The 144179-nt window shown below is 38.7% G+C and overlaps 6 protein-coding genes and 3 long non-coding RNA genes across 26 annotated transcripts; 3 read left to right on the top strand and 6 right to left on the bottom strand.

Moving 5' to 3' along the window:
* Positions 1 to 4227: 4227 nt before the first annotated feature.
* On the bottom strand, positions 4228 to 7727 carry LOC147492395 (protein NRT1/ PTR FAMILY 5.2-like). Its single transcript, XM_086565503.1, has 4 exons — positions 7511 to 7727; positions 6223 to 6440; positions 5556 to 6121; positions 4228 to 5283 (listed from the first exon to the last, which is right to left on the bottom strand). The coding sequence occupies exons 1-4, from the start codon at positions 7617 to 7619 to the stop codon at positions 4395 to 4397; spliced, it is 1782 nt and encodes a 593-aa protein (XP_086421629.1). The 5' UTR covers positions 7620 to 7727; the 3' UTR covers positions 4228 to 4394.
* Positions 7728 to 8219: 492 nt separating this feature from the next.
* On the bottom strand, positions 8220 to 12247 carry LOC147492394 (meiosis-specific protein ASY1-like). 13 transcript variants are annotated; one of them, XR_015198382.1, is made up of 8 exons: positions 11996 to 12246; positions 11853 to 11903; positions 11747 to 11788; positions 11469 to 11593; positions 11312 to 11390; positions 10063 to 10271; positions 9861 to 9964; positions 8220 to 8916 (listed from the first exon to the last, which is right to left on the bottom strand). XR_015198382.1 is itself a non-coding variant. In XM_086565504.1 (5 exons), exons 1-5 carry the CDS (start codon positions 12160 to 12162, stop codon positions 8872 to 8874), a joined length of 285 nt encoding a protein of 94 aa, XP_086421630.1. In that variant the 5' UTR covers positions 12163 to 12230; the 3' UTR covers positions 8220 to 8871. The 13 variants fall into 13 exon arrangements, 1 of the variants encoding a protein (XP_086421630.1); XR_015198380.1 differs by having other exon boundaries at positions 11312 to 11382; XR_015198373.1 differs by having other exon boundaries at positions 10052 to 10271; positions 11312 to 11382; positions 11996 to 12244.
* A 49605-nt stretch (positions 12248 to 61852) lies between these two features.
* On the bottom strand, positions 61853 to 93608 carry LOC147492391 (ABC transporter B family member 9-like). Of its 6 annotated transcripts, XM_086566988.1 has the most exons (15): positions 84721 to 85022; positions 84571 to 84632; positions 70510 to 70744; positions 70375 to 70429; positions 69041 to 69216; positions 68688 to 68930; positions 68373 to 68611; positions 66626 to 67151; positions 66244 to 66517; positions 65061 to 65754; positions 64748 to 64976; positions 64375 to 64641; positions 64039 to 64302; positions 63217 to 63865; positions 61853 to 62138 (listed from the first exon to the last, which is right to left on the bottom strand). In XM_086566988.1, the coding sequence occupies exons 3-14, from the start codon at positions 70711 to 70713 to the stop codon at positions 63218 to 63220; spliced, it is 3819 nt and encodes a 1272-aa protein (XP_086423114.1). In that variant the 5' UTR covers positions 70714 to 70744; positions 84571 to 84632; positions 84721 to 85022; the 3' UTR covers positions 61853 to 62138; position 63217. The 6 variants fall into 6 exon arrangements, with proteins under 6 accessions (XP_086423114.1, XP_086423113.1, XP_086423116.1 ...); XM_086566987.1 differs by lacking the exons at positions 61853 to 62138; positions 84721 to 85022 and adding an exon at positions 92782 to 93608 and having other exon boundaries at positions 63116 to 63865; XM_086566990.1 differs by lacking the exons at positions 61853 to 62138; positions 84721 to 85022 and adding an exon at positions 92782 to 93607 and having other exon boundaries at positions 63116 to 63865; positions 68709 to 68930.
* LOC147492393 (uncharacterized) lies at positions 62145 to 63851 on the top strand. Its single transcript, XR_015199337.1, has 2 exons — positions 62145 to 62907; positions 62985 to 63851. It is a non-coding gene; the product is annotated as an uncharacterized LOC147492393 (long non-coding RNA).
* LOC147492392 (uncharacterized) lies at positions 85256 to 93215 on the top strand. The gene is made up of 2 exons (XR_015199336.1): positions 85256 to 85690; positions 91376 to 93215. It is a non-coding gene; the product is annotated as an uncharacterized LOC147492392 (long non-coding RNA).
* A 543-nt stretch (positions 93609 to 94151) lies between the features above and the next one.
* Positions 94152 to 99618, bottom strand: LOC147492390 (Mov34/MPN/PAD-1 family protein). Its single transcript, XM_086565281.1, has 6 exons — positions 99435 to 99618; positions 99140 to 99317; positions 98029 to 98110; positions 96000 to 96176; positions 95733 to 95900; positions 94152 to 94506 (listed from the first exon to the last, which is right to left on the bottom strand). The coding sequence occupies exons 1-6, from the start codon at positions 99565 to 99567 to the stop codon at positions 94315 to 94317; spliced, it is 930 nt and encodes a 309-aa protein (XP_086421407.1). The 5' UTR covers positions 99568 to 99618; the 3' UTR covers positions 94152 to 94314.
* A 1499-nt stretch (positions 99619 to 101117) lies between these two features.
* Positions 101118 to 115602, top strand: LOC147492389 (alpha/beta-Hydrolases superfamily protein). The gene is made up of 10 exons (XM_086566224.1): positions 101118 to 101899; positions 106016 to 107173; positions 107373 to 108533; positions 108752 to 108793; positions 110343 to 110419; positions 110526 to 110610; positions 110713 to 110796; positions 110920 to 111021; positions 111102 to 111200; positions 115143 to 115602. Exons 1-10 carry the CDS (start codon positions 101177 to 101179, stop codon positions 115251 to 115253), a joined length of 3642 nt encoding a protein of 1213 aa, XP_086422350.1. The 5' UTR covers positions 101118 to 101176; the 3' UTR covers positions 115254 to 115602.
* A 10352-nt stretch (positions 115603 to 125954) lies between these two features.
* On the bottom strand, positions 125955 to 126734 carry LOC147492388 (uncharacterized). Its single transcript, XR_015198144.1, has 3 exons — positions 126635 to 126734; positions 126446 to 126521; positions 125955 to 126041 (listed from the first exon to the last, which is right to left on the bottom strand). It is a non-coding gene; the product is annotated as an uncharacterized LOC147492388 (long non-coding RNA).
* A 3962-nt stretch (positions 126735 to 130696) lies between these two features.
* On the bottom strand, positions 130697 to 131332 carry LOC147492387 (uncharacterized). Its single transcript, XM_086567492.1, has one exon. It carries the CDS (start codon positions 131330 to 131332, stop codon positions 130697 to 130699), a length of 636 nt encoding a protein of 211 aa, XP_086423618.1.
* Positions 131333 to 144179: the final 12847 nt, after the last annotated feature.

Raw genomic sequence — 144179 nt, 5'->3', positions numbered from 1 at the left:
TGTGCGGGAGGCAAACCTTGTTGAGGTCAGCCTCGATAAAAGTGATATCACCTAAACTGCGACCAGAGCTGCGTGGAGTAGGTGCGGCCTGGGAAGAGAAATAGTAAACTTCTAAAGGGCGCCAACACGCCTTCTTTTCTCTCTGGATGATGTTACCGAATTATCTGGGAACGTGATCATATGAATAGTTCTGTCATTGTCGTGATCTGATGAGTGCTGACGTCGCTCATGGCGTGAACGGTCTCTGGGACGTCCTCTGCTGCGGGAGCGAGCTTGAGCATTGTGACCTACGTACCATACGAGCCATAAGTTTATGGCGCAGGTCGCCATCGGTGATGTTGGTGTACTGTTTGATATGCCCTGCTTCGATGAGGTCTTGAAGGTAATGCTTTAGCCCCCAGCATGCATCGGTCTCATGACATTTTGCTCAGTGAAAATCCAGTAAGGCTTGTCAGGTCGATCTGCTAGTTGCCGCACGTCATGTCGGTAGTATGCAGCTCACTTGATCTTTTCCAGTATGTAACTGAGAGATCGTGTGAGGACAGCGAACTCGTGGTTGTTGTTTGTTTTGTTCCCCGATTTCTGTTCCTACGGTTTGGAGCGCTTTTTGGTAGGTGGGGTGTCGTCGGAGATCGCTGCTACTTCTTGGTCTTTTGTTAGGTTGTGACGTCTCAAGCTTTCTTGTAGCTTAATGTACTTGTCTACCCGAGAGTATAGCTCGGACAGCATTTCTGGACGCTCTTTCATCAGTGACCTGGAGAGGTCTGTGTTGCGCACTCAACAGGCGTTAGAGAATGCCAGTGTGGCAAAGGACTCTTTGAGACCGCTCTCCATGCACAATAGTTTAGCTTTGAACCGACCTAGGAACTGGCGAATGGTTTCATCTTCGCCAAATGATAGCTGAAAGAGTGAATCAAGATCAGCTTTCTTACGTCTATTGTGGACGTACTGACTAGCAAACATATCGATGAGTTGCTCGAAGGTCTTTATCAAGTCTGGCTCGAGTGAAAAGAACAAATCGAGTGAGCCATCTTTGAGACTGGCAGGAAATAGACGACAATGAAGATGATAGAGTGCCAGGCTTTGAATGTAGCGAGCTACGTGCTGACTAAGACACGCGCTGCCATCATACATCGGAAAACGTGGTTAGATGAAATCTGGAGGAGAAGCTCTACTCAGTACCTCAGCAGTAAACAGGGACGTGCGGTATGTCTTCAGCATTTTTTGGACTATCTCGGTGGCATCTTTCTTGACGACACTTTGGTCGATCCGTTGTGACAGTTCGTTAATATGTTGATTAACTTCGTTGATGTCGTCTTCTGCTAAGGTAGGAGGTGGATTCTGCGTGTCTACTTGCGTTCGAAGTATGACATTCTCCTGCCTGAGCAGGGTGATTTGCTCATTCATCGTTCCTAGTTGACCTGCTAAACTCTGGATTTGAGCTTCGAGGCTTACCATGCTTCGTGGTTTAAAAAGTTGTGAAGTGATTTCTCAAGAAATCGAGACCACAGACGGCGCCAATGTAAAGGAGCATTTTAGTTCACCTTTACATACAAGGTAAGAAGGAGAATGGGATTGAAGGTGGGAAAGACCGAGTTCGTTGACTAGCGAACTGCCTACGTATCTTACTCTCGATTCTTGGGGGGAGAGAAGAATCAGGTCTGACGTAGTTCATATGGGAAGTATTTATATGTGATGAAAGTGAATCTTCACCCAACACGTGTAAAGATCAGCACAAATGTAGGGTGGAGATTGTAGAGTCGTGTGAGAACTGTGCTAGTAGGTTTGCAATAATGATGGGGATTAGTAGTAGGGGTTAGTAGCTTGCGGCAGTGGTCAGTAGCTGGCAGCAGTGATTTGTGTCCGTGCATCCTTAGTCATGATTGCTTCTAAAAGGTAGGCTGAGTCATGATATGGAATAATCTGCGTAATGATACGAACTGTTCTAGAGCGACCTCGTAACTCGTGGACGCGACCTGGTGACGTAGGTCGGAGAAATAAGTCAGAGGTCGGTGTGGTATTTCCACCATACTGAGCACGTGCTTGATATTCCTGAAGGAGAATATCACTCCCTCACAGTTATGCTTTGGAGAACCTACCACGTACTATTAGAACCAAACTGAGTGTAAATACGATGCGAGAGACACATAAGGTTCATTAGTATCCATATAAGAGCCAACAACATTGTCGTTCTATTCAAGTAGATCCAATAACTGATCGAGGAATTGGACGGACGGACAGTAGCCAATTGGTTACACCCCCAAACTGAAAAATAAAAAAAAATAAATTGGGGGCGTGTAAAGTTGAAACATTTTTTTCCCAAGTTTTTAGATTCATTTAACTATTTAAGGATTCTATTAAATATCTTGATCAATTCAACTGAAGGAAAGCTTTAAAAAAACAACTTCTGAAAGAGATGCACTTAAAACCTCCTTCAAAGGAAAACAGGTTTCACCTTGAAATGAAGCTCACAGTTTGAAATCTCTCTTTTAGTGGACAGTTTTCTTTGATTCGACATGGTTTAGTGCAAAAATATTACCAAACAATATAATATGTCTTTTACTCTTATTAAAACTAAACAGTTCAAAATAGCTTTATAGAAACCATTTTCCTATCATTCAAACACGTAGGTAAAAACCCACATTGTGCATGATTTATAAAATCTTCATAAATCAGAAAAATACAAATGAAACCAAAAGAAAGTTTGTACAAGACTAACGCAATTCAAAAACAAAAGAGGTTAAAGATAACTTACCTGTTTCTTAATTTTTTTTATATCAAGATACTACTTCTCCAAAACTTTGATCAATCTGTGCACATTGGACTCTGAAGCTGGGGAGATTGTTGTTTTGGGCTTTATAGAGTGAAGTAAGTGAGAAGATAATGAAGACATTATGAGATCATTAATGATGTACAGATCAACTTATTTTTCCTCATTTCTTTTTCAAGAATTAGTCCTATATTGAATTACCAAGCAAGAAAAGAGTAACAATATCAAAATGAATAAACTAAAAATAAATTTGAAAAATGAAGGTCAAACTGGAGCTTTAAAAGGAAAAAACTGAAATCAGTTCAGTAGTGATTATTATTAGTCCAAGGATGACTGTAGAGTTGAAATGAATGTTGTGTGATGATTTTTTCTAATCTAGAAACACAAATATTTTGTTAATGATCAAAGAACAATGAGAAGTATTGAATCAAGTAGAAGAAGAGATGTAGAAGATGATGAGTTGAACCACGTTCTTTAATGGCTGCATACGTATCCTGTGAATAGGAATCAAACTCAAAGCGTAGTTCAACTATTCTATTTATAAGAATAGACGAGGTTCCCATCCAATTAGTGTTTAACTAGGAAACCGTCTCTTGTTAAGTCTCATCTTGACTCTTCTAGAAGCCCCATGTTTCCCAAGTCAAATAGGTCTCCTTTATTGACTTAAACAACAGAAAAACATGTTTAGGTTCGGAGTAGTAGTTAGTGCTATAAGCCTAGTAGTTGAGCTCCGGATTTGGAGTTCATAGTTCGAACCTGCTCCGAACCTAGTAGTTGAGTTCCGGATTTGGAGTTCATAGTTAGGAGTTGGTTATACGAACCTACTACTCCAACTAGTTCCAAAGCCCACGAACCTCCGCTTCTTGTCTCACTTCCGAAACTAGGAAGTGAGAGAATTTGGACTTGAAGTGTGTTTTGGTACTTTCTACCCACACCAAGACCATATCCGAGCCTTAAGAAGATGCTGCCACGTATTACATATCTATTTGCTAAAATATACACACACAAATATGATAGTGATACCTAAGATTTAAAGAGAAAATTGAAAATTTTCCTATTTGTCCCCCTTAATATCAGATAAGAAACTTGAGATTAAGGCTGATTATTTGTATTTTGGGCATCAAGATTACTGATTAACAGATATGAAATTTTAAGAAGATGCCCAAACATTTATTGCCAGTGATGCATTTAGAGGAACTCAGCGCCAACACCCCTATAAATATATTTATTAGAGGTGCTGCTTACAACCCAAACAACTTAATGAACTAGACAGTCCAGAATAAACATATTTCTGTCATGTATGATATTTTAGTAACAAATCAGTTACACTCACAATATTTTGTTCTGTTCCATTCTAATAGACACTGAACACCAGAATTGAAGTAAAACTGGGCTATACACAATACACAGCTAGATCACACTCCATCAATCATGTATATAAAACAAATAACAGAGGATTTTCCAACAAGTAAACCTCGGATTATTCAGTTCTTGTTGTAGTATTAATATTGTTCTCTTGTTCACATTATTCCTCGATACAAGAATATTTACTAGATTCATAATTCTCAATATTTTTCACCTTTGGAGGGTAGAGTGCTATAAGCTTCTCTTTCTAGTTTGACAGTCAACTTACCCCAGCATTTCTTTCTTGATTAGAGTCTTTAAAGCTAAACATCTCTTGCTTTTCTTTTAGTATTTCTGTTGAGTCAGCTGAGACCTCTGCTCTATAAACATAGAGCCTACTAACTACCAAGAAAAAGATGAAATTTACAATATTCAGAACTGCAAAGAATGCATAGTAGTAATCAAGATGAGAGGCATTGAGGTTATTCAGAATCCATCCTTTGTGATGGTGCCTTCTGGTGATATCAGACACTGTCGAGAGTAGGAAACTGCTAAGGAAATTTCCTACTCCCAGACTAGTTGTTGAATAAGAAGTCCCCAGACTTTTCATGCTTTCAGGTGCTTGGTCGTAGAAGAATTCAATCTGCGCAACTGCTAGAAATGCGTCAGCTACCCCCATAAGCACAAATTGAGGAAGTAATATGAAGATACTAAGAGGAACTCTCCCGCCATTTACCACAACACCATGATCTTTAGCCACACCAAGCCTCCTCATTTCTGTAAGAGATGCAGTTACCATGACTAAAATGTGAAAAATGAATCCCATTCCCATTCTTTGAAGAAGTGTTATCCCTCTCGGATTTTTAGTCCATTTCCGCATGATCTTTACAAAGAAACGGTCATATAAAACCACAGATATAAGCATTGTTAACGTCACGAATCCACTTAAGCTGGCTGGAGGGATTTGGAAGCTCTTTATACCTCTGGCAAGAGTTGTACCTTGCTTGACAAAAAGGGTGTTAACCTGAGCTACCATAGTACTGGGTATAAATGTTGCAATCAAAATCGGAAGCATGCATATCATTTGTGTTGTCTCCTGTACTTGGGTTACCGTACTTAGCATCCATGGATCGCATGAACCAGTTTTAACAGCAGCTTTGTTTAGGAATCTGCGTGGATAATGCATTGTAAGTGAACATTTGAAAGCCTCGTAGTTCAACCAGTTTGAGACTTTGAGTTGAGTTTAAATCTTGGACAAGTCTAGCTGACACTATATTTGATCTATAATAGAAGTATCGACAGTGTAATTGATATACCAAGTCAAGTTGCTAAGTTAGTTGAATCAAGTCAGACTTGTCCAAGTTTGAATTCATTTGCGCCTTTTTTATTATGTTCGGTATGTTATCCATTAGTAAGAAAAAACTGCTGTAGAAAAACTAACCTCAAAGAAGGTGTGGAATCAATCCTGTACTTCTGCTTTTTAGCATATTCAGCCATGTCAAGCTCATAAAGTTCTTTTGGATCACTTGGAACAGGTATCCTCCATTTCCTTATAGCAGCAACCAACACTCTAGACATACTGGTAAAGGGACTCCCTGTGGGTACCCTGTGTCTATAGAATGGTGTTCCAACTAAAAAGATCAATATCGAAATTGCCAGTCCAGCTGTTGTAAGCCCATAGCCGACGCTCCAACCCACATTGTCTTGTACATACACAAGGATGGTGTTAGCAAAGAGTGTCCCAAAGAAAATGCTGAATGTCCACCAATTGAAAAAGGAAAGCTTTTGAGTTTTTTCTTTAGGTTCAAAATCGTCAAATTGGTCTGCCCCAATAGTTGAAATATTTGGCTTGGTTCCTCCTGTGCCTACTGCTAGAATGTACAGCGCAGTGTAGAACACAGCTAATTGTAACGTCGATGCCCGCTTACAATCAGCTACGTCGGCTTGGTGACAAGGCGGAGCTCTCAGGGTAGGAACTGAAACTGTTATTGTGAGTAGACACATCCCCTGTGATAATGATGAAAGTGCTAATTATTTCAGGAAACTAACGTTGATATTTTGTACCATTTAGCGGACAAATTTATTCGTATCGGACCATAGAAGATTACCGAAAGATAGATAGCCGATGCAATGATGAACGTCCAATATCGACCCAGATGTGCATCTGCGACGTATGCTCCCAAGATAGGTGTCATCCATACCGTCCCAACCCAGTTGGTTACATTATTAGCAGAAGTAACTGTTCCTTGATGGAGCTTCTTTGTTAGGTAGAGTACCAAATTCGACGATATACCAAAGAAGGCCATACGTTCAAACACTTCGTACACTGCATCCATAAAAAAACATATTTTAATAAAATTAATCTGTACCATAAACAATAAAAATGCAAATTAGATTATTGTCAAATTTCATTCTGAGGGTAATCCAATTTCAGAGCAAATATGCTGATAAATAATGTGCGTAGTGTGATGTGTGAATGAGATAATCAATAGGCATGGAAATTGTGATGCCCCTCACCCACCATTCTCTATTTAAAAACACATAAAAACGTGTTAAAACATCCAACAACACATTTTTTATCTAGTGTTTTGACATTATGGTTCTCAGGTGGGATCCATTTATTCACTTTAGTCTTAGTGCGCTGTGACCACAATGCGACAAGACAACGCAATGGACTCAAAACATTCTTTCGGTTTAGGCGGTCGGAGAACCCATTAGCTTATCAACTCTTCATCATATGGTTTTGGTGCTTGTGCTGGTGACATCTCTACGAACGAAAAATGGAAATTAAGCATGTTTAGAATTTCAGTGTGTATTTGTTTGGGGTAAATAACTAATAAGATTAATTATGGGGCTGACTCCCTTATTATTCAGTGCAAATCAACATTATCCAATTAGGTAGTCCGAGTAGGAAGCCAGATCAGGTAATCAGGGTTGAACTTCGTAAAAGTGCTCAATTGCTCAGTAAGTAGTAGCTAAGATATACTTGAATGGTGGAACGGTTCACATGAGTGAACTAGAGCATATCTCTGCCTAGAAAAATAACAAAAAGAAAAAAATTAAAAATCTTAATAGACGCTGAAAACCTTGTCATTCTATAGTGTCGCCTGGGGAAACTTTCAGTCTCGCTCGTGTGACATGTTTAGGAGACGATGACATGATCTTGTTTCATACTCTGATAGCTAAGAAACAATTGACCTTTATACTGACGTACATACATTCAGAAACAAAGGCTGTCCCGAGTGTGAATGTGCTTGTGCATATCAGTGTTAAACAGAGGGGGCTGGAAGTTGAGATAGGAGTGATCTCACATTTGACATAATTAAGTATAGATCGAAGTGAATGAAAAATTAAAGAAGGTAGAAAAGTGGGAAGAATGAAGGATATATACCGTACCAACAACAAAGGAGCAAGCAGTCCACCCTCCACTCTTGGATCTAAGGACTGGGTTGCCTTTGATATCAACAGTACCATCTTGTGTAAACTCACCTCGAGCTTCTTCCATCGCAATTTTACCACCACCACCAACAACAATGATTCAAGAAGTAGCCAACGCCAATGTTATTAGTTGGCTTTTATAATGTCATGTCCTAAAACCCTGTACCCCGCTCTGTTATTATGAAATGACCCCACTCCATCCCTTTATGTATTAAAATGACCACTCTCCTACTACCATGGTATAGTGCACTTACGTACACTGATAGATCACCTTTTCTTATAACTTATATAAGTAGGCTTATTTACACTCAAAGATCACCTTTTCTTAGTAAGTGAAATGAATATGGTTCTTATCTTAATGCTATAATAATTATTCTACGTTTAACTGTAATAGCCATTTACTTCTGAAGAAAACTTATAATACTACAAAAAATTTAAGAGAACTCCGTCCATTATCACATCACAACTAAATTATTTATATTTTCTTTAGTAAAGATGACTACTAGCTGGCATGAGCAAAATCCTCATCTCACTTTTTCACCTACCCCATTTATCAATATTCGTAGCTCCTTATGAAGAATTTTGAGATTTAAGGATTACAAAATCCTGAGCATGGGACTATCAACCTCAGCACATTTTCATAATAATGAATGAAACTAAGAAAATGTTTTCAAACACAACACGGCTCCTATTTTTATTATACTTCCTGTAAGTCATAACTCAAAACTCCTCATACTGGGACATAAAAATTCAAGTACATCGGTGTCAATTAACAAACAAAAACGAGAAAAAAAATTCAAGCACCATTCTCAAACAACCATTCAGAATTACTTGTCCAAGCAGGGAGTAAGGTAACCCACTACAGAAGAGAGAAAATAGAGCAGGAAACAGGAAGACTGATCAGAAGTAAAACAGCAGGTGCAATCACATAGTTGTCCAAGCAATTCCAGGTCCCCAATTGGAACTGAATCCAGTAAACAAGTGTAGGCAACGTGAACATAAACCCAGAAAATTGAGCCACAATGCTTGTAAGTAGTCCAACGCGCACCACTCTGTCGTAATATCCACCATCATGTCACCTCGTGCACTAGAGATCTTAAAAATCAACTTGAGGGTGAAAATAACGAGGGTGGAGAAGAGTAATGTGACTACGCTGACCATAGAGCATACAATTAGACCTTCGGAGATATTAGGACAGTTGTATACATTTAGGATCGTTTACCAGGAAAGGGTTGGGATTAGTCCAAGCCTGCCAATCCATTGAGATTACGTATAACATGTACATAACGTTTAGTTGTATGCTGCCTTCAAGAACCGCTCTACGAATCCTCATGGTCATGACACAATGGCCTTGTTTCTTGATTCTGTTATAAAAAAATGCATAACATTATCTAGAATGAAAAGTTAAAAATGAAACAAGTATATCGACAAGGAAATATTGCAATGTTCACGTTCAGTCTAATGGTTACTGCAAACGAAATTTCAAAACTCGCTTCCTTAATTATAGAAAACCACTTATCCTCTTAACACCAGAGATTACTATCACACAATGTTAATTGACTAAGGAGTGAAAATGGGAACTTCACTCCCTTGATTAGACTATAAAACAGGTGTACACTTGTAGTTGTACAATGCACCCTGTGAAATTAAAGTGAGAGAGAGATAAAAAAAAAATAACACTAGAAAGATGCATGTGAGCATATCACTGCAGAAAACGAAAGGGTTAAGACAAACTGACCGGCCTTTGTCTAGCTAGTTTATTTGATTTCAAGGCTCTATACTTACTGAAACACATAGCTCAACTAGATTGAAGACAGAAAGGAGAGCGCCAGGAGGGTGTTGTTTCGGTTTAGAGAATAATGTGTAGTGAGAGTACAGCTAGCTGAGGAGTTATAAATAATGTGTAGTGAGACAGAAAATAAATAACACTAGCTGAGGAGTTATATTAAATAAGTACAGCTAGATCAACAACCAGGTTTCTTTTTCACAGTTATGCTTTTCCTACAATTGGTTTTGTAGAAAGTTAAAGCACAAAAAACTGAAAAGGGAGTAAAAATGGAAAGGGAACAAAAATATCAACTTAGAGCTTAAATTAGTAAAGAGCCAAATCAATGCATCAGTGGAACAGTTGATAATTGCTTCATAATCATAATGAGATGCCGAGATGGTGTAATTTAGAGGGGGAAAAATAAAAGAGAAAATGTCATCCATATTCCTTGGGGCAGTGTACAATAGGGGAACTAATGAGCTACCTCCAGATTTACCTTGGGGCAGTGTACAACAGAGAAAGTTCAAAGTTCAAACTAACCTCCACGTACATGTAATCTTCATTTTTCCTTTTATGAGTTGTGCTGTCAACTTTTCCCTCTGCATCCATCTATTTCATCACATGCTTAAATGTAATTCCACTCCCTGAAGAGAAATATCATAAGTGAGGACTGAGGACCATAAGTTTCTTAACTACTAGAACAATATGAGAACACTTGCGCCATGCAAAACCTTTCCCTTACTAATGGTGTAGATGTTCCTTCAAGCTCTTTATGGTACCTCTTCACTATCAGTTTGCACATGATTTCTGGGAAATTAATTCAAATTGAGAAGTTACAAACAAGACTAACTCTTTACCAAGAAAACAAATAAGAGTCACTTAATAAGTTGAAAGTTCTGAACAAAACGTTCCTTGTTATGTCCACTCTCTGCATTTGCCTTCAGCCAAAGTCTGCACAATTTCAAAAAAATAACTTATTAAAATCTCATCTTGTTAATTCACTATTATAAACTACTAAGAGCATCTTTAGGTGAGACACTATCCTAGCATCAAACACCAAATTTTCAATAATTTAGTGTTGTTTCATCTTCAGGAGAGATACATGTTGATGAAAACACCAAAAAAACACCAAAGCAAACACTAAATCGGCCAAAATTTGGTGTTTGCTTTGGTATTGTATCAAATCTCTCTCGTGGTTTTGGAAAAACCCGGGCGGTTTTTTGAACACCGCATGGGCTTAGGCTAGAGTGTGGGCTTCAATCACGCGGTTTTGCGAAAACTACGCAAGAGATTTGAAAAAAGAAGAAAGAAGAAAGTTGATGTGCGACACATTGTGCGGTTTCTGGAAAACCGCTTTGGCTTGGGCTTCTATGGTGGGCGTCTATGGCACGGTTTTAGGAAAGCTGTGTCACTGTGTGGGCTATACGGCATGGTTTATCCAAAACCACGTAATTTGATGTCAACTATTTGATATTGCTCGTGAAGTTGGTGGGTGTTTTTTAGGTTTGGTTCAAATATTTGGTGTTTTCTTGGTTTCTCTCCTAAAGATGTTCTAAGGCACTAATATGTTTTTTCTCTTCCTTCAATATCCTAGTTTTCCAAAACTACGGGACATTAGAAGCAGATCCAATGACTCCGAATTCTAAGCCCCTGAGACGCACTATAATCCCAAATCCCGGTCAATATTGTGAACCTCGTGTGACGATCTTCAAAACCCGACTCATTAAACCATCCAGCTCACTGTTTTGGATGAAAGATGGCAAGACCTAAGATATCTAATTTGGGATTCAACCGATCTTTGTTGCAATAAGAACTTCAAGAAAAAAAAATTGTTGGATTGTTTGAAATCCATAATGAAACTTAAGAAATTCGACAGCGGAAAAAGCAAATAATAAAAAAATAAATAAAGAAAAAAGTTACTTCAGATTATCTTTGATAGTTCTACTGAACCCTACCAAACGACATTCATGGAGTTGGGATTCAGGCTTTACCAAATGATACAATGACCTCCAAACTGAACCGCAAGTCAAGCAACTAATTCATGTCTCAACTGGTCCGCACTCTACATGACTAAAATTCGCTCACACACAGAAAGACACAAAAATGGAAAGTGGGATACAAACTAAAAAATGGTGATTATGTCTTTACCATGGAGATGTCTGAGAAACTTAAAAGAACAATAGTAAGTTCAACAGCGTCAATATGTTCAGATGTGATCAAGTCTGTCACTCGAGCTAACTGGCGTGTGTCCTCCTCAGCATCTTGTGTATCATCTGACAACAGAAGCAAAGAATCTTAACTGATCTCTTAGCATAATATGATGTCTTAGCTTTCTACCAAAAGAAGATTACATATATTAAAAAAAAAAAAAAAAAACAGAGAGGAAATTTAATGAAGGTTCTCCTTCATATGAACCAAATACTTACATTCGTCAAACATGTCATTGTCTCCACAAGAGCATTCTTTTCCTGCAGGAGAATTATAAATTAGGACGAAATATAGGAAGCCTACAAGCAAAATGAGAGATCTTACCTACTGGAGCCACAATGTACTGGTCCCCAGGGAAGTGGTTAGCGTAAGTCTCTACAACAAAAAATCATCAAGGGTGGCATTCAGAAAACGTTATTAAAGACCTAAGTGAGCTCCCTTGCAAACACTATGGAAGCTCCTGATACCTTTCCTTAGTGAACATAGACAGCTTCCTATGCTCATCATAAATGCTCCACCAGTGATAGCTTGTGACGTATTTAACTAATTAACTCAGTGATAGCATTTTTCAGCTTTTAAAGACTTGAAACATAAACAGGTTTTTAAACATACCACACTCCCCCCAGTTCTTCATTTTTGTTAAACTTCCCCCAGACTCACGGCAGAACCAAAGCAATCAGGTTTGACCGTGATCTTGTAGTTTGAGCCACATGTAATGTCCTGACTCCTAAGTACCTTTGGAACATGAAATTGAAATTACACAAATAGCCCTCGACTCCTTCAATACAAAAAAGATATTAGTGACATGTGTCACCATCCTATCAACTTAATCCAATGGCATAAATCATCATTTGAAGTTACCATTAATTTTCACCAATTCTTTCTTCAGATGTGTGTGGGGGTTTAGGTACTACAAATTTCTTTAAATACAGCAGGACTACTAATAAAGTTTCTATGCCAATAGAAACCGAAACATTCATGCCAATAGACATCCCACGAGCAAGATCAAGAATATTGGGACTTTTCTTTCCTGAGTTGCCATTTTGTTGTGGAGTATTAGTGTTAGAGGTTTGATGTAAAATACCATTGGCATCGCATATCTTTTGAAAGCCCTGAGACAAATTCTCCTCCCTAGTCAGAACGGAAGACTTTATCTGTTGAACCAAACTGAGTACGAACCATTGCGGTAAAAGTAGACCTCATCCTCCAATTTCATCAAATAAACCAATGAATAACACAAAATAACGAAATCCTAAATTAGAAGTAGTGATAAGGACAGGACACCAAACATCCAAACATCTCAATGCACAATATCAAACAAAACGTAGTTCTATTAATGCTTAACCGATAAGGGCAACAATGATGTTTAACGCGTTCACATATCTCATGTCTCACAAGATAGACGACACTTTAGAAAAAAATATGAAAACAATGTAGATACTCAAAAGAAATATGGCCTAAGTGGTGATGCCCACGTAACACACGCTTTATATTTTTCAATACTAGACAAAGATTAACTGGAGGGCATGAGAAGAGATTGAAAAAACAAATCCATCCACTAAATACAAGCCACCCTCTTCACGTCCACTGCCAATCACCTTCTGTGACACCAAATTCTAAAACACACATTAAGATAAGGAATTTCAACCAAAAAATGTATCAATTTTTTTTTCATTTTATCAGTTTGGAGACACAATGTTTCTTTTTATCAATTTGGGGTTTAAACTCTCAGAATTTTGCAATGTAGGGAATCATTAGCTTTGCCCTCCAAATTTTGCAAACGGATTGAGTTTTGTAATGAGGGTTTTAAACTTTCCTTTTGGAAAATTTTAATGGCAAAGTTAATAACGATTCCCCATATTGTAAAAAATGTGAAAGTTTAGTCCCCAAATTGATAAAATAAGAAGTTCAGTCCTCAAATTGATAAAAAGTGAGAAGTTTGATACCCTTTTTGGCTGAAAATCTTTAGGATAAGGGATAAATGGTTACACTGTAGTTTACATCTCTAGTAAGTTTACTAACATAAATAAGATTGGTGGTCAACTTGGGAAATGAAGAACATCAGTTAACGAAAGGGAATCAATAACCGCGATACAACCATTCACTGGAGTCTCGGTCCCATTAGCAAGGCAAACTGTTTGATGTCAAGAACTAGATGCATAAGTCAAAAAAAATAGAAAACACACCAGTCATATTATCAGTGGCACCAAAATCAACAATCTAGGGTGAAGGCAGGGATGCATAAGCATTATTGGCGGATGTAAAATTACCTGCATGAGAAGCCCTTAGAGTAGAAGACAGAGAGAAAAATTGGCGGAACATGAATGATCTCGTCTGGTGGTGTCAGAGTTGGCAGATAGGTGCGCTTAGGACTGAGATGAGCGTGGTTGATAACTAGGAGGATGACAGTGCAAAGCATGACACGTTGCCTTGGTTGAGAATTACCAAAGCTAGTAGAGAAGAAAGACTAGGTAGTGGTGCCTGCAAAGTCTGTGGAGGAATTGACGGTGGTGACGGATAAACATAGCAGATTGCCATAGTAGAGATTTTAGATTCAAAACTAGGGATATAAATCATAGGTAGGGCTGGCAATGGATCGGTTTGGGTCGGATTTTGAAAAATCCATTACCGAACTGATAAGAAAATAGGGTATCCGAACCGATAATATTATAGTGCATCCGAAGTCAAATCAAACTGATAAGAAGTATTGCAAACCGAAGCCAAACTGACCCGAACCGAAAACTATTAAATCAATCAAATCTTAAATTATATCGAAGGATTCCAAAATGCAGTGATTTGATTGATAATAAGCTCTGAATCGGCAAAGACCCTCCATTTTTCAATGTGCATGTCAAGTGCAAGCCTATGATGCAAGCGCCTATGATCCAAGCTTCGTACTCCAACTCGAACCCAAACCAATATCTTATGAGAACTCAAAATTAAACCCATTACCAAACTGAAATCGAATTACCACAAATCCAAAACCGCTTTTTATCGGTTTGGTTCGGAAGGTACTGGTGCTCGACGACACTGATAGTAGAGACAATAAGCGTGTGCTTCCTCGAGAGTTGGGAATGTAAACTTTTGTCAAGTAGATGAACATCATCATAATCAAACTTAGGAGCCCAACAAGAAACTGAAATACTCTATTCTTTTCTACAATCTTTGCATAACTCTCTGTTGTAGTGGATGGAGGTGGAACATTTTCACTTTTGCACTAACTGGACAATCAATGAAGCTATCACAGGAAGATAATTTTTCCCAACCAGATCAAAGTCTCACATAGTAGTACGTCCAGAGATAAGTTCCATGTTTGAAACTCCCAATCTTATTGGAAAGTTAGAAACTCTTCGCATAATTTCCTCGCATTCAATCTATGAGAGTATACCTTACGAATGGAATACATTCCCAAATAGATCGTGCAAAGTTTGTAAACAAATAGCCAGTAGAAAGCATTGGTTGCATAGAATTAATCAACCAAGTATATCGTCTTAGAACCACTTAGCATACTTCAAATTTGCATTTGCAGGTTCCTTCTCTATACCAAGAAGAAACCATACCTTTACACGGCCTCCAACAAAAAAATTTACACGTACTGTGTGCCTGTCGAACATAGTTTAAGCCATCTAGTAGATGTGAGGTAATTTTCAGATTCGAATTATTATGAACAGGGCAGGACTGAACAACTTCACCCGTTCCAACTGAAGAAGTAGTCATCTCAATTAATTACCCTAAAAATAATAAATAGATCTGGAATTCAGATCAACACCTATCACATCTCACGACTATTTTTTTTTTTAAATGTGGAGCTTAGGTTGCGATCATAATAGAGAGATAGATATGTACGTCGTTCGTTTGTTAATAAAGAAGGAAAACAAAGAAAGCAGCCGCATGAATCAAACCAAAAACAGAATTGCAACCTCAGAAAAGCAAATAGTATGGAACAATTATAACTTGCTCCGATACCATGTAGAAATTAATTTAAGGAAAGGCTAAGTGATTGAGAGATAATATAAACCCTAGAAAGGAGGGTAATAAAGTAATTACAGAGGTAATAAAAGGAAAGAACAATAATAACCATGCTAACCAGCAGGATCACATTCAATCCTAGTTGATTTGGTCCCACCATGAGTGTTTTTCTTTTTTTCTCTCGTTTTGTGTGTGTGTGTGTGTGTGTGTGTGGGGGTTGAAAATATTAAACATAAATTTTCACCTCACATATGTTGACCCAAAATAAGACTATTTCCCACAAAACTTAGTCATCTCTACCATTTAAAAACAAATGTAGTATGTACGTAAGCACTAAGCACTAATGTATTTACTCAAAAGCTCCTACTTCACGAGCAACTTTCTGGGTCATCCATTCTTCTTCACATCTGACTACCTGTATTACAGAATAATCATCAATTATTACACAAGTAAGTCTGAACTTCCGATTATCTTGCAAGTACAGTTGCAAACTTTGAAGGCTCACTTGGTATAAATTGCAAAGAAAAAAATCCAATTAGTCTAACATAATAATCTGGCCAAGCATAAACCTATGCAACTAGCAACAATGCTTACATTAAAAGGTTCCAATTCTAAGCATTTGACTTTCACTAATTAACTTTAGCGAAGCAATTGATTACACAAACTTTCATGTTTGAATGAGAAGTTTAGGTCCATTAGATTTTTAGTGAACCACCAATTTCCTCTTCAACTGCAAATTTGCCCTCCCATTCGAACCCAAGTTGGTAAGTTATTATAATACAAATATTAAAAAGATGCAAACACATTGAAATTAACTAACCCGAGCATTCTATGTGAGGGACTTAGTGTAAAACATTTCATATCATGGAGTACTGATGCTTTGCCACTAAAAGTAATGCTAAAATTGCAACAAAACAGTTCCTAGGTCCGATAATAATAATCATAATACTAGTGGAAACGTGTCAGTTACGTTGATTCGTTCATAAGGATTTCTGAATAAATTTTACTATGTCAGCATGAGCTGTAAATGTTAGTATATAGGATGATTTAATTTCCTTTCTTATAAGATTAGATTTAGTTTCCTTCTTTGTAAGATTCTTTCTTCCTGTATAGAATTGTAATCCCTCTATACATTGCCTCCATTTTGGAAAAGAATACAAGATTGTATATGTAACCATCATACTCATATTCTAACATGGTATCAGTAAACCAGTTGAATCAACCACCATCCACCACCAGCCGAATCATATAACTTTCTTTTTTGAATCAACCGAATCAACCACCATAATTCATGGCCAAATAAACCGGAAGTACCCCGAACCCGCAAATTATTATCCACCAAGACAATTCTGCTTTTCCCACTGGTATCACGCGCACTTTGAATGAAACTAATTATTTATTATGGTCGCAACTCATGGAGATGCGTATTGGCACTCGCAACAAGGCTGGATATCTCACTGGTGAAGCAAGAAGACCTTACCTCGGAGACCCCAAACTTGGAACATGGATTATAGAGAATCACAAAGTCAAAAGTTTGCTTATTGATTCAATGAGTCCATCCCTGATGCAGAGATTTATCTGCCTCCCCACAGCCAAGGATATATGGGAGGTTGTATCGAACACCCTCTATGATGGATCAGACGAAACCTCTACCTTTGAATTGAATCAGAGATCTTTTTCTACCAAGCAAAATAGTCGACCATTATCCACATACTATAATGATTTGGTTGCTATTTTTCAGGAAATCGATCACAGGACTATCTCTCAGGAAGGAACAGTTGCAAGGGTGGTCCAGTTGCATTCTGCAATGGCTAGGCTTTGAGTTCATATTTTTCTAAGTGGACTCGACTCCGAATTTGCTCAGGTTCATGGCGAAATCTTACGAATCGATCCAAAACTCGATTTGGAACATACGTATGCATATGTCCGAAGAGAATTTCAACAAAGACAGACAATGATATGGGTGGCTCTCCTCTAATCTCTGAGAACTCGGCTATGTTGGCTAACCAAACTCAATTTGGACTTCGTCTAAAAACCGAAACACTCAATCAACTGGAAAGTATGGTAGCCTAGTATGTGCTCACTGTGGAGAAACAGGTCATTCGAAACAGCGATGTTATGAACTCATTGGCTACCCTGAGTGGTGGGACTTCACAAAGAAACCGAGAAAGAAGATTGTAGGGAAAGCTATAGTGATATCTAGCGTGGAAGACAAATCGCAACCTATAACAAATGTTGCCCACCCAGGTATTGTTGGTAATGTATCCATATTTTCTACAACTTCTAGGAATAGTACTTGGATTGTTGATACAGGTGCATCCGATCATATGACAAGGGACTTAGGTCAGTTACAATCCATTCTCCCTTCTTCCCAATCTGTTATCTCTACAGCTAATGGTAGTACCTCTCCCATTACTGGAGAGGGCTCTGTCATCTTATCTAATACTCTTACATTAGATAGTGTCCTTGTTGTTCCATACCTTGAATATAATCTGTTGTCTGTTAGTCAAATTACATCTACTCTTGCTTGCACTGTAACTTTTTGGCCGTCCTTTTGTGTTTTTCAGGACATTCTAACTCGGAAGATTCTTGATTATGGTGTTAGACGGGGTAAACTCTACTACTTGGAATTGACAAAAAATGGGGGACCAAAATTCAGTCAGGCTAACCAAACTAGTAGCACAGGTAAAGCTTGAGCCACTATATGGTTATGGCACTGGAGACTAGGACATCTTTCTTTTGGGTATCTTAGAAAATTACAACCACATCTTTTTTTCATTCAAAATGATTTAGTCTTTCATTGTGATATTTGTGAACTGGCTAAGAACCATCGTATTTTTTATTTACCAAGTTTGAATAAAAGTTCAGAACCTTTTATGGTCATTCACTCTAATGTTTGGAGTCCTGCAAAAATCCCTTCTATCTCTAAATCTCGTTACTTTGTTACATTTATTGATGAGTGCACTAGAATGACTTGGGTGTCTTTGCTTACAACAAAGAGTGATGTATGTACATCATTTCAAGAATTTCATAAAATGGTAGACACTCAGTACCAAAAGAAGATCCGGGTTTTGCAATTCGACAATGGTATTGAGTATGTAGTTGCATCCAAACTCGACAAGTTTCTCAGCCACCATGGGATTCGTCATCAGACCTCTTGCACTTATACTCCGCAACAAAATGGATTGGCGGAACGGAAGAATAGACAAATAATGGAAATTGTTCGTGCCTCTTTCTTTGGCATGAACATGCCTCGGTTCTATTGGGGAGAGGCTGTGAAATCTGCTGCTTACCTTATTAATCGAACACCTTCCCGAGTGATAGACTTTCAAACCCCCCAACAAAAGATGCACTCCTTACTTTCAGTTCCTCACCTCCCAAACCTTGAACCCCGAGTCTTTGGTTGTAATGTATATGTTCATATCCCTAAAGCTCTGCGAAATAAACTTGATCCATATGCTAAACGGTGCGTCTTTGTTGGCTATTCTGAGTTTCAGAAAGGATATAGGTGCAATGACCCTCAAACCCAAAAATTACATGTGACCTTAGATGCTTCTTTTCGGGAATTAGAATCTTATTACTTCAGGGGAGTCTCTGAACCTTCTCCTCAAGGGGAGAGCTATAGTGATGAGAATGTGCTACAAGAAGGTGGCGGAGGAGATGAGTTTATAGAGTTAGAAAAAGTGAATGAACTGGTTAGGGTGATAAATCAGCAGAATGAGAGTGAGTTGTTACCCATGTTTGCACCATTAACTGAATAATCGACCCATAATGTTCTTCCTTAAGTAATCTCGACCCATAATGTTCTTCCTTAGGTAATTTCAAATCCCATGTCTGATGATTCTGATGAGTTGTCTGATGTGTCTGATGAGTTAAATGAAACACATAATCCCATGTCTAATGTGTCTAAGGTCCTTAAATGTTCACAAAGATCAAATAAGGGAGTCCCAAAGAAACAATATGAACCTAATCCTAAAGCAAAGATAAAATACCCAATTAGCAATCATGTGTCTTTCCATAGATTGTTAGAATCGTATGCACTTGCTATTAATCAATTATCCATTGTATCTATTCCTAGTAGTGTGCAGGATGCATTGACCGTTCCAAAGTGGACACAGGTGATGAACGAAGAAATGGAGGCACTACGAAGTAATGGTACTTAGGAACTTGTTAATCTACCCATTGGAAATAAGACAATTGGGTGTAAATGGGTGTTCAATGTGAAGCTCAAAACAGATGGAAGTATTGATAGATATAAAGCACGGTTAGTTGCAAAGGGATATACGCAAAGGTATGGAGTAGATTATCAAGAAACTTTTGCACCTGTAGCAAAGATTAATACAATTCGGATTCTCATATCAATAGCAGCAAATTGAGATTGGCCGCTAAAACAATTTGATGTTAAAAATGCTTTCCTCAATGAAGATTTGGAGGAAGAGGTCTACATGGAGTTGCCCTCCGGCATTGAATGTAGTTCTTCGTATAAACGAGAAGTTTGCAAACTAAAAAAGTCACTGTACGAGTTGAAACAGTCACCTAGAGCTTGGTTTGCGAGGTTCTCTTCTACAATGAAAGCATTTGGTTATAAGCAAAGTAATTCAGATCATACCTTATTTATAAAATGCAAAGAAGGGAAGGTAACAGCTCTAATCGTGTATGTTGATGATATGGTCCTGACAAGAGATGACTCATATGAAATGAAAGCATTACAAGAGTATTTGGCTACTAAATTCGAAATGAAGGATCTGGGGCAACTTAACTATTTCTTAGGGATTGAGGTTGCAAGATCTAAACATGGGGTTTCTCTTTCACAACGGAAATATGTGATAGATCTTTTGACCGAAGCTGGAATGCTTGCTTGTAAACCAGCAGAAACGCCCATAGAAATGAATCCTCAGCTGGGACTTTTTCCAGATCAAGCTCCAACAGACAAGGGTCGTTATCAGCGGTTAGTTGGGAGATTAATATATCTGTCACACACGAGGCCGGATATAGCTTATGCAGTGAGTGTCGTCAGTCAGTTTATGCATGCACCAAGTGAACTGCATATGAATGCGGTATATCGTATCTTAAGATACTTGAAGAATGCTCCGGGCAAAGGGTTGTTGTTCTAAAAAAATGGTACCTCGAACATTGAAGGATACACGGACTCTGATTGGGCAGATGATCCAACAACCAGAAGGTCCACATCTGGTTATTTCACTTTCATGGAAGGCAATATTGTCACTTGGCGAAGCAAGAAGCAGAAGGTTGTGGCGAGATCAAGTGCAGAAGCCGAATTCAGAGATATGGCTCAGGGTGTATGCGAATTGTTATGGATTAGGAGTGTCCTAAAAGATTTAGGTATTGCATATGAAAAACCTATGAATCTTCATTGTGATAATAAGGCAGCCATTGAGATTGCCCAGAATCATGTACAATATGACCGCACCAAACATGTTGAAGTTGATTGTCATTTCATCAAGGAAAACCTCGATCAAAAGGTTATACAATTTCCATTTGTCAAATCCGAGAACCAGTTAGCTGATGTGCTTATGAAGGCAGTTTCAGAAAAGGTGTTCCATGGTATAATCAACAAGTTGGGCATAATAGACATCTATGCCTCAACTTGAGGGGAATTGTCAGCATGAGCTGTAAATATTAGTATATAGGATGATTTAGTTTTCTTTCTCATAAGATTAGATTTAGTTTCTTTCTTTGTAAGATTCTTTCCTCTTGTATAGGATTGTAATCCCTCTATATATTGCCTCCATCTTGGAGAAGAATACAAGATCGTATATGTAGCCATCGTACTCATATTCTAACAGACTATGACCTAGGAACTGCAAATCCTAATCTCAATATGAAAAAAATCTCAAGTCATAGAACACAATTATGGAATGAATAAACAAATTACATAAAAACTGTGTCAGAAATAAGTAACTATAAATCAATATATTTACACAGTTCCTTTTACCCTCAATCTATTATCTAATGCAATCCATTCCTAAACTAGTGTATAAGACTATAAGCACCAACTCAAATGCAATTCTTACATTTCGAGATCAGATGCTACAAAACCAACGCTCGCGACCTTGTAATGAGGTTGAGCCGAATCTAACAGAAAAAAAATCAATTCCAAAATAACGATGTATTCCTCCGCACGTAGAAGGAACTGTTGCAGCAGCTACAGCTATGTCTAAACCAGATCTGCGCAGAAAATCAACGATCCTATAATTAGAGGTTCAGTTCTGTTGGAGTTATCCCTCACATGAGGAGAGAAAACAGAGCTGGAGAGAAACGGGCAAATTCGGCGTTGGAAATGTCGGAGGCGCTTGGCCTTTCGGATGAAGCGCGACTTCGCTTCGAGTTCCATAGAATATGGCAACCAGCCATAGAGGGCGACCAGCCTTTCGAACTTCCGTGTCTTAAGCGACTTCACTCGCACCATAGCGCCAGCCTCAGTCTAATTTTCGTGGGCTTTGCTTCTGATACCCATGAAATTTGGTTTTGGAGATAAAACCAAAATCAAGGTTTTGGAAAACCTAACCTAACAAGTCGAAGGATTGGAATCCGACTAAAACAAAGAGAGAACCTTTACTGAGATACAACCCACAGAAAGAGATAAGAGTGATCTAGTAAGGTGAGAGACTGAAAAGGAGAGATTGTAATCTTCCTTCCCACTTTATTAAGAACTGGCTCTTGTGGAAGTAGGCATCATTGGCCGAACCACGGTAAATCTTTGTGTTGTGGTTTGCTTTTACTTGCTTTTACATTATTATCCATTTGTTAATAGTTGTTTAGCGAGTTGGGCATGTTAGTATAGGTAGTTTGTGATATTTGAGATTTATCTGGAGTTGAAGTGTGTTCATACAAGTTATCTGTGTAGTGGGGGAACCGATTGGTATTGGTATAAACCCCAACAAGTGGTATCAGAGCCTTGGTTAGAATAGCCTAGGGTGTTATCCGAATCTTGGTCAGAAGGTGTTTGACGAAATTCCTGAGAGAAGATTTGAGGTTAAATAACTTGTAGAAATGGACCATTCCGTGAACACTCGTATGATGAGTCTGAATAGGAAGAACTACACCATCTGGAAAGCCAAGATGGAAGACTTGCTATACTGCAAGGACTTGGCACTTCCCATTGAGAATGAGGGAGTAAAACCAGAAAAGACTGATGAGGCCTAGTGGAAAAAGCTTGACAGAAAAGCGATTGGATACATTCGACAGTGGATTGACGACAGTGTCTTTCACCATGTGGCCCAAGAGACTACAGCCTTCAGTCTATGGAAGAAACTCGAAGACCTTTATGAGAGGAAGTCGGGTGGAAACAAAGTGCTAGTCGTTAAGAAGTTTGCAGACACGAAGTACCAAGAAGGTTCTTCAATGTCCGAAAGCTTAATGAAGTACAGAATATCATCAATCAGATGCATTTGATGAAGATCAATTTGGGAGACGAAGTTGAGGCTTTGTTTCTATTAGGCTCTCTTCCCAAAAGTTGGGAGACATTAGCAGTTTCTCTACATGGAGTAGCCAAGGATGGAATTGTTACCATGGAGATGGCTACCACGTCTCTGTTGAATGAAGAGACTAGAAGGAGTGCAAGAAGCAGCTCTTCTCACTCAGAGGTCCTTTTCACGCAAAACGGGAGAAGTCAAAACAGAAAAACCATCTCGTTCTACGTGATGACATGTAAGTAAATCTAGGGGTGAAGCTAGAACTCCTAAGGCGCAGAGGCAATGTTACTATTGTGCCACCAAAGGCCACTTCGGATATGAGTCGCGAGAACGAAGAGGGATGAGAAGAATAATAACCGTACATGAAGACATGGTGTAGAGGAACGGAAACACAGCAGAGATACTACCGCACTAGTCAATGACCTGAGTGGGAATTGTGTCGGTGTGGTGTGTCTTTGTCTTAGTACCTCATGTCGATCTGAGTGGGTGATAGATACGGGAGCATCCTATCATGTCACAATCGCGCCGCGAGGATTCTTCACTACCTACAGGTGTGGTGAATATGGTGAAGTGAGGATGGGTAAATGATGGAGTCTCAAGATTATAGGCATTGGAGATGTTCATGTAGAAACCAATGTCGGCTACACCTTGACACTCAAGGATGTAAGACATGTCCCCGACATACGGTTAAGCCTAATTTAATTTCGGGGGAAATTAGATGGCGATGGCTTTGTAAACTCTTTTGGTAACGGGTATGGAACCGAAAGCGAGGGTTCCATTGTAGCAGCCAGAGGAAAAGAAACTTGCTCTTTTACAAAACACGCTAGTTTGTGTAAAGCGAAGCGAATCGCGTAAGAAGAAAGCTTCATCCGAACGTGGCACAAGAGAGATCGGTCACATGGGCATAAAAGGGATGGAAGTTCTTGCTAAGCAAAAGGCCATGCCGGACATTAAAGGTACACATTTAAATACATGTACTCACCGTTTGGTAGGAAAGCAACACGGTGTCTTTCCAAAGATTCCGTCTCACGCGAAAAGGACAACGTCCCGAGCTAGTGCAATACGGACTTATGTGGTCCTATGAGAGTGAAGTCCCACCGGAGCTTCCGTGCTTCTTGACATTCATTGATGATCGTCAAGAAAGATATGGGCCTATAGTCTGAAGACCAAGGATGAAGTACTTGGCGTGTTTGAGAAATTCCACAAAGATGGTGGAAAGAGAGACCGGGAAGTTGTTGAAATATATTAAATCCGGATAATGGGGGTGAGTACATTGGGCCATTTGAAGAGTATTGCGGAGTCATGGGATTCGCTCATGAGCGCAGACCGTTCCCAAGACACCCGCAAATGAGAATGGAATAGCGAGAGAAATGAACCGCACCATTGTAGAGGGATGAGATGCATGCTATCTCACTCTAAGCTACCCGTATTTGGGTAGAAGCAATGCGTACAAACCCGTGCATGTGATCAACTGTCACCGGCAAAAGCCTCACGAATAGTGATTATCCGAGAGTATGGTCGAGGCGAGATGTTGATTATGGATACTTGAGGGTATTTGGGTGCGGGGGCATTTGTGTATATTCCGAAGGATGAGAGATCCAAGCTTGATGACAAAGCCAAGCGGTGCATTTTTCCGGGTTATGGAGATGAAAAGTTTGGTTACAAACTCTATGATCCGATTAACAAGAAGGTAATCCGAAGTCGAGATGTTGTGTTCTTAGAAGACCAAACCATAGCAGACTTTGAGGAGGCGAGAAGCTATAGGCTTTCACCAATGATCTTGTTGATTGAACCCGAAGTTCCTACCGTGGAACGCGTGCGTAAGGCATTGAGAATGCAGAGAACCATGAGTTTGAAGCTCATGATGAGAATCCTATTGCTCATGATGGGATAGAACCTATTGGTATAGAAGATGCAGATGAGATGCATGAACCACCACCGAGCAAGCGAAGTGCAACCTCCGAGGCACCCGCCAGATGGGGCAAGGAGGTCCGAGGAGGAGAATAGCTTCAACCAGGTATCCACCACATAACGTCACGTGCTACTATCGGATGGTGGAGAACCTATGTACTATCAAAGAGGCACTTGAAGGTACGGACAAAGGAAAAGTGGTTGAAGGCCATGCATGACGAGATGGATTCTTTGCATAAGAATCATACTTATGAAGTTAGTTGAGAGACCCACGAGGAGAAAAGTTCTCAAGAATAAGTGGATATACAAAGTCAAGCATGAGGAGAACAATCCTCACCCAAGGCACAAAAGCTCGCTTTGTTGTGAAGGGATTCGGTCAAAGGAAAGGGATCGACTTTGATGAGATTTTCTCTCTGTAGTGAAGATGACTTCTATCCGGGTGGTATTGGGTATGGCCGCAAGTATGAACCTAGAGGTTGAAAGAACTAGATGTTAAGACGGCCTTTCTTCATATAGACCTTGAAGAAGATGTCTACATGGACCAAACCAAAGGGGTTTGAGGTCAAAGGCAAGGAGCACCTAGTATGCAAGCTGATAAAGAGCTTGTATGGGTTGAAGCAAGCACCGGCGAGAGACGATGGTACATAAAGTTTGATTCCTTTATGGCTGGCAAGGATACAAGAAGTCCGCTTCCGATCATTGTGTGTTTGTTCGAGAGATTTCGGATGGAGATTTCATTGTCTTTATTCTTTGTATGTGGATGATATGTTGATAGTTGGCCCAAACATCAATAAGATATCCAAGTGAAGAAAGACTTGAGTAAGTCCTTTGAGATGAAGGATTTGGATCAAGCAAAGCAGATACTTGGGATCGCGGATCACTCGTGATAGAAAGAGTGGGAAGTTGTGGCTTTCAAGAAAGCTACATTGAAAGGTGTTGAAGAGATTCAACATGGATCAAAGCGAAGCCCGGTCGGTTAATCCGCTTGGTGGCCCGTTCAGCATGACCAAAGAGATGTGTCCCTAAGGGTGAGCATGAGCAGAGTCGATGGAAAAGATTCCTTATGCATCCACGATTAGGCGGTTTAATGTATGCCATGGTGTGTACTAGACCGGATATTGCTTTTCGCCGTTGGGGTTGTAAAGCGATTTCACAAATCCGGGTAAAGAGCATTGGGAAGGTGTTAAGTGGATATTGAGATATCTCAAAGGCACTTCCAAATCGTGTTTGTGTTTTGGTGGAAGTAAGCCCTTACTTGAAGGCTACACCGATCTGCAACATGGCGGTGATGTTGACTTCGATGAAGTCCACCTCCGGTTATATGGTTACTTTTGCGGGGAGCAGTTTCTTGGCAATCTAAGTTGCAAAAGTGTGTTGCCCTCTCCACTTCTGAAGCGAGTACATTGCAGCCACCGAAAGTGTTGCAAAGAGTTGCTATGGATGAAGAGGTTCTTCGACGAACTAGGGCTAAAAAGCGTAAAAACAGTTTGTAGTTCTATGTGACGATCGAGGCGCCATCCACTCGAAAGCAAGAATCCGAAGTTTCCATTCTAGATCCAAGCACATACACGTCGCGTTATCATTGGATTAGAGAAGTACTCGAAGACAAGCATTTGTGTATCGAGAAGATCCATACCGACAAGAACGGGTCGGATATGATGACCAAAGTCTTACCCAAAGGTAAGTTTGATGTTTGTTGTATATTGCGGAATGGCGGCACTCCCTCATGTTGATTTTGGCAATTGCATGGAGGTAGCCCCCTCATCGCTTGTTGGAGGGGAGATTGTTGAGTTATCCCTCACATGAGGAGAGAGAAAAACAGAGCTGGAGAAACGGGCAAATTCGGCGTTGGAAATGTCGAGGCGCGCAGCCTCGGATGAAGCGCGACTTCGCTCGAGTTCCAATAGAATAGAGGCGACCAGCTCATAGAGGGCCGACCAGCGCTTTCGGCTTCCCAAGGTCTTAAGCGCGACTTCACTCACATAGAGCGCCCAGCCGAGTCTAATTTTCGTGGGCTTTGCTCTGATTACCCTTGAATTTGGTTTTGGAGATAAAACCAAAATCAAGGTTTTGGAAAACCCAACCTAACAAGTCGGAAGGATTGGAATCCGGACTAAAACAAAGAGAGAAACCTTTACGCAGATACAACCCTCAGAAAGAGATAAGAGTGATCTAGTAAGGTGAGAGACTGAAAGGAGAGATTGTAATCTTCCTTCCCACTTTATTAAGAACCTGCTCTTGTGGAAGTAGGCATCATTGGCCACGAACCACGGTAAATCTTTGTGTTGTGGTTTTGCTTTACCGCTTTACATTATTATCCGTTGTTAATAGTTGTTTAGCGAGTTGGGCATGTTAGTATAGGTAGTTTGTGATATTTGAGATTTCTCTAGAGTTGAAGTGTGTTCATACAAGTTATCTGTGTAGTGGGGGAACCGATTGGTATTGGTATAAACCCCAACAAGTTCACAGCATCTGAACCACCGCAAGAAGATGAAATAATTAACTTTTGGTTTGAATATAAGAAAACCTAATTCAAACGCAATTACATCACGGATCTCCCTATTAGATGCACGCTAGCTAATCATTGTTATCTTTTTTACTCAAGTGAAAAGAAAAAAAGGGGACTATGAGCTTGTTTTCTTGGTTTAGTAATGACTAATGGACATGATTACTAAATTCATGACAGACAAGGTGTTACATCAGTAACACATGCACACAACTGTTTTGACATTTGTCTTTGCACACCATCCTTTGCAACGCAGATGTGAGCTACTAGTGCAGGATCCACATCTCATGTCTGATGTACGTCTCATGCAAGTCAAGAAAAGAGAAACTCACTAATAAACTGGAACAAGAAGGTGACGCTGTCCGAACTAACTGAGGTGTTGGAGTACTTATCTCAAAAGCAGTAAGCTGTTCGTGCCATAATTTCATGTCGCTTCCAGATAAGTCTTCCATAAGTTGGATTGGCTTTTTTTTTTCTAATGGAATCCCCTTATAGAACAGCCTTCAACTAAGGTTGTGAAATTTGTTGGAAACCGAGCTGCCATAAACAAGGTTGCGGCAACATGGATGAGCGAAGATCTAGTTCAAGATTCTCAGTTATTAATACCTGTTAGTGTTGGCTAGCTGCTTGCCAAACAAGTTTTTTTTACTGAGGCTAAGTCCAATCGTGCGCAATCCCAATGCTTCGTCAAAACATCTAACGCTATCGCTATTTTATTCCCTGCCCAGAGTTTTAACGAGATAGCGATGTTCTGAACGCCAATAGTAATGGCGGGTATAAAAAATCCACCCACACGCCAGTAAACGTGGCGGCCAAAATTTGAAAAACCATTTTACTGAATTCACCAAATTTATTTTCTTCTACCCACTAATGGTGGTTTGGAAAGCTAAAACACCATACCACAATAGTACAGTGGATAGGGAGAGGGGATAGTGTTTATGGACCTGATGGATTTTCTTCTACCCACTAGAAATATCAACCCAGGGTAGCCGTCACTTACAAAGGCGTATAGAATTTCATTTTAAATCCCCTGACTATTTTGCCTTTTTTTCAACTCTAAAGACAAGGGATAGAGAGGTAATTCACCAAACTTTGCAATGTACGATAGCAGCACATGTCCAGGTCAATACGTAGCTCACTACATTCAGAGCCTCGCGCTTTATAGTGCCCAGGAGTTCGATCATCTCCATTGTCGTCTGTTTTCTGCCAGCTTGCAAGATGGCGCTCTCGATTGGTTTTTTTCACTCGAGCCAGACTCGATAAAGAACTTCGAGAATCTCACCGACCTATTTGCCAGCCAATACGTCCATAATAGACATAAGAAAGCAGATCTAGATTCACTTTTTCAGCTCTCACTCGACGAGGATGAAACCATCCGCGCCTTCTTAGGTCGGTTCAAAACCGAACTACTTGGCATGGAAAGCAAACTCAAAGAGCCATTTGCCACATTGGCATTCTCCAACGCCTGCCGAGTGCGCAACATAGTGCTCTCCAGATCGCTCATAAAAGAACGTCCATAAATTTTGTCTGAGTTTTACACTCGAGTAGACAAGTACATCAAGTTGCAAGAAGGCCTCAAACGTCATGGCATAACAGAAGAACAGGAAGTGGCAGCGATCTGATCCGATGACACCCTACCTTCAAAAAATCGACCTAGACCGCAAGGACAGAAGACTGGAAATAGACCAAGCAACAGCCGCGAGTTCGCTGTGCTCACCCGATCTCCTAATTGCATACTGGACAAGATCAAGAAAGCTGCATATTACCGACCTAACGTGCGACAGCCAGAAAATCGACCTGGCAAGCCTTATTATGCCTTCCACCGAGCAAAATGTCATGAGACCGATGAGTGCTGGGGGCTCAAGCACTACCTCTAAGACCTCGTTGAATCAGGACATATCAAGCATTATACCAACATCGCTGATGGCGACCTGCACCATAAGCTCATGGCTCGCAGAGAACGTAGCAGATCTCCAGCTCGCCATAATTGCCATAGTGTCCAAGCTCGCTCCCATAGCAAAGGACGCCCCAGCGACTGTTCCTGTCATGAACGCCGTCAACACTTGTCAGACAGAGATAATGACAGAACGATACACATGATCACGTGCTAGGATGATTCTGTTGCATCCTCTAGAGAAAAAAGGAGGCGTGTAGGCACTCTCCATGAAGTCTACCACTTCTCTTCACAGGCCGCACCTGCCCCACGTAGTTTAGGCTGCAGTTCAGGTGATATAACTTTCACAGAAGCTGACCTTAACAAGGTTTGTCTCCCTCATAATGATGCACTAGTTGTCCATGTCAAAATCAGCAACTGGACAGTCAAACGTGTCCTGATAGATCCTGGCAGTTCGTGTGACATCTTGTTTTATCATACCATCAAAGAAATGAACCTGCCCAAGTCAGTATTCATCGATCCAATAGCTCCTCTATATGGGTTCAATGGCTCCCGAGCCGACCCAATTGGTGACATCATACTCCTAGCCTCCGTCGAATTTAGGGAGGACAAAGTCAGCTTCAATACACGTTTCAACGTTCTAGACATCCACTCGTCCTATAATGCCATCCTAGGACGGCGCTGGATCCACCAAATACAAGCTATACCATCAACACTGCATCAGGTGCTCCGCTTTCCTGGCCCTGGGGGTATAATGGAGCTTTGCATCAATCAGCTCGAGGCTTATCACTGCAATCAGATCCTCTCAACGAACAAGTCTGCTGACCCGTATATCAGCACTAGGAGCGAGCCTACCAGCTACACGATGGCCAAAGATTTAATCGCTGAAGTTAAGTCTAAAGCACCAAAGCATAACGCTGGGGGATTTATCAAAAAAGTCCATTCGTTAGTCAGGACCCCAGAGGTCGCCCAAGTTCCTATTAATCGATCAGTCTGGACCCCAGAGATCGCCCCAACACTTGTTAGTTCACCAGTACAGATTCCAGAGGTCGCACCAGCCCCTGTTGTCATGACCACAGAGGTCTTATCAGCCCCTGCTGTTGTCGTAACCACAGAGGTCACTCCAACTCCTGTTGCCAAGACCTCCATTCCTCAGATCGACAAAGCACCACCAGAGACCAGTTCCCCAGAGGTTGCCTCATCTTCAAAAGCAGCAGTTCAAACTGAAAAAAAGGAGCGAGTGAACTCTGGAACAGACGGCGATCCCAAGTTCGTCTATGTGGGGGCTAACCTTGACCTTACACTCAAGGCCCAGCTTGTAAACTTTTTATCATTGAATAAAGATGTTTTCGCTTGGTCATTTATCAATGTGCTTGGTATAGATCCTAGTGTTGCATGTCATAGGTTAAATGTCAACTCTAATGCTAGGCTAGTTTGACAGCGACCTTGAAAGTTATCCCTGAGATTTTAAAAAGCAATCAATGATGAGATTGACAAACTTAAACAAGTTGGCTTTATCCGGAAGGTTGATTACCCAGAGTGGATCGCTAACATAATAGCAGTTCCAAAGAAGAATGACACAGTTCGCCTCTGCATTGACTTCACCAATGTCAACTAAAAACACCTAAAAATAACTTCCCTTGACCTAGAATCGACCGACTTGTAGACTAGACCTGTGGCCACGAGCTCCTGTCATTTATAGATGCATACAGTGGATACAACCAAATCCCACTCACTGAAGAAGATCAAGAGAAAACGTCATTCATCACAGAACAAGGAATCTACTGCTACAACGTCCTCCCGTTCGGCCTCAAGAACGCTGGAGCGACCTATCAATGGCTAGTCACTGACATGTTCCAAGACATGTTAGGTGACACCATGGAAGTCTATATCAATGACATGGTAGTCAAGAGCAAGAAAGCGGTTGACCACCTCACTCACCTTGAGCAGGCGTTCTCCAGATTACGCCGAACTCAGATGAAGCTGAATCTCGAAAAATGCCTTTTAGGTGCGTCCTCTGAGAAGTTTCTTGGGTATCAAGTATCACGACGAGGGATCGAGGCCAATCCAAACCAAATCCGAGCGTTCTTGAAAATGCCCGATCCAAAGACAAAGAAGCAAATACATAAACTATCAGGAATGGTTACAACACTTAACCGATTCATATCAAGGGCGTTAGACAAATGACGACCTTTTCTGCAGCTTCTCAAAAAAGGGGAGCAGTTCTCATGGAATGACCAGTGCCACCAAGCATTCTCCACTCTCAAAGAATACTTGACGACACCGCCCGTCCTAGCAAAACCAACAAATGGTAAAACGTTGGGGATCTACCTCGCAGTGTCTGATTTTGCTATCAGTTCGGTTCTCTTCAAGGAGGACAACAACTCAGAGAAGTCGATCTACTTCACAAGTAAGACATTAACACCAGCTGAAAAGAACTACTTTTACATTGAAAGAGCAGTACTCGCATTGCTATACTCTGCAAGGAAGTTCAGGCCTTATTTTCAAGCATATCCCAGCAAAATATTCATCGACCTCCCACTGAAGAAGATCCTTCTTAAAGAAAACAAGACAACTCGCATGACAATATGGGTAGAAGAGCGCGGGGAACATCCCGTCGAGTTCGTGTCGCGCACTTCTCATAAAGGGTAGGTTGTTACAGATTTTCCTGTCAACAACCTGAATTAGGAACCAGAAACAGATATCCCATCCATTAAAAAATAGAACAAGTCCATCTGGTCACTTTTTGTGGATGGTTCTAACAATCCTGGAAGAAGTGGAATCGGAGTCGTCTTAGTATCCCTAGATAGAAATATGGTTAAGAAGTCAGTTCGCATCGACTTCGCGACCTCTAACAACGAGGCGGAGTACGAGGCACTAATCATGGGACTTAGAATGGCGCTACAGCTCGGTGTATAGGAACTTCAAGTCTTTAGTGACTCGCAACTAGTTGTTCGCCAGATTGCTAAAGAGTACACTACCCATGAAGGTAACCTTTCTAAATATCTTCAAGTTATTTATCAATTATTTCTTTCTTTTAAGAAAGCCACCATACACTACTTCTTGCGTGACAAGAACCGTCACGCAGACAATTTAACTTATCTGGCTACTCAAACACCGAACTATGCCCCTAGACAATTACTCATCGAAGTAATTGACCAACTTGCTTACCAAACTGAACACATCCTGGAAATCAACGACCTGTGCACGCTCTCTGACAGTCAGATGAGCCAAACATGGATGCAGCCCCTCATAGAGTACATCCAACATGGTACAATCCTAGAAGAACGTACTAAAGCCAGACAAGTTCAATATCAGGCATGTCATTACTACCTAGTTAACAACAAACTATTCAGAAAGTCTGCTGGTGGACCTCACTTGAGGTGCATAAGCCCAGAACAAGGTCAGTTGATTTTTGCAGAAATCCACGAGGGCGAATGCGGGAACCATGCTGGAGGTCAATCCTTAGCTCACAAAGCGACTCCCAGGGGTACTTCTGGCCACGAATGCAGGTCGATGCCAAAAAATACGTACTTAAGTGCATCAAATGCCAGACATTTGGCCACAATATCATTCAACCAGCTCGTGAGTTAATCAACATTGACAGCCCTTGGCCATTTCATATGTGGGGCTTGGATATCATGGGACCATTCATCCCACAAAAAAGCACTGGCTTTCGGTTCGTCTTGGCTGCAACTGATTACTTTACTAAGTGGGTCGAAGCAATCCCCTTAGCTCATGTCAAAGAGTCACATGTCAGAAACTTCGTATGGGCACACATCATCACCAGATTTAGCTTACCACATACACTGGTGATGGACAACGGTTTCCAGTTCAAGGGAAAAACAGTCAAGGAGTTTCTGGCCAAGTGGAAGATCGTTCCTGCATTTTCCACTGCCCAGTACACCCAAAGTAATGGCCAAGCAGATTCTAGCAACAAAGCAATTCTAGAAAATTTGAAGAAAAAAATTGAAAAGAACAAAAGCCAATGGCCGAATCAGTTGGAAAACATTTTATGGGCTCACCGAACAACAACTCGCTCTAGCACAGGCGAGTCGCCATTTTCATTATGGCACGGAGGCTGTTATTCCTACTGAATTGACAGTCACAACGACCCGGTCAGAGCTTGTCGAATCTGGGCAGAATGACTTCGTCCTAGCCCGAGAGGTCGATTTACTGGAAGAACGCCATGACCTAGCAGCCATCAGAGTAGCAGTTTATTATCAGACTTTAAAAAAGTCATACAATAAGCGAGTCAATCCTCGATCCTTTCAACCTGGTGACCTAGTTCTGAAAAAGACTCGAGATGATTCTAAACTAGCACCAACATGGGAGGGTCCCTACATAGTGGAATGCGTCGTCTGCAATGGAGCGTACTGGATCAAGACCCAAAAGGGGAAACCATTACCACGCCCTTGGAACACTTATTTGTTAAAGAAATTTTATCAATAAAAGTGTAATGTTTGGCAATCCATGTTTCTATTTACTGCCAATTTATGTATAATTTACTTATGTTTATTATTACAACCCACTCCGTTCAAGTTCATCAACAGACATGGAACTCACACGGAAAGAGCCCCCAGCATACGCGAACCACAAACACTCTCATGAGTTCAAACGCTCTTAGCGAGCAACACGATTTCTTAAACTAACACGCTCTCAGCGAGCAACACACTTTCTTAAGCTAATACGCTATCCGCGAGCAACACGCTTTCTTAAGCTACCACGGGCTCCATAGCCTATACAGTTCTTACTAGTTTGTAACCTACAACTCTAGGATCAACTAAGTGACAACACTCTCTACAAGCGGAACACTTTCTGCGAACAAAATGCATCCTTAAGCTAATTCTCAGGCTTCTTAGCCCCTACATGCCTTATTTATTGTGGACAAAATAATGAGTACAAGCAATTAAGCATAAGCAAATGACATGCATTCTATAAACATCCATAATTTGAACTGCCTGAACAAACTCAGGAAACCAGTTCACAAATCCACCGATCTACTGGGACTCCCCAGAAAATCCAGATCGGTATTCTTACATTGGTGGTGGATTCTGACCGACCCCAAAGGTCTCCAGATCCAAGAGACTCAGGACGGGTGCAGGCCTCGACCTGGAGCTACAAGTGGTCTTACCACCAGCTCGTTCACCACCAGACGCACCTCCAGCACCGGAGCTATCCCCAAGCACATGCCTTGCAGCCTTGACAACCTTAGCAGCTTCCTACTCAGTCGTATCAGCCTTCCTCTTCAGCGAGCTGCTTCTGGCGAAGTTTGAAGGTGATATTCTCCAAGTCCAAGGGAGAGCTACTAGACCCCCCTCCCCCTTCAGGTCGCTGACTTGACCCACCAGCCCCCGAGGCACCAGCACCTCCGGTGGGTCGCTTAGGACTAGCACGGCTTTGGTTCCTGTCCTCCCTTGTCACTAGATCGCTCTTATGCTTCTCCATCGCTGCTTCACTAAAGGAGTCACGAACAGTTTGGCCCCGAGCTCTTTTCTTCTGATCCCTCCTCTTCTCCCTAACCACAGGACCTCCTTGCTCCACAAAGAAGTGCGCGACCTCAGGTAGTTTTGCCCATTTCTGAGCTCGAGTTAACTTCTCAACTTCTCTATCACCTCCCGATTAGTTCGCTTCTTTATAACGAGCTCTGCAAAAATAGCAAAGAACCAAGTCAGTTAAAATATCAATAATCCAAACATCAAAATAACATAACAATACACTCCTACCCACCAAAAAAGTTGTAAACCCTAGTTTGCAAACTACATCCTCTAGCACAGAAGTTCCCAACTAACAATAACGGCCTCCTCTCCCAAGCCTTATTGCTTACACCATCCAACACGCTAGATTTTCCTGTCACTGTTTGCAAGCTAAAGTTGAAAGCACGAGATCACTTTACTGAGTAATGCTCAACAATGTCAGCGACCCCCTATACGGTATTCACCACTCGCATTTAGTAGATCAAACACCTTAAGCAGCCGCCAAGTATTACCCACAAACTGGCAGGGTGCTTTCCAACAGAAGTTCAAAAAGTCGCAAGTCAGCTTCGAGAATGGTATCCTCATACCAACCCTCAGCTGCCCCTTGCAGACTATTATCCTGTAGTTCGGTGGGGTGTATGTCTCACTAAACACCTTTACATTCTTCTCCCGTTCGTGTATCTCCAGGTCGCCCCCATGGATACCATAAACTTCCCTTAGGTCAGTGAAAGCTTTCATTGCACGTTTATCTACAGCTCTAGGAGGCAACCTACTAGAGGACGACCACTCATCACGACCTGAAGTACTAGCTACAGCAGCAACAGATTCAGATCATGCTTCCTCCTCCGCATCCTCACTCTCAAATCCTACTGACTCCTCCCTCTCCTCCTCCATTTCACCACAACTCAGTAACACTTCTCGAATCTCTTCAGATCGAGTATCGTCAAAGTCAGACATATCCCTTTTTCTTAGTGATTACTATACTTATCCTAGACAAGAAAAGCTAAAGCCGACTTAGCAATCGAGCGAAACAAGCAAGAACAGAAGAAAAAAGAAGATCAACAATGGCGGAAGCACTAACCTGAAGAGTTCTAGTCTCTGCATTTCTGGAAACAAAACAAAAAGTGGCTTTTCGAATCTCCAAAAGTTGTTTTATACAACCGCCCCTCCAGTTCCCAATGCATTATGATTACAACCTAAGCCCTAGCCCACACACGTCTACCAAAGAACTGCTTAGATTTTCTCACGTGCCAACCACGTGCCAGCTATCACCCCACACCAGTTCGCCATACAACACGAATCGACCTCCACAGTACGGTGGATATTTCCATTCACACCAGTTCGCCTCTTCACTCATGCTCAACACGCGCCACCGTTTTCTCTCAGCAGATCACTTCAAGATACAACATGACCTATTGAGAGGGGGCTGTGTGAGGGAGTGATATTCTCATCCAGAAATATCAAGCACATGTCTAGCATAGCGGAAATACCATACCGACCTCTGATCTAGTTCCCCGAACCACATTCAGAGTGACCAACATCATTAGCTCACACATACGAACTACGAGATCGCTCCAGAGTAGATCGACTCGCTCATCCTCACATAGAGCGTTCTATCTCTAGACATATCCTATCTTCTAGAAGCAATCATTGCCAAAGCCATACTTACACATTCCATTACCGCAAATTACGAACCACTATAACCACTCCCCATCATTACAGAATTCCTACCAACACTATTCCAATACTCCTTCTCAATCTCAACCATACATTTGTGTCTGTCAGGACACATGTTAGAGAGATCTTCACGTTCATCAGCTATAAATACCCCCTCCATGAACTATGCCAGACCTGATTCTACTCTCCCCCCAGAAATGAGAGATAGATACATAGGCAGTTCGCTCAACAACGAACTCGGTCTTTCCAATATTCAAACCCTTTCTCCTTTTAATCTTGTATGTAAAGTAGAACTAAAATACACCTTTACATCAGCAATGGTTGATGATAAATGTAAAATGAATAGTTTACCTACGAAATGAACTACGAATCCAAAACGTAAGTAAACTAAACTTATAACTTTTACGTGTCAATTATCAAAGCTTCTACTCTCAATCACGGTGCATTGCACTAAATGGAGTCTGAAGTTAGTTCCACTCCTAGTTCCCTAGCATGGATTGTTTTCTAAGTCTAACTAGTCACTCTTAAGTCAATGAGAGCTTTCACGAAATATTATACTCTCGATACTTACTTAAGATGATTACTAGAAATTAACTACAAATGCTATGGAAATACTATTGTTTGACTCTAGATAAAGGAATTAGGGGGGAATCGAATCCACCTCGAATCCAACTTAATGACCTAGTACAGATTGTGGTATCTCGATTCTTACGTTTTCGCGGCAAGAATTCGAGTCTAATCCCTAGTGTTCATGGCATTTCTACCAAGTACTAACTAGCATGTGAGGTTAAGCCCACCCATTCTCATGGCTTAAACGCGACCTTCTAGAGTGGAATAGATGCTACAATGTTTCTATACTAAACAACTAAGGTTTCATCAAGGCTTCATCAACCCCTCTAATGGAGGTTTAGCCTTGAGTCATCAATCTAACATTTACCATTGAATCTAAACTAAACATAATGTGAGAAATTGAGACTTACTTAATTTAGCAATAATGAATCTAATTTAATGGTTTGGAATAAAACAATGACAAGAATTGAATTTAGATCTAAAATGGAAATGACAAATTCAACTTGATAAAAAATACTACTTTATTTATCTAATCTATCAAGAACAATGATTCAAGGATTTAATCTAAAACAAAATTTAAATGGAACTAAAACTTAATTTAATTAATAAAACTAGATCTATAATTCTATATCTTAATTTAGGTCTAACTAGCTACCATTAACAAAGAGCTAAGCTTTTGTTTTATACATCCAGATCCAAAATTCGTGCATGGGCTTGGAGCCATGGGTTGGGCCAGAGAATCGGGCCCAAAACCCAATTCTTTTCGATCCAAAAGGCCTCTTCAGCTGCAGTTAGCTTCCACAGACTTTTCGTCCACTTCTGCTCCTCTGATTGGGTCAAGGCTTGGACCATTGCAAAGCTCTTTCCGAGCCAGTCGTTTTGACATAAGGTAGGCCTCAATCCGAGGTCTGAGTCCAAAGATATGGCATTGGAAGTTCTGGCGACTTTTGCTCCTTTATCTCGCTAAAGTGGCACATTTGCACATAATGGACTTTGAAGCCTGAAATGCATAAAACACGTAATCAGTATTAACTCTTACTTATTATTCACATAATTGGTCTAACAGTATGATTATTAAGGGGTTAAAACTACAGTTTTGGGCTCTTATCAAACCACCCCAAACAAACATTTTGCTTGTCCTCAAGCAAAATATGAGAAATTAGAATAAGTGACCAAAATGGAGTTCTACCTAATCTCGTTTATTGAGTGCGATTGCATTGACCATATGCAACAAGGCCTTAAACCACTAGGAATTCCCTAGTGGACGAAGTTATAACCTCGTGAGAGTTTTCCGATGAAGGTACTCACAAACTTCCTCTATATCTTCTGGCGACTAAGAAATAAACTATTGTTTTCTCCTTCATGTCTCAACTATCTATACATCTCACTAGCAAATACATAAGAATAACCCAAATGGAACCCTAAGCTAATATATGCATAATAATCAATCATCTAAAATAAACATATAACAATGAGTAATACCATGAAATGTAATAGCGTCCGTTTCTGAAAACTTCGGAATAAGCGTCCTTAAGTAGGTCCTCACATAAATGTCAAGACAAAAAAACCACTCACGATTTTTCCACTCAAGTTTAAGCTACTCCGATTAATGTGCGGTGGGGCACACTTTACCTTACAATCTCAATGACAACAAAGAAGCCGGGTCGATCAAACACATCTGCCACTTACTATCACACTAACCTATTCCTAATTGAGCTAGAGGTCTTTATTAGGTGTTGCGGGGATTAGGAGATGGTTTAAGAAGGAAGGAAATGGATATTCAAAGGGACAAGTCTGAGATAATAGAGTCTTCATATTATGTAACTTAGAGAAAACCTTGTTATTTTCTTTTGCTTCTATACTTTGTTTCCATCCTTAGCCATATTTTTCTTTTCTTTGGCCTTTGACTCCCTTTTATTCTATTTTTTTGGAGTTTTTATTTATTTCTATATACTTTTTTTTTTTTTTTTTTTTTTTTTTTTTTTCTTTTCTCTTTGGATGGAAACTTCTTTTCTTTATTTTCTGAAGCAACTAACTAATTTTTGTTTACACAGGTTTTTCTCTTCTTCTTTCTTCCTCATTCTACTCTCAGACTTATTCTAAATTGGGTAGGTTGATTTTTTTTTATTTTGTTTTGTTTTTGTAACAGGGTAAAGGAATTGTGGTTTATGGAAGGCTAAAGAAAGGGCTCAGAGTGGCGACTAGCGGAAAATAATTCATAGGTTTGAATTTCTGGCTATATCGATCCAAAGAGCGGCCTAAATTCTCGCTTAGGATATGGCATAGTGATCAAGCAAGTGGACGTGTGATTTCTCTATCCGGATTTTACTTCTCCCTTGTGTCATTTCTCAAATGTTTCACTCATATAAGGCTTTAGGCTATATTCTCCACAGGATTTGTAGCATAAGTACTCTAGCCTAGATTTGAAACTTCTTGCCAAACAATCATAGATACTCATGTAATATATTTATAGATAGATGCAAAGATTATTACCTACATATTAACCTAAGTTTCTAACTATTATTCTGATGCAAAAGCTATGAGACTTCTAGATTGTTAAGAGCATGGAGAAAGAAAACAATACCAATATTCCTAAGTGTATAGCATGGACTTATTTATTTATATTTTTAAATTTTTGAAATTTTAACTAAAAAAACAAATGCATATTATATCTATCTATATCCTAACAGATGCCTTAATTACACGAGTTTCTATGCCCCCCCACAAAAAGCATGCTTTGTCCTCAAAGCATTTAAATAAAGAGGGTAGAAAAATACCATGGAAACGCGTGAAATTCTGGAATATCTCTGCAAAACACGGTTAGAACATACTAATATAGAAAATACCAAAAACCGGCCTTGACTCTATAAAGAGTTCCACCCATTATGGGGTTAACGAATGAAATTGCTTGGGACATAAAGCGGACACTAATCTTAACTAAAACTTACCTGCACCCCAAAGATTTACTCGTCATCTTCCTCTTCTATAAGAGGTTCTTTTCGCATCTGCCATGCCATAACAACTTGCCACGCCTTCGTGGTGGTATCATCAACTAGTGCTAACCTTTCTAGTGTTATTTGGTCTGATGGGGTGTAAGGGGCAACCAAATGTGGTTGCACCTGCCATCCCGACCAAGTCATGGCTCGAATGATCTTACCACCACGATTGGTGGGTCTCATGATTTCGACCCTTTCCCCCCAATCTGTATGCGCGTACGTAATCTGGGTAGGCAACACGCAAAGATAAGGCGTAACAAACCAAGGCAGGCATAAGAAGGTACTTATGCCTCAAGGTATGGCCTCGCTTCAAAGTAGCAACTAAAACTTCGGGAATGTCATACCTACGACGTCCCTCGACTAAAGCAAGGAAAAACGTCACGGCGGTATTATTATGGCGTAAAAACTGCCGTTCCCTAGAATGTTCATCATGATGAACAACATGGTTGTGCCTACATTCGGTGATAGGCTACTTTCGAGGCGATGTTATATTGGTCTTGGTCCATGATCACGAAATACCCTCCCCCATAATACTCATGGAAATAGGCATATTCATATAGGTATGAGTTATCCGTCATATATCCCCGCGTGCATAGGGTCGGGGTAATGGCAATCCACGAAACCAAAGCTATCAAGTGTTTATTGAATTCCATAGTCGCACCATCAATAGTAAGGGAAAATTTTTGTTCTCCTTCTTGGGTACAAAAGAAAGTAATATTATTATAGAAGAATTCCGTTAGCTTAGGTGAAAAAGAATCGTCATCACTCTCACGGAAGATGTCGCCATCCTAATTGCAAGATCCGCTCAAAGCGAACGATGCTCCATAGGTATAAGTTCCCATCAAGTCTTCAAAAGACTGTTCAGGGAATGACTATAGGTGGTGTCATCTCAACACTACTTTGTAGAATAGCTGCGAAAACACGGGAAGAACCTCCGAGAAAATCTAAAATTTCGTGTTTATTGGAGAGAAATGCTGGCGCCGGCTTATCTTGAAGCCGTTTCTTGGGTTTTGGATTTACGTGTTTTAAGCGGTCGGCTTCTACTTGAAGCGCTGGCGCCTGTTAAATTTTCGATTTCCGTGTTTGGCGGTCGCTCTACTTGAAGCGTGCTTCTAGTGATTTTTCAGTTCTACGATAAAGTAGGAAGTCGTCGGCTTGGCTTGCCCTCGGAAATGAGAAATTGAGTTTCTAAAAAACAAAAAAAGAAAAAAGGCTGGAGTGAAAAGTGAAAGATGATTGTGGGGTGTAGTGTGGGTTGTGAGTGTAGTATGATGGAAGTTTAAATAGGTTACGGGTTTCCAAAAGCGAATCGGCAAGTTGCCAAATTGTTTTAAGGCCATTTCCGGAAATAGGAAACTGCCAAACCCGAAAACAGAACTAACCATGTCTTTGATTTCCTAACAACCCTGGTATCTTTTAAACTTGGTTTAGAATAGTAACTTCTAAACTCTCCTACATATCATGCTACCGCTACAAAAAATCATAGATATGCCGATATCGGCCTAATTTCAACTTTTACTCCAAGACAACCTTTCGAAAGATGATCAAAATAAATTATATTAAAATAATATGGAATCCAAATAATCTAAAACAAACAACTTAATATTCAAATCTAACTACTGAAGTAAAATTCCACTAACAAAACAATAAAACCAATGTAATTAAAGGACACAACTGATGATGCACACCTAGGCGTGTGAAGAAGATGGTCCCTGAGATGGAGACTGGCTCTGTGGTGTCGAATGGCTTGAGCCATCTGGCCTGCGGCGACGACGCTCATGCCTCTCAGACTCAGCTGAGACAGACTCATCTATGAGTGGCATGCGTCGTAGCATCTCTATCCTGAACAAACGCTGTGCTTCCATCTCAGTCTTGAGTACGGCATACTGGGCTTGGTGGTTATTGTGGATAACCTCCATGTTAGACAAGATATCATCCTGACCCTTTACGAGCATTTCAACTGTCGTCTGAAGGTCCGTTTGCTTATTTCGAAGTACAATCTGTCTATGTCTAATATCTTCACAGATACGATAACCGCATCGCAACCCAGTTTGCAGCATTATCATTCGGTCTAAATTAGAAATATGACTATCAAAATTATCCTCAACCAACCATGTCATATCTTCCTTTTCATCATCCGACTCAACTTCCGTCTCTGCAGACAACGGCCAAGTCTTTTGAATGCATTCCTTATAAATACTTCGCATTAGAGGGCAATTTGATCTTAATAGGAGCGGACCTAGCGGCGGCTCTAAATGAGAGCATAATCTTAGTGATCAATACGGGAAGAGGCGCTAGCTCTTTCCCACTCCTCTAATCACATTCAAAATTAAATCAAGGATGCAGAAATTATACTCCTTCGTTTGCAAATTCGGAAGAGCGTCGGAACACATTTGAAGTCCGATGTCGCCGACTTTGTCTTTCCCGGGCGTTCTTACCAATCCAACGGCGACAGCCAGATTGATTGGTTCTCGAGAATCGTCTGGCCCGAGCGCAATGAGATATCGTATTGTATTCACCCTCTATGACCGTATCTTTCATCAAAACGAGGCTGCGGTATTCTTGGATTCTGAATGGTGCGTTATCTAGGTTGGTTCTGGGGGGTGATTCCTAATAGCTCAGCCAACAAGCGTCTCCCGTAACTTCCCTCCGCGTTCTGCTATCCTAATGAAAATCCTATTTCCCTCCACTTCTCGTTTCTTATAAAACTGTTCTACCAATTCATAGTGATAGAAATCCTCATCGAATACCACCATCCGTTCCAATGTCTCTTTAACATCTCCGCGTCATAAAATGGCGGCTATCCCGGAAACAAAGCAAACGTTTTCGGCAATTCTCGTCGTTAAGCCATTGAAGTTATTTAACTGATTTGGGGTTTGTAGATGGTGGTGGATCACGAGTTTGATGAAAACTAACCAAACCAACGATGGGTGGTTATGGTAGGTTCGGGCGGGGTTGAAACTTCGAATTGGTTGGTGGTTTCTATGGTGGGATCGGTTGGAGATTGTGGAAGATTGGTGTTGAGTTTCTATTATGGGCGTGGGTGGTCTTTCTATTTGAATGTATTCTATTTTTTTTATTTTATTATTTTTTTTTTTTAAATGGGTTGCTAGGGTTTGGATTTATACTTTGTGTCAAGCGGTGGAGAAGAAGAAGATCGCGATCTGTTTTTGGAAAGGCTGGCTGGCGTATTATAGAGCGAAGTCGCGCTCTTTGGATTTTGGACTTACAGAGTTTGGCGAATTCGCTCTGATTAGAAGCGTGCGGGCGCGAGTCGGCCAAGCCCAATTCGTATTTTCGACTTTTATCGATTTTTAGCGCAATTTCAAACTAGATTTCCAGCCGTTATCGGTCCGATTCTTGCGAATGAGATATGGAAATGATCAGGAGAGAATTTCCAATCAATGATCCATAAAACACTCGATTCCAACCGGGGTGACGAATAAGATAGTGGAAAACGCCTCGTAGTGCGTGCATGGCGTAAGTTATCGCGAGCGAATGAACACTAAATTTGATAACGTCAACCCAAATGAACTATACTAATGGACCTAAACAACACAACTAGAAAGTTCGAGCAATCCGGATGGAAAGACTGATTTCCCCCCCAAACAAATTTTTAACCAAAAATTTGTTTTAATGTGGTCGTTTAAAAGTCGATTCCCAAGACTTGTTGGATTGCTATGTCTATGATTTTTATGAATTTTAATTTATTTTTATTTGTTTACTATAAGAAGCAGGAAAAACAATAAATACATAATTCACTCCATAGAGGAACATGACTCAAAAAATCGAAAAACATCTCGCGAAAGTGGAAAACGTGAATTATGTGAACTGTGGACTTAGGATCCGGTACTTACCCACACACTCCATAAGGAGGGCCGGTTACTGAATGGTGTACTTATCGGTATATGGAAATGAAAGTAAGTACACCAAATGACAAGGTCGATCCTCATAGGCGCGGGGGTCCCAGAAAAGGACTTCCTCCACATCGGGGGACAAAAGTTAAGTGAAAATGTTTTAACCGTTGACCATTAACTTGAAAGGTACTTGTTGTCATTGGGATTTACCAAGGTAATTGCCCGTAAGGGGTGACTTGATAACTGAGAAAAGGACCCGGACCAACGGGTTTTAGTTTCCACAGGAAAATATGTAGGCGGGAGTTGTAAAGCAAAACCTTTTGTCCGACCACAAACTCTTTCGCGAGGATATGCTTATCATGAACACGTTTCATGTTGGCTTTATAATCCTTCGCGAGATCGTAAGAATCATTGCGCGGATTTCTTCAAAAGCTCATTTAATTGTAACTTGCGTTTGACACCGCCTCATTAATATTGAAGTTAAGGCTTTTATAGCCCACGAGCCGCGGTGCTCTAATTCGGCGGGGGCAAATGACATGGTTTCCCAAATACAAGTCTAAAGGGAGACATACCTATAGGAGTTTTGAAAGCAGTTCTATATGCCCATAAGGCATCCGATAGGCGAGCTTGACCGATCTTTCCTATCGGGGTTTTCTTGTTGTTTCTAAAATCTTTTTGATTTCCCTATTAGAAACTTCTACTTGTCCCAGCTAGTTTGTGGATGATAAGGAGTTGCTATTTTATGTGTAACTCCATACTTTTTAACTAGGGATGCCACAACTCTGTTGCAAAATGTGTTCCACCATCACTAATGATGGCTTTAGGAATGCCAAACCGACTGAAAATATATTCTTTAATAAAAAATACAACGGTCTTATGGTCATTGCTTTCGACAAGCTAGGGCCTCTATCCATTTAGACCGTAGTCCACGGCAACTAGGATATAAATATAACCGTGGGAAATAGGGAAGGGCCCATGAAATCAATACCCCAAACATCGAAAATTTCTACTATCAAGATTGGATTTAAAGGCATCATATTAAACCGTGATTAAGCCCCAGTTGTTGGCAACGAATACCGTCTTGCAATGCACTTGGGCATCCTTAAAAAGGGTAGGCCAATAAAATCCACATTGAAGAACTTTAGCGGCTGTTTTCATTCCGCTAAAGTGGCCACCACACTTTTTGTCATGGCGAGCGATAGGACTTCATTATATTCCCCATTGGGGAATGCAGCGGCGAATAATCGATCCGCATAATACTACTTAAAAGGTAGGGCTCATCCCAATAGTATAACTTGACTCGGCCAAGAACTTCTTACGTTCATTTCTTGACCAATTATGAGGCATAACATCAGCCGCTAAATAATTTCACGATGTCCATACCATGGTGATGAAAAATAGCATCTGAGATGCTTATCGGGGAAAAGAGTCGGTATGGACTCGAATCACTACTATCGTCATTTGTAAGTCTAGATAAGTGGTGGTACAACTACGTTTTCGACCCTCTTTTGTCCTTTATTTCTAATGTGAACTCTTGCGGAGAAGAATCCATCGGATTAATCTGCGCTTAGCATCCTTCTTTGCAAGAAGGTACCTAAAAACTGCATGGTCCGTGTGTAAACTAAAGTTTTAGAACCAACCAAATAAGGGCCGAAACTTATCTAGAGCATAAATGACAGACTAAAATTCTTTTCAGTAGTTGTATAATTCCGTTGAGCATCGTTTAATGTTTTACTAGCATAATAAATGGCGATGGACTTATTATCTATTTTACGTCCCAAAACCGCACCAAGCTGCATAGTCACTAGCATCACACATGAGTTCAAAAGGTTTAGACCAATCGGGAGGCTGTATAATAGGTGCGATGGTTAGAAGCGGCTTTTAAGGTTTCAAAAGCCTGTTTGCGGTTAAAATTAAAATCAAAGATGGCATCTTTCAAAAGGAGGTTAGTTAAAGGCCTAGCTATTTTGAAAAATCCTTGATGAAGCGCCTATAAAACCACGCGCATGGCCTAGAAAGCTCTAATCTCCGCGGACCGGTCCGTGGTTTAGGTAGGTTAAGCTATCTTATCTAGTTTGGCTTTATCTGCTTGATGCCATCACTAGATACAATATGACCTAGTACTATGCCCTTTTTGACCATGAAATGACACTTTTCCCCAATTTAAAAGCGAGGCTCTTTTCTTCACACCGTGTCAAAACCTTAGGCGAGGTTAGACAAAGCGATGCGTGAAGGAGTCTCCATAGATAGAAAAATCATCCATGAAAACTTCCATAAAAGCTCTACCATGTCACTAAATATATGAAGCATACATTGGAAGGTTCGGGGGCATTACAAAGGCCAAAAGGCATTAGTTTATAGGCATATGTTCCGAAGGGACATGTGAAAGTTGTCTTTTCTTGGTCATCAATATCAATAATAATCTGAAAATAGCGGAATAGCCATCCGGGAAACAATAAAAGGCATGACCCGACTAGGCGTTCTAGCATCGATCTATAAATGGTAAGGGAAAGTGATCCTTTTCGTGTCATAGCATTTAAACGCGTCACGTAATCAATCTGATTCTCCATTTCATAGGACCTTGAGTGACAACATAGTCACCCTTCCGTTCGATACCATGGTAATTCCGACTTCTTAGGAACTACATGAATGGGACTTACCCATTCGCTTTATCGGAGATTGGGTATATAATACCGATCCGATGTCATGACACTTCTTCCCTAACCACCTCTTTCATGGCGGGGGTTCAAGCGTGGTTGAGGTTCGCGAAAGTCTTCGCGTTATCCTCAAATGTATCGATGAGTCACGGACATTAGGGTCGATGCCCTTAATGTCGACTAAGGACCAACCAATCGCTCGAGACCGATGTTCCCTAATCACCCTTATTAAAGATGTCTCTTCATCTTTAGATAACAAAGAAGATATAATTACCGGATGACTACCATCCGGATCAAGTTAATATATTTTTAATTCGGGAAGAGGTTTAAGCACCGGGGGTGGGTGGAAAATCAATAGATATTTCGTCCGGGTCCTCATTTTGCATAATGAATACCTTTTCGGGTAGCAAGTCTTCATAATCGGTGTATGGAGCAACCGGCCGGGTCTACAATTGGTGTGGACTCTAGGATGGTGTTGACTTCCTCTAAGTAGGAGTCATTTACAAAATCAGAAGTTCAAAAGAAAGGAATTTGTACATATTGTTTTCGAGGAAGCGTGTTGTTAAAATAATCTTGAGCTAAACTCTCGATCATGCTAACCTCCCCATCTATAGGCGAATCACGGTAAGCTGTTTCATCATTTTAAAACATTTACCTCGGCGAAAAAGATGGCCAAAGATAAGGACATCTTTCCATCGCGACAATTTATAAGTGCATTGGCGGTTGCCAAGAAGGGCGCCCTAAGATGATCGGTATGCGAGTCATTAGCGACTTCTGTGTCGAGGATAACAAAATCAGCGGGATAGTAGAAATCCACGAACCTTAACAAACACGTTTTCCACTACACCTTTAGGATACTTAATTGACACGTCCGCTAATTGCAACGTTATTTTTGTAGGTTGCATTTCCTGTGACCTATTTGTTTATACAAGTAATAATGGAGTAAGTTAACACTTCGCCCGTGTCTAATAAAAAGCGGTCGTGGCGTGTGGGAATCTCCTAAGGTGCATTTTACGATAGGATGACCGGGGGTCCTTGTACTTAACAATTCCATTATTTTTAGGATAAAGTTGGGAACCGTTCGGTTAAAAGCGTCTTTGGGTATGTTAGTCTTCGCCTAGTAGTGCACAACTCTTTAAGAAACTTAAGCGTGGTTAGGAAGCTTTTTAATAGCTTCGAGAAAAGGGAGGTTTATCGTTAGATTCTTGAAAACGTTCCTAATTTCCTCAAAGTTTGTATCCCTAGTTAGCATGGCTAATTTTTGAGAACGGTGGTTTAAAATATATTTATATGGCTCTACTTGGCGTGTAACCTTGGCTTTCGGTTTCTTTGGTTGTGGTTTAACCGGTACCTCTACCGTGGTAGGCTCCTCGGTTTCTATTTCGCATCTAGTTAGATATCGGTGTAGAGAATCTTGATGGGGTAACTATAGGAGCAGTTACTTTGTTATCAACCACTCTTCCAGAACGGAGAGTGGTGATGGCATTTAGGTCACCTACGATTGTAGTGTCCGTACTAGAATTACCGTTTACCTCAAAGGCTGTGTTTGCTGTTTTAGGGTTTGGTATAGCTTGACCTGGAAACACGCCTTTTGGTTGGGCTTTCTCTTGGGCTAACCGCTGTTGCCCCGATTTATTGATTGTAAGATCTGTTCGTTTTGATTTAGTCATTGATTGGAAAAGTTGTTGGGTAACTGTATAAAAGGCGTCGATACGATCCGGTTGTGTAGGTGTAGTAGTCACGGGTGGTGCGACTGGAACTATCTCTCGTTGATTATTTATGGGTGGGTTGTGATAGTTATTATTATTAACCGGAACGATACCTCTATTGGTATTATAATTATTATAATTATTTTGACCTTGTGCTTGACCTTGCCTAGGTTAAGCTTGGTTGTTATAATTATTATAATTCCCTTGACTTTGTCCTTGTCCTTGTCTAAGTGAAGCTTGGTTATAATTGTTTGCTTGCCTAACGTTTTGATTATTGTACCACGGAGGTGTTACTTGTTGATTAGTTCTCCAACCGGTTGGGATCTTTGTCTCAAGGCGTTAGGAATAGGATAGTTATTAATAGAGTAAACATTATCCTGTTCTGGTGGTTGTTGTTCATAAGCTAGAGGACAATAATTGTCAGGGTGCTCTGGACTCAAACAGAAAGTACATGGGTTGGAATTTACATTCATGACGGGGATAGGCTTTTGTTGAGCGAAAATAGCCTCCACTTTTTAGTTAGAGATTCGAAAGTAAATTTTTAAGTTACGGATCGGTTTTATTCTCAAACATACCGCGTGGCCTTATTTGAAGAAGAACTAGCGGAGCGGGGATATCATCACTACCCCCCCAATTATTATTTCGTTTAGTTTGGTCTTCTAAAAATTTGTAAGCCTCCGAGGCTCCTTTACTTAGGAAACTACCCCCAGTCATTATGTCAAGGACTTCTTTATGGTGATGTTGAAGTCCTTTGAAAAAGGCACGAACTAACGTGTCTTTTGCTAGGTTATGGTGTGGACACTCTATAAGGAGATCGGTGAAACGATTCCATGCCTCAGAAAATGATTCATGAGGGGTTATGTCCGGAAGAAATGAATCTTGGAAAGCATTTCATCCGTCTTTTAGGGGTGGGTAAAATGTTCCATAAACAAATTGAACAAGTTTAGCCCACGAGTCCACGAGAATTAGGCTTGGGCGGTTAACCAAAGGCGCCGCCTTATCGGGTTAATGTGAAAGGAAATACCCTTAGTTTAATCTGTTTCGCACCAACCGTAGGATGATGGAATGTTGTAAGGACTTGTTCAATCCTACGCGTGTGTTGGTAAGGTTTTTCATGGTCTAGACCATGGAAAACGGGTAACAATTAAATATGTTTGGGGAATTCAAAATCCCCACCGGGTCTGCTAAACGATGCAAGATTTAGGGCTATCGCCAAAGCTTTGTAGAAGTCGGAGAGGAGTCTCTCTTTCTTCACCATTATGTCGGTATGGTGTGTGTGATATTAGCTAGAGGTGTAAGTGGGTGGTGTACTAGATAGATTTGTTTGTTGGCGATAATTACGTTTGTTGTTTTGTTCGACCGCACCTTAATCTCATGCAAGACTAAGTTAAGCAACTAAACATGCAACACTCTAAACAATTCGATATACTAGTAGAAAACCTCTAACCGAAAATCGAGGTATGGAAGAAAGGAATACGATAAGCGTCCTTGCTTCGCTTATGAATAGCGTCTTGTGTATGCGTGTTCGATGTAATAAGAGATTAGAACACTGAAAAACTTGACAATTCAAGTTTAACTCAAACCGTGGGAAATCCCGAATTTCAGGAAGGAAGGCGCTGGCCAAGCTTATCTTAGCAGGCGCTCAAGGCAAAGTCGAGCTCGAAGATAAGCGAATCGCTCTCTTTGAAGCGGGCGCAAGCAAGGCAAAGTCGAGCTCGATAAGATAAGCGGTCGCGCTCTCTTTGAAGCGTGGCCTTCGATTATAAGCGAGAAGTCCAATAAGATAGCGGTGGTCGCGCTTCTTTGAAGCGCTGCCTTCAGTCGTTTTCCGGAATTTTTCCAAAACTGAAACCGGCAACCCGCGGTATGAATCAAACAAGGGTGGGTGGGTGAAATGGGACTTAAAAATAACTAATTATATTATGAAAACAATGCTAAAGTGCAACTAAGATGGCAGCGCCATTTGATTACTGCAAAATGAATAGTCTACCTACTGAAATGAACTACGAATCCAAAACGTAAGTAAACTAAACTTATAACTTTTACGTGTCAATTATCAAAGCTTCTACTCTCAATCGAATTGCACTAAATGGAGTACGGTTCGTTCCACTCCTAGTTCCCTAGCATGGATTGTTTTCTAAGTCTAACTAGTCACTCTTAAGTCAATGAGAGCTTTACTAAAATATTATACTCGATACTTACTTAAGATGATTACTAGAAATTAACTACAAATGCTATGGAAATACTATTGTTTGACTCTAGATAAAGGAATTAGAGGGAATCGAATCCACCTCGAATCCAACTTAATGACCTAGTACAGATTGTGGTATCTCGATTCTTACGTTTTCCGCGGCAAGAATTCCGAGTCTAATCCCTAGTGTTCATGGCATTTCTACCAAGTACTAACTAGCATGTGAGGTCGCCCACCCATTCTCATGGCGAAACGCGACCTTCTAGAGTGGAATAGATGCTACAACGTTTCTATACTAAACAACTAAGGTTTCATCAAGGCTTCATCAACCCCTCTAATGGAGGTTTAGCCTTGAGTCATCAATCTAACATTTACCATTGAATCTAAACTAAACATAATGTGAGAAATTGAGACTTACTTAATTTAGCAATAATGAATCTAATTTAATGGCTGGAATAAAACAATGACAAGAATTGAATTTAGATCTAAAATGGAAATGACAAATTCGAACTTGATAAAAAATACTACTTTATTTATCTAATCTATCAAGAACAATGATTCAAGGATTTAATCTAAAACAAGAATTTAAATGGAACTAAAACTTAATTTAATTAATAAAACTAGATCTATAATTTTATATCTTAATTTAGGTCTAACTAGCTACCATTAACAAAGAGCTAAGCTTTTGTTTTATACATCCAGATCCAAAATTCGTGCATGGGCTTGGAGCCATGGGTTGGGCCAGAGAATCAGGCCCAAAACCCAATTCTTTCAGTCCAAAAAGGCCTCTTCAGCTGCAGTTAGCTTCCACAGACTTTTCGTCCACTTCTGCTCCTCTGATTGGGTCAAGGCTTGGACCATTGCAAAGCTCTTTCGAGCCGGTCGTTTTGACATAAGGTAGGCCTCAATCCGAGGTCTGAGTCCAAAGATATGGCATTCGGAAGTTCTCACTTTTTTGCTCCTTTATCTCGCTAAAGTGGCACATTTCTCGCATAATGGACTTTGAAGCCTGAAATGCATAAAAACACGTAATCAGTATTAACTCTTACTTATTATTCACATAATTGGTCTAACAGTATGATTATTAAGGGGTTAAAACTACAGTTTTGGGCTCTTATCAGTTGATATGTGCTGCTCTATGTCACTTTCTTATTTTGGTGCAAGTTTGTTTCACTTATTATTTTGTTATAAGTTATTTTGAACTGAATGTGAAATGGTTTTTTCAACTGAATGTGAAATATTGCTTTGTTCAGGCTTTCTCTTTAACGGACATGTTTGAAGGCAGCTTATATATAGTGTCTTGAACAACCTGTCCTGGGCAGCTTATATACGACAATGTATAAGTTGTGCACGACACTGTATAAGCTGTGCATAATAGAGAAAATTTATATACGACAATGTACAAACTTATATATGACAATGTATAACACTGTATAAGTCCGTCCACAATTGAAGCACAAACTTGTAGAGATAATCATATGTTTTTAGCATATCAACACACCATCCTTGAATTAGAAATTATTCATAGTGATAGAAAAATAATTAAATTTGGTTGTTTGCATATGTGGCAAGTTGGGGCAGCTTGGGCAGCTAGTATGGAGTGGCACTTGATAAAGCAAATCAAACTCTATATTTGACCACCAAAATGGAGTGTGGTGAGTTGCCAACTTGATATAGAGTATGGGTTGGTGTGGAAAATTTGAACTGCCCACTCTATACGTAGTACAATAGAATAGCATTGAAGATGCTCTAAGTGGACAAAATAAGGGTCGCGGTATTTACACCCCAATTGATGGGATTGGCACTCTTTGGCAAAAGGGTACATGGGCATGAATAATGATTATTCTGTATGTGTCCTTTTACACCTCATATGTTTGATAGTTCAACGGCAGTGAGTTGTCGCGAGATCCCACAATCCACAGCATCAAATTGTTGTGAGATCCCACATTCCACGGCAGTGAGTTGCCGCGGAGGATTTTTTTGTTGTTATTATTTATTTTATTTTTTCACTTCAAATTTTGAACACACATGGCATATGAATACCCCATTTTCTTCTGTAGAGCTTCTTCATACGCTCCAAGAACAACACCAAACCCATGAAAAAATAATGTACAATCGAGACATAATCTTACTATCTCGTAGCAAAAAAATTCATACGCTCTAAAAAAAACCTTGTGGTCAAGTTGATGAAGAAGAGTTTTGGTAATTAATACAAGCAAATACTCCATTTTGGTGAACACAACTATCTCGCGGCAACTGACTTTTTTTGCGGTGGCTATCAAAAAAAATTTAAAACAAAAAAGGACTCACAACAATAACCTTCCATGGCCGGATTTGTCATATTGTGGCAACTCTTTATTGTGGGCATTACCTTTTCGCGACAACTTCTTGTCGTGGATGATTTTTTATATGATTAATGGAGGGGTGCTAATACTTTAGAATTGGTCAAAGGGTGTCAATCCCATAAAGTGGGGTGTAAATACCGTGACCCCAAAATAAAAGACCTAGAGTCCAAGAGTGGAGAGTAAGTGGGTTAGTGATTTTAACAACAATAAAGACTAAAGATAATATTTGAACAATAATTGTCCTATGGTTGGTAAGAACAATAATGATTGAACTTTGAGGTAATAATTTCGTTAGTTATTTTTAGGGTCGCAGTATTTACACCCCACTTTATGGAATTGGCACCCCTTTGACCAATTCCAATGTATTTGTACCCCTCCATTAATCATATAACAAATCACCCACGGCAAGAAGTTACCGCGAAAAGTTAATGTCCACAATAAGGAGTTGTCGTAAGATGGCAAATCCATAGAAAGTTGTTGTCGTGAGTTTTTTTTTTTTTTTTAACTTTTTTTTATAGCCACCGCAAAAATAAAAGTCAGTTGCCGTGAGATAGTTGTGTTCATCAAAATGGAGTTTTTGCTTGTATTAATTACGTACCAAAACTCTTTTTCATCAATTTGATCACAAGTTTTTCTAAGAAAGTATGAAAAAATTTGCCGTGAGATAGCAAAAATATGCCTCAATTGTATTTTTTTTTCATGGGTTTGGTGTTGTTCTTGGAGCGTATGAAGAAGCTCTAATGAAGAAAATGAGGTATCTGTATGTCGTGTGTATTCAAAATTTGAAGTGAAAAAAAAAACCAAAAAACCAAAAAATCTTCCGTTGCAACTCGCTACTGCTAGAAAGGAGTAACAGAATCGCTAGGGACAATTTTCCCTATTATAATCGAATATTTTTTTATTGTCAAAGATTGTTTGGTGATCTCCTCAAGGAGGATTAATGATCTCATATTTGTGATGTAATTTCCGGAAAAAAACAAAGCGAATGTAGTAGTTTTTAATGTTCCAGTGTTGTCATGTGTTTCTATGGTTGTATGTTTCTCCCCTTATAGAACAGCCTTCAACTAAGGTTGTGAAATTTATTGGAAACCCAAATCTACTTTTCTTTGAGCTCGCATGAACAAGGATGGGAAGGAGGATGCAGCAGTGCGGTTTAGCAACGTGGATGAGCAAAGATTCTCAGTTATTGTTGGTTAGATGCTTGCCAAACAAGTGTTTATTTACTACTATACAATAGAGAACGGGCCCAAGGTGGGAATTACATCACTACTATACAAAATCAATAGAGAATGGGCACGTGGTATACAAAATAAAGGACCATAACGATAAAGGTCCAAGAGTGGAGAGTAAGTGGGCGAGAACAATAACGATTGAATTTTGAGTCGTTTGAGGTAATAATTTCGTTAGTTATGTAAGAGTTTGGTTGAATTCTTTTGAACCCGCTTCAAGACCCAACTCCGAAGCTATGTCGGATTTAGCTAGTGCTTTGGTGAGTTCTTCAGGGTGAGAATTTAGCTAGTGCTTTGTCGAATTTTAATCGAATATTTTTTATTGTCAAAGATTGTTTGGTGATCTTCTCAAGGAGGAGGATTAATGATCTCAGATTTGTGATGTAATTTCCAAAAAAAACAAAGCGAATGTAGTAGTTGTTAATGTTCCAGTGTTGTCATGCGTTTCTATGGTTTTATGATTCTCACCTATTTGGTTCTGTTTCCCGTCCTTGACCAATTTTCTTCCCAATAAGCTTTATTTTTTAGTTGATTGTAATTGTTAAGTTTGGCTAGCTCTTGTTGGAAAAAAAAAAACATTATCATGCTTAACCTGCTAAATCTGTTAGTGCAAGATACCAATAGAAAATTGGAGTCGGATGGAGCATGAGTATATATAATGATGTCATGAAGGTTTAACGTGCATTGTTCTTGTTTTTGTAGTGCAAGTATTGTAAATTTGTTTTAGTGATCCATTGTAATTAAAATCACTGTTATTTTTTTTAGGTATTCGATAAGATTAAGCATAATGATAGATATTTCACAAATTATACTTCAAAATATGTGGTGCCATCAATTAAGTATACCTATTTCTCATTGTTTTTATATGTTGAATATAATAATGTTTATTAGTTCAATAATATAATTAATTCTTTGTTCATGTAGACTTCTGGATATGTCCAAAAATCCAAATATAAGAGACAAGAAAGTGCAACGAGACAAGATTTTATTAATTTTTCATTAACAACATCTACAGATGGAATTTCACCAAAATCGGAGTACATTTACTGATTTGGTAGAGCATTATAGGAAGGACATACCAACTATTTGTTTCTATATAAACAAGTACAACATCATTGTGAGTAATTGTAATTTATTTTTATTTTTTTATGGCGTATTGTAATTTATTTTATATTTGTCTTTTCTTTTACATTTTAAAATAGAAATGTTTTTTTTAATGATATTCATTATTTTATAGGCAATAAAGTTTGTTGCCATTCACAACAACATGATCCCACCGATTATTCATGAGGTGTACGGGGCGTTGTGTTGTTGTCTATCACTGAGCTTCATGGTATCCAAAGATTATACATGAAAGACTTGGTAGCTCCGTACGTATTGATGGGTTTCTACCCCGGCTTGACGGATTAGGTAATTGTTGATACTTGTTAAAATAAGATTATTTTTATTTACTAGGATTAGAGCCATAGTGTGTGTGTTTTTCCTACCGAAGGCAGCAAGTATTTCTAATTTATAATACTAATAAAGTTTTGAAATCTCACTTTTGTTTCCATAATTCCAGTAGGTAAAATACCCTCATTTGTTTTATAGAGAATAGATATCAGTTCTCTTGTTTCTATATCTTCCTTTTATAGACTTCTCTAGCTTTTTGAGGGTCATTTATATCGCTCACATTCCTAACACACAGTGGTCTCGTCATTTAGAAATTGTAGTTGCCTTCTTCCCATACATACCCCTTGGGTCTTCCAACAAGTCCGATACCTAAATTTCGGATATTATTCTAAAATGTGGCTAGTAGCATCGAATTTTGTTTGTGCTTCAGTTCCTATCTCTACCATGGTACAAAATATCGTAATATATATCGAGTATTATTTAAATGATTTGATATTATAGGGAATATACTATGGACACTAGTATGCAACCCGCACAAATTCTTGAAGGGTTTTGCAAAAAAAATAATGTTACTAATAGTGCGAATTTCTTGAAAAAATCATGAAACTTAATCCTAATCCTAATCCTAGGAGGTAAAATAGGAAAGAGGTAGCTTCTAATAGTGCGAGGAGGTATTACTAAATAATAATTAAAAAGAGGTTCTTACAAATATATATCGAATATTTTTTATTGTCAAAGATTGTTTGGTGATCTCCTCAAGGAGGATTAATGATCTCATATTTTTGATGTAATTTCCGAAAAAAAACAAAGCGAATGTAGTAGTTTTTAATGTTCCAGTGTTGTCATGTGTTTCTATGGTTGTATGTTTCTCCCCTTATAGAACAACCTTCAACTAAGGTTGTAAAATTTATTGGAAACCCAAATCTGCTTTTCTTTGAGCTCGCATGAACAAGGATGGGAAGGAGGTTGCAGCAGTGCGGTTTAACAACGTGGATGAGCAAAGATTCACAGTTATTGTTGGTTAGATGCTTGCCAAACAAGTGTTTTTTTACTACTATACAATGGAGAACGGGCCCAAGGTGGGAATTATATCACTACTATACAAAATCAATACAGAATGGGCACGTGGTATACAAAATAAAGGACCAGAACGATAAAGATCCAAGAGTGGAGAGTAAGTGGGCGAGAACAATAACGATTGAATTTTGAGTCATTTGAGGTAATAATTTCATTAGTTATGTAAGAGTTTGGTTGAATTCTTTTGAACCCGCTTCAAGACCCAACTCCGAAGCTATGTCGGATTTAGCTAGTGCTTTGGTGAGTTCTTCAGGGTGAGAATTTAGCTAGTGCTTTGTCGAATTTTAATCGAATATTTTTTATTGTCAAAGATTGTTTGGTGATCTTCTCAAGGAGGAGGATTAATGATCTCAGATTTGTGATGTAATTTCCAAAAAAAAAAAACAAAGCGAATGTAGTAGTTGTTAATGTTCCAGTGTTGTCATGCGTTTCTATGGTTTTATGATTCTCACCTATTTGATTATGTTTCCCGTCCTTGACCCATTTTCTTCCCAATAAGCTTTATTTTTTAGTTGATTGTAATTGTTAAGCTTGGCTAGCTCTTGTTGGAAAAAAAAACATTATCATGCTTAACCTGCTAAATCTGTTAGTGCAAGATACCAATAGAAAATTGGAGTCGGATGGAGCATGAGTATATATAATGATGTCATGAAGGTTTAACGTGCATTGTTCTTGTTTTTGTAGTGCAAGTATTGTAAATTTGTTTTAGTGATCCATTGTAATTAAAATCACTGTTATTTTTTTTTAGGTATTCGATAAGATTAAGCATAATGATGGATATTTCACAAATTATACTTCAAAATATGTAGTGCCATCAATTAAGTGTACCTATTTCTCATTGTTTTTATACGTTGAATATAATAATGTTTATTAGTTCAATAATATAATTAATTCTTTGTTCATGTAGACTTCTGGATATGTCAAAAAATCCAAATATAAGAGACAAGAAAGTGCAACGAGACAAGATTTTATTAATTTTTCATCAACAACATCTACAGATGGAATTTCACCAAAATCGAAGTACATTTACTGATTTGGTAGAGCATTATAGGAAGGACATACCAACTAATTGTTTCTATATAAACAAGTACAGCATCATTGTGAGTAATTGTAATTTATTTTTATTTTTTTATGGCGTATTGTAATTTATTTTATATTTGTCTTTTCTTTTACATTTTAAAATAGAAATGTTTTTTTTAATGATATTCATTATTTTATAGGCAATAAAGTTTGTTGCCATTCACAACAACATGATCCCACCGATTATTCATGAGGTGTAATGCGGCGCTTGTGTTGTTGTCTATCAACTGAAGCTTCATGGTATCCAAAGATTATACATGAAAGACTTTGTAGCTCCGTACGTATTGATGGGTTTCTACCCCGGCTTGACGGATTAGGTAATTGTTGATACTTGTTAAAATAAGATTATTTTTATTTACTAGGATTAGAGCCATAGTGTGTGTGTTTTTCCTACCGAAGGTAGCAAGTATTTTTAATTTATAATACTATTAAAGTTTTGAAATCTCACTTTTGTTTCCAGAATTCCAGTAGGTAAAATACCCTCATTTGTTTTATAGAGAATAGATATCAGTTCTCTTGTTTCTATATCTTCCTTTTATAGACTTCTCTAGCTTTTTGAGGGTCATTTATATCGCTCACATTCCTAACACACAGTGGTCTCGTCATTTAGAAATTGTAGTTGCCTTCTTCCCATACATACCCCTTGGGTCTTCCAATAGGTCCGATACCTAAATTTCGGATATTATTCTAAAATGTGGCTAGTAGCATCGAATTTTGTTTGTGCTTCAGTTCCTATCTCTACCATGGTACAAAATATCGCAATATATATCGAGTATTATTGAAATGATTTGATATTATAGAGAATATACTATGGACACTAGTATGCAACCCGCACAAATTCTTGAAGGGTTTTGCAAAAAAAATAATGTTACTAATAGTGCGAATTTCTTGAAAAAATCATGAAACTTAATCCTAATCCTAATCCTAGGAGGTAAAATAGGAAAGAGGCAGCTTCTAATAGTGCGAGGAGGTATTACTAAATAATAATTAAAAAGAGGTTCTTACAAATATATATCGAATATTTTTTATTGTCAAAGATTGTTTGGTGATCTCCTCAAGGAGGATTAATGATCTCATATTTGTGATGTAATTTCCGAAAAAAAAAACAAAGCGAATGTAGTAGTTTTTAATGTTCCAGTGTTGTCATGTGTTTCTATGGTTGTATGTTTCTCCCCTTATAGAACAGCCTTCAACTAAGGTTGTGAAATTTATTGGAAACCCAAATCTGCTTTTCTTTGAGCTCGCATGAACAAGGATGGGAAGGAGGTTGCAGCAGTGCGGTTTAGCAACGTGGATGAGCAAAGATTCTCAGTTATTGTTGGTTAGATGCTTGCCAAACAAGTGTTTTTTTACTACTATACAATAGAGAACGGGCCCAAGGTGGGAATTACATCACTACTATACAAAATCAATAGAGAATGGGCACGTGGTATACAAAATAAAGGACCAAAACGATAAAGGTCCAAGAGTGGAGAGTAAGTGGGCGAGAACAATAACGATTGAATTTTGAGTCGTTTGAGGTAATAATTTCATTAGTTATGTAAGAGTTTGGTTGAATTCTTTTGAACCCGCTTCAAGACCCAACTCCGAAGCTATGTCGGATTTAGCTAGTGCTTTGGTGAGTTCTTCAGGGTGAGAATTTAGCTAGTGCTTTGTCGAATTTTAATCGAATATTTTTTATTGTCAAAGATTGTTTGGTGATCTTCTCAAGGAGGAGGATTAATGATCTCAGATTTTTTATGTAATTTCCAAAAAAAAACAAAGCGAATGTAGTAGTTGTTAATGTTCCAGTGTTGTCATGCGTTTCTATTGTTTTATGATTCTCACCTATTTGATTATGTTTCCCATCCTTGACCCATTTTCTTCCCAATAAGCTTTATTTTTTAGTTGATTGTAATTGTTAAGCTTGGCTAGCTCTTGTTGGAAAAAAAAAACATTATCATGCTTAACCTGCTAAATCTGTTAGTGCAAGATACCAATAGAAAATTAGAGTCGGATGGAGCATGAGTATATATAATGATGTCATGAAGGTTTAACGTGCATTGTTCTTGTTTTTGTAGTGCAAGTATTGTAAATTTGTTTTAGTGATCCATTATAATTAAAATCACTGTTATTTTTTTTAGGTATTCGATAAGATTAAGCATAATGATGGATATTTCACAAATTATACTTCAAAATATGTGGTGCCATCAATTAAGTATACCTATTTCTCATTGTTTTTATACGTTGAATATAATAATGTTTATTAGTTCAATAATATAATTAATTCTTTATTCATGTAGACTTCTGGATATGTCCAAAAATCCAAATATAAGAGACAAGAAAGTGCAACGAGACAAGATTTTATTAATTTTTCATCAACAACATCTACAGATGGAATTTCACCAAAATCGGAGTACATTTACTGATTTGGTAGAGCATTATAGGAAGGACATACCAACTAATTGTTTCTATATAAACAAGTACAACATCATTGTGAGTAATTGTAATTTATTTTTTATTTTTTTTATGGCGTTGTAATTTATTTTATATTTGTCTTTTCTTTTACATTTTAAAATAGAAATGTTTTTTTTAATGATACTCATTATTTTATAGGCAATAAAGTTTGTTGCCATTCACAACAACATGATCCCACCGATTATTCATGAGATGTATGGGGCGTTGTGTTGTTGTCTATCACTGAGCTTCATGGTATCCAAAGATTATACATGAAAGACTTGGTAGCTCCGTACGTATTGATGGGTTTCTACCCCGGCTTGACGGATTAGGTAATTGTTGATACTTGTTAAAATAAGATTATTTTTATTTACTAGGATTAGAGCCATAGTGTGTGTGTTTTTCCTATCGAAGGTAGCAAGTATTTCTAATTTATAATACTATTAAAGTTTTGAAATCTCACTTTTGTTTCCATAATTCCAGTAGGTAAAATACCCTCATTTGTTTTATAGAGAATAGATATCAGTTCTCTTGTTTCTATATCTTCCTTTTATAGACTTCTCTAGCTTTTTGAGGGTCATTTATATCACTCACATTCCTAACACACAGTAGTCTCGTCATTTAGAAATTGTAGTTGCCTTCTTACCATACATACCCCTTGGGTCTTCCAACAGGTCCGATACCTAAATTTCGGATATTATTCTAAAATGTGGCTAGTAGCATCGAATTTTGTTTGTGCTTCAGTTCCTATCTCTACCATGGTACAAAATATCGCAATATATATCGAGTATTATTGAAATGATTTGATATTATAGAGAATATACTATGGACACTAGTATGCAACCCGCACAAATTCTTGAAGGGTTTTGCAAAAAAAATAATGTTACTAATAGTGCGAATTTCTTGAAAAAATCATGAAACTTAATCCTAATCCTAATCCTAATCCTAATCCTAGGAGGTAAAATAGGAAAGAGATAGCTTCTAATAGTGCGAGGAGGTATTACTAAATAATAATTAAAAAGAGGTTCTTACAAATATATAGGGGAGATATTACTAAATAATTAAATAAAATAAGGTGCTTACAAATATGTAGGGAGGTGTGTAAAGTACTAAAATTAGTATAGACCTAACTAGATTGTAAAAACAAAACTGGTAGTACTCTTCCTTTGGAGAGGAGTTGCCTACGTATTGAGTACTTTGGGTAGCTCGAATCAAGTCTTCCGTAGTTCCCACTTCTCTTTTATAGACATTGATTTGTCCTTTCTTTTCCGTTCGAATCTGTTACGTAATTGTGATATTTAGTGAGGGATTAGTTACCCTAATTCTGAATGTAACTACGTTCGAATGTACGAATTCGAACGGGATAAAAGATCCTTTGGGGTAACTAATTCTATGTTATGTATATGAAATCTAAGATGGGATTAGATTAGATGGGGAAATTAGGGTCTTCCCCTTAAGTACACACACAAAAAAAGTCAACTTGGGTTGACCATGTTTTTTTTGTGTGTATTTTTGCGTGAGGGGAGACCCTAATTTCCAATCTATGGGGGTAATATTCGTTAACCCTAAATTTAAACATCCAACTCTAAAAATTCTCTACCAATGGAGATGTGTAAAAACACTTTTAGTTTAAAAATGTGTAAACACATGTTTAAAAATGAAAATAATTTTACACATTTTTAAACTCAATCAGTTCTAATTACTTCAAAAAAATGGGACTTCATAAGTTTTGCATTCTCATTATTTTAAGGCTAAATCTACTGTGCGCGAGATGTAGGCTACGCCCTCACATCTCTGCCACTCATCACAAAGGGGGTGCGTGTGTATTGTATCAAGAAGTAGTGATCCACGGCCCTCACTTCCTGCGCACAATACATCTCGCGCACCGAAGTAGTGCTCTTATTTTAAACCAATGGGAAGCCAATACCACTTGTATTTACACATTTTGTAAAAAGTTTCCATTGGTTCACTAGTGGATGTGTTTTTTTATACATTAAACTTATTGTGTAAATCTCTTTTAAAAACACGTGTGGCTCCTATATAGAGCCTATGTGGCTGTGTAAATTTACACAATCCATTGGTGACGACAACAGAAACTTGAAAGTGCATATCCATTGTTATGAGCTATTTGCGCACATATATGTGACTCCATTCTCGATAATGCACAGAGAAATCAGCCAAAGGCACCAACACAGCAATACCTACACCCAAGATCAAAGATATAGAGTCGCACAAAGAAAAAGAGTTCTGGAAATAAAGTCTTACAATAAACAGATTGCACTTTCACTACACGCTCATTTGATGCATATTGCATCCATGGTAAAGCTCGATTACAACATGCATGCCTAAGGAATAAATCTGGAATTGCATGTTTGAGTGAATAACATAGCAAACAGATTCTTGAAAAAAAAAAAAAAAGGGTTAACGGAATATTACCCCCTACTAGATGAGGCAATTAGGATTCACCACCCCCCCCAGATGGAGAGGAGATCCTAATTGGCTCATCTAGAGGGGATGGGTGGGTGGTAATGGTAGTTAACCCAAAAAAGAATAATATAGCAAATATAGATGATATGGTGAGACTAAAAATGGGATGGTGATGGGTAATCCAAAAAGGGAAATGTTCACAACATCAAGCACCTTGATAATTTGATAACGTGAGAGGGTATGTCATGTGTCTAATCTGATTTCAGATTTGTATGAGCACTTAATAATGCCAAAGCAAAATATCAACATCATATGCTAAATAAGAGTTGGCCCTATCCTGCCGTATTTCAGCTAAGAAATTGATTGATTTCTCTAGCTAATCTCAATCTAACTTATCATCGAGAAACTATAATACATACGTATTCGGTCACTTTTTAACTACGGCTAGTAACCTCCAGTACAATGTGCAGCGCTAACCAGAGTACCAGACCATATAATTCTTGCTCAATATGTGGCCAGGGATACTATGGCACCATTACAGAGGTAATAGTTTCATCTTATTTGTTTTTAAAAGTGATTAGAAATTAGGCGTGGAATTGATTTATGTATCTTGCAAACAGGTTTCCCAATGCCCAAGTGATGTACTATCCAACTTAAGACGCAGGTGAAGCATTAAAGTTATTTTATGGTTTTTTGACAGCATGAACATGCCCAATGAATTTCATCAATAACATGTCTTAAGTCATTTAGCTTAGCTAGGGAAAACATTACTGTATATACGATGATAGATGCACAGTGCATGGAAGCGGGTACAGTAACTAGTTTTGTTCAAGGAAAATTTTCTTTGCTTACTTTATTTTGAAGCACTCATGTGAAGTGATACTAGAGATGCATAGGCCCCCTCATCTATTTTCATCAGCTCCTCATGGCTTCCATTTTCAGTAATCAAACCATTCTTCACTACTGCAATCGTATCAGCTCCTTTGATTGCAGATAGACGGTGAGCAACAACAATAGTCGTTCTGTTTATCATGACTTCATCCAATGCATCTTGTACCAGACGTTCTGATTCTGAGTCCAATGCACTTGTTGCCTCATCAAGCAAAAGTATCTTGGGGTCCTTCAGTATAGCTCTTGCAATGGCAATTCGCTGCTTCTGCCCACCTGATAACTGCACTCCCCTCTCCCCTACTGAAGTATTGTAACCATTTGGTAGTCCTGATATGAAGCTGTGTGCATTAGCTGCTTCTGATGCTGTAATTATCTCTTCTTCAGATACACCTCCCAGGCTTCCATACATTATGTTGAAGCGAATTGTCTCATTGAAGAGTACGGGCTCCTGGCTCACTAATCCCATCTGTCGCCTCAACCATCTTAGCTGCAACTGTTGGAGTTCAATGCCATCCAGCAATATGTGACCAGAATCAGGATCATAGAACCTCTCCAGTAGGCTGATCACCGTTGACTTCCCACTACCACTCTCTCCAACAAGAGCAACAGTCTGCAAAACAGCGCAATTTCAGCTACAACAATAAATTGCTAGAGTTGTCTGCAGAAACTAAGAAACTAGAGAAAATTTACAATTACAAACATACTGTATACATTACAGAAAAAACTACGGAAAAAAATAAATAAATAAAAAGAAAAATGAAAAATGAGAGCAATAGTGGCCACCTTTCCAGATGGAACACTCAAACACAAGTCTTGGAAGATCTGCACATTTGGGCGTGTTGGGTATTTAAAGCAGACGTGATGGAAGTCAATATCACCCCTCACACTGGCTAGTGTGGCACCTTCATCATTTCCTGAATCGATCTTGGGTTTGCTGTCGAGAATTTTGAAAATAGACGCAGCTGAGTCTTTGGCTTTGTTAGACTCTTCAGCCATTGCATTGGCTTGAGAGATATTCATGGCTGATATGATCAGAGCAAAGAAAACCTGCAAAGAGATGTTGATTAAAACAATATCTAGTTGATATTGAAGAAAAACAGCAATTGATTAATACTCTACCTTGAAAACTTCATTAAAAGTGGCTTTTTTATCTTCCACAAGACGAGCTCCAATATAGAAAATGGTAGCAATAGTTGAATAGAGAACAAAGTTCGCAAAACCAAACCCTGAACCACTAATGACGCCTAGTCGAACCCCATGTTTCATGGGTTCTTCACATTTGCCCTGATAAAGGTCCATCACCTTTTGTTCTGCGTTGAAGGATGCGACTGTTCGAATGTTAGTGACAGCATCATTTGCGACTTGACTTGCTTCTTCATACATCACCTACACCAAGCCTCATTTACGATATGTAAAATAGAAATTACAAACTGAATTATCATTTCATAATGGTGAAGATATCAGGTTCTATGTGAAGGACAGAAGCACGCACCTTGGTATCAGCATCGAGACCCTGCAAAAATTTCTGTTGAACATATGCTTGTAAACCAAGCAATGGTAACAAAGCTAGGACTACAAAAGCCAGTCGCCAATTAGCTACAAATGCTATGATGACTGCTGCTGTAATTGTTGACAAGTTCTGAACCCACAAGGCCAAATGGTCGCCAACTAAACCTTTCAAGTTTGCTGCGTCAGTTGATAACCTCGCACCAATAGAACCACTGAAATAAAAGAATAAATTTTAGCATATAGCCAAGATGTTGAAGGCTTGAAGCAGACCATAATTTAAAATTTAATTAGCAAACCTCGAATTTGAAGGCTCGTCGAACCAACTACTCTCTTGGTACACCACCTTCTCAAAACACATGGAACGAATGCGATTGATAAGTTTACCTCCTGCGACTCCAAAAAGGTAATACTGTACTGGTATAAAAAGCAGTCCAATGCCACCGAGGCCTACAAATGCAAGGGACCAAAACCTGGAATCCTTACGGAGCTCATGTGGGCTCTCAAAAAATGTTTTGATTGCAATGGATAGCAAGATTCCAAAGACAGGAGGGAGAGCGCCATGGACTACAGCAGCAATGGATCCCACCAGCAGCACAGGTAATTCTGGCCTATTCATGTAGGCCAACCTTCCAACCGATACCTTATGTTGTGTCCCTTCAATGTTCTCGTCTCCTTCTATGATGTCCTCTGCTCTTATCTGTGTCTCATGATTACCTATGTCACCAGGTAGTCCAAAGGCAAATGAAGAGTGCCTGCCACTAGAGGAATTTCTACTTCTAGATCTTCCCGTTGCTGATCTTTGACTCCCAGATCCACTAAAACTTGACCTCTGACTCGCTCTTCTGCTAATTTTAATATCCACATCAAGGATTGAATCTTCATTATCTGAGTTAATTGAGGGAGCATTTTCAGATTGCTGAGGCGCATGTTGCAGACGAATCAGCTGAGAGTAAGTGCCACTAGAATGTTTGATCAACTCAGCGTGAGTTCCTAATGAACAGAGTTATTACATCGTAGTTTGAGAATATGAATTCTATGTGACCTTGCAAATAAAGGAAAGAAATTCACAAACATTTTTCCAGGTAGAAAAGGCAAAGTAGCAAGTTCACTTGGAACTCTAACAAACAAACCTCGACTAGTGATCTGAACAATAGGATTGAAATTAACCGAAAATAAACGCAAATGAACCCTTCAACCCGCCATTGACCTCGCAAGTAACACAACTTCAACAGGTATGCTTCTTACAACACTCCAGACAAAGAAAAGGTGAATTTTCTGTCCAGGAGCTAATTGTCAAGAATGAGGTTTGGTCGGTTGACAGTCTGGCCAGACCATTAATTTGCTGGTCTAGTAAAACAATCACATGAGAGAAAAGAAAATTTGTCCTAACTGAAAGGGAGTCATACTACATTACTACTTAACACTTGATCACTGGGTAATGCAAATTTCTTTTAATTTGTAAGAAAAATACTCAATTACCTTGCTCCACAATTTTCCCTTGTTGCACCACAGCTATTACATCTGCATTCCTTATAGTGGACAAACGATGGGCAACAACCACCGTTGTTCGGTTTGACATGATTCTTACCAATGCATCTTGGACCTTCCTCTCAGATTCGGCATCCAGTGCACTTGTTGCTTCATCAAGTAGTAGGATTTTCGGATTTTTTAAGATGGCCCGCGCTAATGCAATTCTTTGCTTCTGTCCACCAGAGAGCTGTGTTCCGCGCTCACCTACCATGGTATCCAGTCCCTGTAGAAAAAAACTAATTCAGCCACGTCAAGTCGTCAACTTGATAATTCTCAGAACAAAGACACCACCCAACTAAAACCAGCAAATTAAACATACGAAACTGCTTACGTTGGGCAACTGGTCGATGAACTTGGAAGCATTAGAAAGCTCAACTGCCATTCTGATTTCGTCGTATGTCGCATTTTTTTTCCCATATAAAATGTTCTCTTTTATAGTAGTCGTGAATAATATCGGTTCCTGACTAACAAGCCCAATTTTTTCTCTTATCCATTTGAGCTGTAGCTTTTTAAGGCATATACCATCAATAAGAATTTCACCAGCTTGGGGATCATAGAATCTCTCCAGCAGATTGATAACCGTAGACTTTCCACTTCCACTTTGTCCCACTAGAGCCACAGTGGTACTACTTGGAACATGCAATGAAAACCCAGAAAATATCTGAAGCTCAGGCCGTGCAGGATAGCTAAAGCACACACCCTTCAGTTCAATATCACCTGTGATGTCTTCTGGTACAATCCCACCTTTGTCATACGCGTCGATCAGTGGCTCCCGCTTAATTACCTCAAGCATTTTGTATGCTGCAGCTTGCCCTGCCGCAAACGCATTTAAGCAAAGGGGAAGTTGGCCCAATGCCCTGGTTCAATAAAGCAACGATATTGAGAAGAGAGACAGAGACGATACAATCAAATACCAATCATGGTAAACCTAAAGGATTTTTCTACACATCTTTGACATCAGTGAAATCAAATTCCTTACATGTGTTTAAAAGGCTGACAGGCTGGGCATACGTTGTCTTACCAATCCTTACCAGCACATATATCATATAAGTTCAAGGCATTAAGACAATGTTGTTTTCAATAATCAATCTTTTCTGTCAAGATAATGTTTTTTTTTTCTTTCTGTCTCTCAAGTGTATAATGACTACAAAACTATCCAAGTGAAGTCATGTGGCTGTGCGAAATCTTCATAGTCGAGAAAAGTACTGAAATTGGCAGTTCGAATGTGTTAACCATAGTACATGGATCACTTTAAGAGTAGAGGCAACACCTTACGTAGAGTAATGGTACAACAATTGTACAAACTACAGTGAGTATTTCAGTTAATAATCTCTATGATTCTCTTTCAGGAGGTTAAGGGGTGGATTCTCACTATACTCTGCCACCTAGGAGTAGCTGATAGGATGGTATGAGATCAATATCAGATTAACGTCTTACAGGTCAAGGTTTCTTGAGTTCATCTTACCCAAAAAAGAAAAAGAAGGAAATGTGGTGTTTGCTTTCTCTGGAAGTGGCTCTGTTAAATCTGTGCTATACCAGGAAATAAAAGCAATTCAGATAGGTTTGTCTATAAGCCTATCTATGAATATAACAAAGGTGGTAGTCAATTCTGACTCGCTGAGAGGAATCCAAATCATGAAAGGTATTGACACTGCACCCTGGAACTGCTGGAACCTTGTCACGGCTATAAAAAGATACGCTACCAACATGGAAGTGATTTCTTTTGTGCATGTATTCAGAGAAGTGAATAGAGCTGCTGACTTTTTGGCTAATTTATCAATAGATTGTAATGAGGAACATATATCTTTCTGTCCTCCCCTATGTAAAACCCACTCTGAGATAGTAGAGGAAGATGTAACAAGGCTTTACTTGAGAATCTAATACAGGTGGAGGTCTGCCTAACCTCAGCAACATTTCTATAAAGAAAAAAGAAAAAGAAGGTCAAAGGCTTCAGGAACACTCCCCCGAAATAGAAATTACTCTTGTGTGTACTTTTCTTATGAACTTTACATATGCTGTAGTACGTAACTGCTATGATATGAACGATTTCGTATATATACAAATTAATCCATACTTACATTCCACCAGTTGCGATTGAAATGATGACATTGAATACTTGTCCACCACTGTAGCTTTTGTTGATTATAAGCTTTGCTCCACACCACACAGCTAGACCGTAACTACTGCACACAATTAATATAAATGCACCAACTCCAAAGCCAGAAGCAAGTGCCTGTTTAGTTATGGACGTATATGCTTTCCTTAGTGATCTGTTATATGACTGTGTGGCTAGCTTTTCTCCAGTAAAGGACGCAACCTTTCATGCCAACAAATAGGAAGAAGATATAGTACTTTTAAGTATACATGTATTTATTAAGAAAAATTTATCTTACACGGAAATCATGAGATCCTACTGTTTTAATAGCACCAACTGTCTGTTCTACAACATTTCCAGCTTCAGCATATGCAATTTGCCCATCTTTGGACATCTTGGATAGAAACTTCGTCATAAGAATGCCTGCAGCTACAAGCGGTGGTATGCACGTCAGCATTACCAGAGAGAGAAACCAGCCTTTTATGAGTGCAATTGCAAAACCACCCATGAAAGTCGCAGAAAGTTGTATGAACCTCCCAACCTGAAAAGATAATTTTGAATTTGTCACTGACTTTTATAAGCAAAATGTTACAATTGTTAATTGCACAGATAGCAATGTGAATAAAAAATAAAATAGAACTCAGCATTTACCTTTTCTCCCATAGCATCTTGAATGAGAATGATATCCCCAGACATCCGCCCAATGACTTCTCCAGTTGTTGTTTCCATATCAAAGAATGTAATGTCCTGTCTGAGTATGGTTTTTAGATACAGACCCCGAATGCGAGCTGCTTGTCTCTCTCCTGTCACCATCCAGGTTGATATCTCTGCAAGAGTAATTCTAGCAAGTGTCTTAGTAGTACAAGAATATAAAGGAGTATGTTGGATTCTATAACCATTATTTGCTTGGACGAGTTGGTTCTGAAGGTTAACAACTAAAGGTTATTACGCAGGCACTCGGGGAATCACACCTCATTTCATAATTAACTTTGCAACATTGCCTAAACTAAGGACTGAAACTTTATCCAACAAAACATGTTCCTGAGTTCACCTTAATTCCCTCTATCTAGCTGGGCTAATTTCTCAAATAGGTAAACAACTTCATCAGATTTTATCAAATTTAATCGAGATTAAGGTTTGGATCCAGGCTACTCGATCAGATGATCGCTGCATATCCACAGGATCTGAGAATCCAACCCATTGCTAAATGATGTCAGGCACCTTAAAGCAAGCAAGAACAGTACACTCTCAAGTTTATGGACAGGCCGAACATGGAAACATGTATCATTGTGGGAACTTTGTCCCCATTTCAAACTCTGACACATGTATCAGTGTCCATGTCACATAGATTTTAACCTTTTAAAGAAGCGAACAAGAAGGCACAGTTTCGCGGAAGAGAACGAGAATGCACAATTTTGCCATGCCCAATATCTTAGAAAGTAGATATTTTGATCGCAAGCTGTAAGTGGGTCGTGACAACCCAAACCTCAATAGCAAGGAGCAAATCCACTGTCACAACATACCACAACTGATCAACAACCAAAACACTCATGCCCTCAATCTAGGATGATAACACTAGAGGGTGAAACAGTAAAAGAGTAGTTTGTATGTACTTGTGATATAGTTGTAGTAAGCTGCCTACCTTGTAGACATATTCCAAGGAATAAACATCCTCACTCAAAATATAATATTTGTAAAGGCACAACTTCCCCAAAAACTGAAGTACAATAAGATAACAACGACTTGGGGTGTCTACGCAAAAAATAGACAACTCTAGGACATGTGGAATAACCTTATCACACACTAAAATAATTCAAGCTCTTTAACTAGAAGTATGTATACTTCCATGTCTTCCTTAAAAGAAAACAAATAAAATGAGCTCCTGTTAAGTTGAAAGTAATATGTGTGAAGGAATGCCATGTCTTCTACGGCTACTCGTGTTATTGCAAGTAGCATGTGTGAGAAAAAACAGTACTTGAACTTACGGAGGAATGCTGCAACTCCCATTGCAATTGCGAACCAGACATACTTTAAAGAAACCTAAAACATGCAAACAAGCTCAATTGATTTGATTCATAATCGAAAACGTATAGCAATAAAAAGCGAAAGAAATAAAGTACCTTTGATACTGCATGGAGAACATGATCACTGTCTGTTTCACCAAATGCATCAACCAGTTCACCAAAGACTATTGTCAACAAAGGCAATCCAATACCGTTTCCAATAGCAAAAATGGTCCCAATGCTCATCAGCACTATGTCAAACACATCAGCGAATGTGAATAGTTTGTGAAGTATAACTGTATGTGAGTTCTCACTCTTCATTCTCCTAAAACTTTTTCACATCCAATAACCCCTGAAAATCAACAACAACAACAAAAACACAAATAAGAAAAATAAATCATGTAAATGTATAGTGGATTGCAATAAAGTAATAAACGTAATACTTCTTCATATGCGCAAAAAGGTTTAGTCAGACAGAACCAGAGGAAGCAAGAGCTTAAAGAGTACCACAAAACTATTTGGTCTTGCTTGTAATGTCCAAGCCCTTGACCTGTATCCACATTTCACCCTTTTTTTTTCTTATACAAGAAATTAATTGCTTTCTCTTCAATTCAGATGTGGTTTTAGGATTTGTCAAAGCGCAATGATTGTCCTTGCCAAATGAACTTGTCTTTTTTCTTAGTAAGCCAAATAATATACTAAACAATAAGTAGAAAACTACAAGCCGAAGGAGCACTTCATCAAAATACAAAAGGTTACCCCCTATATTCATTTGTACTTCCACCTCTATGGCTCTCAAGTCTATCTGAAGTCACCTCAGGTACAATGCATGGCTCTGAAGCTCAACATGAGCAAATCTTTTTGCATTATATGGAATCTCTAAAAATTAGTAGCTGTTGCAAGTATATGTTTGGGTTTTGTCTACTGCTACATTCAGACATTCTCTATAAACCTCAGTAGCAGGGTTTATGCTGGTCTTGTCGAACCTAGTATGAAGTTGATGTTTAGCAAGGACGCCAGCCTATTTCAGGGCGTAACGTAGTGAGTTAAAAATGCATCCCCCAATGATGTCGAAACTTGTCTGGCTGAAGATTCTAAACAATTTTTTTATTGCAAAATAAGTTCCCAATAAAATTTTATCGGGAAGAATTAAGAATTGCAATCTGGGTATACACAATTAAATTGTCAACTGATTGTTTATGATTATGTTAGTAACATGTGATACTTATTTCTTCGTTGTTTTGACTCCTGTACCCCTCGTCATTCCCTTTCATTTCCCAGTACTAAATCTAGATTGAGCTGTTAAATTGGGCTGCTAAAAGTGCTTCACAGGTTTTTTAGCTTGCCCAGTCAAATTTGTCACCCCAAAATCAAAAAACTAATCCAATTGCGTTTTCTGTTTTAAAGTGTTAAATGATAGGACGGTATAGTTGCCGTCCGTCCATTATTTTGTAACTTAAGTTGAAATTCTTTTGGACGGACGACACAGTTTCTACCGTTCGTCGAAATTTAACACACGTTTATACCATCTGTCTCCCAAACTTATTATAGCAACTGCTAGCGAAGATCTTTACTTTGGCTGGGTTTTTTACTCCTAAATTTAAGACCTTTTTAGCAACTCTATTGGAATGATATTTTTGTGATTGGGGTGCTATATTTGCCTTTAGCAACCCATATAGCCCCCATTGGACTTGTTCTAATACCAATTCCTCATACGGACATGTAGTTTCTCATACCAACTTACTAGCAAGTATGGTTTCCCATATTGGTTGTGACCCCCCTCCCCCTTCTCCTCTACCTCCCACTGTCCAATCCCCACTTCAACCACTAACCCATCTCTTATTGTTTCCACCAACTCTTCCTTGGTTGTGGCAATTCCATCTCTTGATAAGGAAGCTTCCTACTTTGAGAATATCTCTGGAGCTTCTAATCCAAATCCTTCACAATCGAACAATGAGGGAAGAAGATGGAGCTCGTTGCTCAAGGAAATCCCACCTTCTGCTGGTTGTGAGGAGTTATTTTATTTTAAACCCGAATTTTCAGGTGATGCACTAGTTATTGAAGACCAGGTGTTTGAAGAAGGTGCGAAGGAGTGGGAGGACCGTGTAGTGGGGTTTTTTCTTGACAAAAAGCTCCCGTATACTATGGTAAAGACCAATGTATCAAAAAGATAGAACTTGAAAGGCGATTTCGACTTAGCTCTTGATAGAGATATATACTATTTCAAGTTTTACAACAAGGAAGACAGAGAAAGTGTCCTGGATAACGGGTCATTCTATATTGCAGGAAAATTGTTTGTTATCCGACCTTAGACAATGGAGGTTGAAGAGAACAAAGGTTTAATTAGTAGAGTCCCTGTTTGGGTGAAGCTTTATAATGTACCAAAATATTTGTGGAATGCTAAGGTTAAGGGATTTAGTTACATAGCTAGTTCTCTGGGTAAGCCTTTATCCATGGATAAAACAACTGAGGGAAAACAAATGCTTACTTTTGTTAGGATTTGTATTGATATCAATGCTGATAAAGAATTGCATGCTTCTATTAAATTGAATAGTAGAAATGGGAATATCTACAAAATTTTATTAGAATTTCTATAGAAGCCACTGATTTGCACCAAATGCAAGGTTTTTTGTCACAATTTAACAAGATGTGAAAAACAAATACCAAAAGCTGCTCACAGTGTAAGAATTGACCAAACGACAAAACGATGGAAATATAAAGAGCACTCAAGGGGCATGGAGAAAAAAGGAACATAGACACGAGAAGGTCGCAAATGAGCCGATCATCAAAGCCACTCTAGGCAATCCATCAGTGAGAAATTTGAATGTAGATAACAAATTTGTTGCCCTTGCAAATTACATAACACTAGTTGTCATCTCTGATATTGTTCAAGCTACTACAATGAGAGAATGTGCCATTGGCATAGAAACTCAACAAGATAGTCTATGTTTTCTCCAAGACAAACACCACCAAATGTATGAAGCTCTTGTGAATACAAGTGAGGATGAATGTTTGAATACTATCGATGGTGGGGTCGGTAGAGAGAAAGAGAATGAGTTCTTCAATGACCACGTTATTCTTGCTACAAACCAAGTTGAAGACACTCATCCTCAAGATTCTGTTGAGGTTGCTTCTGAAATTTTGGCAGTAACACTTCTGATTAATGGAGATGAATAGAGAATTATTGAGAAGAAAAAGAAAACTACGAAGCATGTTCAACGATCTCCTGGTGAAATTGATGATTCCACTCTCGCCATGATGAAGAAAGTTTCCTTTTTGGCCAGGAAAAAGATGAAGCATCTTGATGGTTACATTAAATAGATTTGGGAGGAGCGAATGGGTTAGACATTTGCTTGCATCAATTGTGGAACCTTCTTCCGAGAGTTTGATAAAACCCAAAAGCATGTTTCGAAATATCACCCAGTTTTGGCAAAACAATTCTCGAAATAAAAGTAGGTGGAATGAGGTACTTTTAGTAATGGTGTACTTTGAATAGATTTGGTGTTAGGCTTGAGGCCTTAGAACTTGTGTTTTTGTTGAACCTCTTTCTAATGACTATACTCTTAGAGCATCTTTAGGAGAGCAACCAAAAAAACACCAAACCAAAAAAACATCAAGTAACTTTAGGAGCAACATCAAAAAAACACCAAGCAACTACGCGGTTTTGCCAAAACCGCGCCACTAAAGCCCAACTAACAGGCCCAAGACCACGCGGTTTTGAGAAAACCGCGCCATGTATCGCACATAAACTTTTTTCTTTCCCAATATCTGGCGCGGTTTTGTGAAAACCGCGCCATATAAGCCCAATTAGAAGCCCAAGCCCACGCGGTGTTGGCAAAACCGCGTGAGTGATTTGATACAGCACCAAACCTGGAACCAAATATTGGTCGATTTGGTGTTTGGTTTGGTGTTTTTTTGGTGTTTTCATCAATATGTAGTTCTCTGGAAGTTGAAAAAACACCAAATTCTTGATGCTAGGTTGATATCACTGCTAAAGATGCTCTTAGAAAAAGTATGTATGAGGATGATGCCTCAGGAACTCCATATATAACAATTGGATTATGAATAAAACAGGTGGGGTCAGTCTTAACCCCAACAGCTTAACTTTTCAAAAAAAAAAAAAAATGGTTTCTATATCGGTTTTGTTGGAGTTATCCCTCACATGAGGAGAGAAAACAGAGCTGGAGAGAAACGGGCGAATTCGGCGTTGAAATGTCGAGGCGCCTTTCCGGATGGAAGCGCGACTTCGCTTCGGTTCCATAGACTAGAGCTGACCAGCCATCATAGGGGCGACCCAGCCTTCGATATCGATTACATTGGCCTTTCCAGTCTAATTTTCGTTTTCGTAGGCTTTGCTTCAAGATTCGAAATTTGGTTTTGGAGATAAAACCAAAATCAAGGTTTTGGAAAAACCTAACCTAACAAGTCGAAAGGATTGGAATCCGGACTAAAACAAAGAGAGAAACCTTTACTGAGAGATACAACCACAGTAAAGAGATAAGAGTGATCTAGTAAGGTGAGAGACCGAAATGAGAGATTGTAATCTTCCTTCCCACTTTATTAAGAACCGGCTCTTGTGGAAGTAGGCATCATTGGCGAACCACGGTAAATCTTTGTGTTGTGGTTTTGCTTTTACCGCTTTACATTATTATCCGTTGTTAATAGTTGTTTAGCGAGTTGGGCATGTTAGTATAGGTAGTTTGTGATATTTGAGATTTATCCGAGTTGAAGTGTGTTCATACAAGTTATCCGTGGTAGTGGGGAACCGATTGGTATTGGTATAATCCCCAACAAGTGGTATCGAGCCTTGGTTAGAATAGCTGGGTGTTATCCGAATCTTGGTCAGAAGGTGTTTGACGAAATTCCTGAGAGAAGATTTGAGGTTAAATAACTTGTAGAGATGGACCATTCCGTGAACACTCGTATGATGAGTCTGAATAGGAAGAACTACACCATCTGGAAAGCCAAGATGGAAGACTTGCTATACTGCAAGGACTTGGCACTTCCCATTGAGAATAATTCTTGATGCTAGGTTGATATCACTGCTAAAGATGCTCTTAGAAAAAGTATGTATGAGGATGATGCCTCAGGAACTCCATATATAACAATTGGATTATGAATAAAACAGGTGGGGTCAGTCTTAACCCCAGCAGCTTAACTTTTCAAAAAAAAAAAAAAAAAAAAAGTATGGTTTCTATATCGGTTTTGTTGGAGTTATCCCTCACATGAGGAGAGAAAACAGAGCTGGAGAGAAACGGGCGAATTCGGCGTTGAAATGTCGAGCCAGGATGGATGGGGCGACTTCGCCGGGGTTCCAGTAGACTAGGGCGACCAGCCACATAGGGGCGACCAGCGCTTCGATCTCCAAGATATCGATTGGCCAAGGCTTCAGTCTAATTTTCGTGGGCTTTGCTTCTGATTACCATGAAATTTGGTTTTTGGAGATAAAAACCAAAATCAAGGTTTTGAAAAACCTAACCTAACAAGTCAGAAGGATTGGAATCCAGACTAAAACAAAGAGAGAGAACCTTTACATAGATACAACCCTGTAAAGAGATAAAAGTGATCTAGTAAGGTGAGAGACTGAAAGGAGAGATTGTAATCTTCCTTCCCACTTTATTAAGAACTGGCTCTTGTGGAAGTAGGCATCATTGGCGAACCACGGTAAATCTTTGTGTTGTGGTTTGCTTTTCTTGCTTTACATTATTATCCGCATTGTTAATAGTTGTTTAGCGAGTTGGGCATGTTAGTATAGGTAGTTTGTGATATTTGAGATTTATCCGAGTTGAAGTGTGTTCATACAAGTTATCCTCGTGTAGTGGGGAACCGATTGGTATTGGTATAATCCCCAACAAGTGGTATCGAGCCTTGGTTAGAATAGCTGGGGTGTTATCCGAATCTTGGTCGGGCGGTGTTTGACGAAATTCCCCGAGAAGATTTGAGGTTAAATAACTTGTAGAGATGGACCATTCCGTGAACACTCGTATGATGAGTCCGAATAGGAAGAACTACACCATCCGAAAAGCCAAGATGGAAGACTTGCTATACCGCAAGGACTTGGCACTTCCCATTGAGAATGAGGGAGTAAAACCGAAAAATCGATGAGGCCGAAAGTGGAAAAAGCTTGACGTAAAAGCCGATTGGATACATTCGACGATGGATTGACGATGTTGTCTTTCACCATGTGGCCCAAAAGACTGACCCCGATCCTATGGAAGAAACTTCGAAGACCTTTATGAGAGGAAGTCGGGTGGAAACAAAGTGCTAGTCGTTAAGAAGTTTGCGGAACCACGAAAGTACCAAGAAGGTTCTTCAATGTCCGAGCATCTTAATGAAGTCTGAGAATATCATCATCAATCGATGCATTTGATGAAGATCAATTTGGGAGACGAAGTTGGTGCTTTGTTTCTATTAGGCTCTACCCGAAAGTTGGGAGACATTAGCGGTTTTCTACATGGAGCGACCAAGGATGGAATTATTACCATGGAGATGGCTACCACGTCCTTGTTGAATGAGGAGACTAGAAGGAGTGCAAGAAGCGGCTCTTCTCACTCGCAGATCCTTTTCACAGAGAAACGGGGAGAGGTCAAAACGAAAACCATCTCGCTCTAGAGGTGATGGCCAAGTAAATCTAGGGGTGAAGCTAGAACTCCTAAGCGCAGAGAGGCAATGTTACTATTAGCCACAAAAGGCCACTTCGGATATGAGTCTGCGAGAACACCGAAGAGGATGAGAAGAATAACTGCGTACATGAAGACATGGTGCGAGAAACGGAAACACGTGCAGAGATACTACCGCGACTAGTCGGCGACCTAGTGGGAATTGTGGTCGGTGTGGTGTGTGTTGTCTTAGTACCTCATGTCGATACTGAGTGGGTGATAGATACAGAGCATCCTATCACGCCACAATCGCGATTGGGATTCTTCACTACCTACAACCGTGGTGAATATGGTGAAGTAAGGATGGGTAACGATTGAGTCTCAAGATTATAGGCATTGGAGATGTTCATGTAGAAACCAATGTCGGCTACACCTTGACACTTTCGCGGATGTAAGACATGTCCCCGACATACGGCTAAGCCTTAATTTCGGGAAATTAGATGACGATGGCTTTGTAAACTCGTTTGGTAACGGGGTATGGAAACCGAAAGCGAGGTTCCATTGAAGCGGCCGGAAAGAAAACTTGCTCTCTTTACAAAACACGCTAGTTTGTGTAAAAGCGGTTTAATCTGCGCGAAGAAGAAGAATCCGAATCGGGCACGGCCAAGATCGTGGTCACATGGGCATAAAAGGGATGGAAGTTCTTGCTAAGCAAAAGGCCATGCCGGACATTAAAGGTACACATTTAAATACATGTACTCATCGTTTGGTAGGAAAGCAACACAGGTGTCTTTCCAAAGATTCCCGCTCACGAAAGGACAATCGCCCTTGAGCTAGTGCACACGGACTTATGTGGTCCCATGAGAGTGAAGTCCCACCAGGGAGTTTCGTGACTTTGACATTCATTGATGATCGTCAAGAAAGATATGGGCCTATAGTCCGAAGACCAAGGATGAAGTACTTGGCGTGTTTGAGAAATTCCACAAAGATGGTGGAAAGAGAGACCGGGAAGTTGTTGAAGTGTATTCGCCGGATAATGGGGGTGAGTACATTGGGCCATTTGAAGAGTATTGCCGAGTCATGGGATTCGTCATGAGCGATCGCTCCCAAGACACCGCAAATGAATGGAATAGCGAGAGAATGAACCGCACTACCATTGTAGAGGATGAGATGCATGCTATCTCACTCTAAGCTATCTAGAAGCTACTTGGGTAGAAGCGCATCGTCTGTACCGCATGTGATCAACTTTCACGCAAAGAAAGCCTCTTAATAGTGATTATCCGCAGAGTATGGTGGTCGGCAGATGTTGATTATGGATACTTGAGGGGTATTTGGGTCGCGGGGCATTTGTGCATATTCCGAAGGATGAGAGATCCAAGCTTGATGACAAAGCCAAGCGGTGCATTTTTCCGGTTATGGAGATGAAAAGTTTGGTTACAAACTCTATGATCCGATTAACAAGAAGGGTAATCCGAAGTCGAGATGTTGTGTTCTTAGAAGACCAAACCATAGCAGACTTTGAGGAGGGTGAGAAGTTACGTGCTTTCACCAATGATCTTGTTGATTGAAACTGAAGTTCCTACCGTGGAACGTGTAGAAGGCATTGAGAATGCGAGAACCATGAGTGAAAGCTCATGATGAGAATCCTATTGCTTCATGATGGGATAGAACCTATTGGTATAGAAGATGCAGATGAGATGCATGAACCACCACCGCGAGCAAAGCGTAAGTGCATACTCCCGAGGCACCGGCCAGATGGGGCAAGGAGGTCCCGACAGAGGGAGACTAGCTTCAACCAGTATCCACCACATAATGCGTCGCTTACTATCGGATGGTGGAGAACCTATGTACTATCAAGAGGCACTTGAAGTACGCATAAAGAAAAAGTGGTTGAAGGCCATGCATGACGAGATGGATTCTTTGCATAAGAATCACACTTATGAAGTTAGTTGAGAAACCCACAGGGAGAAAAGTTCTCAAGAATAAGTGGATATACAAAGTCAAGCATGAGGAGAACAATCCTCACCCAAGGCACAAAGTTCGCCTTGTTGTGAAGGGATTCGGTCAAAGGAAAGGAATTGACTTTGATGAGATTTTCTCTCCTAGTGAAGATGACTTCTATCCGGTGGTATTGGGTATGGCCGCAAGTATGAACCTAGAGGTTGAAAGCAGCCTAGATGTTAAGACAAAGATTTCTTCATGGAGACCTTGAAGAAAATGTCTACATGGACCAACCGTAGGGTTTGAGGTCAAAGGCAAGGAGCACCTAGTATGCAAGCCGATAAAGAGCTTGTATGGGTTGGAAAGAAAACATAAAGTTTGACTCCTTTATGGCGGAAACAAGGATACAAGAAGTCCGCTTCCGATCATTGTCGCGTTTCTTGTGAGATTTCCGGATGGAGATTTCATTGTCTTATTGTGTATGTGGATGATATGTGTTGATAGTTGGCCCAAACATCAACAAGATATCCAAGCTGAAAAAAGACTCGAAAAGTCCTTTGAGATGAAGGATTTGGGTCAAAAAAAGCAGATACTTGGATGTGGATCACCTCGTGATGAAAGAGTGGAAAGTTGTGGCTTTCAAGAAAGCTACATCGGTAAGCGTGTTGAAGAGATTCAACATGGATCAAGCGAGCCACATCCGGGCTTGTCCGGCTTGGTGGCCGCCCGCATGACCAAAGAGATGTGTCCTAAGCGGGTGAGCATGAGCAGAGTCGGATGGAAAAGATTCCTTATGCATCCGCGAATGGGCGCTTTGATGTATGCCATGGTGTGTACTAGACCGGATATTGCTTTATCCAGCGGTGGTAAGCGATTTCAAAACCGGTAAAGAACATTGGGAAGGTGTTAAGTGGATATTGAGATATCTCAAGATAAATCATGTTTGTACTTTGGTGGAAGTAAGCCCTTATTTGAAGGCTACACCGATGCATACATGGCGGTGATGTTGACTATCGATGAAGTCCACCTCCGTTATCCGGTTTACTTTTGCGGGGGAGTAGTTTCTTGGCAATCTAAGTTGCAAAAAGAAGTTGCCCTCTCCACTACGTATTTGGGTATATTGCAAACCGAAAGTTTTGCAAAGAGTTGCTATGGATGAAGGAGGTTCTTCGACGAACTAGGGCTAAAGCAGATTTGTAGTTCTGGATCACTCGAGAGCAAGAATCCGAAGTTTTCATTCTAGATCCAAGCACATACACAGCGCTTAGAGAAGCACTCAAGCATTTGTGTATCGAGAAGATCCATACCGACAAGAATGGGTCGGATATGATGACCAAAGTCTTACCGAAGGTAAGTTTGATGTTTGTTGGCTTTTCACGGAATGGCGGCGTCCTCCCCCGATTTGGCAATTGCGATGGAGGTATCCCCCCACCGTTCCGAGGGGGAGATTGTTGAGTTATCCCTCACACGGAGAGAAAACGAAGTTTAATCGGCGTTGAAATGTCGAAATATCGGCGACGGGGTTCGTAGACCAGAGGCGACCAGCCTTCGATCTCCAAGATACATTGGCCTTCCCAAAAATTTCGTGGGCTTTGCTACAAGATACCGCAAAATTTGGTTTTGGAGATAAAAACCAAAATCAAGGTTTTGGAAAAACCTAACCTAACAAGTCGATTGAATCCGGACTAAAACAAAGAGAAACCTTTACGGAGATACAACCCCGTAAAGAGATAAAGAGTGATCTAGTAAGGTGAGAGACTAAAAGGAGAGATTGTAATCTTCCTTCCCACTTTATTAAGAACCGCTCTTGTGGAAGTAGGCATTATTGGCGAACCACGGTAAATCTTTGTGTTGTGGGTTTGCTTTTACCGCTTTTACATTATTATCCGTTGTTAATAGTTTGTAGAGAAAAAGGGATTTTTCTCGCTTTTCACGTCGTTCCACTCCGTGAATTTAAGCGACCGCCGAGGAAAATTCTTCATGCTTTAACCCATGCGCCAGCCTCCCGTAGAGAGCGCCACCGCCAAGCCCAGCTTTTTCCTCACTAAGATGGCAAGAATCGAAATTTTGGTTTTGGTATAAAAACAAAATTAGTCTTTGAAAACCTAACTTTTCCAAAAGAAAGAAAGAGAGAGATTGTAAAGAGAAATTTTTTGGTGAGTTGAGTGTTCATTCTTTGTGAGTGAATTGAGAGCTCTTGTAATCTGTTACTCGGACTTCTAGTAAAGCTTGGATCTCGCCAATTGTGGATGTAGGCAAATTCGTTGCGAACCACGTTTTGTGGTTGGTTCTCTTTTGCATTATTATATTTACTTTATATGCTTGTTAAATTGTTAATGAAAGGTTGGGATATTACTTGGAGGGTGTTGAAGTCTTGTCTATCGAGAAAGATCAATCTTTGTGTAGATTGATCCGTTTGGTCAATGGGTAGCGTTGTTTCCGCAGCTTAATTATTCACAACAATTGGTATCGAGCAAGGTATATCGACCTGGATTTTGAGTTTTTGGTAAAACCATAGTGCTTTCGAAATTTATGTAGACAAGGTGTTCGATAAAATTCCAAAGTGAGATAATTTTTTTTGGGTTATTGTGTGACTTGAAAAAAGGGCTCCCAAGATGTCAAATGCTAGATTTAAAGTAGAGAAGTTTGATAAAGAAGCAAAAGAAAAGATGGCGAGGGGTGATGTCGAGATGAGATGACTTCCACAAGCAAGTGGAAGCGGTAGTTCGAAGAAGCCTTTAAAACATGTCACGATGCTTCAATTGCAAAGAAAAGGGGCATTATCTATGTGATTGCTCTAGCCAAAAAAGAGTAACAAGATGAGTGGTAAGTTTGAGAGAATGAGGATGTTAGTGAAGCAAGTCTTGCTTCCTCGGGATGATGTAAGTCTTTTCGGTGTCTACACAAGACGACCACATGACCGATACGTGGATTCTTGATTCCGGTGTTCCTACCACATGTGTCCAAATAGGAAGTGGTTTGCTACCTATGAGAACTTGAGTGGAGGTTCCGCTTTTGATGGGCAATGACGCTGCTTGTAAGACGGTTGGGATTGGAACTATAATGGTCAAGATGCATGATGGTGTAGTGAGGACTTTAACCGATGTGAGGCACGCGTTCGAGTTAAAGAAGAACCTTATTTCTCTTGGTACCTTGATTCCAAAGGCCACAATTTTGTGGGAAATGGTGGAGTCCTAAAGATCCTTAGTGGCTCTTTAGTCATTATGAAGGGTCAAAGACATGGAAACTTGTATACTTTGTTGGGTAGTACAATGATAGGTGATGTAGCAATTGAGTACATGTAGTGATGATTCCGAGTGCACAAAATTGTGGCATATCGCCTTGGGCATATGAGCCAAAAGGATTGTCCGTTATGTGGATTGTCTTGAAAGACTTGGAGAAACCAAGTATGGAATTCTCACGAAGTATTGTGTCTATGGCAAGCGGTCAGAGTCAAGTTCGGGTACAAGCAAGCACAAGACGAGAGGCATCCTGGATTATGTGCATACGGATGTTTGGGGACCTTCTAGAGTGGCTTCTAAGGGAGGTAACCGGTATTATGTCTCTTTCATTGATGATTATACACGCTATGTGTGGGTATATATCTTGAAGTCCAAGGATGAAGTTTTCGAGACATTTAAGAGAACTATTCAACAAGAAGAAGAGTTACAACAACCTGAGCAGCAAGCTTTGACTAGATCAAAGCCAAAGAGAAGTGTGAAACAAGTTATGAAGTACGGGCATGATAAGCTAGTGAAGCATTATGGTCAACTGAACTCGGTTGCCTACGCACTAAATATTGAAGATGATGGGTCAGATAGCTTCAAGGAAGCTGTTAGAGATGCTCATTACAGAGATTGGTCGGTGGATATCGCGTAAAATGGTGGAGGCTCGTGACAAGTTTTGTACTTGGGAATTTGTTTCATTACTGCCTAAGGGCAAAAGGGTTTTGGGTTGTAGCAGGTTCTCTATTGGTTGGAGGTACTCCACAAATGGTGGAGGCTCATCCATTGTTGAATAATGCCTTTCGTAGGCGTGGCCCTTTGTGGGCATGACGTGCTCTTTGTGAGCATGACACTCTTTGTGGGTGGCTCTTTGTGAGCATGACACTCTTTGTGGGTGGCTCTTTGTGAGCAAGACACTCTTTGTGGGTGGCTCTTTGTGAGCATGACACTCTTTGTGGGTCTTTGTGGGTGGCTCTTTGTGAGCATGACACTCTTTGTGGGTGGCTCTTTGTGAGCAAGACACTCTTTGTGGGTGGCTCTTTGTGAGCATGACACTCTTTGTGGGTGGCTCTTTGTGAGCATGACACTCTTTGTGGGTGGCTCTTTGTGGGCATGACACTCTTTGTAGGTGGCCCTTTGTGGGCATGACGTTCTTCTTCATGGGCATGACTCTTTGTGGGTAGCTCTTTGTGAGCATGGCTCCTTCGAAGCGGTTGATCTGCGAAGTTCGGATGGATGTTCTTCTTGGATGTGTTCGCCCGGTTTTATGTGTTAAAACCTCACCGAGGTGGAGAATGTAGAAAAAGGATTTTTTTTTTTCCGCCTTCGAGGCTGGCGCTCGGAAGGATCGCTGACTTCGCTCATGACTCCGATAATTTAAGCGCGACCAAAAAAGAACGACCATTCGTGGCTTTAACCCATAAGCGCCCGCCGTTCGAGCTTTTTCTCGGTGGCTTCTTCACATAAGATCACGAAATTTTGGTTTTGGTATAAAAACAAAATTAGTCTTTTGAAAAACCTAACTTTTCCAAAAAGAAAGAAAGAGAGATTGTAAGAGAGAAATTTTTAGTGAGTTGAGTGTTCATTCTTTGTGAGTGAATTGAGAGCTCTTGTAACTGTTACTCGGACTTCTAGTAAAGCTTGGATCTCGCCAGCCAAATGTGGATGTAGGCAAATTGCGAACCACGATATATCCTTGTCTTGTGGTTGGTTCTCTTTTGCATTATTATATTTACTTTATATGCTTGTTAAATTGTTAATGAGAAGCGTTGGGATATTACTTGGAGGGTGTTGAAGTCTTGTCTATTGAGAAAGATCAATCTTTGTGTAGGATTGATCCGTTTGGTGTGGGTAACGTTGTTTCCGCAGTTAATTATTCACAACATAGTTGTTTAGCGAGTTGGGCATGTTAGTATAGGTAGTTTGTGATATTTGAGATTTATCTGGAGTTGAAGTGTGTTCATACAAGTTATCTGTGTAGTGGGGAACCGATTGGTATTGGTATAATCCCCAACAGGTTTCTCAAACCAAAAGATAAACTCAAACTACTATCACCTCCCCCCTCAGTTTTTAACGCCTTTGCATATGAGCCATGCTAGCGTCACAGCCACTGTGGCCTAATAGATCATGCCGAGGCGCACAAACTGATTATGCATTGCGGCACACAAGTTAGATGCGCTTGTGTTGGCTGTGTGCACCTTATACCTGCGACTTGCCTAGCAACAGAAAGTGGGACCATTTATAAAATTTGTGTTGGTCGTGTTTTCCAGCAAGCGCCCAGACTCAATGCCTATATGTTTCTATGTAAAACTAGACCATCTATAAAACTTGATTGGTCCTGTAATCATCTGAACAATATAACAAGTGAAAAAAAAAATGTCAATAGAACATAAGTTTCTCTGTGTGGTGTATACCTTAAATGCTCCAACCTTCACCTTTGCAGACTGAAGACACTAAACTCACCGATTTGAAAATCCTGTTACCAAAAATTAATACCTATCAGAGTGATGAATAAAAGCTCTTAAGGATAAATATACCTAAACAACAAAAGACGGGCCTCATACTTCTCAAGACTAAAACTTTGTTTAGTGGTTATATTGGAAGGAGGAGAAGCGACATGAAACTTCCAGTGAAAGAGATACAGTGCGCATATCTGAAGGTCGCGTGTTCGATCACCGCAAGGAAATTCATTTAATTTGACAACGGGGACATCCTTTTAGTAACAACAAGTCTTAAAGACTGGAAAAACCCAGTTGTAGAATGAACTAGATTCATATGACATCCCATTCTCTTCAAAGTTTGTTTCTTGTATAATGAACACTATGTTTCATAATCAAGAAAGAAAAGTGAATAATTAATAATGGAAGTTGTGGTGATAACTGATAACAGCTAAATGAGACTTTATTTTTTGTTTAGTTATTCTGTTTTTTATTTTTTGATATTTTTTTGTGCACCACATTTAGAAGATAAGTTGTGTGGAATTTATACGATTTGTAGGCCCACTAGAAATGAGACTTTGTGTTAAGGGTAAATAAGATTGATGGTGACTTTCATCATGCAAAGAAGAAGAAGAAGAAGGGAAGAAAGAGGACACCATCTTCTTTAACCCCCTATGTTCCCCATGGGCCATGTCATTGTTTTCCATGGACAGCACCTGTAAATAATAAGAGGTTACACTTATGGGTATAAATTGGCCGCGACATATCGTGATATTTTGTGATATGTGTTGAAACTTTTTGTCTGTGTCATGTTGTGCTGTAGTTGGCGAGTGTGCAAAGTCAACCAGCGGCTTTTCTATGAAGAAGCAGGGAAGTCCTCAGGAACAAGTTTGATATTATAACATGTATACTGTGTTTCACGCTACAGCACAGGACTTATCACTGGGACTAACGTGTGGGAAGCAATGGGAGTGATCTCATTAACCAAAATGTTGTTCAAGACGTTATTTAAATGGCTATATGTACGTACGTGCATCTTCATTTACCCCGCCATTTGACTCTCAAAGTTGCTCTCTCCGACATCTTCTGTATTCCGGTAAGTTTCTTGTTTTTTTGTGTTTACTCTGTTACTTTTGTTAAATCGGTTGCTTTAGTTGAATTATTTACTGATGAGTCCAAAACCAATTTTATAACTAATTAATTGTGCTTCTTGGTTGTTATTTTGTTTGTTTGTTAACTGTGAGTTTAACTTTTTTAAAGTCTTGAAACTCGTCCCTCGAGATCGATAGTTAGCATAGTTTCTTTGAATTCTAATTGTAAATAGTAATTGTAATTAAATAAGAGATACTCATCTATTTTTTTTTTAACAAAATAAGAGATAATTATGTTATTTAAGTGATATTAGAGAGGTTATTTTAAATTATTAATAATAAAACAGGACTTGTTTTGAATTTCAATGTGGAAAATGAGGGTAATTATTTAATTTAAGTGACATTAGAGAGGTGTTTCTAAATTATTAATAAAAAATGGACTTTGTTAATAAAAGTGGGGATTATTCTAAATTTAGTGAGAGAGGTGTTTCTAAATTAAGTAAATAAAGAAATTTTAAATTGCCTACTCCTTATTGGGAAGAGTATTCCCAAAGACCCTGCTATTATATAGTGTAGATATGGGGACATCCTTAGGGCGTTTTGATGCTTTTTAGCTTACCTTGCATCCAAGGCACACAGGTACTTTTATTACCCATTTTAGATAAATCTTATCCCTTTACTTACAATCTATCGTACCTTCACCAAACCTTTCCCCTTTGGGGACCCGACTGGCCATCTCCTGGTCGCCCTGGAGTCTCCAGTTCTTTGCCGACACTTCTCTCGACCTCCTCAAAGTCAATGGCACTAGGATCTACAAATTTACCCTTTGGTTTTGGCGGAGGAAAGAACTCTTGCCTTTATGCTAAAACCCCAGCTTCTTCTGCTAGTGAGGCGTCACAAGTGGGAAATTCTCGTCAACAACCACCTGATGGTAGAAACAAGGACCTAGCTCCTACATATGTTGAAAAAGCAAAAACTAGAATGCAGATATTAGTGGAATTAGGTTCTCTACCTATCCCAAGCAAAAGAGGGGAAACACCAACCATCAAAATTCCAGCTACACATGTAGAAAGAGGATTAGAAGCATGCAAATTTGCACTTGTAGCGAGGTTGGATCTTATGAAAACTAAGTTGGAAGCAATCAAAGCACAAGCATCTGCTGAGTGGGATCTAATTGCTCCAGTCAAGATCTCCACACTTGGCAAAAGCTATCTTATATTCCGTTTTGCAAATCAAGAGGATTTTGACAAAATCTGGCATGGTGGACCTTGGTATCTCAGTAATCAGTTGTTGAGGATATCCAAATGGATCCCAAATTTTAGCATTGATAACCATAAACAATCCACTGCGTTGGTTTGGGCTAGATTCCCCGGATTGAACTTCGAATACTGGGAGGTTGATATTCTCATGGCCATGGGAAGAACATTAGGCTGCCCTATCAGAGTCGACAAAAATTCTTTAGACTGAGACAATGGTTTCTATGCAAATGTTCTGGTCAATATCGACTTGGCCAAGCCCATTCCTGATCAGTTGTAAAGGTAGAAGGGAAGAATCTTGAATTCTGGCAAGAAGTTAAATTGGGTAAAAACTCCCCAAATTTTGCAACCACTGTAAAATTGTGGGACATTTGGTCTCAGAATGTCGTGCCTTAAGAAAGGATCTTGGTTCTTAACATCATAAAGACCCAGCACCGGCACCGGTAGCACCACCTCCTGCTCAGGTGAATACTGCTACTATGACCAGGAACCAAAGACGCAGATGGCAACAAAGAAACAAGACAACAGTTTCAACTGCAACTACAGTGGGTGTGAACACTAATGGAGCTTCTACAAGTACCAGTAATGTTATTCCCAGTACTACATAAGCTACACTCACCAGGCAGACACCAACAACTGAAATTAATGCGTCTGCAACTCCAGCCACTGAAACAAACATGAATGACATTGTCATGGTGGAGAGTTAACCTGAGGAATTGAATCCTCTACAAATGGTGGAACACGATGCAAACAATGCCACTAAAAAAGATAATAGAGCACTAACCTTGGGCTCTAACTCCTCTGAAATTGTGATCATTGATCCAGACAAAGTTGATCACTTTTATGTTGATCTCTTTGGAGGAGGAATGGTAGCTAGGTGAAAACATTATCACCTCAATTCATGACAACCAAGAGACTCCTCATATGGTACTACCTGGCATTAATACTAGCAATAACTTTGAAGCTCTTGCTGATGAAGAGAATACTGACACTCAAGTTGTTGTTGCTGTTGAAATCAATGTCATCAAGGAGAGATGGGCCAACCTCTCTCAGCCTGACTCAGTGGTGGATAAGGGCAAGTCTTTGCCTACTCCCCCACCCTAGTTCCCCAGTTTTAGTACCACCACCCCATCTGTTTCCAATGATAGTTATTTTCTTGAACATAAGGGGAATAAGAAAAGAACAAGCAGTCGAAAGAATAAGAGACTTTGTTAAATCCCATAGTCCAGACATTTTGTGCATTGCAGAGCCATTAGTTAAGCCTACTTCCTTTGCTCTAAGGGCTAATGGCTTAACTTATTTTGAAGATTTTTTTTCTGCATAATGACACAGACTCCCGTTGGGGCAATATTTGGATCCTCACAAAAAAAGATGTCACAGTTCAGAAAATACATGCATTAGAGCAGCAAGTTACCATTCTCTACAAGGAATACATCATTACTGCCATACATGCCAAATGCCTATACAGCAATAGAAGACGGTTATGAAGAGAATTGAAGGCAACCTCAACTTCTCTTCCCTAGTTAACTATTGGAGATTATAACGCCATTTTTAGATGCTCTGAAAAGAAAGGTGGACGGCCTCCAAACAGAACATCCATGCATGAATTCTTTGATTGTATTAACCAATGCAATCTCATGGAAAGCAGCTTTGATGGAAATGAATTCACTTGGTGTAACAACCAAATTGGCAATAGGTCGGAGAATATGCAACAAACTTGATCGAGCTCTTTACAACAATGCCTGGAACCACAAATTCAGTGGTTGGAGTTATAGAGTTCTCAGTAGGCTGGGATCTGATCATTCGCCACTTTGTGGTGTCTTTACTATTGTCCCAAAGCCGAAAAACATTCCCTTTCGCTTTAACAAATGTTGGATTGAGCATCCCACCTTCATGGAAACAGTCAGAAGCAATTGACAAGAATATGTTTAGGGAGCACCATTGTTCAGAGTCATCAAGAAACTCAAATTACTCAAACAGAATCTCAAGAAATGGAATTTGGAAGTATATGGTCATATATAAGTCAATATAAAGAAGGCAAAATCTAAACTTCTAAAAGCACAAACTCAGGCAGATAATCACCTTCAGGATGATCATATGATACATGAAGTAATACAAAAGGAGCTAGATTTGGAAATGACACTCCATAATAAAGCTTCATTTTGGCGACAGAAGAGTAGACTTAACTTTGAGGAGAAGGAGGACAGAAACACCAAATATTTCCATACCATTCACAATATCAGACAAGGTACATGCTGCATATATCACTGAGATTCACACTGGAGATAATACTATTCTTACCACCCAAGATAGTATCCAACATCATGTTACCCAGTACTATGAGTAGAAATTCCAAGCTTGTGAGACACAGAAAGATGAGCAACTCTTGAATCTCATCCCTCAAGCTCTCAAGCTATTTTTATTGAAGACAACCAAATGCTTAATAAAATTCTAGATTTCCAGGAAATTCAAGAGGCAGTTTTCAACATGAAAGTCGACAGTTCTCCAGGCCCTGATGGATTTCAGGGCCACTTCTATCACCATTGTTGGAGTATAATCAAGGTCGATGACTGCATAGCAGTGCAATCTTTCTTCAAAGATACCACTGTTCCAGAAGGCCTCAATATATGTTAACTTCATCACCTTAATTCCCAAGTGTACCAAAGCAAAGAAGCTCAATCAGTTCAGACCCATATGTATGGGTAACTTCCTTATGAAAATCATCTCCAAAGTTTTACAAAGGCGACTCAATGGCATCATGCACAAATTAGTCTCCAAAGAACAATATGATTCATCAAAGGCAAGTGTGTGCAGTCAAGCATTGGACTTGCTTCTGAACTCATGAATGAGCTTAACAGGAAATCCTTTGGTGGTAGTGCAGCTATCAAAGTTGATATATCACAAGCATTTGACACTATGAGCTGGGAATTTGTATGTCAAGTGATGTCAAAGATGGGATTTTCCCTCACTTGGATCAATTGGATTAGAGCAATCATGGAATCGGCCAAGATGTCTGTTCTTTTAAATGGTGGACCAGTGGGCTATTTCTCAGTGGGACGCGGACTGAAATAAGGAGATCCTCTTTCACCATTATTATTTGCATTGGCAGAAGATTGCTTGAGAAGGGGAATCAATGACTTAATGAACAGAAGAATCGTCATGCCTATGCTACATGTAAAGGGTATGCCAGCCCCAAGTCATTTTCTCTTTGCAAATGACATCATCATCTTTACAAATGGCCAAATCAGATATCTCAAAGCAATCTCAAAGTTCCTTCACAGATATGAATTGGCCTCGGGACAGACTATGAACAAAGACAAAAGCAAGCTCTTTCTTGGCAACTTCACTCATGCAAGAAAGACACATGCTGCTGCTGTTATGGGTATTTCTAAAGGTGCTCTTCCTGAAAAATACCTTGGTGTTCCCTTAACACAAGGTAGAGTTACGAGAACTACACTCAACACAATAGCTGATAAATCAAATTGAAGTTGAGTAGTTGGAGAGGAAACATGCTTTCACTACAAGGCAGATGTACTTTAATCAAATCTGTGATCAGTAGCATCCCGATCTACAATATATCTATATACAAGTGGCCTCATAGGGTAATCAAAGAAACAGAACAAGCAATGAGGAACTTTCTCTGGAGTGGTGAGCCTACCATAAGAAAAGGAGTTATTGTTGCATGGGATAAAGTTTGTAAACCTTACAAAGAAGACGGTCTCGGTATTAGAAAACTCAAGGAGGTTAACAAGTCTATGATCATGAAACTTGGCTAGAATATTTTACAGGGAGATGATGAATTTGCAAAATTCATGAAGCTTAAGTACTACACAAGGCATGGGGATGTGATTGGGTACTTCAGACCTACATCTATATGACAAGGCATCAAAGCAACATTGTTGGAAGTATATCCCAGAATCCAATGGTCCATTGGTAATGGCAACAAAGTCGATGTCTAGAGAGATAATTGGATTGTGCAAAAATCTCTTAAAGAAGCTCTTGCACTCACTAAACAAGAGTTACATGACTGTAATTCCAAAGTTAGTACCCTTGTTAACAATGGAACAATTGAGTTACCAGAAAACTTTCAAGAGTTGATAGATGTTGCAGACCTTGACACATCTAACAATATAAAAGGAAGAGATACCGACGAAGATACACTTTTCTTGTGCCCAAAACTAAAAGGATGTTTCACAATAGCTTCGGCCTATCAAGAAATCAGAAGCAAAAGAACTGAAGTCAGTTGGTCCAAATGTATTTGGAACACCTACACACACTCGAGAACTTCTGCATTAGCATGAAAGCTTTGTCAGAGGGGAGTTCCAATTGATGAAGCCATTAAAATAAGAGGCATCCATTTGGCATCTTGCTACAGACTCTGTAACAAAGATGAAGAAAATCTCAATCACTTATTATGGGATTGCTCTTTTTCAGGCAAGATTTGGAGATGGTTGAGACAAAAATTCAAAATGCGAGGGACTTTTAACTCGCTGGATGATGCACTGAAGCTCTCACGACATAGCAGCCCATTCATCAAACAACTTTGGAATACGACAATCGTAAGTACCATGACGATTATCTGGAAGCATCGTAACAAAATTATCTTTGAAGACAAGAAGCCTAATCTTTCTAAATGCTTTCAGCAAATCCGAAGTCACATCTTTTGCACATCACATCTCTCCAAAGCCCACATGAACCATGATGACATCCACATCCTTAGCTTCTGGGGAATTAAAGGGCGATTGAGAAATGCCCTGAGAATTCGAAGCACACAATGGCTTCCACCAACATCACCAACCACTAAGATCAATACAAATGGTGCTTCACGAGGCAATCCAGGAAACGCTGGCGTTGGAGCCACATATATCGAAACTGTAATGGAGATTTCCTACTTGTCTACCATATGCATATAGGAGTTTCTACTAACTACTGGGTAGAATGTCTAGCGATTGTAGAAGGACTCGAGGTGGCTATTGAGAAAGGCTGGTTGGATGTATGGATTGAAAGTGACTCAGAAGCTACAGTTAAAGTATTTGGCACTTCGGCACGTACTACCGTGGCAACTCTCCAACAGATGGAAGTGCATCCTCGATAATATTCAAAAACTTTTCATCACTTCAACTTGTAGGGAAGCGAACTTTTTGGCAGACCAAGCTGCAAACCAAGGATGCAGACTACCCGACAAATTAAGAAGAGTGGAAGATGGAACCCAACTAGCTCACAAGGTGGGAACATCCGGACTTGCACTATTATCGATTTAGCTAATGATACTTCCGTTTACCACTAATGGCAGTTTGTCAATTGACAAGCTAAGTGTAACTTGAGTGAGGTGTGGATCTGTCACAACCCACTCCCCAATTTTGTTCACCTTCATCTTATAATATGTTTCGCTTACCTAGCAATCACAAAAAAGTGGTGAGTTTTCGATTGGATACTGAATTAGGAAAGAGAAATATAAATATTCAATGAAACCACCGCGTTACTATAATTATTTTTTCATCTTGACGGTTCGTTTTACTCTTTTTTGAGTTCATCATGCATGCACAAGTCCTAGTCTAGAAACTAAGTTAATAGGTTTCCATTTCAGAAAATCTTAACAAACAAAATGTACTAAAGACACCAAACAACATTTTAGGAAAAATCATTTTAGGACTTGAATTGTATCTGAATTTGATTAACTGAACTTTAAAAAAGATAGAAAATTTTGTGTTGTGGTACATAGCTTCTACCTACATAGTGATCACTTAATTCGTTTTTGGAGCAGCGGGGCTGATTTTAGTCATACGATTAATAAAATTTCAACAAATTATTTATAACACTATATAATGGAGAGCATTTACCGATATAAACAGTTGTCCGTCCCACCAAACTCTTCCTCCATTGCAGCGGAGTTTCTACCCGGCCTACTATGAAATATCCAGAGATGGACCTGTTGTGAAGTTCATGGTCGTTGGCTACTTGGCTACTTGGCCAAATTCCAACGTCACTTGATTCAAAGACGTTAGCTTAGTACCCAAAATTGGTGTGCAAGCACTCAAGCAGCAAGCCTGTATCTGCCCATGAATAGTAGTTCAGTACTAATGAGAAGCCTTCACTTCTCATCTTGCTTCCACAGTGGAGGCTTCTACGTAGTCAGATTAAATTACCACAACTATCTCCATTCATTAGCTGCCGTGGCCAATGGCATTGTTGTCTGTTAACGGCAGACGAGCACTCACCCTCCAGAGGATCCTTTTTATATTAGCAAAACACATGGCAATGAGAGCTCGAACCCATTAGGCCATTACCATGCAGTCATACAGACGGTGAAAAATCTTGCTATTTTGTTAGTCCAGCCTCACTTCTTTAGTACTTAGTAGAAGAACCGACAAATTCAGAATTTAGAGAATGAATCCTCATATGAATGCAATGGCAAGCAGGATTCAACACTACGCTTCTCCATCATATCAGGTACGTGGGAAAGATGATCCATTCATCAATTCTCTTGCAGCTCACCAAGTCTGTCTCACTGTCTGGCTTGGATGCAGCCAAACCCTGTTTCCATTGCAAAGAAGGATATATTAAGAAATGGAGGTCTGCTTTGTTACGACATATTCACTAAGAGCACTTGGGGGTTGCCAAGATCATGGAAACCGAAAGAGAGGAGCACTGGAGCAGACCCTTTCAGCTCAAGTATCCAACTCGTAGAAGAACCGTAAATCCGACTCCAAAAATCTGCTTTCGTGTCTCATCAAAGTATCAAACGAACCCGGATATAATATCATTAATATACGCAGCTTTCGCCATTACCAAATAATAATTGACCCGTCAAGTCGTCAAGTTACAGATGGAGTGTGCTAATGCTACTTCTCATACTATTTTTCAAATGAACCTTAGTAGTATATTGATATCAATCTATACACGTTAAAAGGACACAATTCATGCGAGACACTAACTTGCATTTTGGTTAACGATCTCAAAGAAACCCAAAATTGTGCACGAATCGAACCTGTCTCGTGTTGTCGCAGGGGACATATACCATGCCTGCCATGCCAGACACACTAACCTTGCATTTTGGTTAACAATCAGAAGGAAAATCGAATTTTTTTGCATGTGTTTCACATTATCACTAGGGTCTTCATTTCTATCCCAAGATACTCTGTAAAAGACGTCACTAATAATTTAATTTCCTATGTAAAGAAATAAAAAAGTTTCTTAAGAGGCACTAGTATTTCTCAATAACATCCATCAACTTTATAACACAAGTAACCAGTACAAGAAATGATAACTTAGAAAATAGAGTAACTGTCACGAAATAAAACAGTTTCTTCTAAATGAAAGACAAAATAACATGTTCCTAGTCAAAAGTCGACGTTTTTACTGACAGATGAACTTTAAAATACAACGGTGTCAAGCATGGTTCCAAGAGTCTGCACTATGTTGGATGACATCAAATTGGAAACATGCTCCTCCAGGTGCTTTTTGGCATCTTGCCTGCCTACATTTGCTATCGCGAGCTTCTCAGGAGGTAACTCATCCTCCTCCTGAACAGCCTTGTTGTACTTAACAGCCAGGTTCAGCATCTCCTGCAAATCCCACCATTACACCAAATGAGTATGAATTATGCTTGAAACGTAAAACAACAAAGTGGAACACTTAGAGCAGCTATAAAAGTGAGAGAGATGTGAAATGATGTGCTGATGTGCAAAACACCAATTCACTGTTTCTAGCAGTGCCTTTTATCAGTCAAGTAAATTACAAAAGCATGAACATGAACAAACTTCAACCATGAGAACTATGCAGTCCTAGCATAGGCGCAAGGCACTAGTTGGGAGCCTATAGTTAGGCTCTTCCGGGTGTTCTAGGTTCATTTGGGCCTAGGTGATTGTCTAGGGCCAGGCTCGCCTAGCCGCAAAGCAAGGGCACTTCCTTTGATCCAAATACTTCTCTACCCCTTTTGTACCCTAGGAATATGTATTGAACAAAAGTTGAATAGATTGAACATTTTATGTCAACCGCTAAAGACACCTTTTTGTCTAAAAAATAAAACTCTGGAATACACACTTCGTTTCAAAAACAGACACAAGTGCACGGTCTTCTGAGGTGGTAAGTGTGAAACTCGTAAATGACTTTCCTCTTAGATGTTTGAGTACTTGTGTCCTATCACAGATACACACCTATCTAACCATTTCCCTACCCTTTAGTTTTCGGACCACCTACTAAAGACACTTTTTGTCTAGCGAATCAAACTCTCGAGAACACTCTATGTTTCTCAAACAGACCAAAATGCACGTTCCGCTTTCTTTTTTTTGGTCAGTAAAGCATCTAATGATGATGAAACATAGTGTGATAGACTCACCCTATGGACCAGAATAAAAAAAACCATTACATATAAGGCTTCCTTAAAGCCATATCCCATTTAATCATAACGTCATCAAATTTCAAGTCCCTGGCCAAGGGATCATGACAAACTCATGACCAGATAATTTCCTTACAAGAGCAGACAACTTGCTGCAAAACAAAAAATCTGGCCTCAAATATCCTTAGGCTCCTCTCCAGTCAAAAAGTCCATGTGATCACGTGAGAATAACCCAAGTGCACGTTCTGTTAAGGTGGTATCAGTGAAACTCATAGCTGGGTTCCCTCTTAGATGTATTACTCTATCAAATAAACGAGATTGGGTGGTACTGTCGTATAGACACAATCGACTATGACACTTCCATCTCCTAGTCAATTCTATAATCAAAATCAGTTGGAAAGCAAATGGGATGACAGCACGAAAACTGAATAAAGAGAATTAACATTTATTAACCTGGACGGTCTGCTCATTGGTTTTGGAATGGGTATCAAATCGCTGAAGTGTCAGACCATCAGTCCACTTCTTCTTATGTAGATTCAATAACATCTTCTCCTCAAGTTCATTCTTCCTGTAATTGATTGCTATCGAGTAATAATGCCTGTTCAACCCATGGATCAATGCCTGGAAGATGGATGTCACCAAAGAAAGCAAATTGGTTAAGGTGCATTCAACAATAAACTTTGAGCAATTTGTGACAGACTACGTTTAGAATTTACTTACTTGTATGGACGGTTTGTTGAGATGCCCAAGATTGGATGTTGTCTGCCTTGGTTCTTGGCCAAGCATCATGGTTTGTGGGTTGATCAACCGGAAGGCATCAATCACCACCTTTCCCTTAACACTCTGTATTGGGTCCACAACCACTGCAACAGCTCTTTGATTTAAAGCTTCAAAACTCTGCAAAACACAGTCGAGTTAGAAGAGATGTAGGTAGCATATATAGCATAATCGGAGGGAGGGAGCGATGAAGAGTCAACATTTACACTAATATGCTACAAAATCATGAAAGCTTCCAAAGTACCAAAGAAAGGAGTTAGTGATACAATAAGCTACAACTGACCCTCAAATAAGAAAGAAATAGCAACATTGACCCCACAACAATCGCTCAAACTCATTTTTGGATTGTCAATGAACCTGGATATATCTTTAAGGAAAATATGAATTGTTAGAAATATATATTAACACAGATATGCTGATTCGTGGAAACTAATCCAGCAAGTTCGAGAAGAAAATTGAAACTGACAGATGAAAAATGCTTAAAATCCCATCAGTAAGTAAAAAAGGCAATTAACACCCCCCCCCCCTTTTTTTTACGACCAGGATAAAGTTGGAGGTAAAATGAAATTCAAACGTTTACGGAACAGCTCTGTTTTTCCTTTCTCCATAGCTACTACTTTCTTTTCAAATGTTTGAACTAATACCTGAAAATTCTTACAAGCCTGTAACTAAAAGGCATCCAAACACAGCCCTCCTCTCCTATTCTTTGCACTGAGTTACTATAACCGTACAGAAAGAACACCACATATTATGTGTTTGTGAATGTTAACCTTACTATATGTCTTTATCGAAGGAACTATATCCTAAATCATATAATTCAAAGATGTTTGAGAGACTCAGTGCAAGGAAGCTATATCCAAGAGTCAAAAGGTACTACTATTTCTTATCTGTTTCCAATATAGATATATTACCCCATATTCACCAACCACATAATCAATAACGCCGATAAGAGGATTTCATCTTCTAAAGATAGTATCAGACACTATCTTTTAGTATTTTAGAATCGCGTGTTATGAATGAAAGTATGAAACTAATCTCCATATTACTTAGGTAACATAGTATGCCAAAAATGTCAATGAAGTAGATTTTTAACCAAAATCAATATAAATCTATCTTCCTAGGGTTCAGGTTCAGCCATGGATTCTTGTAATTCCAAATAACTTTCAAACTTAAATATGTAATCCAAAGCATAGGAAACTTATAAGTGGGGTGTACACAAACAGAATATGGACAGCTCCTATACACCAGTTGGACAATGGAGAGATGCGGAAGTATAAAAAAGTTCAGAAACAATCAAACACGAGACTTACACACAAGACCAACAAAGGAGGAACTGGTAAAGGTCCAAAAACTCCAAACGACTTATTACAAGTCAGTCAAAGAAAATGACAAGTATCTCTAGTATTAGCTTAATAACATTATTTCTTAACCGATAAAATAAAACAAAAAAAAACAAATAACCTTACTTCCTGAATAAATCTACTCAACTCTAGAATCCCCATGAGAAGATGACATCAGTATACATGTCCATAACGTTATATGTACATTAGTATACCTATTTCATCAACTGCTAATGGTGACTCATTCCAGTAAAGGAACAAACTTCCCTTGGTCCCTTCATTTTAAACATGATAAAGGCTGTCAAATGAGACCTTGGAGACAAAATTAAGGGCCACTGAATATCTGACTTCTCATCCACTGTTCCTCTGGATAGTTTTTTCCAGTACATCAAAATGTCAATTGTTTGTGTATGCTAAAGTTTGGAGTTGTTGGTCACAACAAAAAGATAGAAATACTGCAGTAAATGGAGTCAAGGGGTACCAAAGAAAAATTGACGGAATAACACAAAATGTAATGAAACTCAGATAAACCACTAAGCGTGACATTGCACAATGATTTTAAACATGTGTGGGATAGCAGACCAAAGATCACAGTTTAGAACAGAACATCAAAAAAATTGAAGGTACTATACCTGCTGCGTGTTAATGTCGACACCTGAAAGCCAACATCCAAATCCAGGATGTGAATGATACCAGCCAACCACCATCTCTGGCCTGCAATGCATGGAAAATATAAGTTACATAGAATCACATAACCAAATATTAGTCACTAAAGGCACAGGGGTTTGACAGGATAAGTAACGAAAACCAAAAATCAAAGAAAATCAAGTGGTAGGTAGATATACTCATCTTATGTTCTTAGACATGGCATGATGGTGCATTTTTTTGTGTTTTCTCTATGTTTCTATCCGTCTCTTGCAAGCGCTTTTTATTCTTTTGACTTGTAACGTAGGCCTTCTCAGCCATCCCCTTATTAATGAAATTTCACTTTACTGAGCGCAAAAAAATAAAAGGCACATCAAAGTAACACGGGGCCTTAAATTATTCTCATCATGGTTAACCTTACCTACTGACACTTGTTACGCTCCTAAAAAATTTCCCTACATTAATACAGAAACATAGTCATTACTTAAACCTGCATTCGCCAAAATTTTCAAGTACAATGCATAGTGAACACTAGTTTAGTTTCTTCATCCGTAGCTTCTTTTTTCTCAGTCTAGAATTCTATAGATAGACCCTTTACTCTTAGACCAAACAACATACAAGTTTCAAAACACCAATTCCAGTCCCCTTTTCTCACATCTACGACTAGTCGAATATATCCTCACTAAAAAATCATAAAATAGGCTAATTCACATAACTTTGTTTTCTTGCCAACCAACTCAATGCTCTATTGATATGTTGTCAAAATCAATCCTAAGACGGCGGAAGGCGTTAGTAGCGAAACCCAAAGCCTTGCACCTCGCCCCTGACTACAGAGCTCCATTGCTACTGCACCTCAAACCTAAATCACAACTTTTCCTACTCCACAAACAAGACACTGAACAGTTCATTAAACAAGTGAGCACCATGAACTTAATAAACTTAACATGAATACTAAAAATTAGTTTCCATGTACAGTCCACAATTTTTATAAAAAACCCCTTTACAAATTCGAGTTAAAAACCCATAAAGAACACTTTTTTACACAACCTAACTAAAGATTATAGAGAATTGAAATACCAAAGAAAAGTAAGTGTATACCTTCCAGTCTGTTTAAGCATATCAAGCATATTAGTCTGGAAAACATGATCAACAGCTTCAACACTAACACCAGTACCACTTTGAGGCATAGCAAAAACATCCACAACACGAACAGTATACTCATCAACAAAATCGCCCAACATCAAACCCATCACTTCCATTGGTACACCAGCTCTCCCTACAACAATTTCCAAACCCCATCATTAAAAATCAAATATTTAAAAGGCCCCACACTTCAATTACAGAAATTAACAACAAAATTTAGAAAAAAAAAAAAAAAAAAAAAAAAAAGTACCATGTTTGAGCATTTTAAGTAGAGCTAAAGATGAGATATAAACTTGTTCTGATGAATCTAAGAGTGGTGCGTCGGGTGGTGGGTGTGCACCCATTCCTCCTGCTCCTGCTAAGATTCTTTGTAGTCTCTCCATTGTTCGACTTTTTTTTTTTGCTTGGATCTCGAATTGAGTTTTTTTGTTACTGGTTTGGTTTTATATAGGGACAATTTCTTGACGAGGAGGTCAGGAATTTGTTGAGTGAGGATAGGGATGGTAATTTAAATATAACGTCGGGCTGGGCTTTGCGACTCGTTGGGCTTTTAGAGATTATGGACTATCAACTAATCCATGTGTGATGCATGTGGGCTGGTTCTGCTATTGCGTGGATATATGTCCTAGTGTGGAAAGGAAAAATCCCTTTAAAAGTACTTAGTCTTAAAGTAATCTTAAAAGGATAAAGTTTTGGATCAAAATATTTCAAAAAAGTAAAAATAGTCAAAGTATTTTCTTTATATAAAGAGAAAAAATTAATGATAGAGAGTAAAATTTTTCTTTTAAAGGGATAGAAGAAGGACTCAAAATTTAGATAAGTTTTGGATCTAACTTTTTCAAATAATCATATTTTCTTTAGAAGTATTTTTCTGAAGAAGTGAAGAATAAATATGTTTGGTTGAGATTTTTTTTAAAAGCTAATGCATGGCAGTCTATTTGCCCTTCATATGAGAAAGTGATAATATGTTATTTGGACCAATAATAATTTTTTAGGTGAAAAACTACTTTTATTAGAAAAAGGAGACCAAACATGTTTATTTTTCCAAAACAAACCAAATTATCAAAACCCAAACCGTTTTTTATCTATTTGGTTCGGATCCATTATCGGGCATACAGTATACAACCTTGTATAAGTGCCCATTGGCCAAACAGATGAGCCTCATTTACATTATCTCTAGTAGTCAAACCAAAAGCAGCATTTGTAATTAAGAGTATTTAAGATGTAATCTAAGATGCTACTAGTAGCAGAGTAACACGAACATCCTGTTGCATTAACATCCCTATAACAGCTTTGTACTTGATCATTGTAACCTTTGTACCCCAATATCATAGCAACCTCGGCAGTAATCAATTCCGCCTCTTTAGCATTAGCAGCTCGTATTCTCCTGTATGCTGCTGCCGCTTGTACTAGCCTTTGTTGATCTAAAAAGTACTACTACCCAACCCAAGCTTTTAACATCATGGACCAAAATATCGCCGATATATCCGATATATCGCCGATATATATCGGTATTTTGGTACACCGACATCGATATTACCGACATATATCCACCGAATATAAAACTTTTTTTTTCCCGATATATATCAGAATTTCCGATATGAAACTTTATATCGCCGATATAATCGATATTTCGATATAATCGATATATATCGGTTGACTTTTTGACCATTTTAAAATATAAATCCGATATTTTCAATATATTTCCGATATTTCCGATATTATATTTCCGATATTTTAAATAGTTTGAACTGGTTACCAAAAAAATAGATATATCCGATATATATCGGTTTTTGGGTACACCGATATATTCATCGATATCGATATTTTGGGCCTTGTTTAACACTTTAACATAACTTAAATCAAAATGGAAGGGTACTACAGTCATATAAATTGCACTCCAATAAGGGTAAATAAGTAAAACAGATCGTTTCTTCCCCCATCCCTGCAAGAAGAAAAAGAAAATAGGCTCATTCTCATGACACAACAACCATGCTCCGTCTCTACACAAAAACTCGTCTCCTCCGCAACTTATCCACCTCATCATTATCTCAAAATTCCACAAGACACCTAAACAATCTCAATAATCCCCAACCCATCCCTCCAGCTCAAAACCAAATCCTCCATTCCCCAAACAAAAGCATTATCTCTCCTTTTAACAATGAAAAAAAACCACTCCTCATATTCCTAACCGCGGCAACTTTACTTTCCGCAACAACATTTCTACTACTTGTAAACAATAATAATAATAATGAGAATATATTAAATATCGAAAATCTCCAACATTCCGTTGACCGGTCAAAAGAATCAGTAAAAAAAATATACCATCAAATGAAACAAACGGGAACCGCAGCAGCCGTTTTATTAAAATCATTAAAATCAGTAATGACGTCAGCGAATCAAGAAGTTAGACTTGGTTTTGAATTAAGAGTTGCGTCATTATTAGCTGATATTGTTGCGGCTAGTGAAGGTAGACGGTTAGCTATTGTTTCTGCAGGTGGTGGTGCTGTTGTGGATTGGTTGTTGGAAACTGTGGGAAGAGAGAGAGGAGGAGGGAATAATAATTTTACTACTAGTTGTGGGACCCAAGCGGAATCGGCTAGAGCACTTGCTTATTTAATTAGTGATCATAATGTTTGTGAAGCTGTTCTTAGTAGACCACATGCGGTCCCCAATTTGTTGAGGTTCATTTTTTCGTATCAGCCTTCGAAAAAGGTACATTGTTGTTATTTTTTCTACATTGTAGTGGATAGACAGTTTTTATAATTGGAAGAGAAGGTTGTAGTTACATTTATGTTTAGGAAATTAGGAGTGTAATGTAGGAAAATAAGAGAGAAGTTCTGAATCCTTGATCAAGAGCAGCTGAAAATAGAGTAGATAAAAATAGTTCTATAAGACGCCTTAACCAGTGAAAGGCGGGCCTAGGCACTGGTGAAGAGAAGAGTATCGCTTTAGGAGCCACATGGGTATTTTAGGCCTGGCGAGCCGGTTTGTCTAGGGACAGGCCGCTGTCATTTGTCCCATAGCTAACAATAGAAAATTTTGTTTCAAGGGTGCTGCCTCCATACCTTCACTGGGGGGGGGCTCTGTACTCTATGAAGTACAGATACTTCTCCAAGGCAAAGAATCTGAATCTGACACGTGTTAGACACCGATACGCCCGGATACGCCTTAGACACGTGTCAAGTGGAGTATCCGAATTATTGAGTATATTTCATAATTTCAGACACCTTGGGGATTCGCTGGGGATATGCCCATGACATGCACAGGGCACTACTTGTGTCCTTGTTTATGCGGTAAAAAGATTAAAACAAAACAGGATTCCGTGTAGGGTTTTATTCACTGGTTAAAACAAAATAAAAATCTATTTTGATTGCACTTTGGACATGTATGTTGCATTGTTGCTGCTTATTGCTTAATTTGTTAGAGTTGGACATGTTTTATAATTAGATGGTTAAAATGTTGGTATTTTGATTGAATTTGGTGGAGAATGTTAGTTTCCATTATACAAATACATTTGCAATATTTTTTTTAAACCATGTCCTTCACGTATCCATATCGCAGTTTTCAGAAAAATGCCGTATCCGCATGCCCGTGTCACGTGTCAGAGTCCATGCTTTATAGGTTGTACGATGCATAGTACAAAGTTTTAAATTTCTGCGACTTTTAAAATTCGACAAATATTGCTAACTATCTCGAATTCACTTGATGGTAGCAATTCAATCTGTATCCACACGTCTAGAATACTGACGTTTTGTCTACTTTAAGGCAATATATTTTCTGTGCGCTTTAGGTTGATTATCTACCTTAGTATCTATTTCGAGTTTTTATTTCACCTTGGTATATTTGTACCAATTTTTTTTATTAATACTGCAAACCAGTCAAATTCCACTCCATATCTTGATAGATCGTCCATAAGTTACATAATAGTGTCGTTTCTCCCAAAGTTTGTGCTGAAGCAATATTAAATAGTGTGGGCAAGGACGTCAGGTGTGTGATTGGGCGACTGGACGTTTTTAAGGTGCTATAAATTGGGACTTCATTTTGGAGAGCAAATGGTGTTACCAATTTTGAAATTTTTTGTAGAGTATATTTGGTGTTTTAAGTGGTGAAATTGTTTCCCGAAAACATAGTGTGGAAATTGGAAAAATTTGTGGTGATGGAAGATGTGGCTCATGTGTACTTTAAAAGTGAACCCTGCTAGTTATTTTTGTCTTCCTGATAGCTAGAAACTGAGAGAGAGGGAGTAGTATTAAAGTACTATAGCAAGAATGTTGTAGGTGGTAGTTACTTCTATAGCCTGTCAGGTAGCCATTGCTCATTGGTCCATTATAGCATAGTTCCTCCAGTACTTTTGTGTCTAGCTTGATGTTACTCTGCTTTTCATTACCAACCTGTCGCCTTACAGCTAACTAGCCTGTCAAGTAGTCATTCCCCATTGGTCAGTCATAGCAGAATACTGTAGTCGTATCAGGATATACAAGTATCTTCTCAATTTTGTTGTTGATAATATTATAATTATTCATTCTATTTTAATTTTAATGTTAATGTTTTTTTTTGGTGGTGGTGGTGGGCTGCGGCCCCATTAGCTAACTCCTAGGTCCGTCCCTGGTTGTTATCATTTCAATGCTCGTATATAATAGTATAATACACCGTTTTGTACTTATGCTTATGTTAAATGCCGTATATAATACACCGTTTTGTACTTATGCTTATGTTAATAGTTGGTGACTGAAAATTGATGGTTCAGAGACAATTGAAAATGCTTAGTTTCTTACTTAATGGTGTTTTTGTAGTTGGGTTATATATCAAAACATACTAATGCAGAAGGAGAAAGTAGTATTAGCACCAGGGAGCATGTATAGGCGATCGAGCCAGGGTTGGCTATGCACTTAGGGGGCTCTAGGCTCGACCCTAGCGCCTGGCAGTCGGTACTTCATTGGAGACACCAAAACTGGTGACATGATCAAACACGATTTATGTCACTTCAGTCTGTTTCTAATGTTGTTCTTCACATCTTTTCACAAGCCTTGGATGGCACCCTTGAACATTAAAGAAGCCTTGGTTACTGGCAATGCCAGATGGCTACTTGAACGCCTTCCTAGAGCTTTAGTATGGAACTATTGAAGGAAAGGAATCCGAGGGTCATTGAGCATCAAGGGGGGAAGTTATACAAGATAGTGGGCAAGATCAAAGAAGTGCTCTTTGATTAGGCAAGTGTTTTTTAGTTGTAGGGGTGTTTCTTCTCAAGATTTTGTATTTGTGCTTTGGTCTAGTTGCGCCTTGCTATGATAGGCCAATAGAGTTGTACTTTGTCCTAATTTTTGACATGGTTGGAAATTTGGAATGAGTTCAATTTTAACTTGTGAGGTTTAGCCCAAGGTCTTGGGTTCGATTCCCACCTTCACTGGGGGAAAAAGGAGTCGAACGGATTAGGTAATGAAAATGCTAACTATAAAAAAAACAAAAAAAAAACAAGAATTCAATTTCATTGATGAAAATAAAATAAAAAACAAGTAAAAACGATATGAGCTACATGAAGCTTTGAACACATCCTTTTTTTTACGAGGACCCACTGACCAAACTATTAGGTCCATTAGAAGAAATACAGTACTAGACTGCGGAATTTTACTATGGGTTGTTGAGGATGAAGACTCACATTAATATAGGCATATGCAAATTACTCCAGATACTATTAACTGCTATATACATCCATTTATTTTACAGTTTTAGAGTTTTCCTTTTTGGGCATTTACTAAGCATTTGCACTTGAAAAGTTTCAGCAAAAAGGTATTTTCTTACAGCCGGATACTGTGACCTGAAGACTTTACTAGCGAATTAGTAAGAGTGGTTGTTGCAAACTGTGAAATACTATTAGTATCTTTTGCTTTTCTGTATTTGTTTGCTATTAGTTTTTTTTTTTTTTTGTCTCTGTTGTTTGTCCATTTCTGTACCTTGGGTTGTTTGAGTTTTGGGCTTTGGTCCTTGGAATATCTTCTTGCTATTATCTGAGGTGTTGTTGTAATCTTAACAATTACATCAAAATATATTCTTCTGTGGTTCAAACAAGGATAAAGAAAATACTTTTGTTGGACTTGAGAGTCCATTCACAGAAGGGACGTTGACTTTGGAGCATGTTAGCTTTCACGAATCTGTGGGGTATTGGTTGAAGAGGAATCAGAGACATTTTGAAGGCGTAACGATGCCTATGGAGAAAGTTGTGTTGGCCATTAAAGCACTTTTATTTGTCTGGTCGAAGGCGCATAGTGAGACCCGAGTCATACCATTTTAGGCGTTTGTGTTAGATGGGAGTCCATTATGAGATGATTGGACATGCTTTTTTGTTTTATGTTTTATGTTTTTTTTTACTTCCTTATATCTAAGTTACATCGACACGGACACGTGTGTCAATATCCGGCACGGCGAAATATAAAAACTGACATATATCACACACAATATGGGTCTGTGTCGTGTCCGACATGGACACATGACGTACCTGACACGGATTATTTTAAAATATGGTGCATCCATGTAACATATAGTCTTATATGCTTCTGTAATGTAGATATTTCGTCCTATTGCATCCTTGGTCTCATATATATTAATGATAAAACTATACTTACCGATTATAAAATAAAATCTAAATCCTTTTTATTGGCAACTCCATGAAATCATTGCTTATGTTCTACCCAGCATTTCTGTTTCGTTTAAATTTGACTATGCCTTGTCATCATATTTTGTGGCCTCTTATTTTGGTTCTTTTGTTTTTTCATGGCTAATAATTGAATTTCCTTACTCATTTGGAATTGTTCTCCTGTGCCCTGTGGACAGAAACCTAGAAGTTCACTGGATGGTTCTGATACTCTTAAAGGTAGGAGCATGCTTGTTGCGGCAATCATGGACATTGTCACTTCAAACGGTGATAGTATAGACAGTGCATTGTTGAAACCATCCCTGCCAGCACATGCAGATACGAGAGATATTGCAGCAGCCATTGAAGTCATTGAAGAAGGCGGCATGCATCTGGATGAGCCGCATGGCAGTGAAGATGATGAGGATGGTGGGAAAGGAATGCGAGGCATTGGGATAAAGATTCTTGGAGGTACAACTGTGTTGGGGATTTCAAGAATCAATGGGCTTGTAACGTCAGAATGCGCTAGGGGAAACTATATAGAACCAGTGAAAGATATCCCTAAAACTCCAGTGTTGTGGAAAACTTATGATAGCTCTCAAGTGGAGGGGAAGTTGACTTCTATATCTGCTCCAGGCCTCTGGGATGATTTACAGAGTCAACATGTCGCTGTACCTTTTGCCGCATGGGCCCTTGCAAATTGGGCATTGGCATCAGACCTTAATCGAACTCATATTCAAGAACTTGATCAGGATGGGCATGCTGTCATGACTGCATTAGTGGCACCTGAGAGAACTGTTAAATGGCATGGTAGTTTGATGGCTCGACTACTGTTAGAGGATCGTAATTTGCCTTTGATTGATTCTGTACCTGATTGGAGTTCCAGTCTCCTTTCAACTGTTTCTCAGGCCAGTAGAACTGAAGATATTCCTCTTGCTCAGATGGCATTGTCGGCCTTTCTGGTTTCCGTTGAGAGAAGTCCTGCTGCACAAAAGACGGTAATGGAAAAGGGTCTTCATTTGATGAGAGATATTGCTAAGCAAACTGGAAAGCATACGCATGTGAAAGAACCATTGGCGAAGGCCTTGGAATTGTTATGTACTGGGGATGTGCATTTATCTCTTGAGGAAAGTCAAAAATGGTCTGGTATTCTTCTGCCCTGGGTTTGTGGGAAGACGTCCTCCTCAGATGGTATCAGATCTTCAGCCACCAAAATACTCTCTTGCATTCTTGAAGATTATGGGCCATCTGCTATTCCAATATCTCAGGGATGGCTAACCATTTTGCTCACTGAGATTCTGCGTTCCAGCAAGAAATTATCAAAAGGAAGCACTCAGTTTAAAAATGACAAAGTGAAGGTTCGAAAGTTTCCATTTTGGCCTTTTTCTTGTCTTGAATCAGTAATATAGAAATATATGTATATATATTGCAATATGATCAAGTTATCAGCTGTAGTTTTGGGCATGTCTCTATTCTTTTATCATATTAATTATTTACCTAAACCTGAAAGATGTTTCAGATTTCAACAAGTTTCTTATATAAGTTATGATCTTGCAGACTCAAATTGATCAGTCCAACGCTCTTTCTGCTACGCAAGTTGCCAGTCAGTTGGCTGGTGCTGTTGTTAATCTAGCTGGGTATCAGTTCGGAAGAGGAACAGCCTCCGATGATGCCTTCCCTCTGTCTGATCTTCTTTCGTCAGAACCATTCGCTGGGCCATTCGGAAATTTGAACAAAGACAGTTTGCCGAAGTTCGATGCTGCGGATTCTGCTTTGGCTACTCTGAAGGGTATTAAAGCACTTACCGAGCTTTGTGCTGAAGATTCTGCATGCCAAAACAAAATAGCTGATTTTGGGGTTCTGTGCTTGCTGAGGCGCTTCCTTTTGCGGGATGATTATGAACAGCTAGCTGCAACTGAGACATATGATGCTTCAAGAGTTTTTGAAACACAGGAGCAAGTCTCGAACACCCTGAGCAAAACCCATGGTACAGATGTGAATAACTCTTCCAGTGTCCGAGTTCCTCCTACAGCTCATATCCGAAGGCACGCACTTCGTCTGCTTAATATTCTCTCTCTTCTTCGAAAGGTACAGAAGTCCATAAAGGCTGATGCAACCTGGTGCAAATGGCTAGATGACTGTGCCAATGGGAAAATCCCTGGCTGTAGTGACCTAAAAATTCAGAGTTATGCCAGGGCGACGTTGTTAAATATTTTCTGCTCTGAGGAAGGTAGTGGAAATTCTTCAGCAGATAATGTACCTAGTGGAAGCATGCATACCCAAAAGAGTATTTGCCCCCGTTATGATGACATGATATTTTTGATAAACCCTGAGCTTTCACATTGGAAATGTTCTGAAAGAACTGCTCTACATAATTCTCAAACTGGCGAGAAGCCTGATTCTGGTAATGCTTCATATTCATACGACAATGAATCCAGTGACATTGGAGGTTCCAATTATAGTGGTCATCCTGGCGCGAATGGATCTACTGAATCCGTTCAATCTGGGGATCCTTTACTGGATATTGTTTTTATTCATGGTCTGCGAGGAGGGCCTTTTAAGACTTGGCGTGTAGCAGAAGACAAGTTTTCAACAACCAGTAAATCAGGGCTTGTTGAAAAGATTGATCAGGAGGCTGGAAAAGAAGGTACATGTTGGCCAAGAGAATGGCTTGCAGACGACTTTCCTTATGCTCGGTTGTTTACAGTGAAATACAAGGTTTGTGATTTCCATTTGGTCCATCTTGCATACAACTGTTTTAATGAGAAGCTCTAAATCCTTTTGAAAGTGCTTTTCCCTTTTGTTATGCACCCAAAAGGTTGCAATCCCTTCATGCCTAACTTCCTAGCAGTTCTAGTAATTGTGATATACTAAGGTCGTCTCCAGGTTGCGACCTTCTAATGAACATGTACAATCTAATTGAACAATTCATGCAGACAAATCTCACTCAGTGGTCTGGAGCTAGCCTGCCTCTTCAGGTTTGTTCTTTTGATTTTTTGTATAATGTTATTCTTTGATTGGAAGGTGTGCCTGGATACACTTTTCACGTGCTGCATCTGTAGTAGAATCTTGAACTCATCATACATTCTTTAAAAGTTGCTTGGATGCCAGGGATTGTTTTTGTTTTTTGTATTTTTGTACTTGGGTTATAGAGCCTTAGGACTTATGTAATTTACTTTACCGACTTACCATTTCTGCTGTATTGTACCTTTTTCGATATTGTCATCTTAAATTATACAACTGCTGGTATTGATAAGTTTACATGAGGTTTAGAGGTTGGGACTAATTTCTGAGTCTATAGCGCTATGCTTACATTGACATGTAGCAAGAATTAGAGACTTGGCAAAAGTTGGAAAGTCTATCTGTGGGCGCTGCGAACGACATCAGCATTGTTGTGACAAACATTGAAAGTTTGAAACCCTTCTTCATACAATTCTTATAATTTAGTTCAATTCATAATATACACCGTACTACTTGAACCAAATTTAATGATTTGATTAAGTTTATTAGAAAGAGGTAATAATTATTCCTTTGTACAATTTGTTCCCTCCTATCAGGAAACAAGCCGAGTGTCTTTACTAGTAAACATCATCTAAGCAACTGAGATCGTTGATTTGATCTGAAAAGTCCAAAATTTGATCACAAAGATATATGTGAAAGACGGAAATCATTCAAAATTTTCTTTAATTCATATTCTATTATGTATCTAGTTTGTTATATTTTCTTATTATTAATTTCCATTTTGTGGAAGTAAGATTATTTCCGTATGATTATATCAGATATCGACATATCGACATTATTTTTCTTCAATATAGCCAATCAATTGTAAATGGAGCGTTGTTGTAGCCTTTCATCTATTAGATGGTTATGCTTGTTTTTTCATTTTCTACTTTTTTTCATAATAAATACCTTTTAGGGACCTTACCCCTCACTGTCTGGCATTGATTTTAATTTTATATAATTTTTTTTTTTGCTTGTGACGTTACAAGCCAAACTGATTTGGACAATCATGCTGCTTTCTGTATTGTAGTGGTAGTTTGTTGTGCATGGAAGTTTTCTAGTGTTTATGGAGATCTTATTGGCTATTATATATTCTTTTTCAGTTTTGAGCTACCATGCTCATTTTCTTCTGATTAGTTGTTTGCAAGTATGTTAAAACTTTGGAAGTGTAGTATTTACTGCGTATTGTGCTGGAAAGCAACGTAATTGTTGTTAGAGTTCTTTGTAAGTCATTAGATAGGTAAGACACTTTACCCATCCGAAGGGTGGCCCCCACGGCCTTTTTTTTTGTTATTTATTTTTTAATATTTTTTTTGAGATTTTCCATATTATAAACAGACTATTTTTATATATAAGAACAATGATAGAAGGCTGAAATGAATTAAGCCGAACTCTCTTTTCTCGCTCAACTTTCTTTTTCATTAGCAATAATATAATTTTACTGTTGTGCTCTCTGTTAGTTCCTCACTTTACAAAGCCTTATGTGGATCTGTAACTAAGCTTTTATTGTCATAAAAAAAAATGCAGGAAGTCAGCTTGATGCTACTAAAAAAGTTAGTCGCTGCAGGAATTGGAAATCGACCTGTAGTGTTTGTGACTCATAGGTTTGTGTTGGGATTTTAGAAGTTGTACTGATTTGTTGTTGTGGAAGTTGTACTACATTGTCTTATGGTACCAAAACTCACTTTCTATCTGTATTCCATTTGTAAGCATGGGAGGCTTGGTGGTTAAGCAGATGCTACACCAAGCTTGGACAGATAATCTTACTACACTTGTTAAGAACACTGTTGGAATTGTATGTTCCTCTAACCGAAATAATGGTTTTCTCTTTTCAAAGCTATCTTCAGCTTGTATCTTTATTTTCTTTCTCATAATGAGTGGTAAATTGTGGTTTTAGGTGTTCTACAGCTGTCCTCATTTTGGCAGTAGACTTGCAGATATGCCTTGGCGAATGGGCCTTGTATTCCGTCCAACACCTACAGTTAGTATTTTGTATTTATGATCTAGGCTATGCTTACTAAATGATATTGGTGACTGATATAAATTTATGGTGCTATACTCATTTTGTCTCTCTCTGCTATGAATACTTTATTTCATGGTATAGATAGGGGAGCTAAGAAGCGGATCTCCTAGACTCGTAGAACTTAATGATTTCATTCATCAACTTCATAAGAAGGGGTCACTAGAGTTGCTTAGTTTTAGTGAGGTAAGCCAATATTTACTCACTGCATCCACTTTAGCGCCTTCTTTTTGGAAATATGTAAGCTGATGTTAACTGTTTCACAGACCAAGGTGACTCCACTGGTTGAAGGCTATGGAGGATGGGCCTTCCGAATGGAAATTGTACCAATTGAGTCAGCATATCCGGGGTTCGGTGAACTTGTTGTAAGTTCTATATTTATCACTAATGTTTACTAGTCATTAATTTTTTTAGTAGAAAAAGTATTTGTTTGGAAAATATTAGATGAGTTTATCTACTTCATATCAACTGATTTTACAGGTACAACATTAGTTAAGAGCTTAAAAGCTTTTCTTACACGTGGTACTTTTGATATCAACATTAGTAATCTAGGCCGAGTCGAACTTCACTAACCCTTGGCCCCAATATTTTTAGCTAATTGAATTCCTTTATATTTTTTATGTTGAATGACTAAATTTTTATTTGATTGACTCCCACCTCCTCCCTCTCTTTCCACCCGGAATATTGATTTTAATTTTGTTACTTGTAAAGCTACTAATGCTTATCATATCTATTAAGCTGTGCAGTTAAATCGCTACTCGGTCGAAGAGCGAGTAGTGAGTAGGTCTACTCGGTCGGGGATTAATCGGCATTAATTAGGCGATTTTTTAGAACTCTATATTTCCTTAGAAATACTTGTTAAATATATTTAACATTGAAATACCAATATAATGGAGCCAATTAAGAACCCAATCAATCAAAACACTCAATCAACTAAAATAAATATGATTAAAGTGTAGAACTTTAAAGAATCGAGGGTTGATCAAATCGGCGAAATGTCGAGTTTGATGTTTAACAATGAAATAGTGAACACAATTGCTCAACTAAGCGGTTAATAATCGGCTAATCGGGACTAATCGGCCAAGTACTCGGGGAGTTTTTTAGCTTGATTGTGATCGGGGATTAAATTGTTACTCGGGTTGGCTAAGTAACGAGTAGGGAGTACTCACCAATTACTCGGCAAGTACTCAACGATTTAACTGCCCAGCTATTAATGCTTTATTATTTCAGTGGTCTAAGATTTTTAAAAGTTTAGGAGTATCCTTATTGAGTATTTTGTGGTGAGGTGGGATAGGTTTTTGTATTTAGAAGTAGAATAATTTGTAGTTCTTGGCTTAGCCTCCTGTGGTTATGCTTTTAGTTTTATTTTGTTTCTTTGTAATAGTTGGCTCTCTCGGCCTACTTTATTTTCTTTTCACTTTTAATGAGATTTCAACTTTACCGAGCCAAAAAAAAAATGCTACTAATGCAGTAATGCTTATAATTTATCATATTTACTATCAAACTCTCCTGTCTTTTCTTTTATTCATTTTATATGTTGGAGATGGTGTGTGCCTCTGGTGGGCTTACTAAGGCCATACTTTTCTTATATTCCGACGTTGAAGTACAAAAAATGTTGTTTTGTCAATAGAAACTTAACGTAATATTAGTTTTATGAAATTGACTTGCAAGTCAAAGTTGTGATATTTTGAATTGCAGTTGTCTTTGATAAACAACATTTGCCACCAGCTTGTGCTGGCAAATTCAAATTCCTCACTATGGGTTGATTTATAATAAGTTTGATACTGGAGAATCATCTCCTCCCTAAGAGTGCAATCAGACACCAACTTCACTTATTTCTTTACTAAGATTTGGCTTGGCAAGTGCATTTTTTCAAATAAAATTTGCAATGCTACAAAACAAAACCTCGAAAACAATAGGTTAAAAATCTCTCTGCCGCATGTAAAGTTGAGCTATCATCTACATGCTTTGGTTTCTGGCTTCTTTTGCCCTCTGTCTTCTTGTTACACACAAGTGGCCTTTTTAGCACCTGAAAATTAGTCCTCACTATTTTTTATTTTAAAAAAAAAAAAAAAAAACAATTTTACCAACTCCCTTTTGATTGCAAGGGCTAAAGATAATCCATTAGCCATTATGTAGGTGTCCTGTGTCCAGTGGCCGACTGGTCAAGGGAGGTTGGCCCCAAGTCTCAGGTCTCAGGTTCAATTCCACCTTCACAGGGGAATAGGGGTGCCTCTTTTTTCTGAAAATCCAATTTTTCCGAATTCCGATCCAATATTTTTCCGAATTTGGCCATGATATTTGTGTTCCGATATCCGAAATTTCAATATCCGATTTTTCCGAAAAATAATTGGATCGGAATTAAATGTGTTTTCAAAATCCGATCCGATTTCCGATTAATTTCCGAATTTTTAAAATATAGTGGTCTATTTCATATAGTTACTAAATTAAAACTACAGATAGTTTACAAGCCAAATAAAAACCCTAGAGAAGTAGAACATTGTCTCCCGCACAATTTCAAAAAATCAATATTGTCATTCTAGTACATATCGCAATTTCTCCCATCTTCCTATTTATTGAATTAATGCATTAACATGCCATGAAGAAAAAACTTGCTGAATGAATGTGTTAAAAGGTCTAACTTGTTTACTGAATTAATACATTTCAAAATGATTGCTAAATGAATGTATTAACTGGATAAAAAATGGTTATCCTAAAAGAGAATCCGATTATATAATTCAAATTTTCGATTTGCTTCTGTATTTTGCGGATTCCGAAATTTTTTCAATTTTTTCAATTTTCCGAACTTTCCGAATTCGGAAAAAAAATTGTCATCTGAAAAATAATTGGATCGGATTTGGAAAAGATATTGCCATCCGAAAAAATTTGGAAATTTTTCCGAAAGCAATTTATCCGATCCGAAGTCACCCCTACAGGGGAACGATAAGTCAAGGGCGGGGTAGGGAATAAGGTTCTAACTTTCAAAAACAAAATAAAAAATAAAAAATGAAGAAATCTTGTGTATTTAAAGAACAAAGATGTCGAGGACTTCAGATTATATAGGACACAATGCTCTTTGAAGAAGCCAAAATGCGAAAACTGGTATTTGGAGTAAGGGTTGTGATTGAAGATATTGAATTGAGTTGGTGATTCAAGTGGTTTGAGAGGTAAGAGAGTTGCAAGAGGGTTGGTTTTTTGCTTCATCAGAGCTAAGAAGCATATAATATTGAAGTTCGGTTTGGGGGGAAATGGTCATTTTTTTTGCAACTCGTTTGTCTCTCTTCTTTGAACTCCTCTATTACAAGAGTCAATAATTGGAGAGTTTGATAGGTGTGGTATTAGGCATTATTTGATGATCTGTAGATTTGAGTTAATTTTGTTTGATGGTGATGGTGTCACGGCAGAGAATGAAAAAGGTTGGGAGATAATTGACTAGTATGTGGAAGACAGTCTCTTTTGATCGTAGGCTGAAGACAGTCTCTTCTGCAGTTGCAGGGTGCTAGTGAGAGAAAACATGCACGTTGGATGTAACATGTTTTAGTCCTTACACCCAAAAGGAAGAGGGTATAATCAGGTTTTGAAAGGTGTATAAAGACTAAATGTTATGGTGCCAAGAAAATCACTCTTTACACACTATGTCATTCTGATCCTAACCAAGCACCAATCTTTAAGCAGTTTGAGAAATTTTATCCTCCCATTCTGCATACATACATATTTTCATTTGATCTAGGCAATATCTTTTCCCTCCAAAACTGTTTGAATTGGCTATATGATTAGCGGGGACCTACTGACCTGTGCCATGATAGGGCAGTGTGTTCAGGCGTACCCTTGAAGAAGGCCTTCTGTTTTGGGGAATTTGTTGTTCATCACTAGCCTTATTTGAAAAGTATCACTGATAGCCATCGAAAACTGTAAATGTTGCAAAAAACCGACTTGCAGATCAATAAGTATGGCATTTGGATAGAAATTACAATGAAATCTCTTTCAGCCACATGGAACTTTGCTTTTACCCCTGTTTTCTTTGCCCTTTCAGATGCCATGTATTTCAAACCATGCCACTGCCATCCTAACCCAACATTCATCCCAAATGCGTTGTTCGAAAAATATCCACTCTTTGATATAGGCCAACACAACTCTTACATTCACGATTAATAGACTTATCTTATTCTCTCTTTTTCAATTTGTCCTCGCAAGTCTTTCTTTAAATGATGGTGGACAAATTTGAGTGGCATATGAGCTTAATTCTATGTGTAATATTTATTTGAGTGAGTGCCTTATTTTTTTTTCTTTTAAATTTTTTTCCACAGGTGTTGGACTCAACTGATCATATAAATTCTTGCAAGCCTGTCAGCCGTACAGATCCATCATATACAGAGACATTAGACTTTTTGAAGAAATTAAGATCCCATTATAACTAACCCAAGGTGAAAGATTGTTGTCGATCAGATTAGTATGTCGTAATTGCAGGATATTAAATGAGACCAGAAGATTCTGTACTGTACACTTTGGTGCAGGATGCATAATGCGTGAGTGACCATTGTACATAGATTGAAAAAATGTGCCATTGATTTAGTCCTGTCTTCAACCCATAAATCACCAACATGTCTAGAGAGAGTTATAGGCATACATGTCAAAGGTTTTTTTTCTCCTTTGTTGTAAATTATATTTTTGTTGGAAGTGGTCATCGAAGTAAATCCTACTTTTGTTGTATCCGATATAGTTGTATATGTATAAGTTTTTGGATGAAATTATCCATCTTATTGCTAAGATGGACGGTTGCTGTGTTGTCAGAATCGGCAGAAAATTAGGAATGTGTTATTCTTTAAGTCTTTAGCCAATTGAAGGTAGTTGCCGGATGCACTGAAAAATTACGAATCTGTATTTATTTAGTGCACAAACGCAGTGTATCTGTGTATCTTCTTTAGGACCCCTTACGAGATTTGTTAGCCTTCCTTGATTGCTGTTTCCGCTTCCTTGATTGCTGTACACATATGTCAGGTAAGTTTTGTTTTTGTATAAATTAAGTTGGAACTTCTGCAGGACAGTCTAGGTGAAGATTTCATTGAGCATGTGATGATTTTATCTGTGTTTTTCTAACCCACCAATCTCTGTATCTTTTAACCCGTTTTTGGGGAAATGGTTTTCCTACAGAGGCTATCTTAGATGTGATGTGGAATGCAGATTCGAAGCATTTGAGATTTATGGTTCTCTCCCTGCCCCTTGGCAGATATCCAGACTCCAGAGGATTTGCTTGCTTGGTTGTTGATTTTAAATTCATTGATTTGGGTTCAATGGACCTGGGTTCACTCATAGCAATAATAGTAGTAGAAGTGCTAAGGGCATCTCCATGGAAGGTGTAAACCGTATGGAGTGGAAATTTTACACTCTAAATATCAAAAAACTCTTTCCAATGGAGGTGTTATACCGTAGGTAATAGAGTATTAGTTGATAAAGAGGGTGGGGAATTCTTCCTCTCGCTATCAGCTAATAAAAAGTCCGGGCGACACTCGAACAAACGTCTTGAGTAAAAACAAATTTGGACATCACTTGGAGTGTCGTTCCTATCTATTTCTAAAGTCACGATTTCAAAATTTTAAACTCGGACGTCACTTGAAATGATATCCCACTTTAATTTAAAGAAAGACGTCTTAAAATTGAATTTTTTTACACTTTTTCATTGAGAACAATAGAGTATGGATATTTATGGACTCTACAATAATTTACAATTGGAATAGTCAAATCCTAATGACACTTAAGTGGTGCCTATGTGAAGGTGTAATTTTATACCCTCATTGGAGATGCCCTGATATAAGAAATAATTAGACATATCCTGATATCCTATTATCCTTGGCTAATGTAGAGTTGCCAAATACCTTCCCTTTTGCCTCTGTGGATCGTGTCGCCACACCCACATCAAACCATCTTGTTGTTCGCGCTATCTTTGTATAGTCATTCCAACCCTAGACCTCGGCCGTTTAACTTTCATGAGATGTTAATACCAAAAATGAATCTTTCGTGGCCATCATCTCTTATCTTGTTCCAATGGAGGGTGTAAACCGTGGAGCTGGATATTTTACACCCTAAATATAAAAAACTCTCTCCAATAGCTATACCGAGCTTTAGCTTGTCTATTTCCTGCATCAATAAAAACAGACTTTATTTTTTTCTGTTTTCGGACGGTCTAAGTCCGTCGCCGTGATTTATAACTATTAAAAACACGGACGTTGCTTTGAATGACGTTTGAAAATCATTTTTCATTATTTTGAAAGGGCTGGATGGTTTTTACACATTTGCCTCCACCTACCATTGGAATAGTCACAAATAGTAAATATACACTTTATAGTATATAGGTCTATAATCCTAATGGCTTTATGTGGAGGTTCCAGGATAATAAGCAAATAAGGAACACGTTTTTTAATTGTCTGAGCCTCTGAGGTAGGTAGCTCCGTTGCACCAGTGTACCGCTCTTCACTTCAGCATTTTTAAATGGTGCATTTATTCCAAGGAGTTGCATTGTAGCATGCCCTATTTCGAATATTAAATGTTTAATACAATTTCAATAAGAAAATTAGGTTGAAAGTCAGTCTTCTAGATAAGAGTATAAGACCACTGTATATTATTATTGAACTATGTCACAAGTTTATAATTATATATAATTAAGACTGATGAATCTGGTATCCTATATAAAGTCTAATTATCTGTGATAATCATATAACAAAATAAAAGAATATCAATGTTCCATCCATTATTTCATAGAGTTGATAATGGGGGAGTGGGTAAGTGGCTTTCACGTTTCTAGTTTGTGACCTGGTGTTGTATAATATTCTAAGTCAAAAAGTACACTACATATTCAAACTAACTACGCTATTAAAATGGATTTGTGTTCAATTGATTTGTCCATGGAATCCATGTTAGCACGTGAGCACCAAACTCTTTGCACTCTACCCTACATATGTAAAAGTCAATTACTGAGGGTGTGTTTGTTAAATTTTAACTCATGGAAAGGAAATGAAATAAAATGGGTGGTCCACTATGGAATGGAATGGAAAGGAAATAATTTAAAATGGTATGTGTTTGGTAAACTGGGGAAAGGAAAGTAAAAACTGGGGAAAGGAATAATCATGTTTGTTTGCAAAAGCTATGGAAAGGAATAATTGTATTGTTGGGTGGGGTGTATTAGTAGTAAGTTCCTATCTATCTATTTCCTTTCCTTTCCACAAAATTTTTAGGGGTTAGCTAAGGACACAAAACCTTTTCCATTTGTTTCCATATGGAAAAGCTCATTTCCTTTCCATAGGTAAACAAACGCCTTAAAAACTATGGAAAAGGTGGACCACTTTTATTTTCCTTTCCTTTCCTTTCCTTTCCATAGTGTTTCCATCATAACAAACACACCCTGAATCTATTTATTATGAGGTTATGGATAAACTTATGGATGATGTTTATGTGGCATGTCGATCTCAGTAACCAAAGCAGAGTACTTATGCAACAACAATTCAGCATATGTGGCACGTCGATCTCAGTAACCAAAGCAGAGTACTTATATGCAAGTAATGCAACAACAATTCAGCGTGGCAAAATGAGCTGCCCTAATAGCATTCCCAATGCAAAATAAGTTTCCTTAAAAAAAAAATTAAAATAAAAAAAATAATAAATAATAATAAAATCCTATATAAAGCCATAGTAGAGGAATTGATAACCTTATAGCAGAAGATAACTTATAAGCAAAAGAAGCTAGAACATGTGCTACTGTGTTTGCACTTGAAGGGGGGGGGGGGGGTACATACTTAATATTTACACATGATTTTATAAGCCTAGCAATATCAATGAGGATATTTTTTGATGCCTATGAGATACTTGTCTCCTTTTCCTCCAAAAAAAATTGAATGCGGCTTTATTATCCATCTCGATTAGAAACTTGAAAGATAATTGAAGTTGTTTGCACTTTGCACCAGTTAAGTGTCTTGATGAGTCTCTGCATTCTGCTGATTCAGGGTCTAGCTAGCTCCCAACCAATATCAATTCTTGCATCAATTAGCTAGGTTTCCATTATGATCTCAAATAGCATAACCATAACCCGCTGTATTGTTATGTATTCTGAAACTTGCATCAACATTTAATTTATATAGTATCTCATTGGAGGTGCTATCCAGTTATTATTAGTGGCCTGAAGGGTTGTTTGTTGAGGAGCAGGATCAAGTATATCATGGTAATTAATTAAAATGTTGTAACAGTTTCTGAATCCTATATACAGATACAATGGTTTATGATGATGATTGTGAGAAACAGGGCCGGCCCTAGCTTCGGTGAGGCCTTAAGCGAAACTCAGAACTTGAGGCCTTTTTCCAAACCAAATTTTAAGTCAGTTACTCCATTTTTTTTGTTTGCAATTCTACACTACATAGCAAGTTTTCTTTGCCTAATAGGATTGAAATTTATGCTTATTTTGATTAATTTGTTTCTCATAGGTCTGGTTAGACTTATCATTTGTGGAGATATAGTATAAAGATGGAAAATTGAAAATTTAACCATTTGAAATTTGAGGTATTTTCGGAAATTCTTTTTAACATAAGAGAAGGAGAGTTATTACCTTTTATTATGAGACTTTTATGGGATATGTATTATGTTTTGTAGTATCCAAAAATCTTTTAGTAATATTTATTGGCTATTTAGTAGGAATTTTATGTTGCATAGTACAATTTTTGTGGAAATTTGAGGCCTTTTTTCACTCGTGGCCTTAGGCAATCGCCTAACTCGCCTTAGCCGGCACTGGTGAGAGACTCTACATTTTTCAGCCCAAATGTTAGAGTAGAGTTTCAGGCAAAAATGGTCCATTTTTCTTATAGAACAGGCCAATAAGTGGGTGGTGAGTACCAGATATCTATCCATTATTTCTATCTTATAAAGTTGGCGGTTCATTTATTTAGATGTATGTCCATTTTTCTTATAGAATAGGCCAATGAGTGGGTGGTGAGTACCAGATGTCTATCCATTCTTTCTATCTTATAAAGTTGGCGGTTCATTTATTTAGATGTATGAATTGGGATAAAGTACTGAATCAATGGGTGATATATATATTAGGTAGAAATAAAGTTCTCTAATTGGTAATGCATAAACGTAAATGTTACTTTATCAAAAAAATAAATGTAAATGTTACATACCAAAATCTTGGTTAGCTATGCTACAAGAATGAGTTTTAGGCTTTTAGCTGTCTTGGGAACATAGAGACATCTCATAATTGGATATGGTAGAACAATAGAACTTGTCTTTACTCAACGCCACGATTGTACAAGACATGAAGTAGGAGACTAGGAGACTAGGACCCTCTGAATATACTGTTTGGCACATATATGTGTAACTCAGATTTGTGGTCCTCACCAGCAAGCAAGAAAAGATCAGGGATTTTGCATTGCATACGTACATTAAAAGTGTTTTGGAGTCAAAAACACATCCGAAGCAACCGGTAAGGAAACTCCTCCAATTGAATTGGTTTGGCAAGTTTTTATAAATCACCAACCAAAATAACTCCTATGTTGGTATTAGCAGCCAGAATCATCACTTCATCAGGCTTATAAAAAGAGTGCAATAGTTCTTGTTTAACTTGAAGATAAAGTCACAGTGTCAGGAGTCTTCCTCATTTCAACTAATCATAATTCAGAAAAGATTGAAATTACAAGAATTTTTATCAAATTTCAAAACCTGTGCAAGTGTGTAACAAATCTGTCAAATATTTTGCCAACACCTTCCCACTGGCTTAACAATAAAATATCAGTCAAGATAATTGGATCTGTAATATTGTTTAGTCAAAGAAACAAATAAAATCAACATAAATTGAACTATTGGAATAAACACTCGCATTATCATAAGACTTATAAGAGCATGCACATAGTCCATGCATTGCCAAAAAAAAGGACACATAAGCTTTTCAAACCATCAAAAAGTGCAACTACTATCTTATCTTTAGCTTCAATGCGTTTCTTTTCACTTTATTTCGATTATATATAAACAGGACCGGAAAACTTGTGCCGTTCCAAAAAATTTTGCTTTTTAAAATCATATTTTACATTTTATACGATAATTTTAATTTTGTTTTATTCGAAAAAATGAGACAGTGAAACTTGTCTCGTTCCAATCATTATTAAATTTCTACATATTTTGTTTGATTTCTACATATTTTGTTTGGGTTCTGGTAATTGCTAAAATTTGATAGTGACTTAAATTTACATTATCAGAAAGATTGTCCGAAACGAAGGGAACGGTTCGAAAAGATATGTATGTCTACTTTCGTATGTTTCGAATCAAACCTTACTGAAGTTCCTTCTAATACTTGGTGGGTTGACTCTGGTGTTACTGTCCATGTTTCAAATTCGATGCAGGAATTCATTACGACCCAAACCACAAACCTAAATGAGCGATTCATTATGATGGGGAATCGGGTCAAAGCTCCTGTTAAAGTTGTTGGGACCTTTAGGTTTATTTTGGAAAGTGGTTTCCACTTGGACTTATTTCATACTCTATATGTACCGTCAGTTTCCAGAAACCTTATTTCATTATCTAGACTTGATGTCGATGGCTATTCATACTCATTTGGTAATAAGTGATTTAGTTTATTTAAGAAATCTTGTCTTGTTGGTCCTGGAATATTATACGATATGATGGTTTATATAAGTTGAAACTAAATGACCACTTCGTTGAGGCCCTTATGATCATGCATCCTAAAGTGGGAGCTAAACGTAGTCTTACAACTGAAATGTCCTCATTCTTGTGGCATAAAAGATTGTGGCATATCTCCAAAGAAAGAATTCAGAGGCTAGTAAAAAATGAGATTCTTGATAATCTGGATTTTACTGATCTCGAAGTGTATGTGGACTATATTAAGGGTAAACAAACCAAACGCACAAAGAAAGGTGCCACAAGAAGTGCAAATCTTCTTGAGATCATTCATACTGACATTTGTGGACTATTCACCATTTCAAGTTTTGGTAGTGAGAAATATTTTATCACTTTCATTGATGATTTTTCACGTTATGGACATATCTATTTGTTGCATGAAAAATCTCATTTAGTGGATGCTTTTGAGGTATACATTACTGAGGTTAAAAGACAATTAGACAGAAAGGTGAAAATCATAAGATCTAACAGAGTTGGTGAGTTCTATGGTCACTATGATGAGTCAGGTCAACACCATGGTCCATTTGCTAAACTCTTAGAAAAGCACGGCATATGTGCTCAATACACAATGCCAATTACGCCTTAGCAGAATGGTGTTGCTGAAAGGTGTAATCGTACACTTATGGATATAGTTAGGAGTATGTTAAGTAATTCTTCCTTACCCGTATCATTGTGGACTGAAGCTCTTAAGACCGTTGTGTGTATTTTGAATATGGTTCCCAATAAGTCAGTTCCAAAGACTTCTTTTGAGTTATGGAGTGGAAGGAAACCTAGCTTAAGGCACCTGCATGTTTGGGGATGCCCAACGGAAGTTAGACTTTATAACCCACATGAAAGAAAATTGGATTTCATAACAGTAAGTGGTTACTTCATAGGTTACCCAGAGAAATCCAAAGGGTATAGGTTTTATTTGCCTAACCATTGTACGAGAATAATGGAAACCGGTAATGTCAGATTCTTTGAGGATGGTGAAACTAGTGGGAGTGACTTACCACGACATGTGCCTATTGAAGAAACTAGGACACGATTACAAAATGTGGTAAATGAAGAAACTATAGTACGAGTCCCTTTACCGTTAGTTTCTAGAAACGTTGTTGTTCCTACTATTGTTAATCATATCAATGATAATGGACAACAAATAAATGATCAACCACTACATAATAAAAATATCACCCATGAACCAATTGTAGAAGAACCACAAGTAGTTGTACGACGATCTCAAAGAGATAGGAGATCAACGATACCTAATGATTATGTGGTATATCTACAAGAATCTGATTATGACATTGTAACTGAAAATGACCCGATTTCATTTGAACAAGCTAGCCATAACAAGTATTGATTCGATCTTCTAAATAGATTGATGCCTTGAAGGAAGAGATGAGATCAATAGAACATAATGAAGTATGGGATCTTGTCGAATTGCCTAAAGGATGCAAGAAAGTCGTCAGTAAGAGGATCTTTAAGATCAAGCGCGATAGTAAAGGCAATATCGATAAACATAAAGTCAGATTTGTTGCCAAAGGTTTCACTAAAAAAGAAGGCGTTGATTACACCGAGACCTTCTCACTTGTATCTAAGAATGACTCATTTAGAATCATCATGGTTTTGGTGGCTCATTTCGATTTAGAGTTGCACCAAATGGATGTAAATATTGCTTTTCTGAATGGAAATTTAGATGAAGAAATTTATATGGATCAACCAAAAGGCTTTGCAGAAGAAGGAAAAGAACATATGGTTTGCAAGCTTAAGATATCAATATACAAACTTAAACAAGCTTCCAGGCAATGGTATATTAAGTTTCATAACACCATTACATCCTTCGATTTTAGTGAAAACACTGTTGATAAGTGTATATACCTGAAGGTCAGTGGGAGTAAGTTTATATTTCTGATTTTGTATGTTGATGATATCTTGATTGCCAGCAGTGATCTTGGTTTATTACATGAAACCAAAAAGTATCTCGCCAAGAACTTTGAAATGAAAGATATGGGTGAGGTAGCATATGTGATTGACATCGAAATTTTTCGAGCCCGTTCACAAGGATGGTTAGGTCTGTCTCAGAAAGCATATATTAACAAAGTTCTAGAGAGATTTCATATGGAAAACTGTAAAGCTGGGGAGTCTCCAATTCATAAGGGGGATAAGTTTAGCCTTATGCAGTGTCCAGAGAATGAATTGGAACGCAAGCAAATAGAAGAAATTACATATGTTTCAGCTGTAGGAAGCTTAATATAACACCCCTATTTTTATTTTCCTTTTTAATTAAATATATATAAAGTTAAATAATAATAATAATAATAATAATAATAAAATAATAATAATAATAATAAAAAAAAAAAAGGATAAACATTAGAAAGAGATAAGGTAAAGAGGATAAACCCCATTCCCTATTTTTAAGGGGTTTTTGAAAAAAAAAAAAAAGTTTTACACGGGAGTTCACACGTAGAGTTGAATTTACACACAGAAAATAAAATAAAAATGGAGTTTTTCACATAAAGGAGAAGGATTTTTGCTGGAAATCTACTGATAGATAGCTGCCGGAGCGTATCACGAGTGAGTAATCATTCTTTTCTATACCCATTTTTAGTGTATGATTGGTTGTTCTTGTCACGCCCCGAGACCCATCACACATCCCGAGGACGTGGAATGAATCTCGAGGCAGACACCTATCCCGATTCTACCAAAATTTCGGCAGAGTTTCCTTTGTTTGATCGACATTCATAAACCCTAAAACCTGTCATAAACCTGTCATAACCTGTCATAAACCTGGAAATCCTAACTACAACCTTCCAACCACATCAAATCCCATCCACCAACTATGTAAGTATAATTGCTACTTAAATACATCAAATATTACATCAAAATGGCCTAGCTCACCATATATACAACCAAATGAACTAGCCTCTTACTATACAACCAAAAGAAAAGAGCTATGCTCATTATATACAGCAAAAGAATAACCTAGCTTATCTCTATACAGTCCAAAATATAAACTTGACTCTGTCTCTCGTCAAGCGTAAGGGAATCCTCCCAAATCCCCATAACCCTCATCGCTAGGGTTAGGAAAAGCCTCCTCCTGCGAACCGCTCGTCTGCGAAATGTTAAGTAGGATGAGCAAACAACTATGCCCAAGAGAAACGCACATAGCCAATAAATAGTCTACTTATAGAAAACATTTGAAACATGCGGGGGTTTCTATAATAGTATTCAAATATTGTGACTATGTATATATACATCACTAACTAGCGTAAATCATCTCGACATGCTTCATTGATATTTAAAATAGAGTTTTCACAATCATCATACAACTATTGTGACCACGCATCCTATTAGAATGGTGAGGGTAATGACCGGTACTTTTCCCCATCAGTAATCTCGGTTCAAGATTCCCAAATGTGAACCATGCACCGTTGTTTTCCGATTTTACCGGCAGGGAGATGAAATGCCGTTGTTGTGTTCGCATTACACAAAAATCCCCAAAGCTTTTAGGGCTCGGTGGGCCTGTGACCCACGACCCCCCATACGGGCGCCACCTAACTTACGGTGGTCAACCGCTCGACGACCGCAGATCGCTTTCGGGATCCCGACACACATCCGAGAGTGGACTAAACTCTCACTCGCTGCCTAAACCTCATCGAGGTAGCATGTAACCCCACACAAGCTAATCACCATACAAATGACACGCATAAGCATGGTTATCTAGAAAAGTAGAAAAGGAATTCCCGGACTACATCCAAAGGATGCATCCCTTTAAAGGTGGCCCACCACCTCGAAGGTGTACACCACGATTGGAATCCTAGAGCTTAACCGCCTCTCGAAAATGCGACAACAGTTCCTTCTTTTATAGAATTCCGCAGGTTCCTTTTCTACATTCCCCCGTGATAAACATAGTAATATCTATATATATATATACTCATATTACCGATTGTTTTCAAATACTCTAGTTACATATCTAGTTTTTCTTTTAAAACTGTTGAATATATAGGTGTGAGTTCATGGATTTCCCGAAATCGAGTAGAACAACCTATGACTCCCAAACGGGCCAGTCATAGTAAATAACAACCGATGATTCCCAAACGGCGAATCATCGTAAATAACACGACCATCCCGGAAACAATCCAGAACCTCGCACCTAGTTACACACAACCGGGTAATCCTTACCCGCATTACAAAATCCATCTCTCTGTCTCCTTACTGAGACAAGAGACGCGAACCTTTCCCAAAACTAGTTTTTTTCTCTTTTAACCAATAAAACAAATCCCCGTTACCCCGATTTTACCAAAACCCTTTTCACACGAAAGCTATCTATATATATAATTTATAGCGAAGAAATACAGTGCAAAACATGAATATCATATATACATGCATGGTTGATATACAAACTATCTATTTCCAATTTAACAATTCAAATCATGCATGAAAATAAGCATGTTATATATTGGTATGTAGGTTCCTACCTTAGCAAGCTCCGTTCTCCTCAAGCCCACTTAACTGAATCAATCCCGCTTAACCCAATCCACTCGAATTCATTCCTATAATAGCATATACAAATACGTCGATTATTAGAATTGATCGAACAACGAGGAATTCTTATCTAGTGTAAGTCGAGAAGAATTCTCGACGTTAAGAATTTGGTTTCGGATAACTTTCCATCTAACTACCGTTAACAGAGCTACAGGCCATTTCTGGCACCGTAACTCTGACGGTCTCTACGGCTGTTTCGGCCATGGCAGGCCCTCATATCGACGCCAATCCTATTCTATCCCAATTCCCAGTCCAAATTTCAACTACAACCCATTCTCCACCTCTCAATTCACATTTAATCCAATAATACTAAGTGGGTGTTCTTTCTCACTCACTCGATACTCGACGTGATTTTAAACAAGTGCGAACTAGCATCAATGCTCTAAAATAGATTGAATATTTAAATTCTTACCGAGTCAGCAACCAAAATCGCTCCTAGCTTGCTGCTCCACCGATATCGCTCAACTCACTCCTCTCCAAACCAGCTACTGCCGACATTCAACAACCAATTCCAATTATTATTATCATTTTTTCTTTCCAATACCACTAATGAACTCGAAATCGAGTTTACACTATCGATTTGTAGGCGAAATTCACTAACCTTTCGCGAGAACCCGACGCACTCCAAGAATTTTCGGCTCCACCACTGTTTCCCTCCACTTTAGCTCCTCCAACTGCCACTGCCGACCTTCAACACCCCTAATACAATCCATTTCAAGATCAATCTCAAAAATCGAAATTGAAGCTAACTATTAATTGAAACGAATTCAAACTTACCTTTCGGAACTACGCTGAAATTCAACTCAATTTTCGTTTTGGTACACTTGGTTTTATAGTTTCTAAGGATTGGGTGTTCTAATTCTTGGTTTGAATTGATTGGAGGAACTAACCCAACCGCCCTTGATTTGGCCGGTATGCTCGAATTTCCAAGAGATTTTGAATTCTCTCACCGGTTTAGTGTTCCTAGTGATTGGGGGTTTAAATTTTTGGGTGGAATCGGTTGAATTTGGGCGATTTGAGATTTCTCTCTCTAGGGTTTGAGAGATGAGAATTGGGGAAGATGGGTGCGATTTGGATTTCAGCGATTTCTGTTTTTTCTATTTTTTGGGTCAGCGATATATTTAGGCCCAAGCCCAATATATCCTACTTAGATTTAACGTCCTACTTAGACTCCTAACCACTAACTTGAATTTGACGTCGCTACGTGAATTATTTTTCCGGCTCATCCCGCTAAATTTAATCTTCTATATTCTATCTCACCGCATGCTATAATGATGACCCAATCATGCGTGTAAGTCGTTAACTTCGTGCGGTGTCGCCGCAGAAAAACCGCTAACCGCCATTTTTGTCAAATTTTTTGCCTATGGTCGCTACCTAACGTGACTTATGAGTCGGAGTTAAGTTCCAATGTAGTTACGTTATGGGTGAAAAATAAACCCAACGACCAATTCTGAGCGGCCCTAGAGTTGATATGAAATTTACAAAAATACCCTTAATAATAATTCAGGACTTTACATCCTACCCTCCTTAAAAGAAAATTTAGGCCCTCGAAATTAAATCATACCTTATTGCTCGAACAATTCTGGATATTGTTGCCTCATATCGGCTTCTTTCTCCCATGTTGCTTCCTCTACATTGTGATTTCTCCATAAGACCTTTACCAATGGAATGACCTTGGACCTCAATCTCTTCTCTCTCGATCTAGGATCTGCGGGACTGCCCTTCCGGATAGGTAATGTCTTCTTCCAACTCCAACGATTCCAAATCGACAACATGTAGTGGATCCGGCTCATACTTGCGTAGCATCGAGATATGGAACACGTTATGGACACGCGATAGCCTTTCTGGTAGCTCGAGCTTATAAGCTAGCTCGAGAGATCTTCCTCAATAATCGGGAATGGTCCCACATATCTAGGTGCAAGTTTCCCTTTCATTCCGACCTCCTCAATGCCCTTCTTCGAGATACTTTCGTAAATACCCCAATCACCTTCATAAAATTCCAAGGGACGCCTCGCCTATCTGCGTATAGCTTTTCGACGACTCGGGCTGTGAGCAACCGATTCAGTATCACTCTAATCTTCTCGGTGGTGTCACTAACCATCTCTCGCCCCAACATAATACTATCTCCGGTTTCACCAACAGAGGTGTTCGCAAGGTCTGCCATACAACGCTTCAACGGAGCCATACCAATACTAGATTGGTAATCTATTGTAGGCAAACTCGGTCGATGCCAAATGAGTCTTCCAACTACCCCCAAAATCAAGCACGCAAGCCCGAAGCATATCCTCTATGATTTGGATGACTCTTTCCGATTGCCCATCGGTCTCATGGATGAAATGTTGTCTTGAATTTCAGTTTGGTCCCCAATTCCTTTGAAGACTTCTCCAAAATGAACCGTAAATTGAGTACCTCTATCTGAAATTATAGATAATGGTGCCCCATGCAACCTCAAGATTATCCGACATGTAGATCCTACTTAGCTTTTCAGCAGAGTAAGTAGTCTTAACAGTATATGAAATGGGCGGACTTGGTTAGTCTATCAACAATGACCCATATAGAATCCATTCCCTCACTGGTCCTCGGTAACCCGGATACAAAATCCATAGTTATATTCTCCCACTTCCATTCCGGAATCTCCAGAGGTTTAAGAAGACCAGGTGGTCTATGGTGTTCAGCTTTCACCTGTTGGCATGTGGCACATTTCTTCACATATTCCGCAATGTGCCGCTTCATTCCCGGCCACCAAAACTGACGACGCAAATCTCTGTACATTTTGGTACCACCAGGATGAATGGTATACTTCGATCTATGTGCCTCCTTCAAGATACTATTCCGCAAGGAGTGATCAAAAGGCACCCAAATTCTTCCTCTGAATCTGATGCTTCCATCTCCGGATTTTTCCCAATCAACGTCCTCAGCATTATCCACATATCCTCGGTACCTAGGTCCATCCCTCGATGTATTCTGAGCATCCACAATCTCCTGAACCAAGGTGTTTTCTGCCGTCACTGTCATCTGTGCTAGATAACAGCACTTCTTAGAATCTCCACTTCCATTTCCCGTGATTTCAAAACCATAAGAAGCAGCAAACTCCAGCAATTGCCACTCCTTCATCATCATCTGAGCACAAACATGTTCTCGCTTCCTACTCAATGCATCGGCCACTACATTTGCTTTACCCGGATGGTATTGCAATGTGAATGTATAGTCCTCCATGTACTCAACCCATCTCCTCTGCCTCATATTCAAATCTTTTCTCAAGAGAACAAGTACTTGAGACTCTTGTGATCAGAGAATATCTCAAACTTCTCACCATACACATAATGCCTCCATATCTTTAGAGCATGAATGATCGCCGCTAACTCCAAGTCATGAGTAGGATAATTCTTCTCATGGGCATTCAATTGTCTAGACGATACGCTATCACTTGGCCTTCTTGCATTAAGACACATCCTAACCCCGTGTTAGAGGCATCCAGTATAAATCACATAACTCTTCTCCGGATCTGGAATAGTCAAAACGTTGGCGCTGTTATCAATCGCGTCTTTAGCTCTTGGAAAGCTTTCTCGCATGCCTCCGTCCATTCAAACTTCACATCCTTCTGTGTCAATCTAGTTAAGGACGACGCTATGCTAGAGAATCCTTCTACAAAACGACGGTAATAACCTGCCAATCCCAAGAAACTTCTGATTTCCGTCACTGACGTCGGTCTCGGCCAATTATTCACTGCCTCTATCTTTGAACGATCAACTTTGATTCCATTCTCCGATACAACATGCCCTAAGAACCTCATTTCATTCAACCGTAACTCACACTTGCTGAACTTGGCATAAAGTCGATGATCAACTAATGTTTGGAAGACAATCCTCAAGTGTTCCTTGTGTTTCAAATTTAGTCTCTTGGAATAAATCAAGATGTCATCTATGAATCACGATAACAAATTGATCTAAGTATTTCCACATCACTTTCGGTGCATGAGATCCATAAATGCAGCCGAGCATTTGTCAATCCAAATGGTAACACCAAAAAACTCAAAATGCCCTAGCCGTGTAATGCGGTCAGCTTTCTTCAGATATCTTCTTCTCGAATTCTCATCCGATGGTAGCCCGCTCGAGATCTATCTTCGAGAAATACTTGGCACCCCTTTAACCGATCGAATGTCATTAATCCTAGGCAACGGATATTTGTTCTTGATAGTCACATTATTCAGCTTCCAGATAATCCACACATAGCCAAAATGACCCATCCTTCTTCTTCACAAATAACACCGGTGCTCCCAAGGTGACCGACTTTCCCTTATAAACCCCAATCTTTTCAATTCATCTAATTGGGACTTGAGTTCTCTCATTTTGAGAGGAGCCATTCGATAAGGAATCATCGAAATAGCGGCGCTCCCCGCATTAGATCTATTACAAAATCTATCTCACGCCAGGGAGGCAATCCCAGCAATGCATCTGGGAACATTGCCGCAAACTCACTAACTATAGGAACAAGCTCAGAAGATTCGAACTTCGGCCCTTGGAGACTAAGACCAGCTAACAATCCGTATCTATCATACTTGAAGTCAGACTTGGCCTTCACCACTCGTGATACCGTGATTTCTAATCCCTCAAACACAACCTCGGTCCGGTACTCTCAGACGTCACTGTCTTGGCAAAACAATCTACATGGGCATGATACTTCCTAACAAATCCATCCCTACGATGACATCGAAATCTTTTAGGTCCATCACCGTTAGATCGACTATCATCTCCCTATCACCTATCTTTATCACACAATGGTGACAAACTTCAAAGAACATAGTTTTCTTTCCTAGAGGAGTAGATAGAATAAGCTTCCTCCCGGTATTAACTACATCCAAACCAAGAATCTCCACCATATTTTTAGCAATGAAAGAATGAGTAGCACCCGTATCAAACAGGACATGCACATTATGAGTAAACAAACATATCATACCTTCCACCACTTGATCGGTAGCACTGATATCTGCCCCCATAGCATTATATATCGTGGCTTCCTCTTGGACTGATGCAGGATCCACAACTTCTTCCTCTGGCACTAGATAATACACCTTGGCCTGTGGTCTCTGTTCCACCCCTGAAGTGGACTTGGGACAAAACCGCTTGATATGCCCAGCTTCACCGCAATTATAGCAAACCACCCTCTCTTTCCCCGACTGTGTACTCTGTGGTATTACAGATTGCAATCTAGCTCTCTGACCCTGAGGCCTCAAATTCTGCACTGGTGCTCTGGTCTGAGAAGGAGCAGGTACCCTCGGTGGCCTCTGTGATCCACTCATCGGTCTCGCAAATCGGTAGACTCAGGCTTTGGCCTAACCACATTCAAACCCCCTGCAATGTACGGCCGGGTGCCCTCCACGTGGTGCCTCGCTGAATAACCGCCTATACATCATTGCGATACTCAACCACTACCTTGGTAAACCTCGCCTCTTTCCCCGTATCCCCGCCCACCCTGAGATGCCGACTGTCTTACCCTTCCAACCTCTTGCCTCTGTAGCAATAACTGATCATCCACTCTTTCAATACCTTGAGCTCTTCTCACAGCCTCAGCATAGGAATCGATCTGAAGGACCGACATCTTGCTCTGCATATCACGGTTTCAGCCCGTCAATGAACTTCCTCGCCTTAGCTTTTTCCGTGGAAATCCACTCCTTCCCATATCATGAAAGAACAGTAAATTTCTCTTCATACTTCCCCACTGTCATGTTTCCTTGTTCTAACTTGAGGAATTCCATTCACTTCTTAGCTCTCGCCGCCTCTGTAACATACCTCAAAAGAAAGAGTTCCTCAAACTTAGCCCAACTCATAGGAAACGTCTCCACGTCCTTAACACTGATCCACCAGTGTTTGGCTTCACCTCTAAGCATGAAGGCAGCCAAAGTAACCCGTTCCGCATCAGTACACATCATGGAGTCCAGCATACTAGACATGTCTAACAACCAGTCTTCAGCTACTTTAACCTCAGAAGACCCCACAAATTCAGGTGGACGTAGCCTGATGAAATTTGCAAGCAGGAAACCTGATTGACTTTGCACTGGTAGCCTGAACTCCTCAACCCTCACTGTGGTCGGGGATGCTACCTCTGGTGCTACACCAGGTGGAATAACAGTGGATGTCAGAAGAGTTTGGGGCTCGTTCCGACTAGCCCTCAAACTTTCGATCTCAGCTCTCATCTCATTTTGTGCTTGAGCCATTTGATTCATCATAGCGAGGAGCCTATCTATTCGGTCCTCCCGACCACGATCCGTAGCATCATCACCACTAGTACTTTCCGGATCCATGGTGACTATTCTCGCACATACACAAAGAGCCAACTCGATTGTATGATAAATTAGAGAGAGAGAGTTCTCAAAATTATGCAAGAAGCATAGGCAGCCTACTATGGAATTCACATGCACGAATGAGCACGGTAGAATTTCAAGATGAGATGGTCGCTCCGATATAAGGCTTCGGGCAAGGCTTGGCAAGTGTCGGTCGTGCCACGCACCTCGAAGTGAAAATTCACTCCGACCTAATGGTGTCCGATTCATCAAATTTTTTTTTTTCGACACGTGTCCACGCTCTCACGGACAAAACAACTCCCCGTCGCGACGCCTCGACATTGCTAAACTAGTATTAACGCTTAACGTACTAACTAAGGGTAATGTATCTAGGGTTTATCGGGTTTCGACTAACACTTCTGAAACGCGTCGCGACCGAAGTCCCCACTACTACACTCCCGCATCGGATCTAATAGTGGACGCCTCGATACCATGTTTTTCACATCACGCCGAGACCCATCACACATCCCGAGGACGTGGAATGAATCTCGAGGCAGACACCTATCCCGATTCTACCAAAATTTCGGCAGAGTTTCCTTTGTTTGATCGACATTCATAAACCCTAAAACCTGTCATTAACCTGTCATAAACCTGGAAATCCTAACTACAACCTTCCAACCACATCAAATCCCATCCACCAACTATGTAAGTATAACTGCTACTTAAATACATCAAATATTACATCAAAATGGCCTAGCTCACCATATATACAACCAAATGAACTAGCCTCTTACTATACAACCAAAAGAAAAGAGCTATGCTCATTATATACAGCAAAAGAATAACCTAGCTTATCTCTATACAAATTAAAATATAAACTTGACTCGTCTCGTCAAGCGTAAGGAATCCTCCTCCCAAATCCCCATAACCCTCATCGCTAGGGTTAGGAAAAGCCTCCTCTGCAACTGGCTCGTCTGAAATGTTAAGTAGGATGAGCAAACAACTATGCCCAGTAGAAACGCACATAGCCAATAAATAGTCTACTTATAGAAAACATTTGAAACATGCAGGGTTTCTATAATAGTATTCAAATATTGTGACTATGTATATATACATCACTAACTAGCAGAAATCATCTCGACATGCTTCATTGATATTTAAAATAGAGTTTTCACAATCATCATACAACTATTGTGACCACGATCCTATTAGAATGGTGAGGGTACGACCGTACTTTTCGACCCGATCCACAGGCAATCTCGGTTCAAGATTTCCCGGTGAAACCATGCACCGTTGTTTTCTTGATTTTACCGGCAGGGAGATGAAATGCCATTGTTGTGTTCGTACACACAAAATCCCCAAAGCTTTTAGGGCTCAGGTGGGCCCTGTGACCCACGACCCCCATACGGGCCGTCACCTAACTTACGGTGGTCAATCGTTCGACGATTTTCCGCAGACTTCGGGATCCCGACACATCCCGGAGGGACTAAACTCTCACTCGCCTAAAACCTCATCGAGGTAGCATGTAACCCCACACAAGCTAATCACCATACAATAAGTGACACGCATAAGCATGGTTATCTAGAAAAGTAGAAAAGGAATTCCCGGACTACATCCAAAGATGCATCCCTTTAAAGGTGGCCCACCACCTCGAAGGTGTACACCACGGTTGAATCCTAGAAATTAACTAGCCGCTCTCGTAAATGCGACAATGAGTTCCTTCTTTATAGGAATTCACAGTTCCTTTTCTACATTCCCCCGTGATAAACATAGTAATATCTATATATATATACTCATATTACCGATTGTTTTCAAATACTCTAGTTACATATCTAGTTTTTCTTTTAAAACTGTTGAATATATAGGTGTGAGTTCATGGATTTCCCAAAATCGAGTAGAACAACCTATGACTCCCAAACGGGCCAGTCATAGTAAATAACAACCGATGATTCCCAAACGGCGAATCATCGTAAATAACACGACCATCCCTGAAACAATCCAGAACCTCGCACCTAGTTACACACAACCGGTAATCCTTACCGCGACATAAAATCCATCTCTCTCTCTCCTCCTTATCGAGACAAGAGACACGAACCTTTCCCAAAACCAGTTTTTTCTCTTTTAACCAAGAAAACAAATCCCGTTACCCGATTTTACCAAAACCCTTTTCACACCTAAAAAGCTATATATATATATAATTTATAGTGAAGAAATACAATTATTAAAACATGAATATCATATATACATGCATGGTTGATATACAAACTATCTATTTCCAATTTAACAATTCAAATCATGCATGAAAATAAGCATGCTATATATTGGTATGTAGGTTCCTACCTTAGCAAGCTCCGCTCTCCTCAAGCCCACTTAATCAATCAATCCCGCTTTAACCCAATCCACTCGAATTCATTCCTATAATAGCATATACAAATACGTCGATTATTAGAATTGATCGAACAACGAGGAATTCTTATCTAGTGTAAGTCGAGAAGAATTCTTGACGTTAAGAATTTGGTTTCGGATAACTTTCCATCTAACTACCGGATTAGAGCTACAGGCCATTTCTGGCACCATAACTCTGACAGTCTCTACGGCTGTTTCGGCCATGGCAGGCCCTCATATCGACGCCAATCCTATTCTATCCCAATTCCCAGTCCAAATTTCAACTACAACCCATTCTCCACCTCTCAATTCACATTTAATCCAATAATACTAAGTGGGTGTTCTTTCTCACTCACTCGATACTCGACGTGATTTTAAACAAGTGCGAACTAGCATCAATGCTCTAAAATAGATTGAATATTTAAATTCTTACCGAGTCAGCAACCAAAATCGCTCCTAGCTTGCTGCTCCACCGATATCGCTCAACTCACTCCTTTCCAAACCAGCTACTGCCGACATTCAACAACCAATTCCAATTATTATTATCATTTTTTTCTTTCCAATACCACTAATGAACTCGAAATCGAGTTTACACTATCGATTTGTAGGCTTAAATTCACTAACCTTTCATGAACCCGACGCACACCAAGAATTTTCGGCTCCACCACTGTTTCCCTCCACTTTAGCTCCTCCAACTACCACTGCCGACCTTCAACACCCCTAATACAATCCATTTCAGTATCACGCCCTCAAGAAATCGAAATTGAAGCTAACTATTAATTGAAACGAATTCAAACTTACCTTTTCGAACTACTTTTGAAATTCAACTCAATTTTCAAGTCAGATATACTTGGTTTTATAGTTTCTAAGGATTGGGTGTTCTAATTCTTGGTTTGAATTGATTGGAGAGGAACTAACCCAACTGCCGTCGCGATTTGGCTTCGGTATGCTCGAATTTCCAAGAGATTTTGAATTCTCTCACTTCAGTTTAGTGTTCCTAGTGATTGGGGGTTTAAATTTTTGGGTGGAATCGGTTGAATTTGGGCGATTTGAGATTTCTCTCTCCTAGGGTTTGAGAGATGCGAATTGGGGAAGATGGGTGCGATTTGGATTTCAATTTATTGTTTTCTATTTTTGGGCCGCGATATATTTAGGCCCAAGCCCAATATATCCTACTTAGATTTAACGTCCTACTTAGACTCCTAACCACTAACGAATTTGACGTCGCGCCGTAATTATTTTTCCGGCTCATCCCGCTAAATTTAATCTTCTATATTCTATCTCACCGCATGCTATAATGATGACCCAATCATGCGTGTAAAAATTTTGTAAACTTCGTGCGGTCGACGCAGAAAACCGCTTAACCGCCATTTTGGTCAAATTTTTAGCCTATGGTCGCTACCTAACGCGACTTATGAGTCGGAGTTAAGTTCCAGTAAGTTACGTATGGGTGAAAAATAAACCCGACGACCAATTTACAGAACGGCCCTAGAGTTGATATGAAATTTACAAAAATACCCTTAATAATAATTCAGGACTTTACAGTTCTTAAAATCTATAATTTAAGTAGTTAGAGAATTGTCTATTGATTTTTACATATGGATTCTAAGGGATTTTTGTGTACGATATGCAATAGGTATGTTGTTAGTGAACTTAAAGTGAATTAGGAATTTAATATATTGGTGTTGGTCTACTGTGGAATTACTTACAAATTCTTGTACGTGGGTAAATGAATTGGAGTTTGGCCTATCATTGATTATTAGATTTATATTGATGTTTGTATTTTCTACACCTCTTGCTTGTAAATAGTGGACTGATCTTGAAAGAGTTTTAAACAAATTGATGTTAGGCATACATTGAGTTCATTGTTTTGGTGTTATTAGTATGGATTTAAATACTTAAGATTTCTTTTTGGTAAATGTTAAATACCGATTCGCTCGGGAGAGTTGTTGTCGATTACCTTTGCCTCAATTTAGAGCTGGGATAGTGTATACCTCTTTTTTTTTAAGACTTCGTCTAAACATCAAAGGATAAGTTCAACGGGTCCTTAGCCTATATGCATCAAGTCTCTAATTGAATGTGTATGTGAAAAGTTATGACGTCGATAAGTTACACAGTTAGAAATCTGTCTTTAGAAAATCAGGATCTATGTCTGTTTTGGAACCGTATTTTCACCTAGTTAGAATCAGATTCTGACTCTCGCCGAAACATGAAAGAGTGAGTTTTCTGAGTCTTCTTTCCAACCCAATTGGACTCAACGCATTCCGAGGTCTGTAGAGACAGCTATGATGTCGGGAAGTTTGGTTGACAGAAAACAGTGCGTCAGAAATCAGTTTCTACGCAATGTGTTCAAGTACAGTTTTAAAATAGTTAGGGTGAGAGTTAGAATTTTTATAAAACATAAAAGATTAAGATCTTGAAGTCTTCTTTCTATTCCAATTGGCCTTATTGCATTCGAAGGCTTGTGGAATTAATTATGACGTTTGGAAGTTTGACTGGCAGAAAACAGTGCGTCAGAAATCAGTTTCTTTGCACTGTGTTCGAGCCTAGTTTTGGCACATTTAAAATGATATTGGGTATTTTTGTAAAACATAAGAAAGTAAGTTCTGTGTGTTAGCTTTGCAACGCGAAAAGCCTCGATGCATTTGGACACTTGTGGAAAGCGTTGTGTCATTCAAAAGATAGTCCGTAAGAAATCTAGTTTGCTGAATATTAGGATTTTTACCGTTTTCGACCCAAGTTTTCTTCTAGATGGGTTGAGGTTGGGACTTCGATTTCTACATGAAAAAGTATATCTACATACCTTAGTTTCTAAATAATTAAGTTGCATGTCATTTGGATGAATATAGGAAAAACTATAGCATTGACTATGTGGCTGATAAGAACTACGAAGGCTTGATTCCAATCTTGAAATATTTGGATACGTAGGCAGCTTTGAACAAAAGTGCAGCCACTACACTACACTATAATATATATTAGTTATTAGTTATTAGTTATTGTGATAACTATATGTGAACAATGTTAATACTTAATTGTGTATGTGCTTGTGGTGGTTTAAAAGGTATTCACGAGGCATTTAATTAACGTGTTAATCATAATTGAGAATCGGGATAACTATGATTTTATATAATGGATAATGAGGTGAGTTGATTGGTTATTGTGTTTAGAATCTTTATTAATGATTCTATTGCTTGAGATGATGTTTATTTTATAATGAAAATATTATAATAAATGAAAACTCTCTAGTGTTAAAATCCAGTGTAAAAGTGTCCGGTGAAAATTTAATGTATTGCCCACATCTTTAGATCTCTCCATGCCTCTTTGATGAAAAGAAATATTTATGACTTGTGATGTCATGTGATAGAAGGGTATTCATTGAATGTGTCATGAATGACCCAGGTATTCATTGAATGTGTCATGAATGACCCAGGTATACATTGAATGTGCCATGAATGACCCAATAGCTTGGACTGCCCTAGAGAGGAACTAAGGTATTCGCCTTGTGGGTTGGTCATATTCCTTGAATGTACGGGAATGTAGGTTTGGGTATTCCTTGAATGTGGCGGGAATGACTCAGGGCATTCATTGAATGTGTCATGAATGACCCGTTAGTGTTATAATTGGTATTCCTTGAATATGGCGGGAATGACCTAAGGTATTCATTGAATGTGCCATGAATGACCTGTTAGTATTATGATGGGTATTCCTTGAATGTGGCGGGAATGACCCAAGGTATTCATTGAATGTGCCATGAATTACCTGATATTTTGTTATGCCCAAAGGAGGCTTTATGATTATGTGTATGGAAAACCCAGAGATGGCTATGACTCACAAGTTATTAGTTTACAAGATGAAAGTATGTTTCCTGGAGGCGATATCTTGCTTGGGACATATGTCTTGTAGTGGTACTTGGTGTGAGTGAGGCACACAGATATGTGTGATTTGACAAATGTGTGTAGTGCAAATCGTGGAGTAGGAACTAAAGGTTGGGTTGTGTCTTTTAATAAATAAGTCAACGAGATAATTAATAAGTAAAGTAAAATATTGATTTTTACGTGTGATGGAGGTTGCATATGATGTATATGATTTCTTATGAGAAATATATACGTGGTTTGTATGAGTTGATACTCACAAGGGATGAATGTACTCCTTGGTTGTGACTTTTCCTTGTTCTCATAAGTAGACGAGTGGTTTTTAAGTAAAAGTATATGAATTGTGTGATGTTATGGATGTGAAGTGTGATTGTGAATAATATTAGTAAATGATTGTGATTTCTATATGACTGCGAAATGACTATAACTTGATATGTTATTACGAAAATATTAATGACTTGTGATAGTCTGAGATCTATGGTTGTGCACGCAGAAATTTTATGACGTAATAATGTCATATGAATTACTACCCTTGATATAGGTATTATGATAAGTGGTATTCCCCGAATATGTGGGACGAACCAGGTTATATCAATTAGACTTAAATGTCTTAAATGAGGTTTGGTTATGAATGGAAATTTGACTGACTAAGATAAATCATTTTATTGTGATGTCTAACTCTGTTTTGCAGGAGGGTAGGATCTCTTAATCTTTTCTGCATGGACGTAAATATCCTACTCTAAGACAACGTGTTGGCTTAAAGGTAAGGTATACCAAACTCATATTTAATTAGGTTATTCTTTGTGCATTTAATAAATGGAATGTAAGTGGTATTTATGTTGTGAGTTATTTTGGAAAGTGGGAATGATGAGTACTGTTATATGAGATTTTTGGAATTTGTATAATGGGGGTGAAATCTTATTTGGGAAGAAACTACACGCCGTTTTGGAAAACGGAACTATATTGTCTTCCAAGTTGAAATGGTTGGTAATGCTATATTTATTAATTTGAAAGATTATTATATATATTTTGTTGTTAGTCTACTCATACCAGCAAATTCAATTTGCTTACCCATGTTTGCTTTGTTTTGCAACGTAGGTGTGTTCTTGGGAATATAGATGGTGGAATGCAACGGATGAAGACGATTGATTGGGATTCGCTCTTCTAGTCTTACTGGTATAAGTTTTATGAAGTATAAAGTCTTGATTTGAAACAGATGTAATAGAGTGGTTTAGTAAATTCTTGAATTTGTACATTAAAAGTTGTTCGTTTGGTTTTAATAGGGATCTCATATTTTAATATCGTGGTTAATAATGGGTTATTAGGATTTTGTTTCATCCTGGATTTTCAGAAGATGGAATAGGGTGTGGATAATTCTCTGTTTTTAATTTTCTAGAAATTTGGGGTGTGACACTTAATATATGCACAAACTTGCACTAGCTAGGCCAGACATTAGCTTTGCCGTTGGCATTCTAGGCAGATATCAAAGTAATCCAGGGGAGGAACACTAGAAACTCGCAAATAAAGAAAGTGATGAGGTACTTGAAGGGAACAATTGATCATATGCTCACATTTAGGAAAACTGGTCATCTTAAGGTGATTAGTTATTTAGACTCAAATTTTGCTGGATGTCCTGATAGCTGAAAATCTACATTTTGTTATATATGTGTTTATGTTAGCTGGAGGGGCTATTTTATGGAAAAGTGTGAAGCAGTCTATCATTGCTGGATCTACTATGGAGGCTGAGTTTGTGGCTTTGCTTTGAGGCCACACTTCATGTACTATGGCTGCGGAACTTTATCTCAGGGCTTAGAGTTGTTGACTCTATTTCTAGGCCGTTGAGAATTTACTGTGATAACACCGCAACAGTCTTCTTCTCCAAGAATGACAAATATTCTAAGGGTACTAAACACATGGAGTTGAAGTTTCTTTCTGTTAAGGAAGAAGTACATAAACAACGAGTGTCTATTTATCATATTAGCACAAAATTTATGATTGCTCCACTAACCAAAGGGCTTCCACCAAAGACATTTAAGGAGCATACTGTCAGTATGGGTCTTGGTTGTAACCCTTGATGTTATCTTGGTTATTTAGATTGGATTATGATATCTCTTAATAATATGGACACTCGATCTTGAGATCTCAAGTAATGTATTTATGTTATTTCTTATTTCCATTACGTAGTACATTAATAATAATGAATGGATTCAAACAGGATATTATGTGGACATAATGTAGGCATTGGCATTACTCGCTTATGGTTCATGTCAATCAAGTTGTTAATGTTGTGGTACATGGAAGGGACTGTGTCATTTCAATGACATACAACTGCCATGACTCGCATAAGTAGGTTGTTTGATTATGACATTATGACAACCAAATTATGTGAGACATGACTTGGGTACATAACTATTGAAAACGCGATCACATAAATTTTATTTTCTTGTAAGCCCACATGAGTCGTTTTACAACCGTTTTCATAAAAGAAAATTACTATTTAGTTTTATCATACGGACCAAGTGGGAGATTGTAAGAAATGATTATATTAATAGTCCATATTAATTAATGAACCATCTAATCAAATCATTCCCATAATGATGGTCAATAATAATAAAACTAAATGACGTTTTGATTTTAAATACGTGGGTTAATTATCAAATCATGTATCTACATGTCGTGCCCCTCACTATTGGTTCGAGATTAACATTTCTCTTCATTTATAGAAGGGTGAGTAATTGGAAAATAATTGTGAGAAATCCGTCCTCTCTCCTTCCATTATTTAAGTTTAGAATCCCATTATTCTAAACAACATTTGAAAGGCCATCTACGCTGAAAAAGGCCCCTAATTAAACACTGGTTAAGGAAGGTCCAAGCCCAATAATTGAATCATCTATTCATTATTTTAATAAAATCATTCAAACTAAATTATTGATTTTCTATTCCAAAGTTTTAAAGCCAAGGTTATATTCATGCTGATGATATTACAAGATCAAAACCAAATTAAAGGTTTTGTAAGTTATTTTATTAATTTATTATTTTATTTTAATAAAATCATTCAAACTATATATTCCGAATATTCATCATGGAACATATTTTATTAATTTATTTATTTATGTTCAATATATTCTATAATGCAATATTAAAATAATGTTTACAATAATTTATATTTATAATCCCATTTATAAAAGATCTATTTGTCTGTTTTAAAACAGAACCATATCAAGTTCAGTTTCAGGTTCAGCTCAATTACACTTTTTAAGCATGCTTTATTTGTGGCGTTAGGTTTGGATGAGTTATTATTTCCCCACTTGGTAAAAGAGAATCAATGTCTGAAATAGAAAGTGTGGGGACTCTGTCTTTAATTTAAAATTTGAAAAGCTTTAAATGATTAAACTTACATATGAAGCTATAATGATAGATATATGAGATAGCACTAAAGTTTCTCATCCGTACTCCAAAAAGAGGCCAAGTTGTTGAGTTGTTTATGACTTCGGTGCACGACACACTATTTGTGACTAGAGTACATGATGCTCTAACATTGTGGGTGGTTCATGACTATGTGGTTGCCCATTCTTTTACTTGTTTATTTATTCATGCAGCCGAATCAAAGTTATTCAACACGTCAGCAGGTCAGCTTAAGTCCTTCCGTTCCCTCCTTAAAACATGCCTAATGTGATGGGCTATTTTCGTGGATCGCATGGATAGTGCAAAAGTTTCAGTATGTGGATTATGTGAAATAAAATAGTTCTTGGTGAAAAAAGAATAGTATGGTCTTTGAGGAGCCCCATTGGTATCATTGTCACCAGTTACGGGATGGGTTTTTAATGGGAAGTTTAATAAAAGTTTATTACGGATTTAAAACGAAAAGCTCGGAAAAAAGAAACGTAAAAGAATGTTAGCAAAATAAATAAATATAAAAATAGAAAACGAGTTTAAAACGTTAAAAAAACACAATAAAAATGGGAAAAAAAAAATAACGATAGACATCAGAATTTTGTTTGTGTATGATTGAAAGAAATCACAAATGAAAATGTAGGAAACTTTAAACTAAAAGTTTTAAAAACCGTCATTCTACAAGTGATATTTAAAAATTTCTTACCTCAACACTACAAGACAAATTGACAAGTACCAATCGAAACAATTTTAGAGATTGCAATTTCGTAAAGAAGGTAGAGAATAAGAATAAAGAAAGTTTAGATAATAAATTATATAAAATTTTCAAAATATAAATATAAAAGTTTAAAACGGAATATTTTGAAAATGTCGTAATAAATGCATTTAAAACGGGTTTTAATCGTTAAATACAGATTTTAAACGAAATCTCGGGTTTTAAACATATATAAAACTCCTCTTTATCTTCTAGGGTTTTAAACGAGTCTTTTTCAAAAAAAAAAAAAAACAGAGCACTTGGTGACAAATGATTGGTATTATGCAAGTGCATAACTATATATACTAGCCAATTAGTCCGCCTGCGGCCGGACCTGCTACATTGATAGTTCACGATTAACTATTTTTACTTTTATCAAACTATTAACAACTACAATACAACATTACCTACCGTTATCTATCGCCATTAGTTGCATTACCTACCATTGGCGAGTATTGGTGACCTTCCTCCTCGTAAGCCAATATAAATGAATCTTTAGCTTTTCAATAGATTAGGCGATAAATTGAATATCGGAGAGTGAGAGCGGTTAAGGTTTTAATGGAGACAACAAAGGGTTTACAAATACTATTGTTGGAGACATAATCATACTCAACCCGAAGCCAAGTGAGCTACACGAATGATCATCCGTCTCATCTATATTCGAATCGGCCATTCTTTGTGGGGGAGGATCACGAGGGTGCTTTGTTTCAAGGGTATGAAATGTTAAGTGAAAGTGGATTGTATGCACTTGCTGTTATGCCACTCCCTGTTGTTCCATTTGGAGAAGGCTTGGAAGAAGCCTTGGGCATTCCTTTTTGTCTTTGCGACAACTTGTCCTTGGCCTTAGATTTGGATCTTTGGAGACATTGTCTTGACCTCAATAACAACGCATAATTTATAAGTATTAAATGACTAAAGTGTTGAAACGATCTTGGGAAACATTTGAAGGAAGTGACTTCCTCATGATCCAATTAAGAGCGATCAAAATTAACACAATGGAATTTGAGGGAATAAGAAAGGTAAATTCAGTGAATTTTTCCCCGACAGTTATTTAAATTGAAAGATCGATACCTTTCAAACCTTTCAAACCGCCAAAAGAACGAGGAATAAGTATGTGCTCCCAAACCGCAAGGTAGTGCGCATCACCAACCCTCCCATGTTCCCAAGGAACATTAATATTGTACCACGCACCCAAGCCTTCTCCAACCATGGTATCACGAACCATCATCTCCACTTGGATAAAAGTTCCAAAATCGAACCTACATGAGCGGGCATATACCCATAAGCAAATAGTCACTCCTTAAACAACACATGAAAGTCTGAGAACCACCTTATATATGAAATGAAGAAACACTTTACTTAATCCCCAAAAACACATTATATATGAAATGAAGGATAGCATTTGCAAAAGAGTTTTATACTTATATACCTATGAACTGAGAAGTACAACACCCGAGGATCC

The sequence above is a fragment of the Coptis chinensis genome, chromosome 6 (genome assembly GCF_015680905.1).
Source record: "Coptis chinensis isolate HL-2020 chromosome 6, ASM1568090v1, whole genome shotgun sequence".
NCBI lineage: Eukaryota > Viridiplantae > Streptophyta > Magnoliopsida > Ranunculales > Ranunculaceae > Coptis > Coptis chinensis.
This window is presented reverse-complemented; position numbering and strand designations above follow the sequence as displayed.

What these genes read in the sequence shown, in the direction of transcription:
- LOC147492395 (XM_086565503.1), bottom strand. Translation starts at nt 7,619, where the DNA reads ATGGAAGAAGCTCGAGGTGAGTTTACACAAGATGGTACTGTTGATATC. An exon ending in CATCGGCTATCTATCTTTCG is followed by an intron (nt 6,122 to 6,222) that starts GTAATCTTCTAT and finishes TCATTATCACAG; the next exon opens with GGGATGTGTCTACTCACAAT. An exon ending in GATTCCACACCTTCTTTGAG is followed by an intron (nt 5,284 to 5,555) that starts GTTAGTTTTTCT and finishes TTATCCACGCAG; the next exon opens with ATTCCTAAACAAAGCTGCTG.
- LOC147492394 (XM_086565504.1), bottom strand. Translation starts at nt 12,162, where the DNA reads ATGAAGAACTGGGGGGAGTGTG. An exon ending in GAAGAACTGGGGGGAGTGTG is followed by an intron (nt 11,904 to 12,140) that starts GTATGTTTAAAA and finishes TTTTTGTTGTAG; the next exon opens with AGACTTACGCTAACCACTTC. An exon ending in GTACATTGTGGCTCCAGTAG is followed by an intron (nt 11,789 to 11,852) that starts GTAAGATCTCTC and finishes ATTCTCCTGCAG; the next exon opens with GAAAAGAATGCTCTTGTGGA.
- LOC147492391 (XM_086566987.1), bottom strand. Translation starts at nt 70,713, where the DNA reads ATGAAGAGTGAGAACTCACATACAGTTATACTTCACAAACTATTCACA. An exon ending in TCATCGACCAGTTGCCCAAC is followed by an intron (nt 66,518 to 66,625) that starts GTAAGCAGTTTC and finishes TTTTTTCTACAG; the next exon opens with GGACTGGATACCATGGTAGG. An exon ending in GACGAGCCTTCAAATTCGAG is followed by an intron (nt 64,977 to 65,060) that starts GTTTGCTAATTA and finishes CTTTTATTTCAG; the next exon opens with TGGTTCTATTGGTGCGAGGT.
- LOC147492390 (XM_086565281.1), bottom strand. Translation starts at nt 99,567, where the DNA reads ATGGAGAGACTACAAAGAATCTTAGCAGGAGCAGGAGGAATGGGTGCA. An exon ending in TCAACAAACCGTCCATACAA is followed by an intron (nt 95,901 to 95,999) that starts GTAAGTAAATTC and finishes TCCATCTTCCAG; the next exon opens with GCATTGATCCATGGGTTGAA. An exon ending in CCAATGAGCAGACCGTCCAG is followed by an intron (nt 94,507 to 95,732) that starts GTTAATAAATGT and finishes TGGGATTTGCAG; the next exon opens with GAGATGCTGAACCTGGCTGT.
- LOC147492389 (XM_086566224.1), top strand. Translation starts at nt 101,177, where the DNA reads ATGCTCCGTCTCTACACAAAAACTCGTCTCCTCCGCAACTTATCCACC. An exon ending in CGTATCAGCCTTCGAAAAAG is followed by an intron (nt 101,900 to 106,015) that starts GTACATTGTTGT and finishes CCCTGTGGACAG; the next exon opens with AAACCTAGAAGTTCACTGGA. An exon ending in TGTTTACAGTGAAATACAAG is followed by an intron (nt 108,534 to 108,751) that starts GTTTGTGATTTC and finishes CAATTCATGCAG; the next exon opens with ACAAATCTCACTCAGTGGTC.
- LOC147492387 (XM_086567492.1), bottom strand. Translation starts at nt 131,332, where the DNA reads ATGAGTGGATCACAGAGGCCACCGAGGGTACCTGCTCCTTCTCAGACC.